Consider the following 102298-nt stretch of genomic DNA (forward strand, 5'->3'; position numbering starts at 1 on the left):
GCGAAAATCTCTGCAGAACGAGTGCCTTTAAACCTCCGCACACAGCATCACATCGGTGAGCGTGTACGAGTGTGCCCGGTCTGTGCGTGCAGCAGTATTGGTTACTCCCTTCTTCCATGGTTTCCACCGCTTACACATCCTTCCAGCCAGTAACGCAGCACGGTGTCGATTTTGCGGCATTTAAGCTAGGTTTAAATTGGACCATTGGAGTGTGTCTGAACAATCCGGCACCAACACCACTACCACGGGTAGCAATTGGGCAAAGACCCCAGGAAGCGAAGTCTTGATGGTGTTTACAGCAGTGGTTGCGGTTAGGTGATAACCGATCGGTGCACTATACACGATCCCATCCGGCGTTACTCCGCCATCGTCGTGCCTTGTTTCGGTCAACGTTCGAGTCGGTTTAGGAAGGCGATCCGACTTATCAACGATGGGCTCTAATTGACCGCATGGTTTCTAAAAAACTAAACAACGCACTTTAAGGGTAGGTAGAGATGGAAGTGAATAAGAGTAACAGGTGAAAAATTATGCGTAAATTTAAAATAATTGCAAAGCCATTCTTTAATTCTCACTGCTTCCTTTTTATAGTTATTGTAAAACAAATACTTCGATACATATTTTATACTTCCTCAGTGTGTGGAGTTGAAAGTTGAAACCCCTTTTCGGGAAACATCAAGCAACAATTGCTAACCTGTTTGGGTAATGGTAGGGAAAATTTGCCAATCCATCTTTGCTTCATTCCATTTATTTCATCATTTCCTACTCTACCCTGACCTTTATCAATCGTTACTTCTTGGTTTGTCGTACCAATTTATTTTTTTCAATTTTCTTCCGTGCGAAATTGTTCTTATCGCCCTGCCTTTCTTTATCCGCCTTGTTTACGTTTGTTCCGCTTTTTACTTTATGCAACTCCAAAGGTTCTGGCTTTGTCAACAATTCGTCTCACATCGGGCAAACATTTCCCAGGAATTACACTTCTTACATTACATGAGAATGTGGTTTTTACAGTACGATCGCGTTCTAACCGCGCGGAAAAACTGATAAGCACAAGTCTAGATATCTGTTGACGATGGTGGAACCACACTCAAGCGTACTGAAAGTATGATCCGTGATAAATAGAGCGTTTCGAACAGCTACAAGACACTTATGGCTCGTGATGGTTGTTATTATAATTCCAATTATCAACAAATTTCATGGGAGTATTTCTTAAGCTGCTTGCGGTTCAGTGAGGTTGGCATTTAAAATCATAAGACCGCATTGAGTTTAACAAAATACCTCAAAAGAGCTTTGTAGGACAAACAAAAATAAAATAAAAATTTAAACAACATATCTAATCAAGCGATAGTACGGCAAAAACTGTCATATTGGTTGAAGTAAATAATAAATATTTAAACATTCCTTTTTAGCCAGATGCAATTAAATTATATAACCTCACCGATTTAATCTGTAGAAGTAATTTTATAAATTAAAAAAATAGAAGTTTTTTTTTTATTTCAATTGAATAGACGATTGGTGTTCTCAAAACGGTTGTGGTAACCCTGTAATGTAACTCACCGTCAGCAGGTGTACACACGTGCGGCGGGAATGACCGACTGATCATTCCCGATCGCTTCTCAGCTTACGTGGTAGTAGTGATGGGTTTTACGAAACGCACCAACGGTTCCGGTCCGGCTAGTCTAACTCCGGTTCCTAACTCCTGTGAAATAGAAATCATGCGTGCCGGTCAGAATTGTATGAAGAGATCCGGGACCATTTTGGGATCTGTTCGGAACCATCCATCAGAACTACCAAAACCATTAAGAAACTGATAGTTTTAGTGTTAAAGTTTTGTTTTTAAGTTAAGTTAAGTTAAGTTAAGTTTTGTTTGTTTTTTAAGTTTTGTTTTGAATATTAACCATACATTTTATTTTTAAATTGACTGTAACCAACATATATCCTAGGAATATTTACATAACGAATATCGTTCTTTATGTCTTATTCTTTATCTTCTAATTATACTCATTCCACGAGTTACGCGGCACACGAATTACGCGAATTCGAGATACGCGAATCTCGAAATTTTGTCATTCCGTGTAATTTTGCACATGGAATTAGTTATTTTATTAGTCAAATTTTAAATTCCCCCCAAAAACTCGTAACATTTTATTATTAGAAACATTACTTTTATAAAACATTTACTCGAATTGTTGAAATAAACGTAAAAACGGAATTATTAATGTGCTTCGTGACGCGAAAAGAAGAAATCGATCGCTGAATACTAAATACAAACGATATTGTAAAGGGAATTCGAGTTACGCGAATTTGTCTGGCACAGATCATTCTAGTAACTCGGGAAAAGGATGTAAAACACAAGGCAAGTTACCTTCTTTAGATAAGCAAATCTAAGTGAACTACAAATTAATATGAAAAAAGAGATAAATAAAAAAATATTTGTTGAATAAATTGATTCTAAATTTTATACATAAAAATATAATAACAGTATCACACCCTTCAGACATGCTTACAAGATTTAACTTTATCTCAAATTGCAATCCTTCCCCAAACCGCCATCCAACACGTTAGCTTTAACACCAGCTTTTCACACCGGATCTCACGCTCACGCCGGTATCTCACGCATTTGCGCGAGCTTGCGAATGAACACTTGCATCATCCGGCGCGGCAAACCGCTTGCGTCATGCGGCGTCAGGTTCATCCGTCAGCTGTAGCAACGAAAACCGTGCGTCTCGCACCCCCGGAACTGCCCGTTCCTTCCGCACGCTCCGTCCACTGGACGCCGATTTGCACGATTCGCATACGCGGTTCGTTGCTGAATCATCATCATCGCCCCGTCGATACCGGGAAAGTGTTATGACGTGTTCGACGTCGTTTGATTGTGCCGCCGATCGGCCGGTAGTTTGGTGGATTGGTACGGTCGATACACGTAGCTGACCAATACCATGCCCGCGGCTCCGATACGTATCGCATCATCGGGCACCCATATGGCGTCAACGGTGATAAGCCTCGGGTGACCGTGTCTTGCTAAATCATGCCCATTTCCGCCTTAGTCACGGTGGACGATACTGATGACTGGTTGCAATGGAGCGCATTGCAATAGAAGGTGCAACCTGAAATTGTCCTTACTCTTTTTTTTAACTGGATTATTATTAAAAATAACCTTTAATATTACCTTCAGGAGAAATGTCGATCCCAACATTATATAACGGCGAGGATGATCATGAAAATGTGTGAAGAAAAAAAAAAACAACACCCGAGCGGGTGAGCGATAGCCATGAATCAAAGATTTTCGGGGTTTTTTTTTTTACATAACGAAGTTATTTGTCGATGCAAATCAACCAGTTGCGATGATTCACTCTGCAACTTTTACAATTAAGATGGCAATCGTTGCGAATAGCGGCGCTGAGTCATGGTAGCTGTGTAAAGTATTTCAAAACTACTGCAATAACTCCCGCTCTGACATCAGTGGAATGCTATGAGAGTGTGTGAGTCAGAAACAATGTTTTAGCATGCAACTATGCTCGGTAAACGTTGTAAGAGGTTATTCGAATGTTTATACAATATTATAGCTACGAAGCGTTTTAAGAGTTGAAAAAAGAGGTCAAGATGCTAGGTTATGTTTGAACATCTTTTGGAGTTTTTAGAGATTTACATGTAAACAAGTTCATGGAGATTTATATGAAAGCCAGGGATTAGTTCTATAGTAACTAATTATTTAATAATAATACATAAAATAATAAATTAAACGAGCTTTAAATAAGGAGTTCTAGTTCAAATGACTGATCCTGGTAGGTCTAATGAACTCTCCAAATTAAAAGAAAAAAAAACATGTATTTCCATGTATGCCAACACATCACGATAGAGACATTCCTTCAACATTCCTTTCACAAACAACGCTACGCACACAACAAGCGGCGCTGCTTGCACACAGGGAGTTTCGTGTGAAATTAACATCAACAAACAAACACGTGGTGCGTCACTGCGTTTTGGGGCGAGCGTCACAGGACGACGGCGACGCATTCGATGACGAAACCATCGACACACTAAATGATCAGCTGTTTTTTTCTTTATTACAACCGCCATCATCCCATCACTACTTCCACGGTGGTTGATAGTATGCGTTTAGTTGTTGTTGTTTTGTGTGTAGTTGATCGGTTTGATTGATGCAGTTTGGAATTTCCAGGCCCCGCATTACTTACGGTGTTCATTCGTGAGTAATCAACCGTTTGCATTAGGGCAAATCTCTCGTTCTTAGGCGCAAACTATAAGCAACGGTGAATAATCAAACGGCAGGATGGAATTTCCGCCCCAACACCGAAAGGCACATAAACGACCCACAGTACACCGTGCAATGACGCAATCTAGCGGTGTTGTTACAAACGTCTTTCTTCCCCCTGTCCTTTGCCCTGCCTTTTGCCGACATGGATGGGATGTAGTTTACACGTACGGTAACTATTGTGCGTTTGTGGCCTAAAACAACCTCCGTGCGGCTGCCAATACGCTGGATGTAGTGACCATTTTTGGAGAATTTCTGAGAAGATTTCAACAGCAGACGCTAAAAGCGTCTTGAGACAACCGACTCCGGGCGGCAGGGTCAAGCACAACAACGTGTTGAACGGGCGTGAACCTGTACGATCATGTTCCGCACACGGGAACCGAACGGCCAACACGTGCGTACGCGTGGCTTTGGACGCTGGAGTTCCACCGAACCCCGCCGCAATTGCGCAATGTTGCACGTGAAGGTCGCCACCAACAGGCCGGTGTGTTGTACCGCAAACAGTGATCTATCTCTCTGTCGACAAGACTTCTTGCTAATTCACTTGTTTCGACAGACTAGATAAACCATTGCTGGCAGTGTGGTTTGTTCGCACCATCACACGACTTGCATTTTCGTTGCGTTGCAGTTGCACTGTTTGCCACTCAGTACCGGCACAAATCAAGCACACCAAACACACTGGAGCCACAACCGCACTAAATCACCCATTCACGTTTGGAGGCTTTTATAAAATTAAAAAAAAACACACACACACACACACCGAGGTCCAAGTCCACAACCCGCACCGGAGCGGATGATCCCAGTGCTCGTGATGAAATAAGTGCAACAGCTAGCCGAAGCCGCGCTTTTATCAACAAGCTCTCCGCTACAGCGTTGCTAGCGGGCACTCACGTCCGGGCGAGATGATTCATGCGTTTTCCCCTTTGCCAGTGTACGGGCGATTCGTGACCTGAGTGCCGCGTACGCCTTCTGATTCACGATTAACCCTGCCATGGCTAACGGTGCGTAAATGATTTACAAATCACTCCTTTTCCCATTTTATTTATTGCATTTAAAATTACCTTACTTTAGACCACAACTTCTTCCTTTGATTTCCTTTTATATTAAAATATAATAACGAGCTTTCAGCTGAATTGCGTTGGGCTGTAAACGCCTGTAGATATGCAATTTGTTTTTAAGATCACTGCTAATGTGTCGGGGAGACTTAAATGCTTGACTGAAGGAAGTCAAAAACTGTTATTGGAAGCGAAAGATCCTAAATTCATCACATGCCTACTTTCAGGGGTCTTAAACCTAGATCTTTAACCTAGAAACCAATAAGGACTCAAATTTTCTTACGTTGTGTTTGCCATTTTATATTACAGTCAAGTTTCTCTAACCTGCAAACTGAAGGGACCGATATCTTAGTGCGACTTGCAGCTTTGGGAAACAAAAACCAATTGGTTGGTATACGATTTTTGTATGGCTAAAGTCTTCAACCATACTCCGTAAACGCAGCCACCTCGAGCTGTTATTAGTAAACCCCAAAACAGGGCTATATTAAAGTGAAATTGGGGGAAGAAACATCATGTTTCATCAGGTTAGAGAAAGTGATGTTAGGGAGACTGGCTATCTTTGAGAGTTACTACCTTGGAGAGACTTGACTGTAAGTGCAAAGTCTGCCTAATAACCTAATAGAACCTTCCTAAGATAACACTAAAATTATTACATTATTATTATTATACTTTCAGGGGTTATTAGGACATTATAATTAAAAAATTAAGTTTTTAGAGAATAAAATAACATTAAAAAACCCAAATAAAATAAGCATTTTAGGGTTTTTAGGGTTTACAGCCGGTATCTTTAGCATTCCTTTTATTTATACGACTCACTGTCCCGTCAAGGGTTAGCTCGGGTTTCCCTCGCAAATGCGTGAGAGTTGTTTTTCCTGCCGCTGGCTGCAGCCATTCCGATGCCACTTTCCTTCGGCCGAATCGTACCGCGTGCTGGCTGGGGTTCACTACCAACTGCCGTGCATGAACATGCTGCACAAAAAGAGGAACCCATTGGCCAGGCCAACATGTACCGACACGTTCGGGCACGCTTCTTGCACCCGTAGCACCATGCAGGATGATGGGAACATTTTGTTTGATTGTTTTTTTTTTTATTATTATTATTCCGAACTGTCTTTAAGAATGCGTTGGGAGATTTCGGAATACAGCAGTGGGATAGATGTTACACATCCCTTCTGTCACGATCGCCGTTACGGGACCTCAGCGTACGTGTGGACGTCTGCGTAGCCGGCGAAAATCTTGCTTGTTTTGTCCGTTACTCGTCAGCAAATATGTGCACCATTTCCGGACCGTGCGCTGTCGGTGGTTTTCAATTCCACCTTCCAGCACCAATATCCAACCACTCATCTGCTTGCATAAATTATAAATAATGCCCCCGTTTACGATTTTGTTTTAAATTCGTTTGATTTTAATTCATTGCATGCAGTAATGGTTTATCGAACTTATTTTCGCATCTTCAAACGAACTATTCATGCAGGCAAGGAAATGTTTATTAGCGCCAATATTCTAGCACTCATGACAAGCAGAAGAAGCTTCTCATCCTTTCCATCACGCCATAGGTTCTTCCTTCTTTTCCTATTTCCAACGGATACAATGGCAGCGTGTGGCGCATCTGAACGCGTGTGTACATGGGAAAACCCATTTTCCAACAGGTTGAGTTATTGAGGAGTAGCAAATCGATCGTGGTAAAGATGGAATTACTCATCAAGGCCGTAGAGTATATAATGCTTTGTATTTATTTGTTTGCTCTATTTCCCCTATTCCTGAAAAACTATCCCCAAGAGGGATTGTGTGGTGAGCTGTAATAAAAGTTTTCGAACTATAACACCTTTTTTACTACAGAAAAGATAACTAACAATCATCATTCCAGACTTGCCATGCTTAAGTGTCAACAGTACGACGAAGTTCTAAAACACAAAATCAAATATAAGAATATAAAATTGTATTAGTAACAGTTGTGGTTTCGAAATTTTAGCTTGTAAACTATAAAAATCTCCTATGAGCTGTACGGTAAACTTATACTACTCGCCAGGCTCCGGGGTCCTGGCCACGTCATGAGAAAGACACCGGACGACCCAGTCCGTACAGTCCTTTTAGGTCGCCCACATGGACAGAAGAACCGTGCTAACCGCAAATTGAGGTGGAACGATGGCGTGGATGCGCCCGGTAGAAAGGAATGGCAGAAGCACTCGACCTGGAGAGGTTTAGAGACCCTGCAGCAGGCCAGGAGCGGAACGTGTATCTGTGCCTTCTATTTGTCTTAAAGTTTCTCAATAATCGATCGTTAGTCAATAATATCAGAGCCCGGTTCATTGTTGCCTGAATACCGACCAGAGCCTCAGTGCCCGTTGAAATTTATTCCAACGAACGTAGGCACAGCATCCGGCGTGGAGCTGTTACACCATGAAGTACAGTATTGTCTGCAGTGTCATGTAGCTGATGGGTGCCATCGCGCCCGTGAAGGCTAGAAAACGTGCCGGCTGTGGAATGACAACGACGGCATACACGAGCGTATGTATAATCCGCGAGACCGCCACCGCCCGGAAGAGGTTAACCGCCAGGAAGGGTGCCGGATTGGTTAGCATGTATAGGAAACCGATGACGAAGAACAGTGGAATATTCTCCAGATCGTTCTGATGGGCCCTAAAAAAAAACGTACAAAACGGAACCAGTTGTAGATTGCAAGAGCTGTGAGCTACAGAACTAGACTACCAACCTGCGCACCCGCTCAACATCCGGATCGTCTAGCTTTGGCTTTAGCTTGTTGCTTACAGCACTGGCATCCTCCGGATTCGCAAAGGCCTGTTGGAAAAAGATTAAACACACGACCGGGTTAATGCGGAACAGACATGACGGTACAGACAACTAAGTTGCATCACGGCCACGTCCACGTCGGTATGTACCATCTTTCGCACACGAGTCAGTGAGGTTAGCGGGGACATGAGTAACATTTTCGCCACCAGCACCGATGACCAGAACAGGTACGAACGCAACACTGCATCATTAACCGTCTCGAACACATTCGTCATAGTGATTGTTTGTAGAATCGCCAAACTACACCAAACAAACCAACTAGTGCATGCGGAACTACGCGGGTTCAAAATAAAACAACCACAGGCGAACGCTTGCTTAGGACTGACGGCCTCGGATGAGCCACAAAAACTCGTTTTACTCCCGAAACTATCCGCAGCTAACACCACCTGCATGCATCTACTATCCCTTTCCAATGGTTCGTGTCTGCGTTCGCCTTGTCTGGAGCGTTGCGCCAGGCGGTGGACCGCAACGACGAGGAGAAAGTTTTTCTATTCATTATTTCATCACCAGCTTGAAGTATACGTCTGTGGAAGGTGTCCGGCTACTTTCATCACACAAAAATGTGCTTAGAAAGCAAAGCATTGTTTCGTACGGTAGGAGGAGAGATAAACATTTTACCAACTGTGTTAAGATTAAGCTAAAGTTTAAGCTCAAGTCTGTTTGTTCTGTTTTCTACTCTGATTAACCAATTGGGAAAATAGTTGTGGGTAACTATTATTATATTTCTATATTAATATTATATTATATTTAAGCGATATTATTATATTTCTTATTGTGTTCTAAAGTTGATTTTTTTTATATATAACCTGAACCCTTAGCCCCCTTTATGTCGAAACATCCATGACATTCACCACTGTATTGAATACCAATTGGCCTAACCCTGACCGTCTCCAACGTCGTTAAGTACACGATCGTTACACGATCGCGTGTGTGTAGTTGTACGTTTGTGTGGTTCGGTAATCTCGGTATCTGCACGTAAGGAATAGCGACTCACACAGCCAACAAACCAGGAACAATAATAAAAAAAAAACCGTTTACAGAGTAAGAGAAACAGAAAAAGCATCATATCGCTCCGTAGATCGGCGTTACGCTGACGCTGGAGCTTGTTCGTGTATAGTAAAAAATGGCTATCAGATGGAAATATGTTGTGTCGATTAGTTTTGTTAACCTTAATTTCTATGAAACCACATTTAGCATTGTTTCGCGTAAGAAACATTAAGTAGCTCATGTAACACTAATGCCCTGTGACGTTCATGTACATGGTTATTTAACATGTACAATCCACAATTCTGCAGCTACGCTAAACTGCTTAACCCTTATCTGTTATCGACACAGGTGGATATTCTTCTTTATGTTTTATTGCTGTACATCGACTGGGCTGTATTGTTTCTTTTTTCTTTTAGCGATAAAAAAATATGTTATCATCTTCGGTTAAGCCTTTAACATGCAACATCGAACAAAACTTAAATATTTGTAGGTTAATGGTTATGGTTAAGCAATGAACATGAATTTTAGCATAACAATATTACGTGACTCGACGTGCCTTTATGTCACACAGTTGAAGTACTCTAGATATCTGGAATTATTGGAGTTGGGGCAAATAATAGAACATTACCGTTTCGTTAGGCAGTCACTGGGTATGTAACCTCAAAATACGCTGTTTGTTTGCAATACACCCTATTAAAATGGGTAAGGAGGCTATTTGATTGATGAGGAGGAGGCTGTGAAGCACAAATACGACTCATAAACGCACCTTGTTCTTAATTCTCTGTATAGCGGTCATCGGTGACATCAGCAGCATCTTGGCCACCAATACGGCAGACCAGAACACGTACGTCTTGAAGACATCCGGATTGATAGCGTCCAATGGGCTCGCCATGTTGGTTTATGGTTGTACGGTTGTACTTCAACGAAACTATCTTCACACACCGAACCGGGGTTAGAGGTACAAAATGGATCAATTGACACGGACGAGACTCCACGCGGTAATTACCAACCGTGCACTGGCACTTGCCGAATGATACTGGTTGCCCGAAAACATTTGCAACATCATCATTACCGCCAAATCGCAACCCACCTGTAATCGTGTGGGGTGGGGGAGTGGACGGCTTGCTAGAGAACATCGTCTCATATCTCCACATTAATCGACAGCAAAAAATCATGCGATTGAAGTTGTGCTACAATCTGCTAATACGCCATTAGTGACCTTCAGTCAGCAGCAGAAGTCAAGAGGTTACCAGTAGAACTAGTTTGTAGACAGAATAATGATTTCTGTTATGGTACTAGAATGTTAGAATGTTGGAGATTGTAAGAAATATTCCTGTAATTCAATATACTGTGTTAATCAATTACAGATGGAAGAGAAAAAGCTTTCGTTGATATTTCTTTTATTTGCAGATACTTCAACATCAGTTGTACTTCTCCTACTTTATCGGCACAACAACCTCAAAAGGGTTAAGACCTGCTATTTCTGGCTCTCTGTGACTTTATTTTCCTGTAGCTGGATAGTCTCACTCGATGATTCAGCGTCGGCCTATGGGGGATTGGTCCGGAAGGGATTTTGCTCCGGTTTGTTCGCGTGAAGACTGGAGCCGCTACCATCATGCCACCGGTCACATCACATCATGCCCACACACAGCTGTACATCAGTTGAGGGAACACACGAATTGAGGGAAATGGTAATATTGGTGGGAGGTCAGGAGAAAGGTTGTAAATTTTGAAAAGTTTCAGGAAGCCTTTCATCTTTTTTTTAAATTATTAAAGTTTAAACAACGCGCGATGCCGTGTAAAGACGAATATGTCGTTACTTGTAAACAGTGAGTTTTTAAGGTATTTTCGAGGCCCGCTATAGGAAATCCTTCAAAAGGCTTTGCGGAGGCTATGAGTGACCGATGAGCAACCGGTCTCCCGACCCACATTCGCGCGCAAATTTTAATTGAGATTTCTAACTGGTAACGGATATTTTGAATTCAAACTGATGAAGCGTTTCCGAAGCCTTTCAACTCAACCGTTCCGCGAACGTGATCGTTTCCCTTCGGCTGACGTTTGTTACAATGTAAACAAACATTTTACCGTGTGGTGCACCACAAATGGGTTCTCGCGTTTACTTATTTTCCAAACTGTGCAGATTTTGTCTCTGCCAGGAGCAGGAAAACCTCTACCCATTATCGATTGTAATCGACAACTCACTTACTGTGCAGGATATTCGACTGCTGACCGGTATTCAGGTACAATTGGAATTCTCTAATTGCTGCCACTGCCGTTGCCAGTGTGGTTCTAATGTTTACATTGCTTTATTTTAGAATCTGGAAGATAACATCGCCCCCTACGTGGTTTGTGAAGTTTGCTACGAAACGTTGAATAAGTTTGTAACGTTTCGTGACACATGCACGAAGAATGATACAATCTTTTGGCGAACCTGTACGGAATCTAGCGAAGATGGAACAAACGGTGCAAATCCCGAAGATATACTTGACGATGAAACAGAAGCGAACGAGATCAGCGTTTTGTATGAAATTTACGAAAGTGAAACGGAAAACAACGAAGCTACAAATGGTGAACGTTTACCAACGAAAAGAAAAAGGAAACATGTACAAGAAGATTCTAGCAAGAAGCTGTGCGATATTTGTGGTTCCTTTGTAACGGAAATTGGTGCACACAGGCGCGTACACACAAAGGAAACACCATATACCTGCTCGTACTGTGGTATCAGTATGACACACAATTCGAATCTACTACGTCATATAGATTCTGTACATCTTAAGCGTATAATTAAACGTTGTGAAGAATGCGACAAAGGTTTTACTAGCTATTTTTCCTACGGTTCCCACATGGTATGTAGTGTGAAATGAACATGACACCAAACGTTACTAACATGTAATAATTTCTACCCTGTAGCGATCTCAACACTCAACCGGGAAGAAATACGAATGTAAAACGTGCTACAAAAGATTTAACCATCATAGCAGCTTGTGGCTACACAACAGACGGGCCCACAATGACGAAAGAAAATTTAAATGTACCGTGTGTGGTCTGGACTGGAAAACCAAGTACGTAACAATTGAGGGTATTTGTTTTTAAGCTTCGTTAAAACAATATCTCTTTTCCAGAGAGTCACTCAAAACACACCAAAGGTCACACTCGTCGGAGCGACCGTTTACCTGTCAGCATTGTTCGAAACAGTTCAAAACGCGATACGGATGGAAGTCGCATGAGCTAACGCACACTGGCATTTTATTTAATTGCCAATTTTGCGACAAAACTTATCGCTACAAAACACTCATCAATGCACATATGCGAACCGTTCATCCGGAAGAGAACCAATCGGCAGCGGAATGAGTAAGTATGGTAGTGGAATATATATGTTTAAGTAGAAGAATAAGCTCGAGAGCACAGTAGAGTAAGCATTGAGAGATATAATGTTTGAATTATATGCTGCACGAATTCACAAATGAAGATCCAATCAATGGTACCTGTGAGACCACGTTACGGAACGGCGGAGGGGTTTAGGAAAAAGAATTTTCGCCTTTTTCAAACGTCATTAGAATTTATTTCACATTGTCGTGCCGGAAAGAAAATCGAACTGGTAATGTTGGGGGTTGTATTAAAAAAAAAACAACTATCTATTTCTGGCACCACTCCCAAAAAAACAGCAATCTAAAGGAAAAATAGTACGGTCTTCACCGCCATGTAAGCGGTGGCAAAGTATGCAATGCCCCACGATAAGCCACGGGCAGGTTGGGGTATCACTACGACCGCATACACAATCGTGTGCAGAATGCGGGCCACTGCGACGGTACGGAACAAATTGATTGCGATGAACGGTTCCGGGTTGGTCAGCATGTACAGCAGCCCGACGGTGAAGAATGGGAGAATGTTCTCCAGATCGTTACGGTGGGCCCGGCGCACACGCTCCACGTCCGGATCGTCAAACTTCGGTGTGGCACCCTTTTTGGAGGGTTGCAAATCTTCCGGATTGGCGAACACCTAGCGAAAGGGGGGAAACAAAACGTAACGTGAAATGTGAGAAAACTGTTGGTTAAGTTTAAATGTTTGATTATGAGCCTGAGTGAGAATCAGCATTCACGTAATGCTTTGCCCCAAGGTCGCCAAGGGCTTCCAATGAGATGGAGAAGTGATGGAGATTACGACACCGCACGATGTGCAAGTCATGCTGAATCGTAATTGTGAAAAGGTTTAGCGCATCTCGCTTCTAATGCTTGGCGCGTATGAGCGTACGGGTGGTATTTTAGTATTGGTTTGTTCCGAGTGATACGCGCGTGAACTTGAAAGTCACCCCGTGTATTTGTTTCTCCCTTGTGATTTTATAACCTAATTATGCAAACCACTTGTTTAGTTACTGATGGAAAATGGGACTTACTTAGAATTAATGTCAAAACATATCTTTCTATTTAAGAGCTGACAAATGTTACACGATCTCGATGTACGTTCAAATTTATAGCACTTTTAAAAGTATTATTATCTCGTGATGTTCACTCCCTTAATCTGCTATCCTACGATAAGCATTGAATCCACATGTTACGGTATGTTACACTAAAAGTTTAATATAATTACATGAGAATTTTGTCCAAAAGCAATATCTTCTACACATTACTAAACAACTTGTTGTATTGTGCAAGTACTATACATTATCTCATACTATGCTGGACATTTTGATTAAATTTTGGCCATTAATACGTCCACGTACGTTTGAAAAAGGCTTTATCAAGCAATTAACCTGCAACTCACTTTGATGTTATGATCGATCGCTATCAAACCACGCACACACTTTCAGACCGAGCGTATCGCATGCAAGCTAATCATCAGCCGGCATATTTGGAATGTTGACACACACAAACTTTCTGTTGCGTAATCTGGGTGTTGGTTCGGTTTCGGTTTCATATTTTGAGGTCACTATGGTCCAGAAATTCTTACCTTCTTGCGGAAACGCTGCCGGCCAGTCAGTATGGACATGGCGAGCATCTTCAGCACCAGCACTCCCGCCCAGAAGATGTACGTGCGGAACACCTCATCGTTGATGTTTGCCAACAGGGTCGTCATGTTGATTGTAGGAAGGAAGTTTTATTGTGCCTAGCAGAGGTGATCCCGTTGATAATGCTGGTTGATGCACAGGATGAGCGGAAAGGTTAAGCGTTAAATTTAGTTCTTGGCACCTTCCGTATGCTGCCTGCCCTTACCTCGGTACAATTGCAAATGAATTGCCCCGTTGAATGTCAAGTTCCTTGCCGCTGCTGGAGGTATAAATGGATGCGTTACTCACGACTACACTACCAGCATGCCCGGAACACGCACACATGCAGCTGTTCCGTACGAAGCATACATACCGACCGGCAAACCTGCGTGACGCGCAATAAAAAGTGAATTTTGTTTATCATTTTACGTCACCGTTGGGTTTGGTTTTCCTTTCTCGTTTTGTTTCACTGCACAATGAAGGTTTTTTTCTCTCTCACCCGTTACGCGCTTTATGTTCTACTATAATCAAAGAAATGTAATTGTTTATTATTGTTTTTTTTTGTAATGCTTAAAAATTGCAACAAATAGTTATTAATTCATTTGACAAATTTAATTTAAAAATAACACCATTAACGTAAAGTTGTGCTTGGAGTATTACGGAACCAGTTTATTACTGCTATCATAGCAAAACTACATCGTAAAAGAATGGAAGTAACTTTCTATCAGGCACCTATTTTACATTACATTGTAACGATAGCACCATCGTACCGAATGAATAAACATACTTGTGTGTTTTATTTTTAATGTTAGTGTGAAGTCTTACAGTACATACTTTACAATTAGAAGCGTGACTTTATGGCGATATGTGTAAGTTTCGGAAATTATTATATTTTTGTTCCTTTTCTTTTCTTTTTTATGCTGTGGCTGGTACCTTCTATCACACTCAGTTGGTAATTAATTAATGTTTTTTACTGCATTTGATGCATAAAGTAAGCTAAGTACTCGAAGTGGTTTTACCATCCAATCAGGTATTATTGGATGCGCTAGCGACATTCGTGCGTGGCAGAAGTACATTTGTTTTTCTTGTTTCGGGCTTTCTTTCACTCTTATGCAGTTTTGCCTTGGCTTATGCTGTAAGTCGATCGCGTTTTAACATCTAGCATATTCGACACGGTAGGGTTACCATGTCGTTATTAAGCCTCCACGTAACATGGGTTGCGTTGAATGGAAGCTATCTTTTTTCGGAACGTTTACTTGTTTTAAAATCACCGCAACTGCACAACTTCGTGCCGGAAGGGTTGGGTGCACCGTACCCTCGCACTTTATTCCGCGGCTGCGTAGGGTTTGTTATGTTTTCGGCACAACATATCACCAGCGTAATGCATGCGGGGGCGCTTAAAAGATGAGATTATCGAACCACTGCCACTGCTTGCTCTGCTTTTCGTCCACGACGTACGACAGACATTTGCCCTTACTTCTGCAAAGAGAAACCGAGAGATGTGAGCGTACCGAGTCGTTAGACAAACTCGCACTCCAGCGTACCTTTTGTTGCAGTTCAGCTTGGGATGCTCGTACCGGAAGCATTGTGGTTTCAGCAGATTGAAGTACGTATAGCCGATCTGGCGCGAGACGAGCGTGTTGGCGTTCTTCAGACAGTTAAAAAATTGTTTATCACAGTCACAATGGGATCTGGTGTGGAAGCAGAAAAAAAAAACGAAAATCGATCAATGAGCCGTTTGGAACATTTGTGTCTATCGTTGGTAAGCTCCGCAACTCATGTGCACACGCACGGTCCATTTGATTGCCGAAAAGCAAAAGCTATTTCCGTGTGTCACAATACTGCGCGTTGGGGTTGGCATTGAATGGAATTGAAAGACACGCTTGGCATCTGTGGGGTCAGATGCACCGATTGTTTGGCCGATCAGGTTTGCCAATTTCCGGATTTATTACGAATACGTTGCGGTTGGAAGCACCGCACAGCGAGGGAGAGCAGAAACAGATGTCTAAATTCTGATGAAATGCATTGGAATTTAGTCGTTGCGTTGAAGTTTGCTTTGCTGCATATCGATGTTTATCCGTTCGAGTATGCCCGATTGAATGAAATACGAGTAGAATGTCTAAATGGGTACTTTTAGGCGAGCCGCCGGTAGTGTGATTTGGTACACAGGCCTTCACACGCCAGTACCGGTCCAAAATCCCTTCCGGATCAAACCTCCGTACGCAGGACTGACTATCCCGCTACGGATAAATAAAGTCACAGAAAGCTAGCAATGGTAGGTCGCTCTAGTCCTCTTGAGGTTGTTGTGCCGGTAAAAAAGAAAGAGGATCTTTAAAATTTACTCTAGAAATAATGTCTTTCATGAGCGCAAGTAAACGCCTAAGTTATAAAACAAACTTTATCCTCAGTACACGAAAACTTCAGCTACGTTATTCAGGATATTGTACAACATCCAAACTTTTCTTTTTTTTAGTATAGAGTCGTTCACTTTTCTCAATAATCTTCTTTGAGGTGCAAAAAAACAGCGACCCCCAAAAAACTTCAAGAATTTTCCATTCACCTTCTTCATCTCTGTGTGTGACGGCCACAGCCACATTAATTAGCCTGGTGACGTTAGTAATGTTTGAATACAAAACAAAAAAACAAATTTTTAAATTTTCAAGTTCAACTCAGAAGACGTTGCTGGTGCTGAGGATAATTTTGACCACTGTTTATGTGCCTTCCAAATTTCAAATTAGGCTTAGAAGATCGTATTTGCTTATATTGTTTCACTGTCGGTCGACCTTCCCATTGAAGGTTGAATAGATAAAACCTTCATTAAAACGCCATAAAGATTCCTTCATTCCGTACGATGAATCAGCAAGAGATGCGCGAATACCAAGTGTGTTATACATACCGCGTAAAGTAGCCATTGTTCTTTAGCCGGTTGAACTGTTCGCCGGCCGCAATGGTGATCGGGCAGAGATCATGCGCCCGGCAGCAGGTGTCGGTCAGATAGAAGAACCCGATGTCGTTTTCGCTCTTTGCCTGGTTGCCGTCACCGCACCACACGGTACCGGGATAGATGGCTTTGACTTTGCGCTTGAAGGCGTTAAACAGCGAGCTGATCGTGCCGGAGCTACCACCGGACGCGCCGGATGGTTTGCCGGTAACGCTCCCACCACTGCTACCGGGTGTCTGTCCCGCAGATCCACCAGACGGCTGTGTTGAGTCTACCCCTTCCGCCACATCGTCCGGGGCCGGTTGCAGCTGTCCGTCGTTAAGCTGCGCCGGAATGTTACGCAGACCCTTGGCCGTGTTGACAAAGTGAGGCCGAAAGCGGTGCGGTATGATGCGCTGCAGGTGCGATGATAGACCGGATGGGCCGGTGGTGGAGATGCCACCGGTGCTGCTACTACTGCTGGTGCTGGCGGTGGTACTACTACCACCACCCTGGTACGCCTCAATATACCGATACACGCCAAACCGCTGCAGCATACCACGGAAGAACTCTGAAACGCGTGACAAAGATGGTGCCGGTGCCATCACTACCGGTTCTGCTGCTTGGGTGCCCCGGGTACAGTGCGGTAGTGTAGAGTGTGTGCGTAGGCGTGAGCGTGTGCCGGAATCCTGCCCCACGACACACAGAGTACAAGAGATAGAACATGTTCAAATGTACCCGCTACCGTAAGGAAATGTTTGGCACTACTTACCACACACGATGCCGGCATCCAGTACGAGTATAGAGTGCGGAAGAAGGGTGTTGGTATTGGTGTATTTGGAGCGAATTGCAATGCAGTGAGGAGAAGAGAGATAGATAAGTGTGTTGCAGATGTTATACCATGAAGAATCCCTGAAAAAGCGCTTCTTACTTCATAGGTTTTACAGTTCTTAAAGGGAGGGAATATACGAAACAACAGAGCAGCTCAAAAAGCCACTACGACAAGCAAATGTAGTAATTCTTTAGAGGCATATCGTGTGATAATTTCAAGTCAACCTGTTCTCAAATCTCCGAGAAATTCTGGGTTCCAATTTGCAAAACAACAGTTGTGAAGAACTCCGTGTTTGGATATTGTACATTACTACTTGGGCTTTAACTTTGATATATTGATTTGCAATTCCAGATATTCCTGAAAGACTGAAGTTCCTGAAAAATATAATCATTTTTTTGCAACCTCCTGACAGTAAATCGCCAATAGAAACATAAAATTTCTTACACATTGATTGCACAACTTGTTTGAAAAAGAAAGCTTAATAGAAATTAATACGCTTGAGCTAAATTGCGAGTCAAGAAATGGAAATGCTTGCAGAACGCCCGTGGAAACAATTGCGAAACTGTGTTTGAGAAACCTCTTATTAGCACAGCCCGATCTGGTGTGTTTACGGAAGCTGATGTCAAATGGTGTTGCAATTGTTTGCAGCTAGCTAGTGGTTCTGTGTGTGTGCACCAGACACCAGCAAAAGAAAGGCGAGAAAAAAATAAAAGACAACCGAGTTCTACAGTTCCAGTGAAAGGCCGTTTTGAAGGGACAGGTGTTTGTTGCGGTCAAACCCCCTAGTAACCGGCCATCATTGACGATCGGACGTTACGAGCCGCTGATCGGGCACAGCCTCAAACGGAGCCCTCGAAACCGTGTGCTATATGGAGCGCGCGATGATGCGACACCTTCACCGCTTTCAAAACCCGTTCAAGTGCAACGGCCATTTTGCAACGCTAATAATGGCCGGGCGGTGTATTATGTCTTGTGGCGTTGGTTCGATTTGATCTATTGTGCTCGTCGGTTGTTGTTGATTTGTGGACCGCAAGGTGCATTATGCCAGCAGGTATCATAAGCACCGTACACCTCTGTAATACCCCGCCTGGAAGGAGTGGACAAGTAGCCTTACCTTGCGACTGGAGGGCCGCCGTGGACGGATAGTAGCCGCCCGTGTCCACCAGCTCGCCGCTAGAGGTGGTGTGGAAGGTGGTGTCCAACGGTGTACGCTGGAATGCATATCGAGAATGAGGAGGGGTAGGCGGTAAATGAAGGAGTTGTATGAATCAAAGCCGAGGAGAAGCTAAGAGCGCTCTCGAGACATAGTTGTTGCGATGATAAGGTTGGATCTTTGTTGCTTGAGAAAATGTCACATTCTAGTAGATAATGCTAATGCGCTAGGGCCGGTGTAGATCCCATACACCCCAGACTCATTAGCTTCGAACAGGATTGATTGATTCATACTGGTGCAATCAACGGCAAACTGTTGGCATGGCATGCGATCAAGAATAATGAAGTTGAGATTCTTGGTACCGTCAAGACGTGTGAGAACAAAGCAAGATCCTAGAGAGGGATGTAACTCTTATGGAAAGCAGAGTGTTCCGAGTGAAGTATATCGAAATGTAACACCTTGAATCCTGCCAGCAACTCACCAAGACATCACTGGCGGTCAATTTCTGGTAGCCACCTTCATCCCTGTACCTGTTCGTCGTAGTTCCAAAGTGTCCCGAATCGATAGGTTTCACCGCTACCACTCGGTAAGGTTCCGGTGTCAAATCTGAACCACCTTCCACCAGCCGTACTAGCTCACTACCTTCATCATACCGATCGGTGGTTTTCCCCTCGTCGGTCCACTGCACCGGGTACAGACTGAACTCTTCACTGCTGAGTCCCTCGCCGAATGCCAGGAATCGTGCATCCCGCGATCCGGTACTCGCCTCTTTCACAGTATCATTAAACCTGACACCGGTCACGCGGGTGCCGATAGTGAGGACCACCGTAAGAACACACAACCGAACGCGCAGTCCTAGGGACGTCGACACCGTACCGCACATTGCGAGCGACTCGAGGACCCAGCCGCACTACCGTCGACTGTCGGGACGGGCAAAAACTTGCGAACAACACAGCGCCACGTACGGTACGAGGGATCGTGGCGCTTTATTCTCATTCTCGCACGCTCGATCCTAGGTGTGCACCAGGTGGTTAATTGCAGTGCAACGCTCGTACGCACACAAACGCAACCGGGTGCTGCGAGAACAAGCGCGTGCCTGTTTTTGTGCTTCCGACGTGTTCGGAGGCTGCGGAGGCTGACCGATGGAAGCGATGGCTCCACGAATGGGGATGCACGAGCGGTTCGCGATGCTGGGTAACGTTTCGCAGCAGAGGGATACCCGCAATTACCGACGACACTATGCCATATTTGGCATTTTGGCAGATACACACAGACACACACAGCAGAGAATTCGAACAAAAACTACAAGACACGAACTGCCACTACCCGGAAGAGACAGACGTCCTCCAAGAAATACACAAAACACTTTCCTGACGAGGGCACTGGGCTGCACTAGCACCAGCACCGGTTGACTCTATGGAGTTGATGGAGGTTGGAACCGGCCGTTTTCTTATTTTTTTTTTTCTTTGCCGTCGTAAGCAATGTTGGTTGACACTGAGGTTGATCGTTGAAGGTTTTTGAAGGAGTTCGTCACCCACTTTCCTGACGCGGCTGTTTGGACATCTTGAGCACGGGGCGAACTTCGGTGTAGAAGCGCTCAGCTGTGCTGCGTTCTGACCGAGGTAAAGCACCACACTGAGCCGACGATCGCTACCAAAGGCCACCACAACAACAGCAGCCCACCTTGCGCAGCCGCCAACCCAAAACAAATCAACGGCAACAACAACCAAAACGTAACTGACCACCGTGAGCCGCGTGCTCCGGAGCGTGCGATGGTGCGAAAAGTGCACGCCTCAGTGGAAGAAGAAAAAAAAGAAGCCTTTACATTTGCGGGGTTGGAAAGGTGTGGGTACACGGGGGCCCTTACGCACCCACCGGTCTGACCTACTGTGCGACTCTCCACCCGGTTAGGATATCGTGAGGTTAGGGATCCCACCGTCCACCGTGCGGACCGATCACTTCCGGACGGCGGGCAGGCCCCCTTGAGCGCGTGGTGTTACATTGGTGAAATATTTATGTTGTTCGCCTGTCTTGCGTGACAGTCTGGCGTACTCCGGCGGTACTGCGTAACGCCGTGCAACCGTTGTCTGTGCGTGACCAGCACCGGCCCGTAGCCTCCGCCAACAATCAACGTCACCTGCGCGCTGCGCCAAAAATAAACCGCGCATCCTGGCTGCGTGCCGGGTGGTTTTGTGGTGAACTACAGAACAGATACCTCGTCGTTTGCTAATTGACACGCTCCCGGAAGCAGAGAGGAGTGCGAGGGTTTCGCAACGAAAAGCGTTAACCGCTAGTCACAACCTTTCGCTTTTTCGGACCATACATTTATTCTTCCATTCTCAACGTCCAGCAATTTGCGTGCGACGCTTATTTGAAGTAAGTACATGTAGTGTAAATAGGCACTGGCGTACCGGTCCAATTTGTAACGGACGTCCAACAAGCATTTGAAATTGGTTTGAATATCGTGTAACACAATTGCCTACTGTTAGGCGCTGATCTTAGATGAATGCTTTCTACTGACGGACGGTTGTATGTATCGTAGCGGAGATTAGAAGTTTATTGATTTCTTAGTATATTTATCACTTTTTAAGACTAGTACTAAACTTTAATGAAGCGAAAAAAACTGAAATATATTTGTTTTAAATTCAACTGATATTTAATCATAGTAATAATTGAATCTCCTACTGTGTCCTCTGCCTGATTTCGTTGATTCAGATGACGCACAGTTAAAGGTTACGAAATCGGATCAATTATCATACCCCGCGGGCACAAACCCATCAAGCGACGAGCAAAGTTCTCCAAAACTCGTCCGTCCGGTACGGTAAGCGGTTTAGAAGCGAAATGTCTTCGCATACACCACCAGAGAGCGGCGTGACGCTAGTAGCGATAATGACAATCAGTGAACGCTTTGGTGTGTCTTACTGCGTGGTAGTAGCGGGACAGTTGGCTTCCTTGCCCGTGCTCTACATTTTGCCGATCCACCCCAGTAAACGATAAGCAACCGTACTACGGAAGTTACCTGAGGCGCAGGAGCTTATGTGGCGATCCCGGGATATATCGGTCCAAAACCAGGGCACGAGAGTGCCCGGAAGGGTTAAAGGTTTATTTTCGGAGTCAGACCCATTTGTCACCGGTTGACTGCGTGGGTGGAAAACACTTGCAAGATAACGATTTACCAGGGGTTAAAATACAGCAAGACAAGTGAGTGTTACCGGCTATGTTTATGGTGTCTACTGTAACTACCTGGTGTGATTATCACCGTTAAGCTAAGCGACTTACAAGTTGCTACTGCTTAATGTTTGAAACTTTACCCTGAAGTGACTTGTACTTAGTGTCACTGTGATAACATCAAGTCAAAGATATCTATTTTTATTGGGCTCTACGTTACAGTACACTCCAAGTCTCTTCTATTCCAAAAGCATTGTACCTGAACTGTTGGAATATCGTTTATAGAAGAATTTCAATCTGTAAAATGTCCATGAAACTCTGTTCGTATAGTGGACGGCTTCTCGCTTGAGCATCTTACAGCTTAGCAGTCTCGGTTATGTCATACGTTTTGTAAACATCCTCCCATTCTGGGAGGCTTCGCTACACCCCTATTCGGCTGCTAATCCCACAGCCTTTCGAAACCATCACGCATCGCCAGAACTCGGAAATGAAAAACGTCACCCCGAGCATGGCGAGGGCAACGTAACGCAGCTGGCTGTCACACGCCTGATAACGCTATCTTCCAAACCACTCGATACGGTACATCCATCCAGAATGAAACGCTTCCCTTAGTTGCCTGCTCACGGACCGTCCCACGGCATTCCCGGCACGGGGGAATCGGAACAAATCGGTTGACGCAACTGCGCACCATACGTTGCTCATGTGGGATCAAAGTCCACGGGCAGCGACGACGACGGCAACTTCATGCCGCCTTCGTCTGATGATTCGTCCATCGCTGTGTGGCATCTCCGTCTTGGCGAATGCTTGATGTTTTCTTTTGTGTGTGTTTGTATGCTTATGGTACATGGTGGACTCGACTACTCCGCGACTAAAAATTGGTTTAACCGGCTGTGCAAGCGCGTTGTAGAATAAGAATTTGCTACTTCTAGAACGTCTGGCACCGGCGACGGCCCTCGAGTCGGAGAGGATGGCAGACAATTAGCATTGTGAACATCTGCCCCCGGGGGGGGGGGGGGGGGGGGGGGGGGGAACTTCCACCCCAAAACAACACCAGAATCGTGCGAAAGATAAACCACAGTGCACGGTGTGGAGGACGTGTGGAAAGCTTATGAGCAAATTTATTTAAATTGCCTTCAATTGACACCTTCACGCATCACGTTGAGGCAATCAAGCGAACCGAGCTCCCTCCGGTACGAGGGACGTAAGCAATCTCAGTGTCCATCGATGGTGTGGTTGTGTGTCCCGCATTTGGGAAAATAAATCAACCACCGATAGGCTGAGCAAGGGACCGTATCGCACGCTATTTATTATCAAGTGCCAACCGAATGAATGTCACTTGAAATACGTTCCAACCGTTACGGGGAGATAGGACGCTGTCACAGCAGAGAAGGATGATTAACGTACAAAGAACGACTGCCAACGAAATAAGTCTACAGCAAAGATGCACTTGTAGATAAGACTGGACAAACTCGACTTGCTGTATACAGAGACATTTTCTACCAGATGGAACGCTTGCGATGTTCTATTGCGATTGCAAAGCCGTAAGGTTTCGAAGTACGTACCGAACTCTGTTTGCGAACCTGTTCCAAAGTACAACTGATAAGACTGACTCAGCGGCCCCTTTTTAGGGAGTAATTCTCGATTAAACTAATTATTCGACAATGTGTACATTAAAGAGACATAGACCGGCGATAGACAACCGACACTGGTCGGAGAGTCAACGCCGCAAACATCAGATGACAGCTGGTAAACGATGACTTCAAGGACATCGTCGATAAACAGGGAAGCAGCGCACAGCACGTCATCCGAATTAGTCAGATCGCACGTTCATGATCACCGAGCGCTAACCTCTGAGCTGTGATAATCATCCGCACCGTGCACTTTGCAAATTCGTCACACGATCCTGTTCACTGTGTCTGCTCATGAGACAGAACGCTTTTTCTTTGCATCATCCCAAATGAGACTTCTTTTTCCGGTGTGATTGACGCCATTACTGTCCAGAAATGAAGAAACGAGGTGGAAAGTAAACAGCAACGGTGTATCGTTTTCTTTCTTTTTGCATGCTTCTTTAGTTTCACCTTTCTGGCTCATGTCAGTATCGTTGACTGTTTAAAAAGAAAAAAAAAACACGGGCATTTATTTTTTTTTGTTTCCAACGACGTTAAAAATTAGCATCATTAATCCGATTACTCATACCATCTTTAGCATAACAAACGACCGGTTCTCCAGTGTGACCCCCCCCCCCCCACCCGAACCCGGAGCGACACTGTGCCTTCCGTGCAGCTCACGTTGCTAGAGCGGCTCACCGTAAATTGCTACATTTGCCACCCCTATAATCAGCCGGGTTTCTGCCGGAGCCTTGGGCAAAAGCTGTGGTACGGGGAGGCACGACTCAACGTTAGCAAATCCCTATTCTCGCCGCATCTTGATCAACCGGCGGATGTCATCTCCCGCTCGGTGTCACTATCTCGCTCCTGCGAGTTTAAATTTCATAGACTTAAAGAACAACAAAAAAAACTGGTGCACAGGAACGTATCAAGCCGTGTTCCTTCACGTGCCTACCAAGAGCAACAGTTGACCCCGTGCCTGCTGTCACACACGCCGTACAGCCATGGTCCATGACCGTGGCAAAATGGCGCACCGAGTTCAAAGGTTAGACCCGTTCGGAGCTTGTCGTCAAGGCATCGGTGTCTCGGAGGGAGGGAGAGAAAAGTCCACAGGTACGAGGTGTTTGGCGTGGCAAGCTCTGTACGCCTGTTTTTTTTTTTTTTTTTTTTTGCAAAATGGTGACCAAAGTTCGTCTTCTCCTCCTCCCCTTTACCCCACGTCCATTTCGCTCCGAACCAAATTTGGTTTCAGCTTAAGCTTAACAAGTGTCAAGCTGAAGCAAGGAGAAGATAAGGCGCACGGGCTAAGGTGCAAGGTACTAATTATCTAAACGTATGCGTTATGCCTCTGGATTGTCCGCCTAGTCTGTGTATGCGAGTTTGCGTTCCGTTGAAGGTGGTAAACGACTCGGTGGTGTGCGGCAGCTGCCCCATGTTTCGTCCACCCCGCGAAGGATGGATGGTGGGCAACTGATAAGATGTCGTCTATGTTTCACTCGTTCCAAGTTTTTAAAACTCTGCCCCATATAAAAAGCTTGCACGGCGCGGTTGGAGCTCCAATCGTAAGGTGTGGACGTGTAAAGGCGTAATATTAGGAGACTGCTTACTAACTTCAGGATTTCGGAAGCTTCTCTGCTCGCTTCTAGTAGGGCGTGTATTGGTGATCCTCATCCCCCCGCATGTGCGATAAGCCGAGACAGTCCGTAGCGACGTGACGTCAGCGGCGCATTCTATCAACACCTCCGGGTAACCATCAACTGCGCGCGAGCCCAGTACACGTTCAGGTCCCTGTACACACTGCGTACGAAACGTGTCGTGCATACGCATACAGCTGCAACCGCCCGCATTCGCCTTGGTTGCAGTGGTCGGAGAGCTCATCAACCTGATCACAATCACTCGCGTTCCCGTTCTCGTGTACGTTGCGTACGTCCGTGCGTGCGCGCGCGTGTGTGTGTGTGAGTGCGCTATCTCGCTCTATCTGGTTCGCTGGAACCGGCACCGGTTCCGCACAGTGCCTAGCGCTCACGCGGCAATTGGGTAGAACGATCGTTTCGGTCGCCTCGGCTCGTTCATTCCTTCGCTCGCAATCATCCGACACGGGTGCGCAGTCAATTCTGAAGACCCACAGTGGCTAGCACGGTAGCAAAGCGCAGTATTGAATCGTTTCGTTACGTGTCTCCCAACCAAGCCAAGTGCATACTCGTGTGTATTTTTACGTTTACAAGGTGTTTTTGTGCATTCGCCGTAGAGATCTCTTCCGCCTTCCGCCAGAAGCCAGACAAACGACAATCAGAAAACTCTCACCCATTTTTTTATTTCGTGAAACCGCGTGCAAACATGTCGTCTAAAGTGCAGGAAAATGGCAGTGCCACCACCAACACCTCCGCACCAACCAACACGGATGCCGTGGCACCGAACAACAGTGCCCTGCTGCCGCACCTCGAGTCACTCGACCGGATGCTGAAGCTACCGGTAGTGGATGCGACCTGGCAGCAAACCCAGAACGTGTACGGCCGCGTGAAAGGTAAGCCGCGGCCACGAACCGCCATTGCAAACGGCACCAGGTCAGCCATTGCTTTCGCGTTAAACTCCCCGTGATCGATAATTCATATGACATTCGGGGGTCATTTCACTTGTGGCGGGGTGGGGGACCTGGCGTCTTCGTTACACTACCCATCGCCCGGTCCCCATTCTGCGGGTCCTCCCCCGTTCTCCTCAATCAGGAAAATTAAGAACAGCGAAAGCACAATTCTACAATGGCTCCCCCCTCAATGGCCGCCATTTACTTTCGATCTTCGTGGTGCGACGGACATGCGCCGCAAATGGCCGAACGGCGAACAAACAAAAGAGAAAAAAAGCACGTGGTTAAATTAATTATTCACACACTGATTATGCGTTCCGTCAGCCTAGACACAGCCACCTTCCAACCTTCGTGCCGATGATGATGACAACCGTTACGAAAGTCCGCGTCCGGTCCAAAGTTCATCCGCGCACACACGTTCCCGAAAAAAACCGGTCTCCTAAAGAGAGAAAAAAAAGATACGTCGGACGACGCCCCGCGTGCGGGATAGATGCGTGTTTAAGATGACGTTCGAGTTGCATTCGGCTGTTCTTGAATGTCGTACAGGAATTTTTACGGCTGGAATGATATAATCGTTTGCTGCGTAAAGTTCCTTCATAAGCTTGTTACAGAACCAGCACTAAATCTTTTTTTGTCTGTAGGGCTTCTTTAACTGTTTTGCCCTATTTTTATACTGTACTCCTCGATGGATTGTTCGCATGGTTGCGCTTTATTTTTCTCCCTACGCATTTGGTTTCCCAAGTGTCTTAATGTAACAATGAAAGCACCCTAACCTCACGCGAATGAATGAATTGATGAAAGGGAAGAAGCCTGCTATCAAGAGGCTGATATAGTCTTATCTGCCCAACAGTAGTTACTCGTTGCAAGAATAAAAAAAAGGCGCACGCAAACAGAGGCACTCATATTCCTTTGCTTTTGCTTACTTAATTGTGTTGTAGCTGTTGCGACTATACCACAATATAATGTCTGATACATAATATGTTAATCCCATTACGAAAGTCGGGAAGGGCTGGTGCATTAGTCAGCCTATGCTCGTCGGTATAGTTGTGTTAGGCCACTTCTTCAATGGCGAAACCGATTGACGCTGAAAAAAATAAAACCACACACTACAAGTGCAAAATGATTGCAAAAGTAAGCTGCAGTGTGCAGTGTGGTGTTTTACAGGTGACACGTGACGGACGTTACACCGGAACACTGCACTTTACTCTTTAATAGACCGGCTCATTCACTCAATACCAAAGCAGGTGCCACTTAAGGTACAACAAAGCTTCAATTACATCAAACGGTGTATGTGTTGGTCGGTGCCTCTATGATTAGTTCTATTTCCGTACCAGCTTCAGATGTAGATCAGTACAGAATGGCCGATATTACAATGAGTTTATTCACTATTAGATACTTCCATGAGCCAGCGCCACTGGAAACCGGAAAAGGAGACCTTCGTGGGCGGGGACGGGATCGTTGGGCGGATGCATGTTTCCCGCATGGGTTTTTGTACGTGCGCAATGAGTGAGCCTGGTCTTATCAGTTTGCACGTCGCATTATTGGCCTTCGCTGACTCTGTGCATTGGTTGATAAGGTAGCGAAGGCACCACTTTGCGGCAGGGAGTTTTGGGAGATGGGTTCAACAGTCGCGGCTCCTCGCCGTTTCTACTAAATGCCAGATTCCTGCTTATCTCTGCGCTGCGTCCAATAAGGAATGTTCACTTTCTTCGACCACCACTACGAATGTGAACCGAAAGGAAAAATCCAACTGTAATCGAACTCTTGAGATGCATCTTGAAACATTATTGCTTGGAGCTCTGGACCAATTTGAGAGACCAACTAGACCTCCACTAAACTCTCAAGAAAAACATACTTACGAGATTATTCCTGTGTTCTCAATTTGAACAGACTACAATCCACTGTTGACCTGGGCGCTCGGAACGGCTGAAGATGTCGTCTGCCGGGCTGTTACCATCTCGGCACCGCTCGTCCAAAAGCTGGACCGGCCACTGCAACTGGTGGACCAAACGTTGGTCAAGGGTATCGACAAGCTGGAAGTGAACGCACCGATCATCAAGGAGCAGCCGGCAGAAATTTACCAGCAGGCCCGCACCAGGGTGATTGAGACGGTGAAACCCCACATCGAGAAGGTGTGCGAGCTGCGGTCCGCTTCGCAACAGCGTGCCGCCTCGCTGAAGGATCTTTCCTGGCGCAAAGCGAATGAGGTGCTGGCAACCCAGTACGGCAGCCTGGCGGTGAACGGTGTCGACACGACGGCTCAGCTGGCCGAGCGTCTGCTCGATTACTACTTCCCCAAGTCGGACACGGATGCTGATGACGATAATGGTAAGATCGCTTTATCTTTAATTAGCTTCGAAACCAAAGCAAACAGGATGTTTAAATAAGCTCACTTTGTCCACTTTACAGTGCCCATCTCCGCGAAGGACGATCCAGTGCTGCACACGGTACAAACGGTCGGCCGCCTATCAAACAAGGTTGCCCGCCGCGTCTACCGTACCGTCTCCACCCAGGTGAAATCCCTCCGCAAGGAAGACGTACGCGACTATGTTGCGACGCTTATTGCCGTGCTGCGCCTTACCCAGTACCTGAACTTCATCAACGAGAAGCGGCAACCGGTGGAGGGCAGCACGAAGGATACGGTACCCAGCACGCCCAGCACCGCCCCCAACACCGCCAGCACATCCGATGTGGTCGCGACCACGAACAGCAGTAAAACTTTGCAGCAAAAGCAAGACTAAACAGACAGACTCGGTGATTTAAAAGGGCGGGAAGGGAAGGAAACTGAGGAGGGTAGGGACGGGTCGTCGGGAGTTGGGGCAAAAGTGGACAAAGGGAATTAGGATGTTCGACAACCGTGTCCACAGTCGCGCGCGCGCACACATAAACCTTTGGGTTTTAAAGCACATGATGTGGTATACGTTGTCGTTGAAACGTAGTCATACCCATCATGCTAATAGCAATATGTAGAACAGATCTTTAGTGCAAAGAGCCGTCACATCATCATATATCTGGATTCGTAAAATTACTACTGCAAAATGCATTAAAAAAAAGCAAACTATATTGTATTAAAGGTTGAAGTTAAACGTTTTACAGATGTAGAAGGATAACCGGCAGGGGTCCGGTCTTATCAATCGTGGTGACCGAACGATCAGTCAGGGCTGTAGCGCTATAGGAAACGTGATAAGTGTTAGCAAAACAGTACGGAATGCACTTGGGCCAAAAGGGAAGGTTCTGCGTCTTCCTATCTCTCTAATGTCCCGAAGTCTCCAGCTTATGTTTGCGCGTGTGCACATCGGTGCACGTACCGTGTGTGCGAGTGGTGCGAAAACCCGACCCGAACGCTAGCTTTCAACTTTACACAAATAGTTCGATAATAAGCTTTATCTTGCGCACATCGCTACCGTGTGCGTTTGGTCGTCTTTGTAGGTTTATTCGTGTTTATATATGTATTTGTATGCATATGCATGTATGCTGTGTTTTTTTTTTGTTTCTATCCTTTGTTTTTTGTTTATCAAAACAAACAAAACCGTGTTAATAAAACAAATTTGATTAAAGATTACTTTTGTTTCTCTTCGTTGTTGCCGGCTACCGTGATCGTCTTGTCCTTATTAAAATGGCATTAAAATTTTAGAAGACAGCAGCATGAAGGAAAGAAATGCTCCGTAAATGATCTCCTAATACCTACTTAATCGATTACCCTTACGGAAAAGGCTTTAGCAACACAAAAAAGAATAAATAGTTGATAATTGATACAGTTCGGTTGGGCCCTTTCCAACCCCTCTGACTATTAAAATAATTAAACCCGCTTTTTTGTATGGAAATAATGATTTATTTAACTTCGCATTTAACTCACTACATTGCATTTCATGGTAAAAAAAACGTTGTTTGTTGCTGAGTTTATTTCACTTAGTTTGTGTGAGTGCATGTGTGTAGTATAAATTACCCACTGCCAATGGGTCCAAACATGCAAAAACTGGGTTCAATAACAATTAATTAAAGTTTTGTCCTCAAAACGATACCACGGGACAGGCAGGTCACCTTAGTCTGGGTGCGGTAACCTACATGAGTGTGTTTTTGTTTCATGTTCCAAACAAACTTCCACCGTGTGTGTGTGGAGGAAAAATGGCGTTGCACCCAGAACTTTTACCCTGAAAGGGACGTTAATCAATCGACCCCACAGGGAGCAGGGAGTCGCCATTACTGCGCATTCCGCTGGTTGATAATGGGTCGCCACATGCAAAACGCTGCCGCTTCACCATAACCTCAACTTGCCGGTGTCCCAAAAGAAGTGCCCGCCGGGAAGTATCAACGGTGTGATAAGGATGTGGGTGTACTTGTTTGAGATTTTGCAGAGGCAAAGAGTTTTTTGGACACAACAACCAGAGCTTAGACATATACTCTCTGGTGACTTTGACATCATTCGTTTAAGACATCAAGCAACTAGCAGTTGAATCTCCAGGTGAGCATCGCAAGCTTGTTGAGAGAGTCATGATGACATCCAACCAAGCTACTACTGCCTCGTAGTCGACTCCACTACCCAATATAACACGCTCCAATAATGGCGCTCGCTTGGCAAGGATTCCCCCGTTCGGAACCATTCGGTATGCTCAGGAGTGTTTTTTTTTCCTGTCACTGAGTACTACTCGCGGCAGGTACGGGGGTGGCAAAAATAAACATCGTCTAGCGTAGCTTGATTCATCCATCTCGTGCCCCGCGTAAGCTGTGTGCGTCACTAGCGCCCGTGGTGGATGTGTGGATGAATGACTCGCGTACAGTATACTTTACCCGCGGATCACGCCACTTTTGTACTTTGATCGTTTTGAAAAATCAAAACGCCTTCCCCCCACGGCCGCACGGTTTCAGTCAACTCGCCCGCCTGCATGCTCCCATGTTTTCACCGTACTACCGATGGGTGACTTTGCGTCGGTCGCAATTTACGGGACGCAATCGTGAATCGCGCGCCGTCACGCAGGGCCGGATGGGGGAGAGCTTTCGTTTACTTCGACGAAGTTTATGTTTGTTTATTTTGTTTGTTCTCGCTTATTTGCGGCCCGATTGCGCTACGAAAACGCAGGTGGCTGAGTGCGCTGACGGGGGACAGGAATGACGCCTTTACGTCGGCAAATGAAAGGTCCTTCGCCCTTATCAGCTAGTGCTGCAACGCTAGTGTTCAGTACTATATTTTTTCTATAATTAAGCTTAGGTTTTCACCAACCATTTTGGTTCCTTTCACTTCGTGTAAGATATTGTGATATTGTGTATTCGTTATAATTTACACACTTGACATAAATCTCCTGAATTGAGCACAATGACAATGATTGTTTGCGTGCATCGTGGTCGCGTCTTGACAAGCCGCCATTGTTGTTGGTATACAACAATTGTGTAATCTTATCAAACGCGATAAGACTGCTCGAGAAATGGGTGATACTTTCAACCGGAGCGCACCGTGTTGTGGAGTTTTATGATGTACTATTTGCAGTAGTATTACATTTTAAAGAAACACACGTTTACGAAACACAATTTCATGTAATTGTTCAGAAAACACAGAAACGATAGTTTTTAGAAATACGATTTATACTGCTTCGTAGTGTAATTATTCCCACAAAAGAATCATCATTGAATTGCTTTGCGTATTGCATACCTTACGGCGCGCACGCAAATGCATACTCATAGGCGCAAGAAAGCAACCCTTATTTGGAATAGCTTTCGAAAGCTTTCACCCTCGCTAAGTGAAGCTGCAGCAGTGAGGGTAAGTTTAGCATAAATCTTGAAGGCATAATCTTTATACTAAGAATGAGAATATTGTTATATTTAAATTTATCATTATTTTTGACAAATCTATAATTAAGTTTTTAGCCTATTTTTATAACGATATATTTTCTTATTTAAATAATTTTTGTGAAGACTAGGCTTCGACAATTACCTATAATTTCAGGTGAATAATTAAGATACATAACATTCATAATAATAGATAGTAAATGGAATGGAAGAGGGGGGGAATGGAAAGAGATCAAATTCGATCAAATGCTTGTGGTGTTTAATGACGCCGAACTCTACACTATGGGACTTAAATCGAATGTTAACATTTCCGTTTTTCACAATTACGATTATTAGAAAATTACAAATTACACGATGTAACTGAAACCATTAAATTGTTTCTATTTACTGTTAATATATTTTTTTAATCAATTTAAATAAATTTAAAAAAAAAACTAAATAAATTTTACAACACACTATCGTACTGAACATACTAAAGCGAAAAAGAGAAGGTGTTTCAAAGTCATTCTTATTTGTATTTAACCCACTATAAATGAGAGATTCTGGCACATTTTACCTCAACTTCGCATGCGCCCGTAGTTCGTTTGCCGAACGAAAGCCGAACCAGAAACCCGAACGACGGACGCGTTCCCCACGAAGCAGTTTTGCTGCTTCCAGCTGGCACGAAGCGAAAGACTGGCCGCTCTTGGGCCGGATAATCGGCCGGATAGCAGGATTGTCCGGCCCATGGAGGGGGTGTGAAAGGAACGAAAAAGGGGCCATGCAGGTGCTGCACAACGGCTCTACTTGCACCACAGCTGTTTTCGGATGTGAATAGAATAACGCTATGCAACATTTTTTATATTATTTCATGCACATTTTCTATTGCATCAATTGAGACTCACACTTTTCGCTGCACTTTTTTCTGCTCTTCTAAGTCGCTGCTTGGATGCCATACGCGAATGGCTATTGCGTTCCTGCAATGGCCACGCGTATAATTTGTGTTCCTTGCTCTAGGAGAAAATAGGCAATTGGTGCTTAATTAAGACGTCCTGGTAGCAGCAATATTTTGCTCCACTTTCCTATTTTAAGCATTTTTTATATAGCACCACATTATGCAAATCTTTACAACACTTCACTCCTGCTGTTTCATGTGAAATTTTGTTAAAATAGTATAAATAAACGTTGCTTGATCGATTATATTTGGTTGACTTATCATTTTAAACCAATATCCTTGGTTAATCTAGAATAATCCTAGAATGATCCACACGCGCACTTCTCTTCGATGCCACCTTTAACAATAGCAAATGTGTTCGTTAAAGCAGAAAACAGATCAAAGTCTCAGAAGAGCGAGAAGGTACAATGCTCGAAAGGGAGAGGTAAACATCTTACCAAGAGCCGCTCAGCATGTGGAGTCAGCCGGTTGTGAAACGCAGGGAAAGTGTTAGCTGCGGGGTAAAAAATGTTCCTTGGGTCGCGTTGTTTGTTGCACCGAGCTATATACACTGCCTGCCGGCCGACCTAGCACAATTCAGTTCCAGAGATAGTTGAACGCACAGCACGGGCGGCACGGCGTGTGTGTCGTTCCGCACTTTGGAAGCATTCTCACTCGCGTAACCGCGCAAGACCGTACACACCTGCACGTTCACTGGTCGGCTTAGTTGGACAAACGATACCCAGGCGCCATTTAGACAGCAGGAGGGAATTGCAAAACAAACCGCACGGTACCAGATGGTGGCTCATCCGTTGTACAGCGTCGCGTTTGATGTGTGTGTGCGCGTGTAACGCGTGACGTGGGAGCTGTACCTGTAGTGCAAAATGCCGGAACCCATGGCGGCGAAACCGGTGCCCGGCATCCTAGTGTCCATTATGTAAGGGGTTCGGCCTCAGTGCAAATCTTGTGGTGCTTCCTAGTGGTGCAGCACTTACACGCAACCGGGCGTGACCGAAAACAGAAAACAAAACTCAGCCCGCGCTGCAAATTCGTGAATCTTGTTGGCATTGTGTACGTTTCTGGGGGTTTTGGGGATTCGTGCTGTATCGAGAGACGCCATCATGCTACCGGTAGTGTTGCTCGCGATGGTGGTCGCAGTGTCGTGCACTGCTGGCGAGGAGTTACGCTGCGAGCGCATCATGGTTGGCGCCTGTCAGAATCTGGTGTACGATATGACGATCGCGTCCGCGCCGGAAACGGCCCTCCAGTACCTGGCGCCCGGCACACCAGCGGCAAATGCAGGTGCCAACTCCACCGCAACCGGTACCATCCGGACGTGGCTCGACGCGGAACGGCTGGTAAGTTGGAAATTATGGCATACAGGTCATACAGGTCTGCAATCAATCGCGCATTCAATCAACCTGGAAATCTGTCGTCGTACTGCAATCACCTGCCATATATTCCCGTACTATAGCAGAATACCCCTTTAGACATTGATCTAGTGTAGGTCAGAGTAGTGCAATTGGACTAGCAAGGAGGTGAAGATCTTACCTCTTAGCTTACATGACCTTTTGAAGATTACATACAAGTCTTAAGGCCAGATAGAAGATTTTATTGTGCCAAATGACCTGAGGCTCACCTCAAAGTGCTCATGTCCTCAAGTCCTTCTAACTTACTTGCGTTAGATATAGCTATCCAAGGTTCATGAGATAGTCCTCAAACCAAAATACCTGAATTTCTGACCATCAGAATCTCTAATGTGGGGCTGCTCGGTGGTGTATTGGTAGCGGCACCCGTCTTTACACGACAGGACCGGTTCAAAACCCCATCCTGACTGACTATCGGGCTACGTGGTAAAATAAGTCTAGTAAGCCAGCAATGACAGGCATGTCCTAGCAGGTCGTTACGCCAAGAAAGAGAATCTTTAATGATCTACTGGACTACCGAAAACCACTCAACAGGATGAGGTTTTTAATATCATTCTCACGACGTAACCTACTGGCGTCTAATACACACCAATATGAGTGAGATCAATGTGATGGTCGTCACTCTGGGATCTCCTCTACAACGTAGTACTTAGTCTTTTGGGAGAGTATATAACTTTTATTAGTACTGTAGATGTACATAAATTAAGCTTAAGTCTACAACTGCCATGAACTGTCATACCCGATATCTGATATGTCTAATTCTTGCAAAACCTGCAGGCAGTGCATCGGTAGGTGATCACCTGGTTCCACTTCTTTGGACCCATTAAAACCCACTCCGCAGAAACTCATTTCCCGCGCTAATGAACAGTTTAAATGCACTGGTTAGCATAAACAATTTCCCTCCTTTTGGTATTATCGCCGCGCTACCGTGTTTTTGATTATTCCTGTTTTTTTTTATCAATATCTCATCGATAAATGCATGCAGCTGGCATAAAATGGCCCAATCGACATAAACCAATTAAAAACCCTCCCCCTCTCATCGTATGCAGACCTACGGTTCTCCCGCGCAACGTTTGCGTATGGTCCGTTTAACGATCGGTTGTGCGCGATCGTAACCGAATTGGTTGGCGGTTTCACCGGCCTGATTGGGTCCACCCGTAACCCCGCTTCGATAATTAACACCCGGCGATCAACGTCCGCAAAACCACGATGTCCACGCGCGCAACATGCAATCGATGGCTCAATCGTGGCGAGCAAAACTGATTCGCACACTAATTAAATTATTTCTTAAACTACCCGGTCCGAACCAGGTGCGGGATACCTGCAGCGAACGGAATGCAAAAACGCAGCATCCCGTGGATTTTTACTGCCAGCCATAAAACCTATTTGCATCCCGCGCGGACGACGGAACCGGGGCGATTGGCACGCGAACGACTGTTCGATTTTAAGTGCATCTACCGAGGGTGTGATTAAATTTTAATTGACGCTGCTGCATGATACAATGCCTAATGCGATCTGCTGTACGGCTTTACAGAAGCGGAATAAGATAAATCATCTGTTTATGTACCCTGTTTCCGCTCCCGAACAGGACGCGGAAAGTCCATCGAAACCTACGCGCAAACTGTTCTTTTACGAGTTGGAGTAAATGTTACTGCGATTCCAACCTGTTGTGGGCCTTCAAAGCGCTGCAAGATATTTAATGACTTCCATGTGTACTGGATTCTCATATAGACTGACTTAGAGGCTGGTGGTACGTATAAGGACGGTATCATGGTCTAGTGCATATGTCTAAATACACAGAATAACTCGGATATCCTAATTCCATCCGAATGTGATGTCTGCAAAACGTAGGGAAAAAGTTTTTCGGCTTTCTCTCCTCTCACTCTCTCACTCTCTGTGTGAGGCTAGAACTATAAACCGCTCTCTTCGTAGAGGATCGTCGCGCTAACGATCGAACCAAGCGGATAACCCAATCGGAGAGCAGTTAGTTAGTGATTTGCTCTTACTCCTACGCTCGATCAAATTCTAAAGCATCTAGTGAATTCGGGTCATCAATAAATGTCCTGATCTCATCTGAAACCCCGCAGAGCAAATGTCTAAACGATGTACTTTACGAGGTATAGATTATTCTAATAAGTCATTGCGTGGTAGAGCACCTACTCTTCCACATCGTAGATCGTTATTAAAGACACACAACACCGGATAGGTGATTGGCATGTGACTTCCTTCCAGCCGAGAGCGATGCAAATGTCACTTTTTAGCCAGCGTACTACATAGGACGCCATTACCTCTTTTCTGCCAAACACTCCACAATGGGTTATACTATCCCTGTGGAAGTCGTACTAGGCTACGCTCCCTGGGTGCCTATCTGCCGTTTTTGACGTTATTATTGTACAGCAGCTTTACGGATTTATTTGAGTTGCTTTGGTTTGTTCCCCTCTTCCCCTCCTCCTTTTTTTGCCACACTACCTCCACTTCCCACTGCTACACCTTGCGCACAACCAGCAGTTGCTCTGTAAATCTCCCCAGTGCCCCCGCCACGCACACACCCACCATTCGCCATCACCTTCCAAGTTTTGGCTTTTTTTTTTTTTTGGCGTACACCCTTAAATAGTGCGGCTTCTTTTGTCGGGTGTTCGCTTTCCTGCTCAGGTTCAGGCCTGGCAGTCGGTTGGGCCTTGTGCTCGCGCGGCAAAGATCAAACGAAATTATTAAAGTTCGTTAGGAGGCCGTTGTCGGCGAAGGTGTGTGCGAGCACCTGAGATATGATTTTTACCCCGAACTCCCTGCCTATTGCCCTGGGTTTTTTTCTATCTCTCTCTCTCTCTCTCTACTTCCAACATTTCCACAGTGGATGCTCGAACCACTGGGATTGTCTGGGTGTATGTTGTGTGTGTGCAGACACGCGTTGGACCCAAATGTACGCCATCCATTGGTTCCGGTCATATGCCTAAATCTGTTCGTGCCGGGTGTTCGGATGAGCTCTTTCTCTCTCTCTCTTTCTTTTTCTTCGTTGCTATTTGAACATTCTTCACATCTCTCTGTCCGGTTCTGTCCGGTTCAATTGGTGCGTCTGTATATGTGGGAGGAAGATCGTCAGTCTAAATCGTTCCGTCTTTCATCTTCACCACTGATCCGGCCGTTTTCGCTGCTGTGGCGGACCGAAGTCTTGACCACTGATAGCAATGTTAATGCCGTTGTTTATTACCGCGCCTTTTATTGTGCTGTGAAATCATAAAACCTAATTTTATGGTGGCGATTAAGCGTTCAAACGACGATATTAAATTCCATTTTACATACATCTCGGCCCCGATACATCCCGGCATGGGAGGATTTACGCGAGCCCTTGTGTATATCTTCGTGTTGTGGAACAATGGGTGCGTTTTTTTCACATACCGCCGCCCGGTTTGTCGACAGCTGAACACGCGGTATGATGAACTATACCGAACCGTACCTTTATGGAACGCCATATTCCCACTTTCCTTCCCTTCTGTTGGTATGAAGTTTGGAAAGCAAAACGTAAGAAACTAAAACACATATGGCAATATCTCCCGGTCGGTCCTCTCCCCATAATGCTGAGCAGCTTACGATGGAGCTGTGAAATTTCACAAGTTCCCTTCAAGATGCACGCTAAACGGCTTACGGGCGGAGTCGGGATGGGAGGGAGGGAGGGAGGGGGGGGGGGAGGTTTCCTTTATTTTTAAACTTAACTTTGGTTTTGTTTGTTGGGTCCACAGACTGGCCGAACGCGACCCGTTAGCACTTTGCCTCGGCAAACATCCTGCTTCATCTGCCACGCTGGACAATCACAACCGCTGGTGAGGCGAGCTTTGATCTTTCCTCAGTACCGCGGCTGGAAGAATAAAGGGTTTCGCTTATGGATTGCAGCGAGAAAATATAAAGAAAATTAGCACTAATAACCACTATCCTGTTATGGAGGTGTCGGTTAAGATCTTCATCCGCCATGAGTTGCATCCTTTTACCTCGCTGAGCCGGTACCATTGATGCTAGGCGTTCAGATGCTCGACGAAATAGATCATGCTCGAGAGAACCCAGAAATTAAATATTTATTTTTTAATATTTTAAATATTAAATATTTGAGATTATGAGCTTAAGTTGATAAACAAATAATCTGCAAATATTTACTAAAGGACCTTAGCATTTAAAACAACTCTTCTCTAGACCTTTTTACGCAAGGTTAGCTTTAAGCAGGATGTCTGTTGCATTAAACAGGATGGTGAAGAATTCTACAAACCAATGCGAATTTTCACACTTCTATTGAGGTAATATCCCACCTTGGCATAACGCATCATAGACACTGCAGCCTGCAGGCCCAATCTTCTGCTAGAATAGTTTACTGATGTAATGAGGTCGCAATATGAGAAGGTCAGTAAAAGAATTACTGTATTACTTGAAATGCCCATTGGACGTATAGAATATCGAAGAACTTGTCTACAACTACCCCTTATACTGCAACATCGTCTTGTCCCATTCGTTGAATAGGTAGTTGGAAACTATCACAGGGGATTCCGAAACGGAAAATCAACCACTGATCAGATCTTCACCATGCGGCAAATCTTGGAGAAAATGGCCGACTCCTTCCATCTCTTCATCGACTTGAAGGCCGCATACAACAGCATATCCAGGGTAAAACTTTACGACGCAATGAGCTTCTTTTGGAATCCCGGCCAAACTTACCAGACTAGTGCGAATGACAATGACCAACATGTCAGGGAAGGTCGCTTTGCTACCACCAAGGGTTTGGGCCAAAGAGTTGGGCTAGCTTGTCTGCACTTCAATCTAGCGCTAGGGAGGGCCATCCGCCACTCGGAGGAAGAAACTTCGAGGACCATCTTCTTTAAGTCAATCCAGATCCTGGAATACGCTGATGACATAGACATCATTGGTAAATGACGGATGCTTAACAAACTATTGAGCAGGCGGGAGAAAACCTCGGATTGAATTAACGAGGCAAATACCAAATTGATGGTGGCACCACCAGCGGCATGGACATTTGTCCAAAACTGACGAAACCCTTTTAGCCGCGTTCGAGAGGATGCTCAGAACGATTTTTGGCCCCGTATGTGTAGAAGGACAATGGAGGAGTTGCTACAATGAGCTGTACGGCGAACTATCGTACAGCGGATTAGACTCGCCAAGCTCCGGTGGGTTCTTAACGTCATGAGAATGACACCGGACGTCCCAGCCCGTAAAGTCCTTTTAGGTCGTCCACATGCACAGAGGAGGTATGGTAGGGCCAAATGTGATTGGCTGACGACGGCGCTCGACCATGAGCGGTTTAGAGGACTTCTGAAGCAGGCCAAGACCGCGAAGAGGTTGTAGCGTGGAATAAGTAAGTGTCTTCAACTACAGCAACCTAAGTGAGAAATTAAGGCGTTTGATGGGACTAACTTGCGTGGCTGTCTATTATGAGCTGCTCGACTAATATACTGTCATTTCTGAGTGACATTCCGACTTGCTGTGTACATTTTGTCTGGATAACAACTTAAACTTAACATCCTTCAATTGGGGGACACTACAACTTCAGGACTCTCAGGAATTTCTGGATTCTGGAGCCAGATCGTAGTGTATCCAGATAGTTAAATCTTGCAAAATCTTGAACTCCAACCATCCTTCATCAACTCTTTTAATAAGAATTACATTACGGCAGTGGTTATGTCCGGTAAACTATATAAAACCCCCTGTTCGTGAGATGGTTCCGAGCGTGTGTTCGCGTAAATCTGTGTACCGACTGCATTAAAAAAAATCACGTTTCCTCCATACTATCAGCCCGTTTTTATGTCTCATCCCATCCACCTCTACCACCCCTACTCCAAGCGGGCACTTTTGCTATCTTATCATCGTCTCGACCCTGCCTCCCCGTCCGCCGTGACTGTCCACCGATCAACTCCATCGGGCACCTCGGCGCAACCGATTGATTTCTTCTTCAAATTTATCTTTTTTTTTCGCACGCCGCCCCGTTCCGTTCCAGACCCTGCAACATTGCTCCAAATGCAGTCTTTTTTTTATCTGAAAACCTTCCCCTCTTCTTCGTGTCAGGCACTTCACTAGGCATCAACCCGGTATACCGCCAAACCGCGCAGGTCGTCCGCAATCCGTGCGCACTCAAAAACATTAAATGGCAGTTGAGGGAAGAAAAAAAAAGCAGGGCGGCACACGGAAATGATGCCGACAAAAGCGGCACCCTCTTACCACCCCACCCACCCGGTAACGGAGGGCGCCTTGGAGGTGACACAATAATGGCAATAGATTTTACCCAATATTCGCTCTTTCCCACCATCAGCCTGCCGCCGGTCGGGGGGAGCATCCATTGATAGTGAATTTATTTATGCATTTACTCATCTCCTCAACCCACCCTCCCTCCTTGCAATTCGATCGCACAGTCTGGGCCGTTTTTATCCTCTTTTTTTTTAGTTTTTTATTTCGTTTCGGACCATTTTTTGAAGTACCTCTACCCTTTCCACGCAGTTTCTTAAGATGCTGGGCAAAGCTAGTTGCATTGGCGTGGGGAGAGGGTGACAATAGCGATATGATGTCTTTGCACACGTTTGTTCCTGCGAGACACTGAGTCGGCGCCCCCGATGGATGTCGATAATTGATATTTTTTGACATCAAAATGCGCACCGTGTGCTGGTTGGAGAAGGTAAATGAAATACTCTTCGCTCTATCGCAGGGTAATTACGATTGGGGTATTTGATTAAAGTGGTTTGTCGCGTGTGTCCGGAAGAGAACTTTCATGTTTTGACATTAGGAGAGATGTTTTGCGCTAATATACACCTAGAGAAATGCTAATATGACGTGGAAAAAGTTCTTCGCCACTCTCTCCCTGGTCGCTCTCTTTGAGGGTAGAACCATAAACCGCTCAATCGAACGCATCCTCCCGCGTAGATCGTCGCGCTAACGATCGAACCAAACGGATAACCCAATCGAAGAGCAGTTCCTTCGTGCTTTTCTCTTACTCACACGCTTGAACAAATTCGGGTATTTGCACAAACGCTCGTCGTATATCTAAGGCATCTAGTGCACTCGGGTATTATCTTCAAAGCACTCGACCGTTTACCGGTCGGTGTCAAGCCAAATGGACAGCGGCTCACCTATAAATGTCCGGGTTTTTTTTTTTTTGGAGGGGGGAAGAATGTATAAATCACAGTGGTAAAAAGATTGTGAAGGCTTAGGTAAACATAATAAAGTAACATTGAGATACAGTTGCCTTGGCGTCTCTGTGGCCCCACTCACCCGTAGGACCATCGGTGCTTCCCGGCTGTGTTGGGTTTACAACCGCGGCCAGGTTCGTTGAAGCGAGTGGCAGTAAAAACATGTCTAGCGCAACCGATATCGTCCCGGACCCGGGGGGTGGTTTTGAACGATTCCCGTTGCGAAAAAGGGCTGTTTTGAGGAGTGGAACGTGGGAGTAAGAATCGTCGGCAAGGGTTGAACCCTTGTTCCGTAAACGATGAAAGGAGAATGGGTGAAATTGTGGGGGGAAGGAGGGAGGGGGGGAGGGCGGTTTGGAAGGAGCATTTTTGTAGCTCACGAGCGAGTCGTTGTGCAAAAATCGGCCGAGTTGCATGTGGCAGCAATAACAACCAAAAGGGACATTTGCAGACGAGAAGACCCTTCCGTGATCCGTGACGCCAGCTAGAACAGCAGAGGAGCAGGAGAAGAATACACACACACACACATATATATATATATATATACGACCGATCGCCTTTTTAACCCCTTTTTCGACCCGATGCTCCGCTTTATAGCTCAGTAAGAAAAAAAAGGGCGAAGGAAAAAAATAAAATAAACCCCAGCCATGGTTTCGAATCGGGCGGAAAGTACATCAAGGGAAAAAATTCCGCTTCCAACCGGCAAAAAAAAACCCGAAAAGACGGCAAGAGAAGAGAATAACAACAGCAAAATACGCGTCTTTGCATGACTTCCTCTGCTTGTGCCGCGAACTGTATGAGCGCATACAGGGAAAGCGAGAAAGAGAGAAAACGAGAGAAAGATAGAGCGAGAAAGAGAGTAAACAGAACAGGGAAGAGAACGAGAAACCACATAAGTATACGGGGGACGGAAAGAGAGAAACAATACAGCAAGCGAGCAGAAGCGAGAGTAAGCGAGAAAGCGAAAGAAGGAAGGAGACAGAGTGCAAAAAACGTGCCAGAGTGTCGGTTTCGTTCTTTGATCTTTTGATGCTCCCCGGGCCCCAGAGTGCCCTTACTCCCGCTACCCCGCGCACCCTCATTGCCTTGCCCACACGATCGCAAATTGCTTACCTTTTACCGGTCCCCCTGCGTCCACCCGGTCCGTTCTTCGGATCCACCACCCCCTCTACCGTCCCCCTCCCCCCAAAAAAAAAACCTAACCACAAAACCCGTTCAACTTATCCGTCCACTTTCCGGGCCGATACGATCGTTTCGTTTTTCTGCACTATGAGTCCGCATCATATTCCGATGCTGGACAGATTTTTTTTTTTTCGTGTATGGGGATATTAAAATTATGTTAATTTATGGCGTTCTAAATGAAGTGAAGGATTTAAAACATCAACAACCAGATGATCTTCAAACGGAAATTGAAAATAAAATCGGACACTTACGGCCGTTGCGGGTTCCACGTCCATTGCGATCCTTTTACGCCTGGACGCTGGCTAATACGATTACAGTTAACTGCATTTAATTATTGTTTTTACACTTTTTTCTTATAGTAACATTTACATTTACACATTTTTACAACATTTTGAAACTCCTGATTCGGCTCCTCAGGGGTCCACTCTCCTTACGGCTACCGATTGTTAGGTTGGCTCGGTTAATCTCGTTTGTGCGCAAATAATTATCCAGTTTCGCATATCTTGATTTAATTTGTTTTCATTTTTTACCCCTCCCGCTACATTTGCAATCTGCATCTGCATAGTTTGTTTTTTGTTGTTGCTTGGCTCCGTAATACGATCGTTCTAACAGTCAAACAGTGGTTTGTGTGGTTTTATTTTTCGCTTGTCTCCTCCTTTACCTACGCACTCTATACCTGGCGATGGGACCGAGGAAGAATTGTTCCCACTTCGCGTCCACCTGTCCTAATGCAACGGGCCACTATTCTTTACCACGCGAACTGTCATGGGCCCCCCTGTTCTTCCTGCTTCTGCAACATTTCGACCCTCTTAAAACATTCCAGCTGGATACGTGCGTGGCTGTGTGTGTACGCTTCTTTTAATGGTTTGCCTTTTGCTCCAATGTGCTTGCGTTTGTGGATTGTTTTTTGTTGTTGTTGTTTGTTGCCTTGTCTCTTCCATCTTCCACTACTGCTCGCATTTCGAGCCCGGGTCGCATTATTCCTCCCCGTTCTTCCTGTGAGCCATGTGCCTTCGCCTGCGCCTTCTTGTCGCGTTCAGCATCCACCGAAAGATGCTTTTTAGCGTTACGGGGTTTGCTCGCGTCCATTACAAAGTGCTCGGAGGCTGGAGCTTCGAGCCAAAAAGAGCGCGAAAGGAAGAGGGAAACGAAAAAGCGAATCCGCAAAAAAAAAGAAAAACAGCGCTGCATGAAAATGAGGGAATGCACACAAAAAAGAAAAAAATACGGCGAGGTGTGTACTGCAGGAAGGCGGAAAACTTGCCCCCTTTCCGCGGTTTCCTACACATCCACCGCTCCACCGGCCGATCGCAACCAACAGCAAAACCGATCTCGACCGAACGTCGAAGATGATGCAGTAGCGCGACCCGTGTAGTGCGGTAATAATGATAATGTTGTTCTCCGTTTTGCCTTTTCATTTTTATACCCTGCGGTCGAAATAGGTTTTGGAGCTACAGGCGCGCGGCGGTTTCGGGCACGGCACGGGGTTGGTGTGTAGGAATTTTTGCTTTTTCTTTCGATGCTTTGCGCGGCAGACAGTAAGCGCAGCGCAAGCCGCGGGAAGAAAATGTTTCACATTTGAGCCGCGGTGCAGTTTTGCTTGTAATCCGTGGTTTGTTTTGGTGGCCGCGTTCGATGCAATTTCTGTTAGATGCTAGCGGTTGGTTTGAAACAATTGCCAGCCATTTTTTTATTATAATTTTTAAATATTTTTTTTTATTGCTCTGCTAGTTAACAATAGGTTGTCATTTTTTGACAAGTATCAATATGTTTTTACATAAAAATATTTTAATTCTGACATAATTTTTAACAAAGGATATATAACTTTTGCCAGTCCCATAGTGCTGTGCTATCCATGCAGCTTATCAGTGCTGGTGCGTTCATATCGATTGTGAACCGGCCGCCATGTAGCATCTTCTTCAAAACCGATAAAAGACAGGGTTTCTTACATTATTACAGGTAAAATGCATTACAGGGTTTCTCTTGACTTTCTGGTTTTTGTTTCACAACTCTTCAACCCTCCGATATGAATCAAACAATAACAAACAAATGAAAGAAACACACCAGCAAGTAAAATCAATAAAATGCATTGGTACAAATTTCGGAAGTTCTGGCAAACATTTGGACCCCAAAACACGCACAGTAAAACTTAAATAAGAACGCATTCCGTTCGAGTTCACCCTGCGAAACCACATGCCCATTTTATCTACGCGACCAATTATGAAACCTTTCAATAATTACCTTTTTCCTTCCTGTGCAACTGCAACTGGGAGTTTGGGCTCTCCACCAGCAGATGCACCACAGCGCGACACAGCCAGAAGTGCACCGCGGTGCATCTGGGCCCATGTTCCATTCCCATTTTCGATGGGGTTGGTGTGGGGTTTTTTTTTTTTTTTTAATTCGGAAAATTCGAAATCGACCCATTCTGCTCTCGTTCCTTTATCGCGCGCATTTATGTGATTGTGTTTTTATTCGTCCCCATCAAAATTACATTTTAAAAGACTTTTTGGTAAAGCGTTCCACTGGGACGCAAGCACACCGCGGGAACCCGCACTCTTGTGTATGTTGCTTTACTGAAACCTCGCTTCCCTTTAACGGATAGGAGCAGAAAAGATCAAAGCAGATCAAACCGCCGATCCGTGGGTCGATCGTCAATCCTGCCGGGTGCATTGATGCCCCCTCCGCCACCCCACGCCGGGCGGGCGGTATTTGCACATTTTCAGGCGATTTAATTTAGCCAACGAATTTCGGCGTACCTTCCGCTAATTATCCGATTGCGATGGATGCGTACGGACCGATGCCGGGACGTTGGACGAGTCGGTCGCGAGGCGATATGTTGAAGCATCAGCCCGCTTCAATGTGCTTGTCATTCGCGTTTCAATGTCCAAGAAATTAAAAGCAAAAAAAAAAAAACAAGGGGAAATCAAAAGCAGGAAAGAAAAACAAATCATTCCATGAGCGGTACGTTTCGTTTGACCCGTTCGAGCGTGGATTGTTTGTGTTTACGCGAACGTTTGCAGGCGTAGCGGGGCTTGAAAGAAGAACTACTCAACCGGTCGAATTTAACAGAGCCCGAGTTGGGATGGTAGGAAAAACTTCGGAACGAGAACACGTAGCGACAGACAAATAAACAGCACACGCACACACAGTTTGGTGGATTTTCTTTCCCATCGGCCGCAGTGTGCCAGAGATGCATCGGGTTTCCGCCGTGTGGGCCTGCCTGCGTAACAATAATCTTATGTGGATGGAAATCATTTCTGCTGATTGAACTCAGAAACAGATGATCAAACACTGCTGCGCGATGCAAGAACTCTAATGCTAACAAACAAATTTGATTTTTTTTTAAATCCTGTGCCGCACATTAGTGCCGGAAAGTGCTCTTGTAGTACATAACCTCACGCTAGTGGCAATTCTCAACAAAGCGCTGGATTCACAAACCAGTGATTCTTTATACTTCCAGAGTTCTGGAGCAATCTGAGACATATCTCTGTAGATCGATCGTAAGCAAACTAAACTACTTGAAGATGTATGTTCAATTATTAGATATTTCCAGAGTTCTGACGCACTTTGAGACATACTTCTGTAGATCGATCGTACAGAAACCATAAGCCATGACGATGTACTCTCGATTATTAGATACTTCCATAGTTCTGGAGCACTTTGAGACATACCTCTGTAGATTGATCACATGCAAACCAAAATACTTGAAGATGTACTCTCGATTATTAGATCATTCCAGAGTTCTGGAGCACTTTAGACATATCTCAGTAGATCTATCGTACCGAAACCAAAATACTTGAAGATATATTCTCGGTTATTAGATACTTTCAGAGTTCTGGAGCATTTTGAGACATAGCTCAGGAGATCGATCGCACGCAAAATAAAAAGGCAGGAAGATGTACTCTTGATTGTTAGATACTTTCTGAGTTCTAAAGCATTCTGAGACATATCTCTGTAGATCGATCGTACCGAAACCATAAGCCATGACGATGTACTCTCGATTATTAGATACTTCCAGAGTTCTGGAGCACTTTGAGACATACCTCTGTAGATTGATCACACGCAAACCAAAATACTTGAAGATGTACTCTCGATTATTAGATCATTCCAGAGTTCTGGAGCACTTTAGACATATCTCAGAAGATCGATCGTACCAATACCAAAATACTTGAAGATATATTTTCGGTTATTAGATACTTTCAGAGTTCTGGAGCTAGCCTGGAGCCTGGACATAGCTCAGGAGATCGATCGCACGCAAAATAAAAAGGCTGGAAGATGTACTCTTGATTATTAGATACTTTCTGAGTTCTAAAGCATTCTGAGACATATCTCTGTAGATCGATCGTACCGAAACCATAATACTTGAAGATTTATTCTCGATTATTAGATCATTCCAGAGTTCTGGAGCACTTTAGACATATCTCAGAAGATCGATCGTACCGAAACCATAATACTTGAAGATGTATTCTCGACTATTAGATACTTTCAGAGTTCTGGAGCATTTTGAGACATAGACATAGACATTTCTATAGATAGATCGTACCGAAACCAAAATGCTTGAATATATACTCTAGATTATTAGATATTACTATCTCCCCACTCCAATATAATAGTTCGTATCGTAGAATGCCACAAAATTGCTGTTTTGTTACCAAAATCTTGTCTAGACCAAGTCCCCAAACCCAGAACTAGACTATCTATCCTATCCTAGCTATTCAGGTAAAGCAAGACTACAAAACAACCAAGAAATGGTTCAAAACAGACGGAGGTGTTTCGCTAGCCCAAGATAGTCTTATAGCCTCTGGATCTCTGGTCAGCAAAACTAACCTCCCCCCCCGCACCAAATGCTACTTGTTCTTCAGCACACAAATACAATTCTTACCATTGAAAACCAAGGCTCTTCTATACCTGCTCTTGTTGTTGTTGATATCTTTAAGAAAAAAAAGAGTCCCATTTGAAGCTAAAAAACGGAAACTCCAAAAGCCGGGAGTTGGCTTCCACTCCTGTGCGGAGCCGAACGAACGGACGGAGCAGCATCCAAATTTGGAAAGAAGAGCGTGCTTTCGGAGGGAAAGGGGGGAGGTAGGAGGGTGTGAAGTTGAGGAAGGTTTGATAGGCAATGTGGGAGCGGGTGTATAGTGGCGGCGCTAGCTCGACCGGTTAGATTAGAGAGAGTGCTTTTTGAGGTTCCTGCGGCGATGTGCGTCAGATAAGCGAAGAAGTGCCGCCCCGTGCTCGCCCGGCGTAGAGCCCCAGTTCTTTTCTTTTTTTATTTTTTGGACGTAAGTGCTCCGTGTGCTGCGTGATCGAAGGAAGCAGAAAGACCCAACACTCCCCACCACCACTGCCAACGCACACACGCGGGGATGCGCATTGATTCACGATCGAATTAATTTGTGTGTCGAATAGTGCGCTCCGCGGAACGCTGCTTTCGGGGTTGCGTTCTTTTGCTCGGTTGCCTTTCCCGCTCGTTGCTGCTTCCTGGGTTTCTGCTACACCCGCACAAAGCGTTTAAGATCACGCTGTCTCCCTCTTCGATATTTAATCCCCTGCCCGGCTGTGTATCCCAAAACATCAAAGCGTTTCGTCGTCGCAAACCGTGAAGGAATGATCCGAATTTTGATGCCAGCGAGCGCTCGGTTTTTGGGTGTTTTTTTTTTTGGCGTGCGTTCCGTTTGACTAACGCAGCCTTCGAGTGTGGAACAGGCTGAAGCGCAATGAAGCGTCAAAATGTCAGCGCGACTTTGCATGAAGCGTAAGTGTGTATCGGTGATGGTGGAGTCGAAGTCGTCCACTCACAGACGCTCCTCGTGGACTTTTTTTTTCCACAGACATTTGGAGAATTGGAACGTTTAGACGTCGTTCTCCGCGTTCAGGATTTGATACCCCCTTCCTGGGTGGCGACCAGCGAAGACCGGGGAACGCCACGGTACGTTAAGTGGCAGCGTACTCCTTGTCGCTGATCATTTCATCTACCGGCCCTTCTCCGCGCTGTCTGACAAGGACGGCATTCCCGTGTGGCGATATGGTCGAGTCCCCAAAACGGAAACAGGTATTGAAAAGATGAGAGAAACCGCGAACGCAACCGGCTAATGGAAAAGCATACTCTTGCTGATAAGATTACTTCACGTGCGCGTCTGTCTGCGTTCGTGCGTGGTTATGTTGTGGTCTGGCTTCCAAGCAGACAACGACGCACATCGGGACCGGACGTTCCTCTGGGGGTCGTCGAGCATTCCTGCTACGAGTTTACGTCGGGAACAAAGTGGACACGTTGCAGCACGAACTTCAAACGTTGCTTAATTACCGCCATAGGCGGTCGGCATTAGGTATAAAATGGACGCATGTCTAAGGTGACGTCTTCTTGGAGAAATTTAGACAAACCGTCAACTCCATCTGGAATTGCACGATCCAATGTAAAAAAATGCATTACCACAGCCGATGATAAATGTTTGAATGATATTCCTGACAAGGCACCGTCTATTTCTCGCACATTCTACAATTTGGCAGCTCTTTAATTCTATCAAACTTCAAGACATACAGTTGACACATGGAGAATGATGCACATTTGAAGACACCCATATGAGTCGTAATAAAGCGTGTATAACCCCCCCTGTGCCTTGAAAGGCAATATTTTGGAAGAATTCCTCATAGTTTGCCGTTAAAGTTTTAAAAGATATAGACACAAAAAAGGCACTTCTTCCCGGAAAAAAAAACATAAAAACTAATTATCTGAGCGGGTTTCGCCAAAGTTCTTACCCTGTGACCTAATGCACAACAGTTGTGGCTTTATATGCTTGCTCGTAACCGAACGCTGGAACGAAAGGATTCTTAATGCGCCATAGAAAGATAAGCAGTTCTACATCAATGCAGATCAAATAACCCGTATCGTCTGGTTGCTGGTGTGCTCTGCAACATTTGTCCCAACCGAAAAGATACGGCGCAGATGGGTGTACCCTCGCACCAGGACACGGTGGAGCACCGAGAGTTCTCGGTAACTTGCCATCCCCAAAGCAACAACAACAACAAAAAAAACTCCCCAATCGAGAGATGCGGCAGCTAATCTTAACCCCGAATGGTAGATGAAACCTTTTCGGGGGTAGCTATTGCATTAATTGTTTCTTATGCGGCGTTCCTGCCTCACCCGTAGAAGTCATCACGCCCGATCCGTCAAGGTTCGGAAGTGCCTTATCCCGGCGTGGAGGCTTCAGCTTGTGTTATTATGCTTTGTGTTTTCTTTCCCGCTTATATCACCCGGGACTTTGGGCGGCGCAGCATCGACTGATCGGTATTTAATGAACGCCAAGCAGGGCAGTGAAGCGCTCCGATAAGGACCGCTTGGGAATTCTGGACGCAGCAAAGGCGCTGTGGAGGAAAGACAAAGGCGAAGCAGAAGAATAACTATTGATTAAAAGAGTTGAAAGGCAAAGGAGGGAAAAAAAGCATTCCCCCCCCCCCCCCCAACCCATCGAAAAGCAATCGGAAAAGAAAGGCCTTTGAAAAGGACCGCAAGGATGCGCGGCCAACCCTGCCCAGCGGTGCGGTGCGGGACAGGTGAGCCCGGGAAGGGCCGATCGAGGCGCGAGAATGGGGCAATGGAGCGAAAGGCAAAAATCTGTTGCTTTTTTTTCCCTCCCCGAACCTCCCTGCCTTCATGCTTCAATTCGAGCTCAACAACAGCAGATCAAAAGGAAAAAAAAAACTCCCCGGGCTTCGAACAAAACCCAATGCAAAGAAGATGGTGAAAAAGTATCAAATGGGTGGAAGCGATGTAAGATCATTATTTTATCTCTTTCATCTTTCCCTGCGGGCCATTCCACGGCAGCGATCAGGAAGGGTGGTAAAGATAAAACCTGGGATGACCGAGCGGTGGAAGCGGTAACAGGGGGGGGTGGCGGGCGGGGGTACACGTTGGAAAGTCTAACTGCGAACGGAACAGAACAGCACTGGAAACAAGGAGAATGAACGAAAAAAAAAACACACACACACACACAGAATGATCGTGGCCCGAACTGGACGGGAAACCGGTTGCAGAACCGATCTGAAAGCCGCCGGTTGGTGTTATAATAATTGAACTTAATAGACCATCATCTCATCATCATTACACCGCGATCAGACATCTTAAAAGGAAGGCATGAGCCATGACGACGACGTCGTCCACGATCGCAGCCGATACGGAGCGGGTCCGGAAAGGGGGGGGGGGTGGAAGCAAGGTGCCCGCACGCTGTGCTCCGGGGTAGGGGCGGAACAAATTGACACCGGCGAAATGTTCGCCTCGGAACCGGGGGGAAGATCTCGAGACACCACGGGGTCTGGCGAACATCGGGCTGAGGCCGTCGCGTCCAACAGTTGACGAAGTTGACGGGCGAGTTCCATGCACACTTCCAGCGGCAAAATTTCCGGACGCTGGAGCGATTGCAATGTTTAAGCGTTTGCACGTATCCCGATCGCTTCAAAGCCACTGGAAAGGATGAGTTGTGCCTTTCGCCGCGCTAAGGCACGTCTCCTGTGACGGTGCTCTGCAGGAACGCTGAGGAATTCTGTTGCCAGCATCACCTTGTTTTAAAAGCCTTTTTTTTCTTGTCGGTGAGTTGGCAGTTTGGGGTTGAATGGTATAAATTCCCTCGTCTAATCGGGAAGCTTAGTCAAAGTACGATAAGCACCGTGCCGAACCGCACACGCGGAGAGACAAATCTTAATATTGGAGTCATTTTTTGCTGTTGCTTCACTCCTCCTTCCAAAATAATACCCCTTCCAAAAACGTGACAGGTTTTCCGGCGAGAAAAATCCTTCCCCACTCATATACCATGGGTCAAAATGCTTAAAATTCTACTCCACTCTTCCGTCTGTGCCCAGCCCGGAGACAAGGGCGGTGGGGCCGGGTGAGAGGAGTACACGGGAATGGATGGAACAAGATGAAAGAACTGTGCCGCCGCCGCGGTGCCGCAACAGCGCACAGGCATCATCATCAGCGCAGCGAGAGAGGAAAACCGGTACGGCTGGCGCAGGAGCAGCAGGAAGCGCACAGCGCGTCCCGCAGCAGATACTTCACCGCCGCAGCTCCATTTTGACGTCCAGAGCCGGGGCGAGAACTGAGCATTAAGGCATGGCTTCGGCGGAACAGGCGACCATAGTCTGGTGCGATCCGAGTGCTCAGCGTAAGGAGGAAGAGGTCCTGTAGGTAGCAGGGGTGTAATAGCATTATTATAATACATCATTCTCCACCGTTCGCCGAAGCGCACATTGAGCAGGGAAAGAAAAATTGCGCGTTACCTTCTGGTACCGTGAACCAGACAGCGGTAGATCGGGGACCGTTTTTATGCCGCTGCCCACAATGGCTTTACGCGCACGTCCCTGCCACCGATGACGCTAATCATTTAGACTAACGTTGACATTAGCGCTCGGGCCTGCCTAGGGTCAGGTACGGTTGTCCAGCGTGCTTGCAGCGCTGAATTGAGCCATCGCTTCTTTTGTTCCAATAACTGAGGGAACTCGCAAACGCTGCGGACATGTTCTGCCTTCTATTCGTCTTTGCAACAACAACTTAAAAACACACAGATGTAATGCGATCCGTACAATTCAACATTGTTTGTTCATGTATTACAGCTTTCAATATCTCTGTAGCATACCTCAGCAATGCGACTACTGCTGAGAATGGATCTCAAAACTCCTCACACAAAAGGTACAGAAGTTCGCTCTGCCATGAACACAAAATTTGGAACTCTGAACTCCGTCAACGGTCATTACATCCAAATCTTACTATCTAACTCTATCCTGAATCTGAAGAAGTGATCTCTACTTCTGCAAGTCAACAGTAGTTACCTGATTTAAGTACATCAGCGATGACATGCGCTTGATTGCTCTGGTGACTCTTCTAGCCAATGGAACCTCAGTAAAACATACTCAACTAAAGGCAACTTCCGCAAAGAGTTGCGTACGCGATGCGTGATCACACCTGCCAAAGTTGTCCAAAACTTCTGCAAAGTACTCGCTTTTAGCAGATCGTATAAGAAATGATCACACTACCGGACATTGAAGTCTTCAGCTGTCAAGACGAAACTCAGAAATCCGAGTAGAACTTAACTGCACTTAATTTATTCACCCTGTTTTGCTTTTGATAGAATACATTAAAATAAACATATGACAAAGAAAGCTATTTTAGACCAATTTAACACCTTTTTGCTTAAATTTTGTGTTATAAACTAACTCAGCTGTCAAATTTCAAAAAACCGCCTATCTTCGAATCCGCGTATAAGAGGAACGGCGTATCTCGGGGACTGCCTGTACTCGAAAACAATATTTAAAAAATGAGATCAATTCTTGTTTGCGACTCCTGCAGTGATGACGAATCTCCAATGCTTATTTTAGAGAGAATTTATTTTATTTATCACCTACCTATGATTGTGATTGTTGATGCAGGATGCTGCGTTCGGACTTTCTGATTATTTTATTGCTAAAATCAATAGCAAAACTGCTCCTTGTTATGTCGTTTTAGTGCTGTTGTTTGTTGTGTGTATTTCTCGTGGCTTTCTTCTTCTTCTTTACAAAACCCAAAAACTGTCAAAACAAAGAATACCCAACAAAACGTTTACTGAGAAGCCGGTGATAGTAGTTCGTTTGTTACACAACTTGTTGGATGACAAAATATTATCTATGCGTAAACAGTGATGTTTTAATTATATAAAAAAAAACTATTTGCAAATTGCACTTACCTCTTTCCTCTTCTTCATCCTTTCAGATCACCTCGCTGCGGCCAGTCATAGATTCAGGCTGCTCAAAACAGGCACTGTTTCTCTTCTGCTCCTCACTGTTTCCACTGTGCTCACCGACCGCACCGCGTCCCGTACACCCGTGCCGCTCGCTATGCGAGCAAGTGCGGAAGGATTGCTTTAGCGAACTACCGCACAGCAAGCTGTGGCCAGTATATCTTGATTGCCGTGCGCTACCCCAGCCGGAAAAGCACGAACTCTGCATGCAGGTACGTTCGGTTTGTTTGCGCGTGCGTTTCCACACCCAAAAAAAAGTTTTGTTTACTGATCGTTGCGGCCTTTCTGCTCTACAGGTGCCGTCCGATGCGACGGGAAGTATCAAACACCGTGCCGGTCATACCGTGACCAACTACCATCTGCCGGTGGCCACGGGTGGAGGGACCGGTTCTCCACCACCAATCATCACACATGACAGTGTCGAGTCCGTCGTGAAGGGTTGGTCCATCTCGAACCTGACCTCACTGTTGCAGCATGCGGGTGCTACGTCCGGCACTGGCGCCGTCATCCATTCGTCGGTTTCGGTTGGTGCGTCCTCAGGGCAGAGAGTCGTGGACGGTACGACCTGGTCGGACCGGATCAACTCGCTCCTGCTGCCGAGCTTAGCTGTGCCCGGTGTCACGGCGTCGGATGGTGCCGGTTTGACCCGTAACCCCTGCCCGGCCAACTACAGTCTCGAGTACGATCGGTGCGTACCGAGATGCGGACCAACGATCGATGCACTGTACAGCCAGCGCCAGAAAGAGCTGGTAGAGCTGTGGACACTCGTCCTGTCGGCGGTTTGCTTCATCTTTACGCTCACCTCGCTCGTCTCGTTCTGGGCAAAGGCGTCCAAGCTGGAGTACCCGGACCGGCCGATCCTGTTCATGACGCTTTGCTACAACCTTTTGGGACTGTGCTACCTGGAGCGTACCATACTGCACAGTCCGCGTCGGCTGGAGGCTGCCGTTGAGTTTATGCTGCTGGATGCACCAGGACCGGTAGCAACCGGTACGTCCACCACCAGCACTGCCCGGTCCGACTGCTCCATCACGTCCCAGTGCCTGGCGTACTACATTCTCAAGCACTATCTGCTGCTGAGTGCCAGCACCTGGTGGCTAATCTTTGGCCTCTGCTGGTACCTGAGCACCGCCAAACAGTGGTCCTGCGAGGCGCTCGAACGCAAGTCGGGGTTGTTTCACGTGCTGGCCTGGGTTGTACCGTTTGCCGCACCGATCGGTGCACTGCTCCGTGGCCACATACAACGCTTCGAGCTGACCGGGTTCTGTACGGCACGTGGATTTACGGAGTTGCCGGTGCTGCTGCTGCTACTGCTCGGTACCGCACTCGTCAGCTGTGCGCTTGCCGCACTTGCCCGGCTTCGGCTCTGCTGGAATCAGCGGGCACCACACCTGGGGCGGGTGTTTGGCCGTGTGCTGATGTTTGCTGTGTGCTATCTACTACCTGCCCTATCTGCAACGATCTGCATGATGTTGGAGCGCGTCGATCACGAACTCGAACCGTGTCCCGCGGGCGAAGCCGGTGAGGGTTGTGTGGCCCAGCGGCCACCGTACTTTTCCCTGCTGCCGACCGTGTTACGGCTAGCGTTGACGCTGCTCGGCGGTGGATTCGTCGGTGTTTGGCTCTGGTCCCGCCAACCGTCCGACGCGGACGTGAATGCGAAGAAAAGCACCCAACCGCCCTGCTACAGTACAGCCGATCTGATGCTGCTCAAGGGTGGTTCCAAACCGGTGCGGCCGCTGGACGAGTGTGGTGCACTAACCGGGACCGGCGGTGTTCGGCGCGCTGAGGGTCGCCCAGTACCGGACGATGGTAGCGTCGTGCTGCGAGACGGACATCTGCTCGCCGGCCGGTACAAAGATACCACCGATCGACGGCAAACCAACCGAGGTGCGTCACGAAGTACCACCAGCAGCAGTCCTTATCGCAACCGGGCGGAGAAGTTAAAAGCGAAAACTTCACAGAAAGTTTGCTACACCTATCGACCCTGTACCGGCGTATTGTCCGAGCACGGTGTTGCGCTACGTCCACCAACCGAATCGGTCGGTACGATCCGTTCGGACCTTGGTCAACGATCGCCGTACGGTGGTGGTGGGACAGCTGCGAACGGTGGCTACGTACCGGTCCGCGTACATCGCAGCCTCCGTGCCGTCCCGATGTCAATGATCACGCGCATTTAAACCCGGTTGCCATCGTATGACGCGCCTGCATTGGTAGAATCCGGAGTCTGGAGGATTCCGTTTGTGAAAAGCTTTAACTAGTTTGTACGAAACTGTTACACCGTGTATGTGTTAAATCTCGATTTAGTTCTAGCGTTAGTTATTTGCTTATTTATCGTAATATTAGTACCCGTGATACCCGTACCGGTTGGGGACGTGTGCTAATCGTTCAGCCGCAAACACACACACGAGTGAGGTTGTGTCTAATAGAAACCGAACACTGCTCTACAGCAGCAGGGAGCTTATTTGTGTATGACTTGAAATATCCATCATTGCCACTGTATTGATGCAAGACGGGAGGTATTGTAGGATTACTTGCTCTAGCTTCGAACAGCTCGTGTGTATACAGTTTGATTTACAGGTGTACAGAGTTCGCCCAAGCATCCGGAGCTACTTCGAAGGTGACATTAGCTTAGATATAGACAATACATGATGTCTTCTACGGGATTACGACACTTGCGAACTAGGTGCTAACAAGCAAATTGTTTGCTGTTGAAAATCCATACATTTTCCACCCTTTGTATATAGCATAACGCATTCGTCTTTGGAAAGTGACTAATCCTAACCTAATCTACGTTTCGACCTCAAAGCCTGAACGTGATGAATGTTCGTTTTGGAACACAAAAAAGAACACACACACTTAATTATATATATAAATTATTTAAGAAGTGAGCGGCATTTTCCATGAAGGTTTGGAATAATCATTCGATGGTTCTCTTGGAAAGTGAACCCATGCTTATCACAAGCAGTTAGAAATCGTTATTATGTTAGGGGCAGAAAGCACCTAAAATGGATGTAACCTTAAAATTAAGTCCGAGACTGAATAAATCAACAATAAGTATACAGATACATGGATTGCTCATATTTTGTGTTCGGCTAACACTAATATTCCATTTCAGCAAGAACAGCAAACTTGGTCGTCGTCAACCTCAGCAATGAAATGATTTAATTCGATGAAGTTCTTTGTGTCCGAAGCAGGTTAGTGCGAAGCAAAAATGGCATTCGATTTTGTAAAAATAAATCATTCGGATCAGCTTAAAACGCGTTAATGAAATGCAATAGATTAAATTTAGTTTAATTTAGATTTATCCACCACATGTATGTATGCATCAGGCTTGCAGCCCATCAGTCGGAGTCGGAGGATATTAACTGAATAATACGCCGTCGTTCCTTCTTTCCTGCCAAAATGTGTTCACCCGAACAACGAGTCTGCCGTTTCCTTCGGCGGCGCTCTTTGAGCAAACGTTCGGCTATCTCAAGCTCGGAAAGTTCCGTGTCCGTGTTGGTCTTAATGTTGTCGTCGATGAAGGAGTACATTTCCGTATCTATTTCATCCATCGCGCAGCTATCCTCTACGTCGTGGTATGCATCCGTGTCGTTCAGCACCGGTAACCGATCCCGACTGCCTAACGCATTGGACGGGTTTTTCAAGCCACCACGGCTAGCAAATGGACTGCGCACGGACTGAAGATAGACCGCACGCATGTCCACCGAACACTGCTCATCGTCCGATGCGGTTACAAAGCTTGCTAGTGAGTTCGTGCCATCACTTTCGTTACCGGCATCATCGTCGCCGTCGTCGTCTGATACTGCGGCTTGCGTGAGCAGGAAACCACGACCCGGCCGTTTACTATTTTGTGGATTCTTTTTGCCGAGGATCCACTGTTTTTTGTACTGATTTGAAGAACGTTTCTGTAAAATAAATAAATGTTAGTACAGATAGTAGTCAAATGTCTCACTGCACAAGCTTCATTGTCTTACCTCAACAGCCGGTTGGAAAACGTCGTCATCTTTCTTCTCGTCTCTTATCGGAGAGTCATTCAAACGGAAAATGGCATGGTTAATTTGATCGTCATTCAAACTCTCCGAGCTGGATTCGATTCTGACTGGTCTAGCCTTCCGCCCGATAATACTTTCATTCATGCCAACACCCTCAACCCAGGAACGATTTTCGGTACTGCTCACCGATCCCATGTCCATCACATCACTTATCTCAGACGATTTATTCCCATTTTTCACCTTTCCCGCAGGGGAACGTTTCGCAAAAGAAGCAACAAAATATGGCGATTTGCCTGGAAGACAGTACATCGCGTCTTGGCTAATGATGTCACTGAGTGTGTGCTTTTGCGATCGCAAGCTCGCCATTTTAAAGGCGCTAGTTTGAGATTGCGGCGGTTCGATGAAAGAAGGTGCGAATGTCGTGGGGTTTTCATACCTATGCTCGCTGATGCTATCATCCTGGAAAACCAGCTCTGCGGTACCCAGGTCAAAATTTTTCCTGCTGATATTACTGCTGGTTTCCAACATACGGCCAGTCGATGGTATATGCCGCTTATCTGACATGGTTACGAGATTCGTCTTGTTGCAAGCGTATTTATTTTCATTCGTCACAAATATCTCAGCTGCATCGTTTGTTGTTTGTGTGGCTTTAAATTCCGAACCGAAGAGTTTCCTACTGATGGGGGTATCTTTAAGCTTTTCACCGCTTTGCTGTCGTTCATTAACTGCAGCATCTGCCTCCGGTACCGACCAATCGGATGAATCGTCTTCAAAGATATCATCCAAACTTTTCAGGTGAAAATATTCCAAAACCATCCGGTGTGAAACGCTGCTTCTTTGCCCTTGCGGTGTTTCGGATGGACCAAAACTGCGGTTAGTGCGTGCTGGTGTGTCAGGCGCATCGGAATTTTTTCTTTTCTGCACCGATCGATTAAATGCCAGCAGAAGTGGACTGTTGGATAAATCCTTTGGTGAGATGGATTGCTTTTTGAGCTTTTTCAGCGTTGATACGCGTGATTTTCTCCCACTCACGAGTGCGAGCTCGGTCGGTGGTTTAGTTGAACCTTCCCGTGGACACGTGGCATTGGACGTGGTCTCCAGCAGACAGAACGACGAATCAAAGAGGTTCGAGATGGACTTGTCCGCTATCAAGCACTCTTCAGCAGCTTGACTAGCAACGGCACGATCCATCCCGTGCGGAACTAACTGCGGAAGATCAAGCGGATTGTCTTGCACAGGTACGTCGCTGGACGCTTCATGAAGTTCTATCCGCGTCTGCTTGGGTGCGTCTAGTAGCTTCTGGCGGTAAAGGAATTTATGCCGGCATAATTGCCTGTAATGCCGTACCAGGGGCTGCAAAAGTGTGTCGATTGCGACTTGAGTGTCAGTGCGACCCAAGCGAATCGTATGATCGATTGGTATGGATGTATTCCCGATATGCGATCGATCCATCAAACCATCTTTGTCTCGCCGATTCGGTGATTCCACTGCAAATATGTCCCGCTCGCTGGCGTCCAACGGATCCGTCGGGTCAGTTCGTTGCCGCGTGAAAAAATCCCTTACATCCCTCGTTATCGTGGTGCGTTTATTTCGTTTCGATGACGGTTCTAGCACTTCATTCGCATCATTCCGTCGTCTGGTGTTTTTCCTCTTTCGACCACTGTTGGCGCTACATACTTCTCCGTCGGATGAATCCGAACGCGCTTTGCGTACCGTTGCTTCCTCGTCCGGGATGTTTATGTACATTGTTACACACTTGGGTTGTACCCCGGGCGGTACGAGACGAGGCGAATGTGGGTAAAGGATACGCAGGATGTCTTTGCTGCGGGCCAGCTGTTGATTTGTTTTGTCCTTTGATGCAAGCACCTGCTTTAGTGTGTCGTGTTCCTCGCCCTCGGTCACGAGCATCAACACCCGCCCGACACGTTTCCGTCCCGTGCGGCCAATTCGCTGCACGAATCGCATAGGATTTTTAGCAATATCAAAGCACACTATCAGATCCACCTCACCGACATCGATGCCCTCCTCGGCGACACACGTTGCGATAAGAGTGTTGTAAGTTCCCGAACGGAAGTGGCGCATAACGTCAATCTGTTCATGTTGTGCCACTCGAACACCGCTGGCTCTACTTTGCCCTAAAAAACCAGATACTGTTTAATAACAGGACAAAATAAAGAATCCCACAAGCAAGTAGGGAACACTATCTTACCAACAATGCAGTTTGGTCGTATCAACGGTTGATTGTTGCTTAGCATTCGATAGATCATCGAAACCGAATCGCGAAATTCGCAAAACACGATTGACTTCGAGTCCGGGAACTCTTTGAAAAATGTCATCAACTGCTGTTCCAGTATGCGATACTTCGGGTGTCCGAAATCGACGTCATCGTTACCGGTTATAATACCCGAATCGTTCGCACTTTGATGTCGTTCGCGATGATGAAACTGCTCCCGTAGCTGGTCCAAAAAGGTCTTGATTTGTCGGTCCTTTGCAACGAAATATTTCTCTTGCCCGTTCGTTCCACCACTATCGTCGAAGAAGTTGAGAAATGTCCTTATTCCGTGCTTAACGAGCAAATCCAGCGCATGGTACATGCTGATACATACACCGAAATCAGCAATAATGGCACTATGGTTCGGATGCCGCTGATGGAGCGCATTTTCACGATATTGTTTTTGCCTCATGATGAGCATGCCGGGTGTAATGTTGCCGGGATAATGCGTGAAAACGTTCGATTCGAGCAAACGCTGCAGATATGGGTTGACTAACCTCTGCAGTTCCTTCCGTACGGTAGCTATCGTCTGTCCAAGCGGAATTACGATGGTACGGACATCTTTCCGGAACACGTACGGCAACACGTCGATCGAATTTTCCCAGCGCACTTCAACGTGCGAGATGAGCAGATTCCTGATAACTTCAGCAACATCCTCCAGCGTGCGGCCGGGTGTCGCGGACAGTGCCAACACTCGAAAGTATGGGTTGCGTTCTGCAATGCGCCGTATCACATCCGCGTATGCATACCGTCCCTTTGCCTTGTGTGCTTCGTCGATCACGACTAGCCGGACCTGCTCAACAGGGAACATTTGCTCGGACGATTCCAGATCCGCCTGCACGACCTGCGGCGTGGCGTAGAACACGCGCTTCGTTTGCCAAAGGGTGGAGCGGTTGTGGCGTGCCTGCTTTCCGGTCACCTCCGCCGTGTCTGACCGGGGTATGCCCATGATCCGATAGCACGCCTCGATTTGCTGACTGACGAGCGGACGGGTCGGTGCCATGAAGATCACCTTACCGGTAGGATACCACCGATAGATGTTGTACATCACGACAGCAGCTATGAATGTTTTGCCCAGCCCGGTCGGTAACACCACGAGCGTGTTTTTAAACAGAGCTGCTTCCGTGATAGTGAATTGATACCGCCTCATCGGATAGTTGGCCGGATAGATCCAGCTGTCGCCGAGGCTTTGGTCGAATCCGTCGTAGTTGCTATTCCGTCGCAGCTTCATTCGATATGGATCGTCCAACAGATCCGTCACACTCGTGTCCAGCAGTTCTATATCGTTTAGCTCGAACGAATCGTTTCGCAGGGCGGACGCATCCTGCAACGAGTAGCGGGTTTGGTTCAGCACATCCGATCTGTTTTCAATATCATCCAGTGAATCGTTCGATATGTTTCGAGCCATCGTGTTCATTGCAGTTTTGTTGATTTGATTGAATTATCCGCAACACCACTTCGCACACTGCAATATAGCGCATAAAACACGCAACAATATATTCACAAGGCGCAATAAAGTATAAAATAAATAAGCATTAACAATTCCTACCGCGTTTTCTTAAGCTCCTTTCCATTCCCCTTCTTCTTCTGTTGACAATATTTTCCTCCTATGGTGCCAGGCTGGATCACAATCAGAGTTTGACTGTTAGGGCTTGTCAGTCTATTTCTCCGACAAGTTGTTGTCTTTCGTTTTGATTAGGTCGTTGTTTGTTTTTTTCATATTCCTCATCCTATACCTTTATCCCATATGTTTAGGTTATTCTGCTAGTCTTTGGTTTTCTAGCTTCTTTTATTTCTTTCCCAATACGCTTGGACTTTCCTCTGCCATCATTTTTGCTGTGCAAATGTCTTTACCCATTTCCAAATCGTACATTTTTTCCTTCATTCTTTTTTCTAGTACTTCATTCTTTGTAAAACCAAGATTGTTGATGGTCCAACTAGAGATGGCTGTGTTACGAAAAATGTTATTATTTTCACTGGGGCGCTACGGTGTTTTCAATTTTTGGAAGATAAAACACAAATAGCAATTCAAAAGTTGTGCAAGATCTTAAAAAGTGTTGTTTTGTCCAGGGAAGCCATTTTCACTTGGCTGCATAATAAAGGTCAGCTAAAGGTTGATAAGAATAATTAAACACTAACGAGGGCACTGGTTTGTATACAACGCGCAATTCTGTCAAAATAACCGCAATCTCGCTAAAGTTGTTCTAATCATAAATTCTCTAATCACGCGTTTTTGCATGCTGTTGCGTTTTAGGGGGTAATCAGATGTTCGCTCAAAATAAAGAGTGTAATTGTCTCTCGGTAGACATTAAAAATACCAACAGCTCTCTACAGATTCTCCTATCTTTGAAGCTGTGATCCCATGATTAACAACTCTCTGTGGAAAAATATGAATAAGCAATATTATTTTTACCACAACTACAGCGCAATACATTTCAAAGGCAGGTGAAATTCAGTGTTTTCGCCTGGCGAAATCTGCGCATTGCCGAATACCCGCTCATCGTAAACTCTCTTAACGTCTTAACCCATCCAGTTGAATGTGAAAAGACAAATCGTGATTGCAATCAACGGTACATACGATCTACAATTTTATTTCGCTTGACATGCCAAAATAACAGAGAAATGAACGGAAGTTACTTATTTGCGATACCACATCTGTAGCGTCTTCATACGCTTGACCTTCTTCTGCAGCTGCAGGACGCCGTACAGCAGGGCTTCCGCTGTTGGTGGGCATCCGGGCACGTAAATGTCGACCGGAATGATCCGATCGCAACCACGAACCACCGAGTACGAGTAATGGTAGTAGCCGCCACCGTTCGCGCAACTACCCATCGAGATGACCCAGCGCGGTTCCGGCATTTGGTCGTAAACCTTGCGCAGCGCTGGTGCCATCTTGTTGGTCAGCGTACCCGCTACGATGATCACGTCCGCCTGGCGAGGTGAAGCACGGAATACGACACCGAACCGATCCATGTCGTAGCGTGGGGCGGCGATGTGCATCATCTCCACGGCACAGCACGCTAACCCGAACGTTAGCGGCCAAATCGAACCTTTACGGCCCCAGTTCAGCACATCATCCAGCCGTGCCACGGTCCAGTCAGCCCAGTTCGACTGCTTTGTGCCGAACGGGGAGTACGGAAGCTTTTCCGGTTTGTCCTTCTCAACCACTGGCAAGGTGGCCTTTGATCGTAGTAAAACTTGTGCGGCACCGTTGGTTGATGGCAGCAACAGTGCCTTCGTCAACAGTGGACGAACGGCCAACATTTTGCGGAAAGAATTCTGCGTTTCACTAGTTCGTGGGCCGCTCTAGAATTTTAAGATGAGAAATAGGAGATAAAGAGAGGGAGTTGAATTCCGTACGAAATGAATATCGTGACGTCGGAAATGAGTGCGAATTTGCACTGTTTTCTATTTTCCTTACTTTTACCACAGAATTATAGATTAATTGAGGCACACAGACCCGGGTTCGATTTTACATAAGCTGGTGAAAGAACAAACGAAAAAAACATATGTCTAATATGACAGTCGTGACAGGAATGACAGCAAGGTAGTATGAAAAAGGTGTGATACGAATCAGCACCCATTTTTCTCACAATAAAATAAAATTTAATATTGTTTGTGGCCGTTATCATGCAAAATGATGCACAATTCTGAAAAAAGCTCTATAACCATTAACCACTACGTAACAATGGTATACAATAATGTACTTTAACGGTGATGGAAAGAAGAATCAGAAATCGGTTCTACGAAAAAAGACACCATTTGAGACTAAAAACGATTGCTTTGTATTGTACGTACGTTCTTGCGAAGCACACCTTCTGATAATTCTTCCATCATGTTAAATTAGTTTTGCAGGAATGATGTTCATTTTTGGAACAGAATTCATGGAATTTCACTCGTTTTACAGAACATCTGTATTCAGAAGTATTGTAATGGCAATATACGGGCTGGTCGTGCTTTCGTTAACCATAAAAAAGGATTGTGATGATGGCTCTAGCAATTGAATCAGCAAACTGTATATTTGTTCCAATTGCATCCAAAATAAAGTAACATATTCAGCATGCATACCTTCAATAGAAATTAATTTACTTTTCTCGTTGAGAGCAATCTATAGGAACCTTGTGCTTGGTTTGACAGTTTTGTATTGGGTCTGCATATTCATCGAAACGCCATGACGTTTTTGTTCATTGTTTCGTCAGACTTCGTTGGAATAGGGCGGTTTTGTGAAAGACGCGAGTTAACTTATTATTTTCTTTTAACTGTGCCCTCCTGAACAAGGTAAGCGACTCCAGCTAATCGAAAAGTGCAGAGGAAAACGATCGTCCACCTATTTTGTTGTTTGGAACGCACACACGTCGCCATTTTGCGGAACAGTTTTTTTTTGTTCCGTGTTCCATTTTTACCTTGAGTTTACTCTGGCTGGTAGCTCCTGTCTCTTTTCTCGTTAGTGCTAATGTGTGTATGTGTGTGTCGTCCATTTTGCAGGTAGTTTTCTTATTCTATTTCCGAAGAAACATCATCGGGTAAAAACATCCCGCATTAGACAAAAGCACCATTTCGATAAAAGCAGAGAGAAGGAGTGTGTATCTCTGTGTGTTAATAGATAGGTCCTTTGTAAGCAGGGGCTTCGATGCAAAAGACGACATTTCGGTAGGCAGTATTTCCTCCAAACGCACGTAGAAACCAATCATAACCAACAAGGAGTATCCTGTATTAGACAGAAGCACCAGATAGAAAAAGTGTTTGTCTCTGTGTGTTAACAGATAGGTCCTTTGTGAGCAGGGGGCTCCGACGCAAAAGACGACCTTTCGGTAGGCAATATTTCCTCCAAACGTACGTAGCAAACCAATCATAACCAACAAGGAGTATAAAAATGTTTCCCCCACTCCCATTTGCACATCTCTCAGCCAGCAGTGATTTATTCGTACGTCGATTGTAAAAGAAAAAACAACCCGTGGAGCTGCCCTTTCCTTCATAACCGAGGGTTGGAAAATCTTTTCCATTCGGTCTTAAGCCTCTCGTTCCCCACCACGCCACTGTGTGTGCATTAGTGGAGAGTGCATGTCAGTGGCATTTGAGCGAAAAAGGAAAATTGGATGTGCAATAGTTTTCACTTTCTTTCACGCCTAACGTGTCACTGTAGATGGTTAACTATGCTTGAATCACCGATTTCCTATCATAAAATACAGGAGGGTACCCGTGGTGTCCAATGTCCTCATTCTAATTGCTGTTCCATTTTCTCTTTTGTCATTATTTTTTTTATATCGTCCACAGAAATGAACAGCGATCGGGTTATTCAACGATGGGAAGATAGGTTACAGGATGGCTCGATGACACCGGAGGTGATAGTTCGTTATATTCAAAATATCGTGACATCGGCAGCAGAACCAAAACCGGATGATGCGGGCGCCCAGCAACCAGAACAGCAGCGTGAAGACGACGACGCACAGGGCAGCAACGTCTACTTGATCGGCGACGTTGTGTTTAACGTAGCTGTCGTTAAAGCGGCCACCGTTTCCTTTATGGAGCGTTTCATCTGTGGCCCGCGTCCGGAAGAATTCCTGGAACAAATCAAACAGACCGACACCGTATCGTCCGTGTGTGGACGCGTGTTTAAAATCGGCGAACCAACTTACAGTTGTCGCGAATGCAGTAAGTAATTCTTCGTCTTTTTTACCGAGGTTGCACAACACCCTCATGAAGTCTAGGCATGCCATTTCTGGCTTTCTGTGACTTTATTTACCCGTAGATGGTTAGTCAGTCCTGCGTACGGGGCAGTAAGTAATTAGTTACATCAAAGTTGAAAGCACAATCGGTTCTGTAAGCGGGTGATACAGTTACAGGTTACAGGATATAACAATGTAGAAAACAAGCGTTTCCATCTTCAACACAATGCTCGGTTTGAACAATAAGTCAGTCCATGGCTTAGCGGTGAAAGAAACTCCAACGTTTCAGTCTCTTAATATTTTCTAAATATACATACATACAGTACACGATTACACACATGTTTAACCGTTGAAGATAAATCCATTCCATTTGAATAAAACATCTGTCTTAGACAAGTCTTGGACTGTCTTGGATTGTGTTGTTCAAACCAAGCATTGTGTTGCAGATGGAAACACTTATTTTCTACACCGTTAAACCCTGTACCGTATGATTGCAGTGTTCGAACAATTTTAGGGTTATTTTGCTCTTAGCTCTCAAAACTTCGTTAGTTTGATCGTAATCGCATTTATCCTTTTGGTTTTTACTCAATAACTTACTTTGGAATCGTAACATTGTACACGTCCACCGAAAGCCAAGTATTTGATTATAGAACCGAGAATCAAACCAAAAATTCTATTTTTAATCAGAGCCTCTTCTCTAGACGGTCCATATCGTAGCAATTCACACGCACGTGAAAAAACAAGAGAAACTACACATTTTCTGCTGGAGTGTCGAATTATTTGTACACGTGCTGTATCTTTGTAGCTGACTTAATCAAGTCAAAATAGTAGTATGGTCTTGATGTCTTCAAGATTCTCTTGACGAAATAGATACGTTTACTAGCACGTAATATCAAAATAGTTTTTTAAATTTTTCTGGTAATGGAATTGTCGTTTAATTGGTTTCCGTTTAATTATACTATGTATAATTTCTTCCAGGTATGGATCCAACATGTGTACTGTGCTCGACGTGTTTCAAAAAGTCCGTGCATCGTACACATAAATACAAAATGGCCACTTCCGGTGGCGGAGGATGTTGCGATTGTGGCGATGTGGAAGCGTGGAAAAAGTTTCCATTCTGTGAGGAACATGCTGTAAGTATAGCGGACCCATCCGGCTGCCAGATCAATGTTACTATTGTAGGTTGGGATTGTGATGGGTGACTATTTCGAGGTCGAATTGCTATTCCCTCGGATGAGCAAAGCTCCTTCGAATAGTGTACATATCGGCCGGGAAAGATCGCGGGTTTTAACAACACACACACATCCGATTTAATAGCTTCCAGCAATGAAAAACAACACAAGCAGATCAACACAATAAACCTTCGATTTTTCCGCCATCAACAGAGCATTTCCGATGATAAGGCACAAGGCGAACAACAGCAGGTGCCGTTATCGGAGGACAAAAAGAAGCGCTGTTCGATCGTGTTCCGTGCCATACTGGACTACTGCATGCAGACACTGCAAATGCACGCCACCGGTAACCTTACCGAATGTGAGGACGACGAACATACGCACTGCACGATTCTGTACAACGATGAAACGCATACATTTGAACAGGTATGGAAAGCAGCGTGGGAAACTCGAACATGTTTGTCCGTCCCGCGCGACGCAGTCGATTTGATTTTGTTTTATTTGTGGGGGTTTTGCAGGTTATTCTGACGTTAACAGCGATAGTGAAATGCGACCATAAGCAAGCGATCGAATACGTGACCAGTATTGACCGTGAAGGGCGTGCAGTGGTTAAATGCGCTTCGTTTGAGGTGTGCAAGAAGTTGAAGGAAAATATCGAAATTAAATCGATGCGTACATCCGGATTGCATAGCCGATCGCAACCGTTGAAGGTGACGGTTATGCATCGCAACGATGTCGCCTGTCAGCACTTGGCAATGCAGATGCTCTCATGGTACCCAGACCTTTCTTTTTTACTTTTTGTTTAAGCTATCTCGTTATGTTGTTTATTAATTTGAAATTATTGTTATACGCACGTACGCAGGTTTCAGGAGTTTCTGACCAAACACTCGTCGTTCCGGAGCATTTTTGCAGAGACGATCACCAAACAGCAGGAGACGTACAACCTAAAGTTCATCCTTAGCAACGATCATAACTTGTGGAAGTCGGCCCGAACCTCCTGGCACCGGTTGCTCATCTCCGGTATGCTGATGGACTACGATAACAAAAAGCAGCTAGCGATAACGTTCACCAAACTGTACGCTTCGTTGATGCAAGATTTTATCCGTGACGATCACTACCATTCGTTCTCGATCGTTTCGCTGAGCGTGCAGTTGTTCACCGTGCCGACAATTGCGCACTATCTGATCGAGAAAGAATCGGCCTTCTTTAAGCTGATGCACACCTATTTCTCGGAGGCAATCGACCAGTACGTGAAGAACCGGCAGCTGGTGTTTGTTAAAAACACGTCCACGTTGAACGCTTTCAAGCGTGCCGGTTACATACTGATCGATCTGAAGTATCTGCTGAGCTTCAAACCGAACAAATGGATGAATGATTTGCGTACTGGGTTCCTGCACGGTTTGCAGCAGCTGATACGCCTGCTGCGGTGCATGCAGGGCATGGATGCAGCAACGCGCCAGGTTGGCCAACATATCGAGTATGAGCAGGAATGGGAAACGGCTTTTACGCTGCACATTAAACTGTCGCACCTGATAACGCTTGTGCTGGAATGGTGTGCGACCGATCGCGTGGTGCTGCTCAAAGTTTTTCGCATGGTAATGACGGCCCTGAACGAAACCAAATTCATCGCCCAGGAATCTGACACAGTCGTACGTTGTGTGGCCAACCACAGTGCCACCTGTTTGACGTACGACGTACTATCCCGTCCGGTTTCGGTACATCTGCCTTTGACCCGTTTCCTTGCCGGTCTCTACACAGTGTTTGAACGGCACGATTTTACGTTCAGCACGTTGGCTCCGAGTTCGTCCGATTTTCCCACGCTCGAGCAGATCATCGAGCCGGTACTGTGCGCCCGCACCATGATGTCGCAGGTACACGCCGGCATGTGGCGCCGGAACGGGTACGCACTGATCAATCAGCTGTTTTTCTACCGTAACGTGAAGTGCCGGTACGAGATGCTCGATCGCGATATTGTTATCATGCAGCTGGGCGCCTCGCTGATCGAGTCAAACGAGTACATCATCCACGTGCTGAATAAATACAAGCTGATTGAATGGCTGGAAAACGATCTACAGGAAAGACCGCGCGGTTCGGAGGCCACTGGCGGCGATGACGATTACATCCGTCAAACCGGGTTATTGATCGAGGAGTTTCTCGAGCTACTTATCGCGGTGATCGGGGAACGTTACGTGCCCGGCGTCGGTGCCGTTACGGAAAGCGATCGAATTAAGAAAGAAATCGTCCAGCAACTGTGCATCAAGCCCCACTCACACTCGGAGCTGAGCCGTGCGTTGAACGAAGATAATTGTAGCGAAATCATGTTCGAGTCCGTGATCGACGACGTTGCCGTGTTCGAGAAGCCGAACGCAGCGGAAAAGCGGGGCATGTACGTACTGAAGCCGGAATACTACAGCTGGTACAATCTGTACTTTTACCACTATACCAAGGAGGACAAGTCGAAATCTGAGGAACGGCAACGAATACAGAAGAAAGAAAAGAACGAACTCGTGTGCTGTCCGCCACCCGCCCTACCAAAGTTGACCCCATTGTTCAAGTAAGGCAAAGCAATCACATTCTGTTTCGGGATTTGAAGTTAATGTTTTGTTCTGTCATTTTTAGTAATATTCCAAATTTACTGCATTGTGACGTGATGCTCAAAATTATTAATGTCATATTAAACCGTGCGCTGGATTTAACATCACCGACCTTTACCGAAGGACAACTGCAAAGAGTAAGTGTCTTTACACATATTATATCGTTTACTATTTTTTTTTAATTAACTCTAGAGCTAAATGGTGGCTTGGAGGTTAGCACAACAATCCTATATATTGTTTTATGTCCTTTCCATTGCAGGTGTTGCACTTGATAGGGTATGCCATCCAAGAGGAAAAGTCCGGAAACTACCCATACCTGCAATTCTACGAAAGAAGCCAAACCATCAAGCTTTTGCCGCTGTTGGAAGAACTCGCCAAGAGTCCAAGGGTAAGAAAAAATAGTACATAAAACGTGCAATTGAACTTCTGCAAATTGATGCCACAACTATCCGCAAAAGTGGCGTAACCTTTTCATTCCCTTTGATCAAAAATGCACGTTTGAGACGATTCGCAGTGTATAATTCTTAATACGTTTTCATCTGTACATATACGAATATTCTGGTTTTTTGATTTAAATGAGCTTGGGTTTTTATGGAGCCAGGCTATTATGAAATACGCAGTTCCGCTGGAGTGGAGTTTTCGAGTTGTATGAAAACAATAAAGGCTATAACACTTATATTTTCAGGTTGAATCACTGCGGGATCTGTTGCGTTGGACAATACAGAGCTACAAAGCTGTGGAGGCAACACGCTTGAGCCTGATTCAAGGTGAGATTGATCGTGCAGAATCAAGCGGCAGTGGCCTATCGTCGGTTGATGCGGATCGCCTGGAAAAGGAGGAGCGTGCGAAAATGGCTGCAAAAAGGCGCGCCCAGGTGATGGCACAAATGCAGAAAGCACAGCAAAAGTTCATGACCACACACCCGGATATGTTTACCAACGAGGACGAGGAAGTGACCGAGCCGAAGGAGGGTGAACCAGCTGTGGAAGCCGATATGGATTGGCAGACGACAACCGCGAGCCTTGTAGCGCTCGGTCCGAAACGGACACCAACACGTCCAGCGGATACCGCCGCACTGCAGTACTCGTGCATTCTCTGCTCGGAAAAGACCGTACTCGGCACGTATGAATCGGTCAGCATGGTGTACGCCGCGTTCGTACAGCGTTCAAGCGTGCTGTCGCGCTACACGCAGACGGATGAAAGTGGCATACTGCAGCTGATTGAAACGGGAACCCATCCGTCGCCGCATCTCACCACCTGCGGGCACGTGATGCATTCGACCTGTTTCGATAAGTATTTCAACAACGAAGTGATTAAGGAAAACAGGCGCCCGTACCGTAACCGTGCCCCGATACTGTTTGACATCGAGAAGAACGAGTTTCTGTGTCCGTTGTGCCGTTTTCTGAGCAACTGCCTGTTGCCGCTGATTCCACCGCACGAAACGATCACCAGCAGCGCCAAGGCGCGGGTGGACGCCGCAGTAAAGGCGGCCGGTTTCACCGCGATACCGAATGTGCCGGTGACCCATCCGAACGAGTTTACCTTCCCGCTCTGGTACTCTTTTATGTCTGATTTCACGCGCAACGCGCTGGACCGTGTCGAACAGGCGGAATACAATAGCGCCGTGATGATCGAGCATCAAGAGAAGCGTTCACGCGAACGTGCCATGAGCATCCGCGAGCAGGAACAGCAACCGATGAGCCTTGACCAGGAAGCGCCCGCTAATAACGTCGAGCAGGTGGCGAACCAAGGGGAGCAGCAACAGCAGAATGTACCGCCGGCCGAGCAGCAGCAACCGGGCGTAGAACAAACCGAACAACAGCAACAGCCCGGCGACGAACAGACCGAACAGCAGACGGATGATGATTCGCCGGACGAGTCCGAGATGTACGTCAACCTATCGTCAACGGATGAGGATGTCAACTATAGCGATGAGGATATGGATTGGAATACGGTACCGCCGGGCCACCTGACCACACTGGTGTTGAAGGACGTGGAACCGAAGCACGGTGTCTGTTTGCGCTACTATGGCACACTGCGTGATCCGCCGCTGGTCGGTCGGCTGTTCGATCGCACCATCAAATACGCGCTGCTGACCTTTGCGAAGAACGTGCGCAGCTTTACAACCGTGCCGTACAAGGCGAAACGATTCGCCGAGTGTTTCGCACCGTGGGTGACCCTTTCGTACACGGTCAAATCAATCGAGATGCAGCTGCGCGTGCTGCAGCGTCCGCTGGGCAGTGAACTGTCCATCCGCTACTCCACCTGTCTGAGCGGGCTGGTACGAGCGGCCTGTGCCATGGGTCCGCTGGTACCGACGGTGCTCGTACAGCACCGAATGCTGCTGTTCATGGCGGACGTGTACGAGACACTGTTCGGGCACAAACCATCACAGTCCTTCTTCGACTGGGACCTGTTCGGGCTGCTCAACACGTGCCTGTTCACGACACGCTCCGTCATCTACAGCTTTGTGCGCAAGGAGCGCATCCCCAAGGGTGACGCGCTGGATCATTCGATCGTGTTGGCCATCTTTATGGTGAACATGCTGCGCACCATCATCACGTCGGTAACTGGCATTGATCCGCCGATGGCGTCAGACGCCGAATTGCAGCCGGAAGACGATGGGCAGAACGTGAACAGTACGGTGCAGCTCACTGAGGCCGAGCGTAATTTACTGCTGCTGTTTCAGCAGTACAATATCCACCAGCCGCACCCGGAGGAGGAAATTACGAACCCGGCAAACATCACCATCCGCGGCACGGTCGCGGAACAGAAGCGGCTGTGTCAGCAGCTGATAAGCGACATCAAGACGCAAAGCTACACGCTGCTGCGGTGCTGCTGCCTGCTGTTCCATGGTATCACCGATATCGAGCTGCCCCAGTGTATCGATGTGCCGGAGCACGATTACCATCCAATGATGACGTATCTCGATCTGCAGGAAGATCCGCTCGTCTACCTTGGCCCCGGTCTGCAAACGTACGAGCTGATCGACCGGTTGGCATTCTGCAACTCGGACCAGATCAATCGCATGCGCTACGCGCGCCAGGCCCAGCTGCTCGGTGAACCGAGAGCGCTCTTCCAGGCCGCACCGCCCGTCCGCCGGCTCATCGATCTGCCGGAAGATTACAGCGATCTGATCAACAGCGTGTCGCTGTTTACCTGCCCGAACAACATCCGGGACGATTCGCGCAACCCGACCATGTGTCTGGTCTGCGGTGTCATACTCTGCTCGCAGTCCTTCTGCTGCCAGAAGGAGCTGGAAAACAGCTCGGTCGGCTCGTGCACGTACCATACGGCGGAATGTGGTGCCGGCATCGGGATCTTTCTGCGCATACGGGATGCGGAAATATTGCTGCTCGGCATCAACAAGGGTTGCTTTATTCCGGCACCGTACGTCGATGAGTACGGTGAAACGGATCAGGGGCTACGCCGTGGCAATCCGCTTCGGCTGTGTAAGGAACGCTACCAGAAGGTGTATCTGATCTGGCTCAAGCACGATCTGCACGAGGAGATAACGCGGCGCAACGAGGCTCAGCAAACAATATTTGCCACCCAGTGGCAAAACCTTTAAAAGGACGAAGGCAACGAGCGGGGAGGGCGAGATGGGCGGTGAACTTATATTTAAATTGGTAATTATATTGGTCCACTGGTCCAAATAGATGAACGCGAAATATGAAGATTGGACAGTAAGCGTGTGTGTGTCCTCAAGCGCGCGGCTCATCTATGGTGGTGTTATTTGAACGCACACCCCCCTTCGGGGCAGGATTTGGTTGAGTTCACTAATGAACCCAGGTTGTGTAACATCCCGTGGTATGTGTGTGTGCGTGTTTTTATGTACATTTACATGTATATATTTTACTAATCGCGAAAACGAAACACGGCATAAATGGGACTTCTACCGAAAGAAGACGTCATCACCGTATGACGAAGCAAGCGAGAAGAACTATTAGCTTATTCATATATTATAAATATATATATATTATATTCGAGACAGAGGATAGAAGCAGCAGGAGCTGAAGGAAATGGGGTTAAAACTCCCTAACGGAGTGCTACGGTTATGAGGAGACAAGTTTAGGGAAGGATTCAAAATTCTCTTTGAATTTGTATGGCATAACGGGGAAGAAATGGTCTTACCGAGCGAAAGCAGGAAAACATCCGGAATGAAAGGTACGTAAAGAAGAGCAAGGAAGGTTTTTGTTTCTTTGTTGGGGAAAGCTCTGCAGAATAGCAAAAGAAAATGGATCTAAAATGGGGGTGGAAAACGATTTGTCGGCCGCCGGAAAGGTTAGGGGAGCGGCAAATATAGGCAGAAGGATTTAATAGGAAGGATAAGACTGAAGCAAAGAAAACTAGACCATACAACAATTTCTCCAAGGATTATCGCATTTGACTGGACTTTTCTTTCCGCATTATCCCATCATCGATACACACACATATATATATACATATATGTATATTACCGTTGCTTTGTTGTGTGATTTTACTTTAACGTTGTATCGTTTCGCTTTGGTTTTTTTATTTTTCTTTAATTTGTTTTCCCAATTTTTCAACGCTGCGGGCAACCTGCTCCTAGGGGCTTACGTTTGATGTTGCGCACTAATGGAGGAAACAAGAAACGAAGCAACAAACAAAGAAACAAATAAAGCTGTTAAATGAACCGATTAAAAACAACAACAAAAAAGCAAAACCCTGAACCGCGGCATCGTAAGAAAGAACCCGACACACGATCATCGTTCGCCCTTCGAACAAAGGTGAAAACAGAAGGAGGGCACACCTACACAAAGTGAACGTGTGTGAGAGGGGTGGGGGAGTAAAAGAGATCTCTCAGCCAGTTGTAAAATGGAAGGTGTTGTAAAATAAACGTACGTAAACTAGAACAATATTCCAGCATCAGTTTATGGTAGAGTTTTTGTTAGCTTAACTACCCAAACGTTTCCATTCCACCGTCAGTATGTTGGCATACGATTCGATAGCTGTCCACCAAGTATTGGCATTAAAGTTTGATCAATCAAACACTGTTTCTTTCTGACCCGGCGTATGCCCATGCTTGTTTCTCGCACAACACGTTTATGTATGGAGTACGGCTAAAAAGACTTTAACCCTTCGAAACTCATGTTTATTAGTTCCTTTTTGTTTTTCGGTTGATCTTAAACGACTACAAGGGGCTTGGTCGTCCGGAGCCTGGTGAGTTTAGCTCAGTGGGCTTGTAGCCTTAAGGTTTAGTGTTTGGCTGTTATATACTTTATGGTCTATGGATTTTACAGTAATGTGTATCATGGAATTAGTGTAGTCTTTTGTATTCGCGTGTGTTTGTGTGCGCTGTATCATTGAATGCGATCCGGTGCATTGTCTTCAGCGCTACTGCTTACGCTGAAGTCTTGCAGTACGGGGAACTGAATTCAGAAAATTGCAGCTCAGGCTGATGATCGGGCTATTGATGCGCTGGTGGGCTTCCTGCAAAGACGCTGTGTTGTCGCTATTGACTCTGATGCCGTGCGTTGCAGTTGTTGTGGTAGTGTTTGTGGCCGGTTCGCCTGAGGCTCTCCGTACTGCTCGTAATTGTGTGCGGCGTAGTGTTAAGCGTGCAGCAAACAGTAATATTCCTGTTGTTTTCACTATTGATTTAAGCAGTTGTTTGCTCTATTACTCTTAACCTAATATTGGGACATTGACTAAATCTTGGTTTGCAAAGGTTAAACTCGTTCGTGACCAACTTAAGGGGTTCGTGACACTAGTGCGAAGAATTAAGCTAACCTAACCTAGCAGCGGGCTTTACTTTCAAAACGCCACAAATCCACGGCCACATCCACGCTCGGCCGTCTGTGGAATTTGTATGTCTGTGGCAGATTGTAGCGCAGTTGCGCTATCTGGCTTGCACGAACGTTCCACTCCTGTGCCTTCTTCTTAATGTGCTCTCTGTACCGCGACAAAAGAAAAGAGTTCCATTGAGTTAGTTGGTAAGATAGCTTCGAATTTGTACGATTTTCTACCATCTTTTAGTAATGACAACCATACCTGGTGGCAGATTTGTGCAAGGAATAAACGGCACCGCGGGCCAGTGTTAGGGCAACTTTCAGGAAGGCAACGTCGATTCCGCTGTTTTTCTTGGTGCCGAACGGTGGATTAAGCAGCACCGTATCGAACGGCGATTTACCGGGCCATAGTGCGGGAAGGTTTATTACATCCGCCTGGAAGCAGTCAATATTGTTCAGCTCCATCTCGTCACAGTTGTTCCGGAACTCCTGAAAACCAAATAGGCGCGATAAGTTTTACCCGCGGTAGAGCAGTCCGTTCGGAACATACATCAGCAGCATCTGGATCGATTTCCACCCCAAGCACATAGTCGGCACCGAGTAGGGCAGCGCCGATAGAAAGCATGCCCGGACCACAGCCCAGGTCCAGCACCATCCGGTTCTCCAGATCACCGTACTGGGTCTGAATTGCGTACAGTGCTTGGCTGGCGATGTGCGGCGGTGTCTGGTACTGTTCGAGTCGCACCTTCGGTTCCTTAAAGTCGTCCACTGTCTGCAGATATTCCTCGAGGTGCTTTAGCTTTATGCAAGCCATTATTTAGATTGATGGTAGCCAAGAGTTTAAGAGAGCATACCTGGGATAAGGTGGCCTTTCAATGGTTTAGACAAGAAAATATCTCCAAACTAATGTGAATTGCACCCTAGGTTACAATATCAATGTATTTAAGCAATGCGACCTGACCGTTCTTTATGTTAAAAAAGCAAAAGAATTCTTAAGTTTTGTTTTGTTTTTAAGGAGGATACTTCTGAGACACCTCTTATGTACGCGTATATCAAAGTGTGCCGAATCGTATGAAGAGAAACTCCTTCATTTACCCTCAAAATTTCGGGGTACTAGTGTAATGGATCGAAGGATTGTCGTAGCGTGGCAGTACCGGGAGAATATTATTTCCAAACAGGGAGTCCTGCGGTACGAAAAAGCCAAACGATTGATTGATTGCCTGGCTCCAGGCGCCCTTCGAGATGCTTTGATTGCTATCGTTCGGCTGCCCGCCGGTGGCCGTGTACTGTATGGGCGATAAATAGCGTTAGTTATCATTCATACTGCAAAAAAAAAGGATTCTGTACCTTCGGTAATTGAAACAATGGCGAAGGCGTGTACAGGCTACCGAAACCGAGGGACGTGTTGTACAGGTTGCCAAAGCCGGGCGAATGCGAATTGACCCCTTTCTGTAGCAATTGTTTTTTCATCTGGATGTCTTCCAGTATCTTTTTCGTGACGTCTGTAAACAAACAATGCAGTTGATTTGGCAAGCAGAAACAGAAGATGGTCGGGTAAGGAAGCATCCGCCTGAGTCGCATCGCAACTAAAAGCGCTTACCCTGGTTAGTAGATGACGGAAAAGCCATTAAACTAATTTCATGCACTGAAAAGGAAAGCAAAGCAAGAAGGAAGATATGGCCACTTGCATGAGACGATCGAATACTTTTGTTTGCGGTAAAAAATAGAAAATTGGTACAGCAATGGAAAGAAAAATAATTACGATAATTTTGCTTCAGCAATGTGACGGTACTTCACGCGTGTGAAGCGTTTGTTTGACGTCCATAATGGTCGCCATGTCAACGCTTCCACCACCACCGCCGTACGTTCCTGTGAACGAAAAATATTGCACCTGTTTTCCCGACCGGCCAAAACCCTGTCTGCCAATGTCAATGAAAAGAGTTCTCAGGCCGACTCCACACGGGCCGTGGCCGCCGCGGTACAGATAGTTTCGTTCTAAATAAAACTAACTAAACTATAAACTAAACTAATAATTTATATATTTAATCAAACAAATAAGTTAGATGGTGTATTGCATAAAATAATATGTGAACTGTAGTGCAATGAAATTATGTTTTGGGATGAAAAAATCCAATGTATTGTGCGTATCAGTACAATAATATTGAAAATCAGCATACATTATAATAGGACACATCCATATCCCGTTTTCTTTGCTTTCGATATTGACGAATATCGAGGCCGAGGACAATTCAACACTGATCCTGGAAGTAGATGATTCTGCTGCGATGATCATTACGAAGGGTCGCAAGCGTTCGTCGTGACTGGAGATCCCGGTCGAGCTACGACACTCGAGTTACGCAAATTCGAGATATGCGAAATCCAAAATTTGGACAATTTATGTAATTTTGTATGTGGAATTGAAGTTTATATTTGTGAAATTTCCCACAAAAAAAAAAAATCCCAAAAATACGTCACTTTTTGATATTAAAAACATTAATTTTGGAAAAAAATTCCTCTACTTATCGAAATAATCGTCAAAATATCAATTAATAATGTATGAATTAATAATATTCCAAAGGAAATTCTCTGGCACGCATTATTCGCGTAACTCGGGAAAAAACTGTATTGTGATGTGAAAACATTCTAATAAAATAAAAAAAATTTTACAAAAAAAAAAACAATTTTATTAAGCTTTAATAACCTTGAGAAATAATAATTATTATGAACCTTGGGGGAAGCATCAGAGCTGTCAATCTCAATTGTACAAATAGATCTTCTTCTTCGTACGCCTAATCGTACACCTTGTAATTGTCCTAATAAGTTTACCTTTAGCGATTTTGTGCCGCCAGGGAGCGGTCCGCTATAATAGCGTATCTCGGCGACTACCTGTAATTTGAGCTATTTTGTGCCGCAAGGGTACGAAATCTCCGCTCAACTCATATTTCATAATATTTCGCCCTTCTGACATTTGATAGTTGGTCTATCGTCCACTATGTGGCGCTTTTGCTTGCAGGAAAATAATGACACAGTTTGACAGCAGTCATTTCGAATTGAACTAACCGAGTGCGTTCCCAGAATTCGTAGAGCCTTCCTGCTCAAGTGTTGCTACTTTACTTTGTAAAATGGAAGATATTTATTTGGTTACACAGAAGGTACAGACTGCTGGTGTTTTCAGTATGCATGATAACTAATGCTGTTTGTCGCCCATACAGTACACGGCCACCGGCGGGCAGCCGAACGATAGCAATCAAAGCATCTCGAAGGGCGCCTGGAGCCAGGCAATCAATCAATCGTTTGGCTTTTTCGTACCGTAGGACTCCCTGTTTGGAAATAATATTCTACCGGTACTGCCACGCTACGACAATCCATCGATCCATTACACTAGTACCCCGAAATTTTGAGGGTAAATGAAGGAGTTTCTCTTCATACGATACGGCACACTTTGATAAACACGCATACACCTACATAAGAGGTGTCTCAGCAGTATCCTCCTTAAAAACAAAACAAAAAAATAAGATTTTTTTTTTCTATCATAAAAAAACGGTTAAGCCGTATTGCCTAAATCTATTGATATTATAACTTAGTGCTCGTGCAAGCCAGATAGCGCAACTGCGCTACAATCTGCCACAGACATACAAATTCCACAGACGGTCGATCGTGGATGTGACAAAAGAAGCACAACTCAAGCAGCACATCGATCGTATAAGGCCGGTCATAGTATCCGAATCATGGAACCTCGATACGGCACGGTTCGCAACAAGATCGATAAGGTACGTGAAGAAAACGTTGCCAAGTATACTCCCAGCACAAACGAGCTGGATGCGAAGATGATCCTCATGAACATGATGAGATCAAGCTCAAAAAGGAAGAGCTGATCACGTACACAACGAAGCGTAGAAAATCACGGGTAACTGCTTGTTCAGCCGAATCCAATCGAGCACGACCAGCCGGGGCAAAGTATGAACAAGACTGATCATGACACAATAGCAGCTCACAGCTGGATAGCATCGAATCGTTGACGAATAGTTCCCGGCAGACGTTGGAAAAAGGCCGCTTGTACTACAAATTCGCACTTGCCAATGACATGAGGAAGTACGTCTCACCTACGAAGCTTTTAAACGGTCGGACCTTCCGTGAGTGTGAGGCCGATCGATTTCTCATGTACTCATGTATGATTTTCGGATACGGCGAAGAATGATAGGGAGCGCAATTTACATTGCAAAATTAGTTTAAAAAACATATTTTAATGGTTCACATTTCATCTTAACTTAATACGCTGATGATTCTTCTAAAACCACTCAAATACGTGCAGGAAACAGCGTTGGGTATTACTAAACTGAAATAAATTGATTTAAACAAACCAGCGCTGATTTTTTTAATTATTATCTTCGCTCCACTCGCAGCTGCATTTGATTATGAATATAGTAGACCAACAGTTTTATTGGGCCGCAAAACGTTTTTTTTCTGTTCATGTCATGTAGCAAAACGTCAACTGCGCTACATCACCCGTTCCCTATGCTGATGCTGTCCGGCTGTCAGTCGTCGTGGCGAAAAGGCTTGTTTACACCCGGAAGAATTGACCAACAAACAGATTAGCGATCAAGGTGAGGCTTATTACAATTTGTGCAGATACCAGGAGAAACTGCCAAAAGGGTGTGTGCTTAAAGATATACGAAAATGGTGTTACCAAACTACACCGACGTTTCGGCAATGCGACAAGAGATACTGGACAATAACTTACGCACAAAGGCAATCATTATGGTAAGGCATAAAGGAAAACATTTTCTCTCCCTTCGCTACATCTGGATCACTTTTTACTCGTCAGGACATCACAAACTTTCGAGGCACGTTGTGTGAGCTGGAAACATTGAATGAGGCTGGCAGGGATAAGCTGGCCGCACTGCGAAAGTGTATCGACCGAATGGAGGTATTGGCACGGGATGAGACGGACGATAAGCTCGCCGAGGAGGTGGAAAAGAATCGCGAACAGTATGCTAAGTAATGTATCCCCAAGACAACCCGTTTTTTTACCCCGAATGAATGCTTGAGGAAATGAGACAACAATTTCCTATTTCCCATCCATCCACAGAACGCTCCAAGCATTCCGGAAAGCGAATATTGCAACAATGCTGGAGATAGAAAAGTCCAACAAGGAGGAACTATTTGCCCTACGCCCGGAAGCGAGTGAAATGCGCCAGCGGAAGCTGACGAACACTAGCGCTGGTATGAAAACGTATCGCAGCTCTGCGTTGCTGCTACAGCAGGAAAGTGTTACCGACAGGATGATTTCAATCTCGAAGCAACTGCACGATACGACACAGAAGTCGGCCGCGACGCTCGATATGCTGGTGACGACCAGCGCGACGGTGGAAAGTACGCGCGACGAGCTGCTCAACACGGCCGGCAAGATCTACCAGTCGAGCAAACTGCTGCAAAAATACAGCCGGCGGGACTGCACCGACAAAGTCCTTGCCATTTTCGGCTTGCTTTTGTTTTTGGCTAGTGTTTTCTATGTGCTTTGGAAGCGTTTACTTTAAAAGTTTGTTTTGTGCGAAACCCGGGTGGATTTCAGGTGGCAGGGAGAAGGAAGTTGATAACAGCTCGAGCATGCGATTCTATTACCGGATTTATTTAGAGTAACAAAACGGCGAGCCTTGCGCCATCTAGTGTTCGGTTCACAAACCGTCACAGAACGAAAGCTTGGATAAATATTATTCTACCTAGAAAATAATTGCCTGGTGATAGCACATTTGTAAATAACATGCTAAATAAATAAATGATTGTATATACATTGTAGCAAAATACTGAATTGTTATTCAACAACTACCCGATCTTGATTTTCATGACATGCGGAAAACTGGTCGCTGGTGAATACGCGGTGCAAAGGAGATCTTTTCTCCCGATCACGTCTCCTTAGTTTGTCTTCCCAATCTAAAGAGTTAGTTGAATGAAATTCAATGCAATGAATGAAGTAATAAAGTCTATTGTAACTCTTGAGAAGAGAATTTAATTTAATCCTGAGTGAAGTGAAGAGTTGACTGTGGAAAGATGTTTGAATATATAGAGATATAATGTAATAAATTAATGTTAAGCGGTTAATGAGCGTATGAAGATTTATAAAGCTCTGCATATTCACGAATTTATTAAGATGCATCTGTTGGGCACAGAGATACATTTATCTCTGAAGATAAAGATCTTTGAAAATTCCAGGATTCTTTAGAGATTCATAAACTCCTCCAAGATTCGTTCTTTCGCAAAAAGACGAAAAGGACAAAGAGCACACGAGCGTTTATTTTGTGTTTGTTTTCAAGTTTTCGACTCTGATTTATTTTTCGGTTATGGGTAAAATTTTTATATGTTTTACATACATATACATACATGGATAATTGATGTTGATTGTGTCTGTGTAGGTGTATGTATGTGTCCCTTTTTTATTTTACCAACTTATATCTTCCGCTTGCGCTTTGTTTCTATCTTAACCCTTGTTTTCCCATTAACGTTGATCATATCAGTCACTTCTCGTTGGTCGCAGGCGCCCATTTTGCATTTGGGGGTTTGTTTTATCCCATTTTCCCGTTCTATTTTAATGATGTTTTTTTCAGCATAATTTGCTTTCCTTTCTAAAACGCGACATTTTCTTACAATAGTGTGCTTGCTCTTGCTGCTTTATCTGTGTGTAGGTGTCTGTTAGTGTGTATGTTGTGTAGGGGTTTGCTTTTTCTAATTCTCTTGCGTTCATTTCAAAGTTTTTAATTCGCTAGTGTTTTGTTCTGGGTTTTGCTTGGTTTTGTTCATCCTTCTGTTTACTTATTACCTGCCCGTCCCTCGCAGATGAACAAAGGCAGGGGTTTCACCTTCCCGGTTGTGTTTTTTTGTTTAGTGCTACTTAATGTAATGTTTTTTTTATAGTAACGAAACTCTGGTTCACTTTCACGATGGAAACATGGCGCTATGAAATGAAACTAGCAAGTTTTAGTTTCTAAATTAACTGCACGATTTAAAAGCAACTCAAAATCGTGTTTAAAATGATGAAATAAAACTTTTGTTTAACTTTTTTGACTTTGTTTTGTTTTAGCAATCATAACCACGCGCTTCGGCGTAAAAGGAGAAGGGGACCATAAACGTTTGGGTTTAAAAAAAAAAACGAAAAAGGAAAGAAAATCTTCATTTTCCCCATCGCCCATTCCAATTGGATATCATTTTCCTTCAGTTTCGGTTTTGTTTTCTTCGCCTTCTTCCGTTTTTGTTTTGTTAAATTGTCTCAATAGTAATCACAGTTATAGATTTCTTCGCGCCCTTCCCTACCACCTAAACGCGTGCTTTGCGCTTCCGCGCCTGCTGCAAGGGTTTGCTCACCCTCCCATTACCCACCCCCCGCAACCAATCATTCCGCCTTAACGCTGTGTCGTGGGGTGGAGTTTTCATTATTTTTTTGTTTTTGCTTGTTATTTTCTATATTACTACTACACCTGCCTAACTGCGCTCCACTATATCTCCGCACGTTTTTTTTCCCCACCTCAAGCCCGTCGTTTAGAACGTCGTGCCAACACATGTTTATGTATTAATGATTTTTCATTACGCTTCTTTCATATTCATAAATCCTAAACGCTAATGGTATAATAGCTACTATACTTCCGCCCGCTTCGCTTGATTTTGCATTTCGTCTGTGTGTGTTTTTTGTTTATATTTTTTAATAACTAGTTCTACTATTATCATCAATGTCTATTACCCTATCGCTGCATACTAGAGCGTTCGGCTTCTCCTCATGCGTTTTTTTTCTTGCCGTATTTTTTGTTTTGTTTCCTTCTTCTTCTTTGTTCCACAGAGTTGCCGTCCCACAAAATTGTTACTGCTTTTCCCCCAAACACGCCTTTTGTTTGGTTTGGTTTGCCATCACCGTCACAAATTGTAAACAACGAAGAATGTGCCATTTTCTCAAACGCGGAACTGGAACAGCAACAGTGCAGCGGTTGGGCGTTACTGTTAGTTTTGTGTTTAGCTCCTCGTCCTGTTCCCTAGTTTTTTTTGTTTGTTTCCGATTCACTAGTTTTAACCGTTGTCGTTTCGTTGCTCTATTCGTTTTTGACTATAATAACGTGGTAGTGGGGATGCGCGTTAGGGATGCGTAAAGAACTAGAGCCCAGCCGCCATTATCACGCTCGGCCACTCACACCAACAATCGTCACCGTTTCTTCCTTATGGCGTCCCATTTCCGTGTGGCTTCTTGTTACAAAATTAAGGTAAGGGACAACGTGCGTATGCGAAACACACTTGTTCACGCGCGCAAACCCTGCACGAAATGGCTTGACTGCTTCCCTCACAGCGCGTGAAAGCATAACCAGGCTTAGCTTCTCTTCAGCTCGTACAAAAAGAATAAAAGGAACCTCACCACCGTTAACAGCGCCCCTAAGCTCCTAAACACTAGCGCTAGGCTTTTATAGCGGTCTCACAATTCTCACACAATTTTCATATCCTCTTTCAATCATATTAGTAATAATTAAAAAAAAACATTTTCCAGTTCAATGTGTAAAGTTTTATTTACAGCAGATCTCGTTCGTACGTCGCGCTACTTTCGTTCTATTTCCATTCTCGGCTTCCTGCCATTAAAACCCGCTTTCCCGTGTTCATACATCTTTAACCATTATCTCTGCATTACGCGGGTTGCGCACGGTTCCTATTTCATTTTTCTTGTTTGATACAAATTAAAAAAAAAACACGAATTTATTCCAAATAGGATAAGAGAACTGTTTCTTACGGCGAATATTTTTGTTGTTAAACAAGGAAAAAAATATATCTTTTGAACAATCAATCACAATCATTATGCTTTACAGAAGTTTTTCTTCTTTTTTTCTCTTGTTCTCCCTTCCTCGACTTACATTTTTCCAAATGTTATATTTGTCGTATTGTATTACAAAAAAATAAAACCAAAATTTTCGTCTTTCGCCCTCTGCATGCACCAAAAAAAAAACAAACAGGAGAAAATGTTAGATCGCGCATGATCTCTCCGTGCATGTGTGTGCCCTATCAAATAAAGCCCCTAACGTTTATATTCAGCTAAGTGTGTAAGTGTCTGTGTGTGTGCGCGCACGTGAACGTGTGTGCTGTTGCGTAAAGTGAACAAAACTTTACGGTAGCCTTTATACTCCTTTTTTCGATAGCAGCCAGGCTGACTGCTTTTAAGCGACTACTACTCGAGAACGCTACAAACACACCCGAACCGTGACTGGTTGGGACGACCGGAATGGGCCGGAAGGGCGAGGCGCAGCAGCTTAGAAGAAGTGAAGAGTTAAGGCGCTAACGAACGATGAAACCCCTAATGGCACCGGATGAGATCAGCTGGTAGCTATATATTGGTTTGACGTGACAAAAATGAGGGATCTCGACATAAGACTCTTGCCTCTAGGCAACCAAAAGTGTCTATAAAGCGATCAGTTGCACTAGCCCTTGTTAGCAAACCTGAACTGCGCGTAGGAAGCAAACCCAAACAGCTAAATAGTACGGAACGGCTTACATGTTCCTTGCCAAACACGTCTGACGATGTATGAAGCAGATACATTGCTTGCTGTGTTGTGTTTATAGCGTCCGATTAGCAAATCTTCTTCCCGTCGTTCTTCGTTTGTACCTGCTACTGCTATCAGACAAAGGGGCATATGAGTTTGATATCACTAAACACGTCTAAGCCCCCTTTCTTTTTTCCCCAATTGCCATTTATAGCAGCTCTGCTGTGTGTCTGTTCTTGTTTTGCTTCCAAAAAAAATAAAACCCCACTATATTATCGGTACGTATAATGTTTGATTAGCGTTCATACTGTGACGATTTGTTTCCGCGTACCATAATTACACCCTTATTTCACGCGAGGGCGCCCTTAACCCCCTCCCCCTCCTAATATGTCGTATCACACTAAGCGCCGCAAACCGGAAAATTGGGAAACTTATTTAAAAACAAAAAAAGAACAACAACGGGTTCTCTTATCGCCGCCTATCTTTTGGCGCGCACACACAGCGTTGCCGCACTATATATGTCCCTGCTATTATATATTGCTATATGCGTTTCTTAATTCTTGTTTATGTTTTAGCACCGTTGGCTTACACATGCACGAGCACGCACGCACACACACACACTCACTATTTTTCGCTCATTTGCTCTGAATATTCTTTTTTGACTGTTCCGGCTATCTTTCCGCTAACTATGTACATGCCCCCAATGCTCACCAACGCATCAGTTCTCCCCTCACATATACAGACACACACCTGGTACGTCCCCTAGCGAGGTCCGGGACGCCCTGCTTGGCAAAGTCTACTAATTCAACACCTTACTAGCAATATATACCCGACTCGTCGCGCGAATTCGATCCAAATACAACCAAAAGAAAACAAAACAAAAATCCTTCCCTCCGAGTCCTCACAAGTGTAAAACATCTTTTTCCCTCCATCCCCGCCCGCTGGATAAATTCAGCCAATCTTCGGTCGAATGAGGCACACACATTTTGCTCGGCTTTATCGCTTGCCCTATCCTTCTCCCTACTGGGCAGGAAGGCCGTTGACTAAAAATTTCGTTTCCCACGATCTCGTCGAGAGAGATGCCATCATTATGCATCTGGTATGTGTGGTATTTGTTGGTTGTATGGGTACGAATAGACCTGTTTCCGGGTGTCTGTCCTTTCCTGGTTGCAGACCGCTCTTCTAATTAGCATACATATATACAGGGGGAGGGGAGGTTAGATTAATCCAGGGGGTTTTGTTTTTGACATATGTCACTAGCTAGTCGAATTTCCGTGTGTGTATGTGTTCTTTTGCTGCATGTTTTTAGCTGTGTATTTTGTAGCTGTTTTCCTTGTGTTGTTAAAGTATGTTCTTGTTGCTTAATATGTTTTCCCGTGTACCGAGCGTGTGCTTTCGCCCTTCTCCTCCAAGTGTCGGTGAGGTATGGCTTAGCATAGTTCCAAATTAAAATAAAAAAAAAAATACTCCCTCTCAGCACAGAATTAAGAGATCTTGCAGCTTTTTTGTTTTGTTTGCACGACACTCGTATCCTCTGCTACAAATCGGTGCGTGTGCGCACACACTGGTTGTAAATATAAACTAAACTAGCAGGAAACGCGGACAAATTATTTGAAAGGGGAAATTAAAACAAAATTGATGCTTTTTATAAAAGCTCCTAGTGTCTAGATTTAGAGCTGAGTAAGGAGTAACGTACTTGTGTCAAAGTTTCGAAACAATATTCTACAATTCCAACGCAAAAAGTCAATCAAAGCCAATACAAAAAAAAAAATCAAATTAAATGTTTAAAAGCGAATTAAAGCGTATTGCCCCCGGGTTTCTTTTGTTTTTTTTTCTATTGGTTGGGCGAAAGTATCATTCTATCGTTGTATTATCGTTTTATCACTCTCCCCCTTGTTACCGAAACGGTTAAAGAGTGGCGGTAAAAGGAGGTCAACATGGAACAACCCACAAGGGAAAGGAGGGTTTTTTCTTCTTTTCATTCGCCCGTACACAACAAAAGTTTAGCAGACCTCCCTAAAGCAAAAAGCGGGGGGGGGGGAGTGTTTTCGTGTGGTTCGAACATGTTTGCGTTCACGTAGCATACCACCCACCACACACATCTACATCCTGTACTCCTGCTCCAATCCACCACGTTCCGTTTCCGTCGTATAATCATATCATTCTAATCCTTCGATCCTAATCCTTATGTTCACATATTTTTTTTTGTTTAATGTCCTTCTCGCGCAAGGACTAAGCAATCTTGTTTTCCGAATGGGGGGGAAAAGGGAGGTTCGGGGCGATAGCTTTCGTGTGTGTGTGTGTTTGTGTTGTTGGTTTAAAGTTTAGTTCTTGCATTTGTTACACATTGGAATTCCACTAATCACCAGGATGCTCCGGGCAGCTACGATTCACCTCAAACCATTTGTCAATGCATCTAGATAGGTAGGACAAAATCAGTTGATTAGAAACGGTCGCTGCGTGCTGAAATCTTTGCTTACCCTTTATGGTAGATGCATAAACATGGTAGTCTAGCAATGATATCACCAGGACATAGATCCTCTAAACAAATGACACACTCGCCTTTTGCATCGGCTAAACAGTCCTCTGCAGGGGGGAGAGAAGGATAGATAAACATATGGTTAGAGAGAACATTGCTGGACTCCACACGCGCGCTACCAACCATTATATGATAGACGAGGCTTCGTTAGGCACATTACTAAATGACACTCAAGGTCATCGGGCGTCACAAATTTGCTACATACTGGACATTTTATACCTGCGGAGACAAACAAGAAGAAAAGAATGAGAAACAGTGAGGGCAAAAGGTACATTTAATTAAAAAAAAAACAGTAAAATTTCTTTGGCCCCCGAATCCTTGAACTGAAGCTCCACCAATAATTATGGTATTCCCCACGCGCGCACAGAGAAGCAGCACCCAGAGCGATAGGGTATAGATGTTTATGTTTCTGTTTTGCCCATTTTACTTGTGCGTATGTATGGATATGTATATGATGTTTCCGGTTTTTACTTTGCCGATTACCGTGAAAGGAGAGAAGAAAAATATCAGGATACACACTCACCATTTATTGACCAGATATGAGTAGGTAGTGATGTTGCGTACACTCTTCCCAAAGCAAGTGGAGCACTAGCCGCGGCATTTTCTTCCGCTGAGCTACTATCGGGATCGGGATTAGCGGATGACATATCGTACGGTGCGCCTACAGAGAAAACAGAACATACGAAGGTTGTTGAAACCGCGCGATATGAGATGAGTGGAGGAAACAGATGGGCTGATATGAGTAAAGGGTGTATGTTCCAGGAATGGGATGGATCCGATGGTGGAAAAGCACGAATAACACACGGAGATACTACTACGCAAAGCACAACTAGTGACAAATAGCCCCCCAAAAAAGAAACGTCAACAATGGAGCGACCGATTAATGTGTGATGGTACGTGCCATGGTAGCGATACAGTGACAAAACAAATACAATTATAGAGATGAATATAATCACATAACTTGCAGTGAGTTGAATCAGAACAGAAGAGTATAGCTTTACGGAGTCTACACACTAATCTTTAAACTATCCTTTTGACTCATTCACTCTTTTTTTGTGTCAATTCGCACACTCTTATCATCGACTTGTGACTCACTCTTTAGTGATCCCAAAAAGAATTCTGTTCAAGGGTGAACAAATCAAAACGGGGTAAGTCATGCTACTTCTGTTTTTAATCACTCTAATGGAGTGATAATAATAATATTATGTCTTTTAATTCTTCTTCTTCGCGTCACGATTACTAAAACAGTGATCAGAATTTCGAACGAACGGTGAATCGAATTTTAAAAAAATAAATCGCTAGTCGAGCACAAAGAATAAGTGAGTAGAACCCAAACCGGGGTGAGTCGCTGGTCGGCGCAAAGGAAGTGAGTGAGTTGAGCACAAAAAGGAGTATCAGGATTCCAGGAACAAACTCTTCGTGCTGTGCCAAAGAGCAAGCTTTAAATCACTCCCTGGTCTGACTCTTACTCAGTGCGTACATCTCTAATACACGGTTCGCGAGCTGGCATGGTTTTGTTTTTCTGCTCCCCCTGGGGATCACCAGTGACTGAGACAGAGAGGTACCGCACAGAAAACAAGGACGCAACCTTTACCTGCCGTGCCGGACACGACGTCACTGCTGCTGCTGGTGGAGAAGGTGCGTGCTCTGGGACTCTGCTGTCCACCGTTCGCGGTGCTCGCTTTTATTCCCATTGCCGCGGGTTCATTCAAACGCACACGGTACCTGCCCGCCTGAAAAGCTTCGGCCGTACCGGCTGCGTTCTATTATCGTCCCGACCACTAGCTGCTGTTGCAATTGTTGCTGTCACCAAAAACGTACCGGTCTCCGCGTCACCTTGTCCGCAGTGAGGTGCTCTCTGATGACGGTTTCTGTCACAAAACGCCTACTGCGGAATCGAACTGCTACAATGGAACAACAAATTAGAAAGGAAACATCGTTTCAGTGCTACTAAACCCAGAGACACCTATCACGGCATTCGCAAGTGAGGAGAATGTGTGGGAATAGGAAGAAAAGAGGGGGATGGGGAGGGGGAAACATTTCAAGAAGATGGCTGCTGCTGCTACTGCTTCTTGTGAGGTCGTTCCTTTCATCTGCACCCGACAAGTTTTCCACTATCTGGGCCGAATGGTATGTTTGTGTGTTGATGGACGACTGAGGGCGTTGATTGGTGCACAGTGACGGGTGCAGGAGTTTCCTTCCAGCAGGGTAGTAAACCTCTCACTGCCAAACCGCTAGACAACAAAGAATCGTGCGTCGGGCACGATTGTCGGATGCTTCCTGGGTGGTGCATTCGGTTTCGGCAAACACTCGGGCGTCAGAGATTATTCTGAAGAGATGCACCAACCTATTTGCACTGTCAGACCGCACACTGCCGCCTCCACCTTCGTCCCTTTCCCTTCAGGTCACGCTGTATCGTTCTATTGGCGACGCAGCTGTGACAGCTAGACAAAGCGTGCTGTGCCCTCTGTGCCTCGTAAAACTCAACACACACCGACACTCCCGAGTAGAGATATGCGGAGCGCTTAGTTTACCGCTCACCCCCACGCTTCCCTGGGGCCCGCTTATTAGATCAACAAGAACAGGGACACGGGGACAGCACACTGTGAACAACCGTGTTGTAATTGGCTTCCGCTTCTTTTTTTTTGCTGCTTGCTAGGTTGAACACGCTGGGTTATGTAGCCTCTGCTGTTGTGAATGTGGGTGTGTGTTGATCGACAATTAGTTCCCCTTTTGGGGGGCGAAGAAGCTGCAGCCTGGGAAGAACAGATGGGGATGGAAGCGGAAGGAATAGGTTCTTTTGCGCCGTGTTCTTTCTTCGGCCTACCTATGGTGGGAGGGGATAGGGAAAGCCCAATAATGATTATTGCACAAGGAGGTTTTGCTTGCTCACCCGTATTTATAATACACACACAAACACACACAAATACACGCGGGCGAATACGATGGGGCCGCTTTTTACCGTGCAACTGCAGAAATGTTGTGTGGTGTATTTGACGTTTGTTGGTTGAAGTGTGCTGCTCACCGATGGTTCACTCCTCACACTTTCTCACTGGAGCTCACTTTGCGAAATCTGCTTTCTTGGGGTTTTCCCCCCAACGAACACACACACGCACACTTCTTCGGAATGCTTCTTGCCCCGTTTTACCACCCGTGGGTTTTAAAGCGAAACGGCTAACGAACTGTCACACAAAAACGGTGAGCCAGGACTCGGCGGCCACTGCTCACTGGGGGGTTTTGTTCTCGCTCTCGCTCTTGATCCTCACGCACTATTATAGCAATGATGCCATATCGTCATACTGGCCCGGCTGGCTCACACACACAGCTTTACGCAAGGGGCTGCTGACGAAGTGAGAAGGAGCGGCACACACACATCAAAAGGCGTGTATCCACCGGCCACCATTCCACAGCACCGCAAAAAAAAAATCCTGCTTGAAGATCGGGTCAGATCAAGTACAAATTTTGCATCTCACCAAGCGAGATATGCTGAGTTTGCAAAAACGAGAAGAACACTCACGCACACCCAAGTCTTCACTATTCACAATCCACCCAATACACACACATCCAGAATCGAAGACGAATTAAAAACAACGGAAAATAAAACTAAACAAGAAGGCGTTGTGTGTCTCTCCTTTGCTTTCTTGTCGCGAATTCACCAAACTGTTCCCAACTGCCAAAAGGTACCCTGTGTGAACGATAGAGGAAGAAAGAAAGAAATGTGAAAACGTATATTAGGAAAGAAAATTGTTGCTTAATGTGTACATCACTACCCTGCACTCTCTACGTTATACAAAAGTTTGGACAAACGCGTCCAAAAACACACAATTCTTCCGATGTGAGACAGCTAAGCATAAATAATATCGCTCTGTCACCTGTTCCATCACCACACCGTCACCTCGCACACCGAGAATTTTAGTTAAAAACTGTCAAGTTCGCACCCACAAAAACACAACACACAGCGGAACACATACAACGTCACACACACATACATATATTAATCCACCACAATCCAATAGGGAGAAAAACGCGTTTTTATTAAGCGCTATTATAACGCTGCGTAACGCATGTGTGCGTTACATATTTTTTGTTTTGATTGTGTGGGAATAACGACGCACAAGTTCCGGGTTCTGAAATCGCGGAAATAAAGAAAGATGGTTCGTCTTGCCTGTAGCGGGTGCAAACAGTTTGACAGGTTTAACGGCCCGTGTGGCCGTGAGATCTTGCAAAAACAACGTACGCCTTCGGGGTAAAGGCGTATCCGAGCGGACCGGTTTGGAACACTGTTCTCCCGTGAAGAAAGACGCATCGAAACCAAACAAGAAAAACCGAGACACCACCATAGAAACAGCGCACAAGAAAAAAAAACCTATCCGTGAAAGAACAATAAACTACAAAACCTGAATTCCACTACATAACTAAATTCGAAGAAGCGAGATAAGCATAAAAAAACACACGGTTCAAACAGCTCCGGCTTGAATTGTATGGGTACAGGATCAGCATCAGTAAAAGTTGATAATTCTCTCACACACATACGCAGAGCGAAATATTGTCAAGATCGCGATGGATACACCAAAAAGCAGAGTGCGGATTCACACAACACTTCCGCTCGATTAATGATCGCGCGTCTGCTATATTTTATGTTAGTGTGCGGAGTTTTAAAAGAAACATTGAGAGAGAGGTGCTTGGGGAGCAAGGGGATCAGAAGATGCTGTTGTTGTTTGCCTTTTTGATAACGAAATAAGGGCGAACACTTTACAGCGACAATCTTTTAATACGACTTTGATGAGTGACAGAGAGGGAAATAATGAAATTCTTTCTCTTCCGCTGACCGATTGACTTCTGGCTACATACGGAACAATTAAATATAGTTTGATCTATACACATCTGCAAGTCTTACAGAGGCACAAAGTGAGAAGGCGAGACAATACAAACATAAGGAAGATGATGGCTACGCTTGGATCACTAAAACGTCAAAATGAAACCCTAAAGAATAGCAAAACACGCTAATAAACTGCGCTGGAAAAGCTATTTCTTTGATGTTCTTGGTTGTGCACATGTGTGAGATGCGTTCTTGGATGCTTTTCATTGTAAAGATAATAATAACATTAGTAGAATACACCGGAAAACCGAACGAAATAACTCTCTGTCTACTAGAAGGAACGTTCCGGACCAGTCGGACAGTTGCACCCACACAAGCGCAACAAAACACTGTGTCGATGCGTACAACATACGCACCTTCGCACCCATCGTACTATCGTTTTTAAACACGGAAATAATGTATTGCTTTGAAAAGGATGTACTCCAATTGGTCTGTCACAAAGTATTATTGAGAACTAACGCGTATAAAACAGACGAGAACACACTTTCAGAGCAACTAGACAAACACACAGATGCAAATATGAACATTTCTCGTAATGAGTAGGCTGTACGAAATTGAAGAATAGCTAGTATGGGTGACTGTCAAACCTGATTGTGGAGCACCTATCCTAGAGATGTATCTCCTCTGGATGTGTAGGTGAATTTACTTGCAATTCTTTCTACTGTACGCTAGCTGTGTTTTCTGCAGAAATGAAGGAAATTGTTTGTCCCTTACTAACGCACACCAACACCAGTGACTCCTCTATACAGTGGGCACTTCTCTGAAAACCTCTATTTGAGGAAGTGAAGGGAAATCACTTTGGTACACATCTAGCTGGCGTTGCCTACTGCGAATTTGAGCTTTTGTTATTCTGACAACTCTGCGCTGGATTGGAGAAAAGGATGCGGGACTAACTTTCAAGCCTTTTTAGGGTGGAATTTGACAAGCGCGTTAGGGCGAAAACCTCCTGACGGCAATTAACACAAACAACAACAAAACTTGGAAGAATTGGAAGCACCGTGTGAGGCACCCGATCCGAACGAAAACGAGCACAAGCACTTACTATTGCGTTGCTGTTGAAATTCGTCGCCTTCGGAAGGGTGTTGTGGGTTGGGGGAAAAGAGGTGTGTTGGAAGCGGTTTAACATGAAACGGATGGACGAACAAAGGAGGGTTGTTTTGGCGATGTGTTGTTGAGGTGGAACTGATTGGTGGAAGGAAGATGGCATACACACGTACATAGATCCACATGCACACACGAGGCGAGTGTATATTGGAATTTGGTGCCCGTGTGTGTGGTTGTAGTGTGCCCACCAAGCAACCCCTTATACCCTCTGCAACATACGGCAATATCAAACCTTCACCGAACCACGAAAGGAGGGCTTTTCTCGCGTTGCGGGGTTTTGGATTACAACTTACCATCGTGCACAAGACGTGCAAGAAAGATGACTTCTTGTCCGCACAGTATATTTTGCTTGCCTTTATGCTACACTCACGGACAACTTTCAACACCCCAGCGGCCGGGGGAGAGACACCAAACTGACCTAAACTGGCTGCTGCTGCTAGTCTCCTGTTTGCAACACGGCACTGTTCGCGTTCTGCACAGAATGCTGCTTGTCTTCGGTACGAGCGCTGCGGGAACCACGGGCTATCTTTGCATCTTTCAAACACACTCTTGCAAACCCCTGAGGCATCCGAACACACCGTCTCTAGCGCACACGACACACACACTAGCGCGCACCGAGAGCCCAATTCTGTGTGTTTTTCTTTCGCACGAGCGCTTGGTAGAATGTATGGGTGCGCGAATGATGGTTGACCATCATCGGTTCGAGTATGGTTTGGGCCATCACTACAATCATGGTCCGGGAACGTTCGGTCCGGTAACCATTCCGCCGTGGTGTGGTGAAATTATTTTTACAGTACGTCAAATACGAAGTCGTACACAGCAAAACATCGGCACATTTAATTGCAGCCGATCCAGGTGGAGTCACTAATCAGCTGTTCAAATGAGAATGTGTGCATTTTCGGATGAACATGCATCATCATGTTAGGAAAGAATCTATTTTTTAATAACTTTTTAAATTTTTAACAAATTTTTTGTAAGGTTTGTGACTTGTTAGGCATTGTTTAGAGTATTATCAATTATCTCAAACACCTTTTTTGTAACTGATTAAACCTTAACAATCCTAACCTCTTTTACAGAGATTAAATGTTTGTTTTTCGATGGGACATGATTCAGCATCCACAACTAAGCATAATTACATTTGAGGCGAACCACGCTCCATGTTTCCATTATGTTTCCAAGACAGGGAAGCAAGGCACGTTGAATAGGCGGTTGGAAAACTTTTTTTCATTTAGCGAAATCCTTTTCCTTTTAACAGTTTCTTTTTAAATATAATTAGTAATTATTTCCTCGAAGCTATTTTATGTGCGAGTTTGCATCGCATTGACTGTAAATGCTGTGGTGGATTACCTTTCTGTTGTTTTCATTCGTGTTCAACGAAAGAGCGAGAACAGCGTACAAAGCGAGAAGATTTCGCAACCCCCTGGAGTGGATCTTACACATGAAATTACAAAAGCGAGAACCTCGAGAACTTTCTTAAACTTACGTTAATATATGTTTTTGATTCTTTTCGTTAGAACAACCCTTACATATTGCATACTAAGATCTGTTTTATGTGAAATTATGTTTACAATGTCGTTGCCGGTTTTTCACACGGCAGGACCGGTACCAAATCCCACCAGAACCTTTGTCTCATAGTACAGACTGAGTAGCCGGCTACGTTTACCAAGTACACCTACAGAAAAATCTAATCTAGTAGGATAATGAAAACCATTCAATATTTACGATCAGCTCTGGTTCACATTCTATGGCGCTGACTAATCGTGGAAGCATACGTCATAAGCAAAACAGCTGGAAAACAGTCTCAAACACTACGGTAAGTCACGCCGTGTCTTGTCTTTTGTCTTGTGCACATTAAATCGCACCTTCATATGCATGCCGCCCTGGCTATTGCTTCGCTTAGTTGAGCTGTACTGATTAATCGCTGGCGCTAGACGTGATGGGAGGTAGGTGGCTAAAGCAATAAAAATACTCATTACAGGCGATTTGATCGTTAGGCACACTACATGCAGGCTGGAATGGACTATAAATAGGCTGGCAGAGCTCAGTACTGCCGACAGTTACTGGGACTTCTGTGTGCGGTTCAAACCACATAAGTACCTTTAACTGGTCACACAAATCTCTCTCACAACACTAGAACAGCTTGATATTGGCATTGTGTTGCGTAATGTGCAGCTAGGACCGCCAGCAGACTCGCTGTCAACACCCACATTCTAGTGGAGGAAGCAGCATCTTCCTAGCCATCGTGGTTGGGAGGCGTTTTGGCGTCAGTTTAGGAAAAGGTCCATGTCGCTGATGGGTATGTAAGCACTGAGACTGTATAGGTTGTACATGGAAAGACCTATCCTTCTTCCTCGGACATTAGAATCCGGTCGGTGGAAATGGTTTTGCACGGTGTTGACCGTTGATCCAAGGTAGGTAAAGTTTTGGACGACTTCTACAGTTGCGATGTCCTATTTGTATCCTAATGAAATTATCACCACTGATCGATAGATCGATACTGTGCATCTCAGGTCTTCATTAAGCGTGATCCCATCCACCTTTCTGTTATAAAGTTGACCGTGACTTTATGTGTGGCAGACCAAGGCACACCAAGAGCCACTTATGAGTAAAAAAAAAAAGATACATCGACGTAAATCGCATAATCCTCTCGCTCGTTCGTCTGTTCTTCATAAATTATCGCAAAACATCAATCTCACTTTTCATTGCCATCCATTGCATATTATTATTTTTTAAATCTCTAATAGAGCCCAACTCATTATCGTGCAAATATCAGATTTATTGCTTTGCAGTCCGAGCTAACAATAGACCCACAACATCCATGCAGAACTTTTATGGTGGATGTTGGCTGTCCGCGAAAACATTAAATTGCACGCCTGCACCGAGTAATCAATACACAGCAATAGGCCGCAATCCAATAAACCAATAAACCAATAAACTGGACCCAATAAACGATTTTACGGATGTGTTCTACAACTGCTTCGACGTAAGCTGACTCGCCTCCAGCGCGAATGAAATCGATGAGCAATAAAAGGTGCATTTGCATTGCCACGTTTTTGCTAGCATACCTCAGATGACTATAAGAGGGGAGGTCTGCGTTTTGTGGAAGAGCTATGCAGAACCTTCAACAATGCCCAGACTGTCCAACAAGCACCCTCGCATAAAAAGATCAGACGGGTGATGTCTAAATACCTTGTAAAAGACTTCATCTCCATGATCTGGATATGTTGATAGTATAACTATAACGACATGATCGGTTTTAATTAGCGAATTTCTCTTGAAGACGTAACCAATATCCTGGTGCCTGCATATCTGTTATAAATTCCAGTACTAATACTACAGAACAGTACTCCTAGCCAGCGTACAAAACGAAGCCTTCAGACGAGTCGACCGAATTTTTATTTTTAAATAAGCACCGAGAGGATAACGCAGTCGAGCGCGTCTTCTTGAGCATCAAGATCAAGCTGACATGAGGGCAGCTTGCAGTACAAGTTGGGGGGATCCAGCTCTTGCATGCGGACACGGTTTATGGTCATCGACATCCACGGACATGGTTTTCCTTACTACACAGTATTATTCGTGTGACCCAACACGGAGAGGCCTTAGGCGCCTGCCGTTAAATCCACCATTGACGCGACTCCTTGGGAGCTCGAGGCCGCTTGCCGTTAAACCCGCACTGGGTGCAAAATTCCAGAGCCAAAAACAAAACGGGTTTTTTTTCCTCAATGATCCCACGTTATGGAAAAAGTTAAGAGAATGTTAGTGCATAAGAGTTAACAATTGCTCGCACCCAGGGCATTGCCGTGCTTCTTGGAATCGTTTCCTTTACGTTTCATGTCCATAACCATGGGTTACCATTACCTGCTCGTCGCCTGCAATAAAGCGTCAGTTTTATGGCTACCAGGCTCTACCTATATAAGATCCAGCCCGGTGCGGATGAGCTCGTCAGTCAGTTTGGTTTCCGGAGCCATGCAGAGCTCCAGAAATCTTCCTGATTGTCGATACCGAAACCACACTGAAAATGTCTGTGCAGACACCCTGGCGCAAAGCTGGCTTATGTTCTTGCATGGATGTTTTGAAAGAGCAAGAGGAAGTGCATTTTGCTCTTTGGAGATCGTCCAAAGAGTAAGATGAACTTCTTCTTGCTCTGTTCTTCCAAGTTTCCAGATGACTAAAGCCCATGACTTAAATTACTAATTTGCTTGATTTTCAACTGTCTCATAAAAAAAACGCTTTTACGAACTAATTGTTGTGCACATTAGTATCACATTAGACGACTGAGAGCTGCTTTTGGATAAGGACGAAAGATGACAAGACTTCTTTAACTCTATCACTGTTTCGTCTTTTCTCCATCTCAGAATATTCCAAAGATCACGCTCAGCATACGTTGCCATCGATTGCATCTTCAGTTTTACAACCGCCCGAAGGCCTCACGGGTTTATTGCCTTCCAGTCCAAAGCCAACAATAAGTTCGCGCCAAACAGGCTCTTGAAGAACTCGCGGATATAGATGGTGGCAGTCCGCCAAAGCATGTACATATTTCGGCTGCATAAGCTGATGGTCCCGGGAACTAAATGATCCTTTAATTAATTCACTGAATATGCACAGACTCGTTGTAAAATATCCGGCATCTTGCCAGCTACACACCCAAGAACGGGTTTGACCTTTCAGTCCAGCGTTTACCATACCTTATGCCGGGGTCTCGAACATATTTGCTTTGCTTTCCGTCTTAGGCGGGTTGTGCTTGTTTGTTAGGCAGAGCGAGAAAGTATGTCGATGGTTCCGCTAGCGTTATCCGTTGGAGACACCGAAAAAGGCGTTCATTATAATCATTAGTCAACCCCATGTGATGCACCGATTGTGCGAATCGCAATTTTTTGGATAATTATTTTACAAGCTTTGACGCACATTCAACCCTCGGCTGGGTATAAAAGAGCCGGCAATGCTCTGGTACTTCGGCAGTTTGGGTGTTGTTGATGAGCTATGCAGAACCCTTCTACAATGCTTAAACTGTTCAGCAAGAACCCTCACATTAAAAGCTGGATCAGGTGTCTCGTGTCTAAATATCTGTAGTGCACCTTGGAACTGACTTCAATTGCAATGTCTAGGTACGATGATGACACGATCGTTCTTAATCCACAGATGTTTATTCATTAAACCAAAGCAGACCAAGAACAGTAGGTTAAATACAAGCAGTAGAGATATTTGTGAAAATCTTCAAATTTCCCTTGCATTCTGCATTCGGTCTTAAGCATCCTGTGCATGGTCATTAGCAAGTGATTACGCATTAATTTTATGGCTTATTCCTTTACACATCTGGTTCGCTTAGCGGTTGGAATGTAAAAAAAATGGTTGCTTTCCATTCAACTGCCAGGGTTTCACCATATCTTAGTCAAATGCGGCTTTTCGATATGCAAATCAAAGTGTAATAAAAATTAAACAAAAAAATGTTTATTGCAATGCATACCACTACAAGGTATAAAAAGCCTGGCAATGGCCAGTTCAGCCGACAGACAGTGTGTTGCATTAGAGAAGTTCGGACCTCTATACAACACCCTGTCTGTCTCAAATGAAACCCACGCATTGTCCATTCGGACGTGCTTCATGCTTGATCAGGATGGTAGTTAAGCACTGGGAAATAAAAATTTTGGCTAGAGCAATGAGAGAGAGAGAAAGAGAACGATTTGTTACGCAACCGGCAGCTGGAGTGCATCCTAGACCACAGATTAATGGTACTTCTTGCTCGATGTTCTTTGGTATTTTTTTGTTTCTAAGCCCTCTAATCTTAACCAATTACACGCATGAAGCGTTTCGAAGTTGAAATGACATAAACATGGGCATGGAATATAGTTCATTTTCTATATTTAGAGCTAAGAAGCCACGATCGGCAATAAAAACGCAACCAGCGTTGTCCAGCTCAAGCGACAGCGAACGTGATCTTTGTGAGAAATACAGCAACTTCCATGGAAATCGAATTGGCTTATAACCGCTCGTTGTCTCACTACTACACTTCTCTTTAAGCAGATTGGGTATAAAAGAGCCAGCAATCTTCAACACTGCCGACAGTTGTGGCTGTATTGAAGACCTGTTCAGAATTCTACAATCAGCCGCCACTGTTGATAAAGAAACCTAACACATGTGTTGTGTCCTGGTGCGGGGAATAGTTTCGAATTGTTCGTTCATCCGCACACACACCCAAGACATGTACGCTTGAACATTAAAACTTAACACATTACTTTATTAAAACAACATCCTGTACGTTTAAAAGTCGTATCCCGTCCGGGAGCGTCACCAGGTTAATCTCGAGGCGATAACCGCCGCTCCATCGGTAGTATTCGTTGGCAGTGTACGTCGCCGCTAACACGACCACATCCACAGGCTGTCGCATGGAAGGGAAGTCGAAGTCGTGCGACGCAGCCTGCGTCCGCAATAGCTCGAGTAAAGATTTAAATCTGCTGGGAATACCATCCTTTTTCCGAGAAGGATGCAACCTGTAATACTAAGAATAAGAAGCACTTCAGAGAGGTCAAAGTACCAGGAACGTTCTGGTATTGTACCTGTGCTGCCAGGTGTACGCCACCAATACGCTCAGTGCGCGGAAGAGTCGGTTGTACTGCAAGCGACGAGCCGGGTATCATCAGCGCCAATTAGTGTTGGCTGACCTCAATGCTGCAGGTGGACACTTTACTCACGCCAGATCTCCTTATTGTAAAACTAAACAGATTAACGCGCTGTATATATCAGAATGATAAATTTTATTGTGCTTCAAAAGAAAGATTACAAACAAATTACATCATACGTAGAAAACTGGGTTGTTTCCTGAGTTGATGCTCATTGATCATGTCTTATCTTCAGTGCATATTAATCGATATAGTTTTTTTTGTTCAAAGAAATTCAAACACGTGTTTAACATTACAACCAATGCAAGAACTGCAACTGTGTAGGAAGCAAGTAAACGTGTGTGTAGCATGGAATGCTTATACTTAACAGCTATGGATAATATGGGTAAAAACGAAATTATGTCGCAAAATAACGAAGTGTCTTTTGCTTTTTTTTTGTGTTTTTTGTTATTTTATAATTTTTTTTGGGGTTAGTATGGCGTAATAATCAATTAATAGTGCAAATTATGATTACACTCTCCCTCCTATGCTTCTCGTCAATGTTAGTTTCTGAAGATAAAAGAATATAAAAAAATCATTTGCGTTTTAACTTCTCTCAAGCACGCTCGTGTCTCCATGTATTGTTTCAATTATGGTTGGCGGCACAACTCCTGCTGGGTGTTGTCCAACATCATCCGTTTCATCGTCATTGTAAGAAGGCGTAATTTCTATGTTTGAAGAAAAAAGAGCAAACATGAGTAAATGAAAGGCCATTCTTCGGGAAATAAGATATAGATGGTGGAAATTGTAAGTTCAATTGAGAATCAAACAAATCAAGAAGATTACGTTTCTATCCTACCTCCATTTCGGGCATCAGGGATCTCATTTTGGCAGTGTTGTTCGCAGTCACTACATGCTGAGTAATGACGGTGATGTAGATGGTGTTTCTATCTCGTAAATCGGTGACGGGTTTCGCACACCTACTCGGTTGAATCGACTTGTGGACACCAATTGGATCGGAGGACTCACGGGCAATTGCTGTGCAGCTTGTGCAACAAACGGAAAGTTGCGAACACGAGGTTGTCCGTGATAGGTGGCTTTGGTACGTTCGCCTCCAATCTCAATGTGTTTGGGAACGGCATTAGTCAACACAATTTTGACTATTTTGTTCCCGTCCGGTAGTCCGGCCAATGCCGAACCGGGTGGCCATGTTCCCTCAGTGACATCGATGACTGTGCCGTAGCGCTCCATGTGTTGGACGATTTCACGATCCATTATATTTTGCGATAGATCGTGCAGTTTGACGATGGTCGACCCGTCGTCCAGCGTGATGGACATGGCGTGTACGTTACCATCTGGGAACATTGCATGGTATGGGCCTAGATCGGTCAAAACTCGCATAGCCACTGTCGCGTCCTTCACGTCGACGAAGAGCGTGTTGTTGGACGGGCGTATATGAGCCCGATTCAATTGTTCTCGTTGCAGTTTCAGCTGGTTTATAATTATCGAAATTGCGTTATCGATAGTAAAATTTAACGTTGCGTCGCCAAAATCTATGCGCAGCGTACTTCCGGTTGCATCCATGGCTTGGCTTCGGTTTTTGCTTTTTTCTTTTCACGCACACACTCACACACAGGCACAGGGTTTTATGTCTTCACTCAGCGAGCTCCACAGCAGAAGTATGAGCAGAAATACAAATGTGTCAGAATGTAGCAAGAAAATACAGCAGTGCTTTGTCCTATCCAGCGATGTCAAATATCTAAATCGTGACTAATCAGATTTTGTGACGTGGCAAACATTCTCGCGATCTCGTGCGTGTTTACATTAGGAAAAGCGAAAGCGTAGAAAACATGTAAGCATTCTACGCTTAAGGTTTAAAATTTCAAATAAACGTTGGAAGAGTGATGACGGGAAGCGACCAAAGACCATTCAAAGCCTTGCCTAGCTCGCCTTAGATTGTTGAACAATCCCGAAAATTACAATTCTCTTGTTTTAAAGATGAAAAATATTTTTTTACATGACCAACCATGTGTGGCAAAGCTGGTGGAATGGTGGTTGAAAAAGGGAAATCCAAATAATGAAGGCATTCCAAAATTAATGATTAGTTTTTTATGGCTTAAAGAACTGGAATTTACGAGCCAATGTTGTAATAAATTCTTCCAAATCGTAGAGAATTGAGAGAAATACGAGATCTTAAGGCTTTCCAGCATTTATGATCAGTACTGCAAGTAGTGCTGAGTCCATCCAGGCTCTCGAATGTCTGTTGTTAGAGCTTTGAACTACCAGGTTTTTTATACCTACTGCTCATGCGTGGTGGTCCCATTTGACAATAGGACTTTACCCATATTATTACCGTTAATACAATTCCATAATCTGTGGCGAGCGTTAAAATATCCACACATCAGCGATTTACCATTAATCTTGCTCAATATTTGGATATCTTTATGGAAATTTTTACTGTCAATGTTTGAACCTGGATTATGAATAGATAATATTGTTAAGGGACTAGAGACTAGCTTAATAGTTTTTCCAATCGATTCAATGAATTTTAGATTTAAAGCTTGTAAGGGCGCGTGCTGCACTTCCTTTGCGACAACAATCGCTACTCCACCTTTA

The 102298-nt window shown here is 45.2% G+C and overlaps 12 protein-coding genes and 1 pseudogene across 12 annotated transcripts; 5 read left to right on the forward strand and 8 right to left on the reverse strand.

Annotated features, from left to right (window-relative positions):
- Nucleotides 1-7718: 7718 nt before the first annotated feature.
- On the reverse strand, nucleotides 7719-10015 carry LOC128707751 (microsomal glutathione S-transferase 1-like). Its single transcript, XM_053802713.1, has 3 exons — nucleotides 9890-10015; nucleotides 8039-8124; nucleotides 7719-7965 (listed from the first exon to the last, which is right to left on the reverse strand). The coding sequence occupies exons 1-3, from the start codon at nucleotides 10013-10015 to the stop codon at nucleotides 7719-7721; spliced, it is 459 nt and encodes a 152-aa protein (XP_053658688.1).
- Nucleotides 10016-11225: 1210 nt separating this feature from the next.
- Nucleotides 11226-12474, forward strand: LOC128718892 (zinc finger protein 43-like). The gene is made up of 4 exons (XM_053812511.1): nucleotides 11226-11363; nucleotides 11439-11969; nucleotides 12034-12185; nucleotides 12246-12474. The coding sequence occupies exons 1-4, from the start codon at nucleotides 11226-11228 to the stop codon at nucleotides 12472-12474; spliced, it is 1050 nt and encodes a 349-aa protein (XP_053668486.1).
- Nucleotides 12475-12792: 318 nt separating this feature from the next.
- LOC128709878 (microsomal glutathione S-transferase 1-like) lies at nucleotides 12793-14196 on the reverse strand. The gene is made up of 2 exons (XM_053804917.1): nucleotides 14071-14196; nucleotides 12793-13122 (listed from the first exon to the last, which is right to left on the reverse strand). Exons 1-2 carry the CDS (start codon nucleotides 14194-14196, stop codon nucleotides 12793-12795), a joined length of 456 nt encoding a protein of 151 aa, XP_053660892.1.
- A 1321-nt stretch (nucleotides 14197-15517) lies between these two features.
- LOC128710191 (uncharacterized) lies at nucleotides 15518-19895 on the reverse strand (annotated as a pseudogene).
- Nucleotides 19896-26124: 6229 nt separating this feature from the next.
- Nucleotides 26125-29109, forward strand: LOC128718455 (lipid storage droplets surface-binding protein 2). The gene is made up of 3 exons (XM_053812114.1): nucleotides 26125-26311; nucleotides 28259-28696; nucleotides 28778-29109. Exons 1-3 carry the CDS (start codon nucleotides 26125-26127, stop codon nucleotides 29107-29109), a joined length of 957 nt encoding a protein of 318 aa, XP_053668089.1.
- A 5068-nt stretch (nucleotides 29110-34177) lies between these two features.
- LOC128708895 (frizzled-3) lies at nucleotides 34178-55789 on the forward strand. The gene is made up of 3 exons (XM_053803878.1): nucleotides 34178-34420; nucleotides 53582-53821; nucleotides 53906-55789. Exons 1-3 carry the CDS (start codon nucleotides 34184-34186, stop codon nucleotides 55787-55789), a joined length of 2361 nt encoding a protein of 786 aa, XP_053659853.1. The 5' UTR covers nucleotides 34178-34183.
- Nucleotides 55790-56953: 1164 nt separating this feature from the next.
- LOC128708628 (uncharacterized) lies at nucleotides 56954-61287 on the reverse strand. The gene is made up of 3 exons (XM_053803611.1): nucleotides 59817-61287; nucleotides 57590-59742; nucleotides 56954-57520 (listed from the first exon to the last, which is right to left on the reverse strand). Exons 1-3 carry the CDS (start codon nucleotides 61285-61287, stop codon nucleotides 56954-56956), a joined length of 4191 nt encoding a protein of 1396 aa, XP_053659586.1.
- A 1229-nt stretch (nucleotides 61288-62516) lies between these two features.
- On the reverse strand, nucleotides 62517-63143 carry LOC128715007 (NADH-quinone oxidoreductase subunit B 2-like). Its single transcript, XM_053809925.1, has one exon. The coding sequence runs from the start codon at nucleotides 63141-63143 to the stop codon at nucleotides 62517-62519; it is 627 nt and encodes a 208-aa protein (XP_053665900.1).
- Nucleotides 63144-65155: 2012 nt separating this feature from the next.
- LOC128708351 (E3 ubiquitin-protein ligase UBR1) lies at nucleotides 65156-72882 on the forward strand. Its single transcript, XM_053803329.1, has 8 exons — nucleotides 65156-65531; nucleotides 66524-66678; nucleotides 66931-67143; nucleotides 67236-67489; nucleotides 67580-69271; nucleotides 69337-69448; nucleotides 69571-69699; nucleotides 69997-72882. The coding sequence occupies exons 1-8, from the start codon at nucleotides 65156-65158 to the stop codon at nucleotides 72880-72882; spliced, it is 5817 nt and encodes a 1938-aa protein (XP_053659304.1).
- A 2188-nt stretch (nucleotides 72883-75070) lies between these two features.
- Nucleotides 75071-75878, reverse strand: LOC128718904 (rRNA N6-adenosine-methyltransferase Mettl5). The gene is made up of 3 exons (XM_053812522.1): nucleotides 75615-75878; nucleotides 75327-75553; nucleotides 75071-75227 (listed from the first exon to the last, which is right to left on the reverse strand). Exons 1-3 carry the CDS (start codon nucleotides 75876-75878, stop codon nucleotides 75071-75073), a joined length of 648 nt encoding a protein of 215 aa, XP_053668497.1.
- A 283-nt stretch (nucleotides 75879-76161) lies between these two features.
- Nucleotides 76162-76692, reverse strand: LOC128713018 (SOSS complex subunit C homolog). Its single transcript, XM_053807885.1, has 3 exons — nucleotides 76665-76692; nucleotides 76412-76566; nucleotides 76162-76350 (listed from the first exon to the last, which is right to left on the reverse strand). Exons 1-3 carry the CDS (start codon nucleotides 76690-76692, stop codon nucleotides 76162-76164), a joined length of 372 nt encoding a protein of 123 aa, XP_053663860.1.
- A 3049-nt stretch (nucleotides 76693-79741) lies between these two features.
- On the forward strand, nucleotides 79742-80601 carry LOC128718925 (vesicle transport protein SEC20). Its single transcript, XM_053812545.1, has 3 exons — nucleotides 79742-79825; nucleotides 79890-80062; nucleotides 80154-80601. The coding sequence occupies exons 1-3, from the start codon at nucleotides 79742-79744 to the stop codon at nucleotides 80599-80601; spliced, it is 705 nt and encodes a 234-aa protein (XP_053668520.1).
- A 6254-nt stretch (nucleotides 80602-86855) lies between these two features.
- LOC128707553 (E3 ubiquitin-protein ligase znrf2-like) lies at nucleotides 86856-88810 on the reverse strand. Its single transcript, XM_053802513.1, has 5 exons — nucleotides 88698-88810; nucleotides 87627-87764; nucleotides 87227-87322; nucleotides 87045-87150; nucleotides 86856-86980 (listed from the first exon to the last, which is right to left on the reverse strand). Exons 1-5 carry the CDS (start codon nucleotides 88795-88797, stop codon nucleotides 86923-86925), a joined length of 498 nt encoding a protein of 165 aa, XP_053658488.1. The 5' UTR covers nucleotides 88798-88810; the 3' UTR covers nucleotides 86856-86922.
- Between the last annotated feature and the right edge of the window lie 13488 nt (nucleotides 88811-102298).

The sequence above is a fragment of the Anopheles marshallii genome, chromosome X, assembly GCF_943734725.1.
Source record: "Anopheles marshallii chromosome X, idAnoMarsDA_429_01, whole genome shotgun sequence".
In the NCBI taxonomy this organism is placed as follows: domain Eukaryota; kingdom Metazoa; phylum Arthropoda; class Insecta; order Diptera; family Culicidae; genus Anopheles; species Anopheles marshallii.

Excerpts from the sequence above, each read along its gene's own strand:
- LOC128715007 (XM_053809925.1), bottom strand. The coding sequence starts at position 63,143 with ATGTTGGCCGTTCGTCCACTGTTGACGAAGGCACTGTTGCTGCCATCA.
- LOC128718892 (XM_053812511.1), top strand. The coding sequence starts at position 11,226 with ATGGGTTCTCGCGTTTACTTATTTTCCAAACTGTGCAGATTTTGTCTC. Across the intron at positions 11,364-11,438 it reads GACTGCTGACCGGTATTCAG|AATCTGGAAGATAACATCGC; the intron begins GTACAATTGGAA and ends GCTTTATTTTAG. Across the intron at positions 11,970-12,033 it reads TTTCCTACGGTTCCCACATG|CGATCTCAACACTCAACCGG; the intron begins GTATGTAGTGTG and ends TCTACCCTGTAG.
- LOC128718904 (XM_053812522.1), bottom strand. The coding sequence starts at position 75,878 with ATGGCTTGCATAAAGCTAAAGCACCTCGAGGAATATCTGCAGACAGTG. Across the intron at positions 75,554-75,614 it reads TCGATCCAGATGCTGCTGAT|GAGTTCCGGAACAACTGTGA; the intron begins GTATGTTCCGAA and ends TTTGGTTTTCAG. Across the intron at positions 75,228-75,326 it reads TTGCACAAATCTGCCACCAG|AGAGCACATTAAGAAGAAGG; the intron begins GTATGGTTGTCA and ends GTCGCGGTACAG.
- LOC128713018 (XM_053807885.1), bottom strand. The coding sequence starts at position 76,692 with ATGGCTTTTCCGTCATCTACTAACCAGG. Across the intron at positions 76,567-76,664 it reads TCCGTCATCTACTAACCAGG|ACGTCACGAAAAAGATACTG; the intron begins GTAAGCGCTTTT and ends GTTTGTTTACAG. Across the intron at positions 76,351-76,411 it reads CATTGTTTCAATTACCGAAG|TACACGGCCACCGGCGGGCA; the intron begins GTACAGAATCCT and ends TCGCCCATACAG.
- LOC128709878 (XM_053804917.1), bottom strand. The coding sequence starts at position 14,196 with ATGACGACCCTGTTGGCAAACATCAACGATGAGGTGTTCCGCACGTAC. Across the intron at positions 13,123-14,070 it reads GGCAGCGTTTCCGCAAGAAG|GTGTTCGCCAATCCGGAAGA; the intron begins GTAAGAATTTCT and ends CCCTTTCGCTAG.
- LOC128707553 (XM_053802513.1), bottom strand. The coding sequence starts at position 88,797 with ATGGGAATAAAAGCGAGCACCGCGAACGGTGGACAGCAGAGTCCCAGA. Across the intron at positions 87,323-87,626 it reads TCATATCTGGTCAATAAATG|GTATAAAATGTCCAGTATGT; the intron begins GTGAGTGTGTAT and ends TTGTCTCCGCAG. Across the intron at positions 87,151-87,226 it reads GCCTCGTCTATCATATAATG|AGGACTGTTTAGCCGATGCA; the intron begins GTTGGTAGCGCG and ends TCCCCCCTGCAG.
- LOC128708895 (XM_053803878.1), top strand. The coding sequence starts at position 34,184 with ATGCTACCGGTAGTGTTGCTCGCGATGGTGGTCGCAGTGTCGTGCACT. Across the intron at positions 34,421-53,581 it reads GGCTCGACGCGGAACGGCTG|ATCACCTCGCTGCGGCCAGT; the intron begins GTAAGTTGGAAA and ends TCATCCTTTCAG. Across the intron at positions 53,822-53,905 it reads AGCACGAACTCTGCATGCAG|GTGCCGTCCGATGCGACGGG; the intron begins GTACGTTCGGTT and ends TCTGCTCTACAG.
- LOC128718925 (XM_053812545.1), top strand. The coding sequence starts at position 79,742 with ATGGTGTTACCAAACTACACCGACGTTTCGGCAATGCGACAAGAGATA. Across the intron at positions 79,826-79,889 it reads GCACAAAGGCAATCATTATG|GACATCACAAACTTTCGAGG; the intron begins GTAAGGCATAAA and ends TTTACTCGTCAG. Across the intron at positions 80,063-80,153 it reads AATCGCGAACAGTATGCTAA|AACGCTCCAAGCATTCCGGA; the intron begins GTAATGTATCCC and ends ATCCATCCACAG.
- LOC128718455 (XM_053812114.1), top strand. The coding sequence starts at position 26,125 with ATGTCGTCTAAAGTGCAGGAAAATGGCAGTGCCACCACCAACACCTCC. Across the intron at positions 26,312-28,258 it reads CGTGTACGGCCGCGTGAAAG|ACTACAATCCACTGTTGACC; the intron begins GTAAGCCGCGGC and ends CAATTTGAACAG. Across the intron at positions 28,697-28,777 it reads GGATGCTGATGACGATAATG|TGCCCATCTCCGCGAAGGAC; the intron begins GTAAGATCGCTT and ends TCCACTTTACAG.
- LOC128708628 (XM_053803611.1), bottom strand. The coding sequence starts at position 61,287 with ATGGCTCGAAACATATCGAACGATTCACTGGATGATATTGAAAACAGA. Across the intron at positions 59,743-59,816 it reads ACGACCAAACTGCATTGTTG|GGCAAAGTAGAGCCAGCGGT; the intron begins GTAAGATAGTGT and ends CTGGTTTTTTAG. Across the intron at positions 57,521-57,589 it reads TTTTCCAACCGGCTGTTGAG|AAACGTTCTTCAAATCAGTA; the intron begins GTAAGACAATGA and ends TTTATTTTACAG.
- LOC128707751 (XM_053802713.1), bottom strand. The coding sequence starts at position 10,015 with ATGGCGAGCCCATTGGACGCTATCAATCCGGATGTCTTCAAGACGTAC. Across the intron at positions 8,125-9,889 it reads TACAGAGAATTAAGAACAAG|GCCTTTGCGAATCCGGAGGA; the intron begins GTGCGTTTATGA and ends TTTTTCCAACAG. Across the intron at positions 7,966-8,038 it reads GATGTTGAGCGGGTGCGCAG|GGCCCATCAGAACGATCTGG; the intron begins GTTGGTAGTCTA and ends GTTTTTTTTTAG.
- LOC128708351 (XM_053803329.1), top strand. The coding sequence starts at position 65,156 with ATGAACAGCGATCGGGTTATTCAACGATGGGAAGATAGGTTACAGGAT. Across the intron at positions 67,490-67,579 it reads GCAATGCAGATGCTCTCATG|GTTTCAGGAGTTTCTGACCA; the intron begins GTACCCAGACCT and ends GCACGTACGCAG. Across the intron at positions 69,449-69,570 it reads CCGAAGGACAACTGCAAAGA|GTGTTGCACTTGATAGGGTA; the intron begins GTAAGTGTCTTT and ends TTTCCATTGCAG.